The sequence below is a fragment of the Poecilia mexicana genome, unplaced genomic scaffold (genome assembly GCF_051168715.1).
Source record: "Poecilia mexicana isolate PSO_F unplaced genomic scaffold, ASM5116871v1 scaffold_16, whole genome shotgun sequence".
Lineage (NCBI taxonomy): Eukaryota > Metazoa > Chordata > Actinopteri > Cyprinodontiformes > Poeciliidae > Poecilia > Poecilia mexicana.
The window spans coordinates 3,641,809-3,763,704 of NW_028263385.1; the positions used below are offsets into that span (position 1 = coordinate 3,641,809).

General features: G+C 36.6%; 8 protein-coding genes and 1 non-coding gene across 12 annotated transcripts; 3 read left to right on the top strand and 6 right to left on the bottom strand.

The window, feature by feature from the left end:
- The first annotated feature begins 17,832 nt into the window (after positions 1–17,832).
- plekhf2 (pleckstrin homology and FYVE domain containing 2) lies at positions 17,833–39,940 on the top strand. 4 transcript variants are annotated; one of them, XM_015000627.2, is made up of 2 exons: positions 17,833–18,020; positions 35,754–39,940. In XM_015000627.2, the coding sequence occupies exon 2, from the start codon at positions 35,765–35,767 to the stop codon at positions 36,500–36,502; it is 738 nt and encodes a 245-aa protein (XP_014856113.1). In that variant the 5' UTR covers positions 17,833–18,020; positions 35,754–35,764; the 3' UTR covers positions 36,503–39,940. The 4 variants fall into 4 exon arrangements, with proteins under 4 accessions (XP_014856113.1, XP_014856112.1, XP_087869779.1 ...); XM_015000626.2 differs by having other exon boundaries at positions 17,835–18,020; positions 35,751–39,940; XM_088013653.1 differs by lacking the exon at positions 17,833–18,020 and adding an exon at positions 18,043–18,385 and having other exon boundaries at positions 35,751–39,940.
- A 5,987-nt stretch (positions 39,941–45,927) lies between these two features.
- Positions 45,928–48,137, top strand: LOC148154940 (uncharacterized). Its single transcript, XM_088013951.1, has one exon. The coding sequence runs from the start codon at positions 45,989–45,991 to the stop codon at positions 48,119–48,121; it is 2,133 nt and encodes a 710-aa protein (XP_087870077.1). The 5' UTR covers positions 45,928–45,988; the 3' UTR covers positions 48,122–48,137.
- Positions 48,138–57,962: 9,825 nt separating this feature from the next.
- On the bottom strand, positions 57,963–64,691 carry wdr73 (WD repeat domain 73). Its single transcript, XM_015000628.2, has 8 exons — positions 64,553–64,691; positions 63,637–63,704; positions 63,207–63,292; positions 63,010–63,098; positions 61,982–62,049; positions 59,987–60,148; positions 59,565–59,912; positions 57,963–58,395 (listed from the first exon to the last, which is right to left on the bottom strand). Exons 1-8 carry the CDS (start codon positions 64,621–64,623, stop codon positions 58,160–58,162), a joined length of 1,128 nt encoding a protein of 375 aa, XP_014856114.2. The 5' UTR covers positions 64,624–64,691; the 3' UTR covers positions 57,963–58,159.
- Positions 64,692–69,850: 5,159 nt separating this feature from the next.
- On the bottom strand, positions 69,851–78,424 carry cfap418 (cilia and flagella associated protein 418). Its single transcript, XM_015000630.2, has 6 exons — positions 78,215–78,424; positions 77,345–77,447; positions 76,712–76,776; positions 76,326–76,391; positions 76,012–76,107; positions 69,851–70,793 (listed from the first exon to the last, which is right to left on the bottom strand). The coding sequence occupies exons 1-6, from the start codon at positions 78,334–78,336 to the stop codon at positions 70,634–70,636; spliced, it is 612 nt and encodes a 203-aa protein (XP_014856116.2). The 5' UTR covers positions 78,337–78,424; the 3' UTR covers positions 69,851–70,633.
- A 654-nt stretch (positions 78,425–79,078) lies between these two features.
- Positions 79,079–79,160, bottom strand: trnas-aga (transfer RNA serine (anticodon AGA)). The gene has a single exon. It is a non-coding gene; the product is annotated as a tRNA-Ser (tRNA).
- Positions 79,161–82,184: 3,024 nt separating this feature from the next.
- cd83 (CD83 molecule) lies at positions 82,185–86,266 on the bottom strand. Its single transcript, XM_015000629.2, has 5 exons — positions 86,134–86,266; positions 85,863–85,996; positions 84,452–84,680; positions 84,073–84,197; positions 82,185–83,954 (listed from the first exon to the last, which is right to left on the bottom strand). The coding sequence occupies exons 1-5, from the start codon at positions 86,183–86,185 to the stop codon at positions 83,802–83,804; spliced, it is 693 nt and encodes a 230-aa protein (XP_014856115.2). The 5' UTR covers positions 86,186–86,266; the 3' UTR covers positions 82,185–83,801.
- Positions 86,267–86,357: 91 nt separating this feature from the next.
- Positions 86,358–92,529, top strand: LOC148154942 (uncharacterized). Its single transcript, XM_088013893.1, has 5 exons — positions 86,358–86,464; positions 87,754–87,881; positions 88,833–88,949; positions 89,066–89,156; positions 89,847–92,529. The coding sequence occupies exons 1-5, from the start codon at positions 86,431–86,433 to the stop codon at positions 89,906–89,908; spliced, it is 432 nt and encodes a 143-aa protein (XP_087870019.1). The 5' UTR covers positions 86,358–86,430; the 3' UTR covers positions 89,909–92,529.
- A 165-nt stretch (positions 92,530–92,694) lies between these two features.
- On the bottom strand, positions 92,695–111,349 carry LOC106926013 (uncharacterized). Its single transcript, XM_015000636.2, has 26 exons — positions 111,329–111,349; positions 109,649–109,733; positions 109,133–109,198; positions 108,874–109,031; positions 107,978–108,109; positions 107,502–107,555; positions 107,360–107,413; positions 106,933–106,986; positions 106,695–106,748; positions 106,217–106,270; positions 105,288–105,341; positions 104,961–105,014; positions 104,697–104,750; positions 104,385–104,429; positions 101,929–101,982; positions 101,783–101,836; positions 101,272–101,325; positions 98,674–98,745; positions 98,283–98,318; positions 96,794–96,838; positions 96,639–96,671; positions 95,607–95,753; positions 94,973–95,149; positions 94,581–94,671; positions 93,453–93,530; positions 92,695–93,287 (listed from the first exon to the last, which is right to left on the bottom strand). The coding sequence occupies exons 1-26, from the start codon at positions 111,347–111,349 to the stop codon at positions 93,082–93,084; spliced, it is 1,986 nt and encodes a 661-aa protein (XP_014856122.2). The 3' UTR covers positions 92,695–93,081.
- A 432-nt stretch (positions 111,350–111,781) lies between these two features.
- On the bottom strand, positions 111,782–116,734 carry snrnp48 (small nuclear ribonucleoprotein 48 (U11/U12)). Its single transcript, XM_015000631.2, has 9 exons — positions 116,495–116,734; positions 116,051–116,164; positions 115,379–115,439; positions 115,036–115,116; positions 113,416–113,595; positions 113,181–113,302; positions 112,360–112,463; positions 112,151–112,285; positions 111,782–111,984 (listed from the first exon to the last, which is right to left on the bottom strand). The coding sequence occupies exons 1-9, from the start codon at positions 116,642–116,644 to the stop codon at positions 111,903–111,905; spliced, it is 1,029 nt and encodes a 342-aa protein (XP_014856117.2). The 5' UTR covers positions 116,645–116,734; the 3' UTR covers positions 111,782–111,902.
- Positions 116,735–121,896: the final 5,162 nt, after the last annotated feature.

The following is a 121,896-nucleotide window of genomic DNA, read 5'->3' on the forward strand; positions in this document are numbered from 1 at the left end:
ATACTATTTATTATTATTATTTAAGTTGGTGTTTTATTTAACCATGTAGAAAAAAAAATAAAACTCTTGGACGCTACCTCATCTGTCTCACCTTCTGTTCATTCATTCCCATCTTTTTGACATCCAGTTTACTTCGTTAGGATCTCTACAGGCTCATATTCAGGTTTAAACATCTCCTCTTCCCTGTACTCCTCCTCCTCTCTCTGTGAGTTTTCAACTAAAAACTAACATAAAACACAATCTGACTCCAACCTGTTTAAAACATGAAATCTGAGGATTTCCCGGTTGTTGGAATTGCAGGTCACAGGTTAGATAAACTTCATCTCTTGTTTTACTCTGTTACTTTTCTGCTCTGCAGTTTTTAGACTTTAATTCATTTTTGTAAATGTCAGCAGTCGGGCTCTGCCTCTTTTATTAAACATTGTGGAGGAGCAAACGATATCCACTTTTTTAATGGATCTTTTGAACAAGTTGCGTTCAAAGCTGTTTCTGAAGTTTCTCTCCTCTGTCTGCTCTCTGCTCTGCATGGGATAAATAAGTGTGGAAATTATGTGAAGTTGGGGCTTGCCTCTGCCCGTTTTTGATTTCTTCATTGTTGAAAAGGACGACGACCTTTCTTTTGTGTTTATTCTTTTGTTTTAACACAAAAAGTTTGAAAGGAAATAATGTGCCCAGTGGTGCAGTTCAAATCAATCTGTAATGGGAGTTCTGCAGACCGGGAGAAGAGCGAGAGATTTTAGGTTTTCTGCCAATATAGATGCATTTTTTTTTTTTGTCATTCAGCTGGTTATAGGTACAGATAATGAAATGCATAAAGCTGCATGTTCGTACATGATGGTTAGAAGTTTCTACTGGTTAGTTTTCAATGAGAAATGTAAACAAAATCAAGCTGGATGCTTGAAAGCAGACGTCAGGGAGGGCCAGAGGGAGAAGGTTTGCAAGGTGCTTCTGCAGGGGATGAGATCGCTCATCGCTATTAACATTGACTCAAGAAACAACCTGCTGGACTGCCTGTAGGCGTTCTGTAATGAAATCCTTCTTCAAGCATTCAGTCAGTCTTTACCGAGTCCTGCAGTCTCAAACTCCTTGTGAGGCTTTGAAGTTGCACCTGATGTTGCCCAATAAATCAGAAGCAGATCTTTAATGACACCAGATGTTCTTCCTTTTTAAATGCTTCTTTGTAGCATGGAGAAACACACAGGTTTGTAAGTGAGTCAAAGGAGGAAAGCCAAGTACATAAAAAAGAACAGCAAAACATCACTGTACTTTGGAAATTTGCTTTCGCAGTATAGTGTGTGGCGCTGAGAATGCCAGAAATGCCATCTACTTCCATAGTGCCTGGCACTGTAATCCTCCTGCATTTGGTTCACTTCATGGAGATTGAGGGTTCCTTCACACAAGCTTGTTGAATTCAACTGATTCATTTGTCAAGAAAGTCTGGTTAAATTGGAAAGGTGTGAAGGAGCATCGAACTCTGGTCCATCCAAAAACCTTGGTCTTAGTTCAGTTGAAATGAATTCTGGTGTGGTTCGAATGCATATGTGAACGCCAAGTGGACTGGATACCGCTCCGAAAGCAGGAAGTGGACTGCGACGCAGGGCATTCTGGGTAAATACAACCAAAAATAAACTTGCATGTGTACCTCTAGCAGGAAAAACTGCTTGTGCTCTTTTACCAGCATCTAAAGAGAAATCCTATCTGACACAACTCAGATTAAATGTAAACAAAATTTTTGTTTATATTTTGTGTAGAAGAAAGTTGAGCTCAGTGTCTTCTTCAGAAGTTTTCATGTCGTTTCCTTCGGTGGTTCTTGGCGAGGGGCAGATGGGTTTTTTTCAAAGAGTTTGTTTGATTTGACGCAGTGCAGTGTGAAAATAAACATCACGAACTGAAAATGTCACAAATGTTGCAATTTTCCTCCCCAACTGAACCAAGTCTGCTGGACACACTGATCTGTGGAAACACTGATTTATGTTTTTAGGTGGGCCAGAGCTTTCTTGTTTGATAAGTTCCAGAGTTGGATGCATGTTCTCATTTCCCTAAGTTCAATAAAAGAGGGCTGGTGTGAACAAACCCTTAGTTTTTGGTCATGTTTATCATGATTTCCTGGTGTCATTGTTTCCTGTGTGTGTCCATTCTGACTGTCATTTTCCATCATCTCATAGTCATGATCCTCATACATTGAGATCATCCTGCTGGCTTAGATGCTCTTCTAGGCATATATGCTGCTGACTGATATTCTGACCAATTTTCCCATTAGATTTTGCAGTTTTTAATTAATTCTGACATTAATTTTGTGACATTTCTTTGTTTTTCTCTCTTTAGAAAAGAGCAAAACAAGATTAATGAGTTACAAGAAATGACCTGTTCTGCTGAATGTTTCTTCCTGTTGAAAATGACTAAAGGGGAGTGGGCCTGTCCTTTGGGATTCAGAGCTTAATCATTTTTATGGAGCTTTGTGTTATTATTGTGTTTTAGGTTCTAGTATGTTTAGACATGCTTACTGTATTTTCCTGTGTTTTTCACGTTATGACTTATTTAATCAGTTAATTAGCCTCACAGGTTCCTTGTGTCTATTTTTTGTACATGGTTTAAAAGCTCCTCAGTATTTTACCCTCACACTAAGCTGCCCTACAAGAAAAAATCATGACTTCAGAATTATTATTATTAGGATTTCAAATTTCTCAAAATGAAACAAGAAAATGAATCCAGTTTCAACTAATGTGAAGAGTAAATTGCAGCTTCATCTCCTTTTCAGGTTTTTTGGAAAACTAATTATTGATTATTTTTTAATCTTAGGAAGAGCTGACAGATGCTGATGATGGTTAGCTGCAAAAATGATAGTTTATGTTGAAATCTTTCAATAAAAAGAATCCAGTCAAGGACAGGAGAGCAGGAAGCCAACTGCCAACCAAACATAGAAGTCTTATGCAATTCTTATCTAACTGGTTTTGATGACTAAGAACAAATAATTTCTTCACAGAAGAACTGTGAAGACTCATAGTTACTCTACACACCTTCCTCACATCTTCTTTTGTTTTCTAATAAAGAATAAATGAGTTCACACAAACATACATGTCTCAGTGATGCTCTTAACTTCAGGCGTACAGTTCAGCTTCTGTTGCAGAAATCAGCATCGACTTTCCGTTTGTGAGCCAAAAAAATCAATAAAACACGTTGACATATCGCTTGTACTGCTTCACCTAATCCAAACCAACAACTTCAGTGAAAATGGGTTTTATATAACCTTCTGGTGTTGTTCTAAATCACATCTGACTCAAGCAAAACCAAATAAAAAGCTACTGTTCCTCACATAAATACTTGAACTTTAAGCACATACCATAAATTGTAAATGTATATTCTTGTTTACTGACAATGAGAACATGGTTAAATTTGATGTGATGGTTTCAGAATAGAAAAAAAAGAATTTTAATTGTTTAAAATGTAGATTTAAGATTTACATGACTTAACAAGTTTACTTTGTCAAGTTCGCTGTGTTAGTTACAATCTAATTCCATGAGTTTAGTCTTTTCTTCCTGTTTAAACTTGGTTTGTTCAGAAATACATCTCAGCAGTTAAAAACAAATGAAACCAACCTGTGACCTGCAGGTAGGAGCTACCAGCCACTTAAAGCGGTCGTCTTTAACCGGTCGTCAGGCCCCACTCACTTTCCTGCATGTTTTTTACGCTTCCCACGCCAGCCCAGCTGATTTAAATGATTGCATTTTCTCCTTAGCTGCCTCCAGTTGCTGCAGAAGCCTGCAATCAGTGTGCAGCAGCAGGAAAACGTCTCAAACATGGAGGGCAGTGTACCCTGAAGACCAGGTTTGAAGATCTTTGATTTAAACCCAATGTTTTTAACTATTATTTGCTGAAAAATAAACTAATGAATTACTGTGAAAATAATGTGGTGATTTGCTAATTTGTGTTAAATAGTTCTGAGTATTTGAGGGCTGTTTTTGATAATGTCTTTTGAGTCACATTTTGCAGTTGTGCTTTTAAGAAAATTGAGAGTTTTTAATCCTTCTCATAAACATTTTATTGAATCTGTTTATATGTTGGCATGGTAATAAAACCACATTTGGTAATCTGGTTTTACCTGCTACATTTTTATGGACTTTGGACTTTTTCAGCAGGCAGAAGGCTTCTTCTGTCATCTGATGTTCAGATCATCCTCTCCACCAGAAGTGTTGTGTTATTGGACATTGCTGTTTAATTCTGTTTTTGTTTTGTTTTTATGTAACCCGATGCATTTGCTTGTTAATGAGTGGACATAAAGAGTATGCTGGCTACATGGTAGGTAGGTTGAATTAGAAATATGAAAAAAAATACCTCAAGTTTTAGGTGTTTTCAAATATATTTCCAAATGCACCTGATTTAAGAGTACAGGTGGTGGGTTCTGTTTATTTGTCTGTCCTGCTCCATATCCAATATTCTATAAAGTCATCAGAGCAAAGCCTCCAAGTATTAAACTCCTGCAGAGGATGGATTTTTTTTTTTTTTTTTTTTTTGCAAAAATCAATGCAACTATTTTTCTACTTAATTCTCTATGTATTGCATGAAGGCACAAATGAATTATTTTTACTGTCGATATTCTTTTGAGTTTGACCTTGTCTGTGTAATTCACTCTGCAAACACCCTGAACAAGGGATATAATGTAAATAAGAAACAACAAGAAAGAAAGGTACATCTGGAACTTTAATAGGAAAAATATCTAAACTGAACTTAAATTATTACAATAAAGAAGAGAAATTATAAGTTACTCTTTGCAAATTGGATTTTTATTTTTATTTCACCTCTAACATTTAGCTAGATACTTTTTTTCATCACTGAAAATAAAAAAAATCACATTTTATACTCTTATAATTGGTCATGACTCTTTTTTTGCATAATGATGTATTTATGGAAGCAACGTTGTCTCGGTTTGTGCAGATGTTCCTAAAAGACTTTGTGGTGGGCTGTTTCATCACAAAAAGAGGATGTGAAAGATTTTAAATGTAGGACATCAAACACAGAAAGAAGATAAAGTCAAAGTGATGTTTTTGATTTTAAAGAGTAAATTACTTGTTTTCACATCTGTGTTCTCTAGATAGGTAATACAGTGTTGTCTCATTTTTATGCAGGAGCTGAGTATCAGGAAACTGTTCAGATTGGGGGTTGATTGGTTCAGGTGAAGTGTGTCTCCCCTTTTCTTTCTGCAGCAGGGAGGTGAGACCCTGGAGAGCAAATGTGGGTGGAGGAAGTTCACTGTGGGGCAGAGTTGTAGAGCCAGCTGGGACTGAGTCTGAAGGCTAAAGTAACGTTTAACTTGAGGGTCTCGGCCCTGAAGAGGCAGAGTTGGAGAGCCAGATGGAGCTGAAGCTTCAGGCTCAAAGTATGCTGGTGTTGATTGCAACAGAGCTGGAGAGACAGCTCACCGTGTTGCAAAGTTTGAGAGAAAATCACACTGGAGAAGTTGGAGGCTCACGACCCTCCAACTTCTCAGATATTCAATCTGAGGCTGTCAGATTGAATATCTGACAGCCTCAGATATTCAATCTGAGGCTGCAGTGTAGTGGAATGGTAATATACATGGAAAACTGCACCAGGTTTTTCCTTTTTCTTCTTTTCAGCAAAACTCAGTGAAATAAAAAAAAATTATTTGCTAAATATAATACTAAAGTCATTTTTTACTGTACTTTCAGTGTTTATATGATTTAGTATAAAGAATGCATAAATACTGGTTAAGATGACTGGCAAGTGCATGCTCACTTCTTCAGTAGTCACTTTCAGAATCATATCCGCTACTAAATTATCCACATAGTGGATTCTAGATAATGACTTTAGGTTCAGCATCACACAACTGGTTCAGTTCATAACTGACTCTATCACCATGGGAACTCACCCTGCACCAGAGGTCAGAGATCAAGTGTTAAACTGCCACCAATTTAAATATGCCCAATAAGTTCAAGAATAACTTCATGCGAGAGTTAAATCAAATCAATAAACCATGTTAGGAAGTTCCTGGATGCACAGATGTTCCAGTGATGACATCTGCAGCATGATGTCAGCACAGTTTCATCAAGTATTCTCAGTTTCAACAATAAAAGTGTGGACTATAACTTAACAGTTAAACTCAAGGGGATGGTTTACTTGTACCAGCTTTCTGCTGTAAAGGTTCAGATGAACAGAGGAACAGTATCTCGCCTGTTTAATATTTTTTGGAACCATGCAGGAGGACGCCTCGGCTTTATTTCTGTGTGCAGACTCAGGTGTTGGCCAAGCAGCCTGACAGACTGATAGACACGCCTCCAGCTTTGCTTCTGGATTGGCTAAAAACAGACTTTTTGTAGTTTTTGTAGCATCTTCTTTCACTAATTTTAGATTAAAGGTCATGGAGGTTTCATATTTTTTCTTAAGCATCATGGTTTCATGTTTCAGGGTGAGGTGATCTTCTGTATGTCTTCAGGCTTTCAGGAACTGCGATGTGTCGGTTGAGTGGTGCTGTAACAGGTGCTACAAGGTTTTATTCATTTCTTTTTATCTGGTGAGGAGGCTAGTTTTGGTTGTGAGTGACTTGTGCAAATTTATTTAAATAAGGTGAAGCAGTGAAGATTATTCCTTCTCAGCAGTAAATTATTTGCATTCAGTTACTGCAATAAACTCATGCTTTGTGGGTTTTCTACAAACTCAGCTAGAATAACAAAATCATTTATAATGTGACCTGAATGAAGAAGATAAAAAATATTGAACTAGCTGGTTGCAGAAGTGTAACCAGATACAAAGGAGTTTAAATGCCAGAAACTAAATATTTTTGATCTTTCAGAGAAAACCTGTTCTCTGAAGTATTTTTGTTTTTGAGGCTTATATTTCAGGTGTTTGTTCCTTTTAATTTTGATTGTGGCTTGCAGCTGACTAAAACCATAAATACATGCCAATAAAATTTATTTTAAATCCACAAATGTTTTATTATGGTTTTACTCACATTGTGAAAGATGGCTGAAAGGTCAGTGAAAGAAAAGAAAAATTAAAAGAGGTGCACAAGTTATATTAATAACTTCCATTTAAGGCGAATGTGAAGAAGTTGTTTGGGTTTAGAATGAGGGCTTTAGCCACTATGAATGGATATAAACATCAGAACAGTTTTACCTGAGTTGAGGAGAACAAGGACTGGACTCCTGACAAGTTACATATTGAATACAAATAGATTTTACATATATTTTGAAAATAAAGGTTCCAAAGTCTTGGTAGAAGATTGGAGAGGGACATAATCCAGATTGCTGGAGGCTCATTTCCAGTCAGAAAATATGTTTCCATTCCACAAATTGGAATTATGAAAATGAAATTATTGAATGTAAAAGCTGTTAAAACAAAAAACAAAAAAAAAAACAAAAAAACTCTGTTTTTTTTTGTTTTTTTTTTTTAAATAAAAGTTAAAAGTAAAAATAAAAAGTTTTTGTGATAGGATGATGTAGTTTTTCAACCACATCAAAATTAGTGTTTCACAGAAACAATTTTTTTGCATCACACTAGTCATGTCATCAACGACCAGATAGTTACTACTGGTGGAAAACATAAAAAAGACCATAGAAAGTGGTAGGAGGATGTTTTTAATGAATTACTGCATAAACAAACTCATAAATGTGTGATTTTAATTGTTCTTTAACAGAAACACTGCAATTGCTAAATTGTATATTTTTATATTCGTGAAATATTGACAAAAATTAGTGCATATTTGTAATGGAAACACAGCGAATGATGATTTGGAAACCATGACATCTGCTGCTTCTTCTCCACTGAGTTTATTTGATGAGATATTATTTTTTTGCTGTAGGTACAGTTTGTGTGTTTGGTATTGTTAACATACGCCGCCTCTTCATTATTTATCATGTGTGTTGGTTTCATGGTGGAATATGAACATAGTTTGTTTTAATAAGCAAGTGCTGACCTTAAATCTTCCCAGAATAACAAAACAAAGGATCCTAGAGGGAAAAGAAAGACATAAAATATTGATTTTATGTGAGTTTGGTTTCCAGTATGAAGTTTCTTAAGTTTGCAAAGTTTTCACTTTTGGGAGTTAAATTTTAATAAGTTTGCATAAATGTACAAATAGAACTCTGTGAGATGTCATAAAGTCATGTATCCTGATTGAAAGCTGGATAAAATGGAAGTTAGCGACATCCTCTAGTTGCCCACCCCTAACATTGTACTTAAATAAACAGACAAAAATGTATTCTAGTAAAAGTACTACACTAACATTTTTACTTGAGAAAAATGTCATTTCAACTATAATCTCCTGCTTAAAGTATTGAGCTTTGCATAAACCCAGCTGCATGTTTTTTTTTCTCTTGGAGAAAAAAGGAAATACTTAATTTTCATAGTTTTTTTCATTTCTTCCTCAGGTCAAAGGTGTATGCTCAAAGGAAGTCAAGATCAAGACCAATCCTCTTCAAAAAGGAGATAAGGCTCTGTGTGTGTAGGTTCATGATGGGCCACCAGACTTCAAATAGCTGCATAGAGGCAGAGCAGAAGATCAACAGCAGAAGACAGGAAGCCAGAAGGGAAATTATACAGTGGAGAGAGATGGAGATCATCTTCGTGGTGTTGGGGGAGAGGATGGCACTGCCGCTTGTTGAGGCAAGGACAACCCAATCGCTCAGCCGCAGCGGGCTTGCCGAAGCTGAACGTTGGATTAGTTCCCTGTCATTGTGATGTACTCGATCAGGAAAGATAAGCTCCAAAAAACTCCCCCTTCCCTTTCAGACCATGACCCAGCACCCTTGGCTCCGCCCCCCTGCTGGGTAAATCTCCGGAGTCCTGATGAGGCTGCGCTGGGGGCCGATGCTGTGGATTTCAGGCGACAGATGGGAAAGTTTGCCAACAGCTGAGCTCAGCTGGCCTCTCTGAGTCACGTTTGAGTGTGCACTGATGTCATCTTTGTTTAGGGCTGCGTGTCCAAGACAGCGGGTGTAGTAGAGAAGTAGGTTGTGGCAGAAGTTGCCTCAGCTGTTGCTGTAAGATCATTACAGAAGGCACAGCTGGCCTTCAACAGCTGTGTGCATGCTGTCCTGCAAAGTTATGCAACAGCTGAGTGTTTTAGCTGCTTATAGAATAATAGATCACAACATCACCGAAACAGAAGCTTCTTACTGGTGGGATCAAACTTGTTACATGTTCTCAGGGTGTCTTTTTAATAGAAATTAGGCATTTTGCTTGATCAGTCCAAGGCAGTCCAACTAACCAGCAAGTACACCCAACAAACAGCAAACACAAGGTATTTTATTTTACCCAATATAGGGTTAGGGTAGTTGTGGGTAACGCGAAGCATGATTCTTTACATTTTCTGCTCAAAATTATTCTTAGATAATGAGATTTTAGGTCATTTCTACAAATTTTGAGTTACTCAGAAAATAACTCAGAATGAGTTATTTTAGCACTTGTTACTTTAAAGATAAACTGCTGCTGGTCATGCCCCCTCAACTCAACAGTTACAGTAAAACAGATGCGCAATTATAAGACCGTACATCTTTGAAAAGCATTAGTAGAGCTTCCTGTACAACCAATAGTGCAGTAAGTGGTTTCTGGATGGTAAGTCAACCACAACACACTTGTATTTTCCAGCAGCCATTGTACAGAGCATTCAGTAGTAAAACCAGCTGATCAAATGTATCGTATTGTGCTGGGTTGCAAGGTAACGGGGCTGGGCTCGACTGCGGTTGCTAGGTAATGGCGCAGTTCCCTTGATTGTGACTGAACAATTGGGAAATCATTTTCCAGACACTAAAAACATTAACTTATTTCCAATAACAGTTGAGACTCAAATGGCAGTATAAAGAAGACATGCTAACTGTGAATTTCGCATGTTTCTTGAAATGTTCTGATGATGTCACCTTTTCAGATTTGATCAGCCTTCTAACTTTTCAAATATATTCCACTGAATACTGATGTTTGATGTTTTGCTTTAGACTAAAACAAGAATTAAGGGATATTTTTTCACAGCAGTGTATATCAAACTTCAGTCTGATTTCTTCTGTTAAAATGGGTTTAAAACCCACTTCCTGCAACTAGGAAGCTTGTCTGAGATTTCTGTTTAGCATTCTGTTTCTCCTAAACTAAAATCAATTTGAGCTCATTGCAGTTTCCAGGCGTTTCTGTAACCTTTACATGCTGGGAGCCTGAGCATCCAGCCTTCTTTACATCTCCTGCTCTACTTTCATCAGCCTTTGATTTGTTAGGTTAGAAATCAAAACTGACTGTTATTTTGCAAACCCACGATGCATCACTCCACCTGTCGCTTGTTTGACTGGCAGGTGGAAGGTCATGTGTTTTTTGCTGATGGAGGAGAGCTGGCAATTGTTGTCCATGTCAGCAGTGGATGAATTGTGCAGAATGTGTCTCCTCACATGTTACTAACTCTTATTATTGAGTGCATAGATCATTTGGAAGGGCAGAAAACCAGTAGGCTTGACATTTCTCCAGCATTTTCACCCAGATTACATAATGCTGAGGATTAATTTAGTGCAATTCCCAAAGAAACTTAATGAATGACATGAGATTAAATATTTATTTCAAGATAACTCACTAAAGCTTGCAGGAATCAGCATTGAGTTGCTTTTTAAAGTAAAATTTTACTCATTTTCTACAGAAAGTTATAGCCTCTTTGCTCTCATGTTCCTTTTATTTAACTGACACTGATAACTGTATTTTTATTAGGTACAAATCAGGTAAAATGTTAGGAGTCTTGCCATTCTGTAAAGGAAAAATTATTGAAGGAAAAAGTGTAAAACCACCTGATTAATTAAAGATACTGTTTTTCCCTTCCTGAGGCAGTTCATGATTATTAATGGTAGAAATTTTATATTAAATTAAAGTGTTATATTCTTTTAAAAAAATGACATCCATCACTCTGGAAAGCCCTGCAAAACCATTTCTAAGGCTTTGGGACCACTGCTGAATTAAAATACCCATCTCAGATCGGCCAGTTCTGAGGTCGCTAGCTGTTCGTCTGTTCACATTCTCCTTTTCTTGCAAGTTCGCTGGCATGAGGCATAAGGGAGGTGTGAAACGGATCAGACGCTTTTGGCTGAGAGAGCTCATAATTTGGCACAGGCTTTAGTGCATAGCAGGGATTCAGATGGGCACTAACCCATATGGAACTCAAAAAATGAGAATCATAAAGAGCAAAACTGCTCTTCTGCAAAGCAAAAACATCATTAAACATCTATTAATGCATCACTGTGTGCTTGGTTTGGTGTCCAGTTTTATTTTAAAATGTCTAGCTTGAGGTAATTCACCAATTTGATTCAGCTTTACGTTGGATGTCTAAAGGGAATCAGTCACATTTGATGAACTTAAAAAGGAAAACATAAATAGTTCCACCTTTGGTCCCTTTTACTCTTGATTTTTGTTTAAGTGCTTAATATGTTTTTGAAACACCTGAATCTCCTTCTTCTAATAAAGTAGTGCCTTCATCCTTTACAGTGCTTATAAATGCAGTCAGAAAACAACCATCCTGCTGAAATGCATCACTTAGAAAGCCTTGGGTTTGATTTGCATCCATCAGCACAAGGGAAATAGCTTTTATTTCTTTATTTTTATTTTATTTTTTTATTTTATGTCTATAGAGCATTTTACCATAGATTTAGTCGGTGTGTTAAGAGCTTAAGGCAAATTTTCCAGCTTCGGGTCTATTGCAGAGATATGATCGCCTTATAAGAGAGAGGAGGAAAGTGCTGGTAGTGCTGCACTGTCACAGTGCAGTAAACCGCTACGCTTCGTAATAAGGTTGATAAAAATCATCTTACTTTTTATTTTTGCCCACATCATAATCTCCTTCAGCATATTCAAACACTGTATGGAGCTGAGAAACTGTTCTACAGCCGAAACAATGCATGCAGAATGTACATTTATCTGCTTTTCACCAAATAATTTAGTTTCTGAAATAAAATTATATTAAGAGCGATTTTATAAAGAGCTGAAATACTTTCATAGAAAACACTGAGGGGAACTAACTCTCCGTTTAGCGCCACCAGTTGAGACATGTGGCTATAAAGTACATCGATTTTCTCTGCACCCCACTGAGCCACAGTGGTGATTCCATTTATTTAAATTAGAGGACATTCTGTTTTCACTCCCACTTCACAGGGGCTTAATTGGCATTTACACTATGTGACATTTGGAGGAGGGCAGGCAGAGTCGGAGTTTGGACTTTGTTCAGCGACACAGCGCTGATTGGCTCTTCTGAACACGAACTTATGACCTTTCTGTTTAAGCAAATGTGTTTTAGATCACCGTGTCATCATGCCCCCAATTAAATCTGCCTCACATGGTTAACATGCTAGTAGATGTTTAGCATGTGTAACTTGTATTTCTGAAAAAGTGGACTTAGCTCCCTTTCTAGGATCCAGAAACAGTGTAATATTCAGTGCGACATCAGCATTTTTCCACTAAACTGTAGGGCAGGTCAAGATGTTGATGAGTGAACAAAGGCTTTTGGAAGTAAAGTTAGAAAAAAAGAAGAGGAGGTTTAGAGGAGGCACATTTTCACTTTTTCTTGACTTTTGTGAAATAAAAGATTATTATGTATTAAACTTTTTTGAACTCAGGTTAATATTCTCATACTTTCACAGAATTAGATAATTAGCACAAAACTGAACTCATTCAGATAAACAATTTAGTGCTAAAATCTACTATCTAATCAAGTGATTGCAGACCTCATTGATACACATTCTTCCAACATGTTCTCATTTTAGGGTAGATTGTGTCATTTTGTTTTGAAGACATGCAAAAAGTAACAGTCTCTTGCAAATGAATATGTTTTCCACATACTGTCATGTAATAAAAACAATCGTTAAGATATTTTAATGTGATATTTGTGAGAGATTAACACAAAACTAAGCATAATTGGTTTTTTGCTTCTAGAAAACTAGTTTTAAAAATATATTTTACTCTTGACTTTTATGTTTAGAAAATGCCATAACTATTCATCATCTCTAATTCAAATGAGCAAATATTTCCTTGATTCACTACAAGAGTCCTTTTCCCTTTCTGTTTACTTTTAATCTTATGTATCTGCAGTCATCTCATTACATTTCACATTGACCTTCCCACCATATATAATTTTACGTTCTCTTTTTCAGGTGGTGAGAGATGAAATAAAGGAATTAAATTATTTACACTTTTGGGATAGGAGCTGAGTTTTGGATTGGATTATGAAAATGGAGGAATCCCTGCGGCGCAGTAAGATCTACCCTTTCTCATTAATACTGACATTCACACCTTCTGATGTTTCAAGGCTGCACCTGTTTGTACTTCAACCCTTAAAACGAAATCAGTAATTTTGGAAAGCTTTGACATTTATCCAGCTCAGTTTAGTAGAAATAATTCCAAATGTTTTAAATATGCAAACATCTGTGGCGTCTGGCTGGGATTAAGAAAATGTGCAGATCACCGGCTAATGTGGGATGTAAGAAATCTGACATGGTGTTAATATTAAAAAGACAAACCAGGTAATTGTGTGGAGCACATGGATGCCTTTAGAATATTGTATTTTATTATGGTGCATGATGGAGCAGCTGTTAGTACTGTTGCCTTGCAGCCAGAAAGTTCATGGATCAGATCCTGGTCTGAGGTCTTTTTGCATGGAGTTTGCATGTCTACCCCATAAATGAATGTGTTTTCTCAGTGTACTCTGGTTTCCTCCCAGTTCAAAAACATGTTTTTCCGGTTAACTGGTCCTTCTAAATTGCTTTTAGGGGTGAGTGTTTGCATGGTTGGTAGTTTGTATTTTGTGTCTCAGAGCTGCTTTATGATGGACTGGCAAAAAGTCCAGGATACATCCCACTTGTATGGATATGCGAGTATATCCACTGGATAGACGTAAAGACAACAATGCAGGGTTTTCAAAATGCATTCAGGCGATCTAGTTATGTTTCTACCACTTTACGCATCTAGAAACTTACAGTTTTCTCAGTCAATCTTTGAAGAATAATTCTGGTTCAGTTAGATTTTCTATTTTTAAATCTTGCTGCAGATTCACAAAGGTTTGAGCTTTGACTGGACCATTCTAACACATGCGTAAGCCTTGATATAAATTGTAGTTTATTGTAGCAGTCACTGTATATTTAGGGTCGTTGCCCTGCTAGAAAGTGAATCCCAGCTTGCAGTCTTCTGCAGCCTCTAACAGTTTTTCCTCTGATACTTTTCTGTATTTAGCTTCATTCATCTTTCCATCAACTCAGACCAGGATCCCTGCTGAGGAAAAGCATCTCCACAGCATGATGCTGCAGAGTGATGTGCAGTGTAAGTTTTCCACCCAAAATAGAGCTTTGCATGCAACCCAAAGTTTCTACTTTGACCTGGTCTAACACTTTCTACATGATTCCTCTGAACCTTGGGGCAAATTGCAAACATTTATTCATTTATTAAAATTTTTTTAGAGTTAATGCAAATGTATTGAAGACAAATGGAGACCACACTTTTCAGTTTTTTTTTTATTTTAAAAATAAAATTCCTTCCACTTTGGAATTATACATAATTTTCTGCTGGCCTATTACATAAAATTCCAATAAAATATATGACAAGTAAAAAAAAAAATCTGAACAGTTTTTTAATTTTCAGAGTGGCTAAAACTTATACCAGATTGTGGCAAGTTTTAGATTATAAGCATATTTCTTACAACAGTATCTTCACTCTAAGTAAACATCCTGCTTTCATGTTATAAATCATCAGCAACTGGATGGTTTCTGCAGGATCTTGGTGAGGTTTTTAGGGCAATATAACAATACATCACTGCACATGACTAAGGATTTAAAAGGCTGTGGAGTGTTTTGAGGACATAAATCATTTCTAGTAAAAAAATACTGGTTTATGATTGCGGTGAGAGTGTGTCCGTGTCCTCAGCAGAGGTTAGTGATAGCACTACTTCTATTATGTGAGGCCTGCGTGCACCAGCATGGTTTGTTATGAAGAATTTGAAGTAGGACTGGCCACTAATGTAGACATGACTAAAGCATTACCATGCTGCACTTGCAGAAAATTTCTGATTGATGTTATTGCAGTGCTCCAAGCAGAGGCTGATACGTGTATTGCATCTTGCCAGCACAACTAAAGGAAAAATATTCCGATTTCCCCCACAGCCTAATAGCATTTTGGTCCTCTCTTCTTTGCAGAATTGGGGGTTTCCAGCCCAGAATGTCAATTGTTTTTAAGGAAACTTTTTTACACAGTTCCAGCTCAGTTTTTATGCATTTTTGTTCTGAATAGATATTCAAATGTTTTATTATTTTAAAACAAAGTAAAAGCAGAGGAAGTCTGTGATGGGAAAAATACTTTGTCACAACAACATTGACAACTGCAGTGTACCAGCAGCAGGAAACCAAGGAACATAATGATAGTTCAGCAGAAAATGGAGGAGAGAGAAGTTATTTAATAAAGAAAGAGGACCGGAGGAATAAATTTGTATTTTCTTGTTAGTTAAACAGAATGGGGCAAAAAGCAAAGCAGAGACGAATGAAGAAATGTTTTGAAGTTCAGATCACACAATTTGCTTAAATGTGTTGATTTTCTGCTTTGAGTTAAAGCTGTACTAATTGATTTTGATCTTTTAGCCAAATCTGGTCAAGACATGTTAGGCTTTACATGCAAGTAAAGCCTAACATGTTCATGATAAACTGACATGTGAGGGTCAGTGTCTCTTCAGGAGGTGATTAGTTTCCCTTTCAGCACAGAGGCCTAATCTGGTCTCTTCCGGTGTCCCACTTCAACTTCTAAAGACGCGATAATGCAATTAAATAATCCAGTTGCCTCGTTTTAGGTCTATCCATGGAATGACACGACAAGTGTAATCAGCAGACACTTTTAGCCTCTTCTAATTCAGAATTTATTTAGGAAATGTGACTTAATTCGATCTTCATGAAACATAGCCAGTGAAAATAAAGTTTACATGTGCAGCTCTGACTTTCAGCTTCCTCTTTTCTTCTATTTGTTGTGTTTACACCAAAGAGTACCCTCTTAGAGACCCCCAGAGTGCAAAATGCTACTGGGCAAAAGCTGCTTTAAATGCTGTAAAACAGAATGTACAACTCAGCTTCTGAAATATTTATGAGTTTAAGAACATTTTTGCCTTGGAAATACAAAATATGCTCATCTTGATTTCTTTAGACTGATGAATAACTTTTAATTTAAAGTTAAAAATATGACATTTTAATGGATATTAAAAGGTCATATTTTAATACGACATCTAAATTTGATAGAAAATTTTAGATATGGGGCTGCACAGTGGTGCAGTTGGTAGAGCTGTTGCCTTGCAGCAAGAAGGTTCTGGGTTTGATTCCCAGCCCCAGTCTTTCTGCATGAAGTTTGCATGTTCTCTCTGTGCATGCATGGGTTTCCTCCAGGCACCCTGGTTTCCTCCCACAGTGCAAAAACATGACTGTCAGGTTAACTGGCCTCTCCAAATTGCCCCTAGGTGTGAGTGTGTGTGTGTGCATGGTTGTGTGTCTCTGTGTTGCCCTGCGACAGACTGCCTACCTGTCCAGGGTGTACACCTCTCGCCCAGAACGTTAGCTGGAGATAGGCACCAGCAACCCTCCCGACCCCACCAAGGGACCGGGGTGTAAGAAAATGGATGGATGGATGGATTTTAGATACGGATTATAGCTGCTCAGGGTTCAGCAGATAAAATGTTATTCTCAATAAACACCTCAAGACAGACAACCACAAGCGGAAAAATTGTAGGTAGTAACTAGTTACACTTAGTTACATTTACTTGAGTAACTTTTAAAAAAGAAAAAGTACTTTTAGTGGTAGTTTTACTACACTGTACTATTTCCGAATGCTCTACCCAAATGAAGAGGAACACAGAAATATGTGTGCTCACTGAAATTTATTTGTAAGCTCCATGAGAGAACTGAATTTGAACTGAATTTTGAAAGGGAAATTGCATAAAATGTTTCCTGTTTACCCACAATATGTTATTTTTCATAAATCTATGTGCCTACAGAATTTGTGCCACTGGCACGTTGAGTAGGTTGAGTGGACAATGTGTCCCCTGTAAACATTTAACTCCCACTCCACATTTGGCTCAATGAATGTGAGCTATAGCATAATTTCATTCCCCCCTTCCACCCATCTGAAGAAATACACTTTTGAATTTCCAACTGTAAGTGACAACAACATAATAAAGCACCTGACATCCGGCTATAACTTTAGGCTTTGGCCCCCATCTGGCTGAACCTATGCTTTCTGGAAGCATGCCTGTTCAAGAGCCATGTACAATAATGTTAAAGTGTAAGAAAAACTGCCAACTATTGTGACAATTCCTTAAATAAATATGTATATCTTATAGTTTAAAATATAAGATTCAGTACATTTATTGAATAAAAACTGCATGCTTACTAGGAAAAGAATGTATCTATATACATTTTTATATGCATACAAGTATACATATTTAAAAAAAAGCAACGACTTCCCAACCGTGACAAGAGCAAAGGCCCTGAAACAGGATGTTTGTATTATGACATTAAGGGAAAAATATTGAGCAATATTTAACAGCAATCATGCATATCTTTCTAATAATGTGCAGCCCAGTCATAACACATATAATCTGAGAGTTTAGTTAAACTTCATTACATAATTATAGGAAAGTTCACAACAATTTCCCCCTTTTTGTTTGATTTTGTTTGTGCTGTGGTCATAAACTCTGACAAGATTTTGTTTGATTGTTTGTTTTAGTATTTAGGGTCATTTTAAATAGTAAAATAAAGTATGTAAATCGCCACAGGGCTCAGTGAAGTTCAGTTCCTGCACATTCTTATCATAGGTGTTTTTCGCATTTCCCACCAGTCCGGTGGGCCATGAACGCAGCGCGGCGCTGCCATGTTGTTGTTTTATCTTCAGCGCAGAGTTTCCAGCTGCTGTCGGTGTCTGCGGACACGGTGGGCACTTATTCAGGGAGACGCGCTCCTTTACGGATATTTCCTGGAGTACAGCTAAACATCGAGTCACCGCAAAAGTTACCGCACCCCAGGAGCTACCGTCGGGTATGTACTTATTTTTGGCGTAAAAGTTGTCTCTGTTGACACTTTACTGATTGGCCAATGCTTGTTCTGTGGGTTTTGGGCTACTTTCCCCCCACCATTCATGTCTCTAAAAATCCGCTTCGTGGTTTCAAAGAACTATTCAGGGGGTTATGAAACCGGCGACTTTTTTGTGGTCGAACCATACAAAAAGAAAAAGTTAGCCTCGGTTAAAAAAGCGAAATATCCGAGGCGTTCGGAAGCTAACATCTGAGCTAGCTAGCTAATGCTGACAACTGACACCACTTTGCCCAACTTTGTGGCTTGGAAAGTAACTTAAACTGAGGATTGTGTCGTGGGAAGTCGTGAAAACTTCTTGTGGTGAGCTGGTGGGTCTAGAGATTACTATTACTCGCTCATTCAAGGGCAGAGCTGAATGGAAACTGTCCTCAGGTCAAAATATTTCCGAATGTAAAAAAATATATCTTGAAATTTTATTGATAAATGCTTTCCATAGCAGAAAAATCTTGGGAATATCTCAGGCCTATTTCAGTAATCTGTAAGGTCAACCGGTAAATCAGTCAGAAATTCAGAATCATTATTACGAAGTTTTAGAGGTTGTGTGAAACTTTTTTTCTACCACAAAAAGGGAACTTTGTCATGTCTTCACTTCTTCTGAGTCAGTTTGGGAGTGGAGAAGGATTGCATTGCTCTACATTCTCCATTACTATTAGCCGTTCTTTAAAATGCTGGAGTTAGTAGAGGGTCAAAGTTCATTCATACTTAAACAGTTGTAATGAGATCATTATCTATTTATAGCAATGTGGCTTTTAGTTTAAAACAGGATTTTCTAATTCCATCTAAGAAATAACTTTTGGATTGCACTTTTGGGAATTTCCAAAGAAGGTGCTTTTTTTTCTTGCGTTACAATGCTCATCATATTTTAAAAGCAGTTTGTAAATGGTGCATTTCTCCTCCCACACTTTGAAAAGTGTTGCACTCAAAGTAGTCTTGCATGGTATAAGGAAACCAAAGCTGTTGAATATTGTTATGGCTTTCTAGTTTATGATTAAACTAGAAAGCCATATTTAAGGCTTTCTATAATTAATAATTATAGAAAGCCATTTATTTAATTACTCTTTCATCATAATACTGTACTACTTAGCAACTTTGTAGAAAGCATTCAAACCTCTCTAACTATTCCAAAAAGTGACCTTTTTCTTTTTTTGTTATAGGTCTGTACATGTTTTTAGGGTTTTTGTTGACTCTGATGTGAAAGCATGCATCATTCTTACTCATGTCTTACTTATCATATTGTTTACTGTAATATATTTTTTGTTCCAAATTTTGATTTATCGTTGTTAGTATAAATTCCAATTAATGATGTTTAAAGAAGATGCAAACTGTCCATATTGTTGTGATTATCTTACTATTTACTCCTAACTGATTGAGTATCAATAAATGCCATTACATTTCATAAATATGTTTAAATGCAGTTACTGTGTGTAGTTTAGAGACACAATCACACTAGTTTTATGAGACTGGTGTCCTTAAGAAGGGTATTACTGCAATATTGCACAAATTTATTTTAAGATGGCAATATTGATTTGATTTGTTATTCATCTCTTTCCAAAACTATGAAAGTAAATTTCACCTGCTGTTTCAGCCTCTGCTGACTCACAAATTAAGCTCAGGAAAATTGTGAAAGCAGCTAGTGGTTAATTTAAATTAGTGGTTTATTGTTTTGCTGGTTTCAGGAAATCAAAAATGTCTCTTTTTTTTCTTTTGAATTGATATCACCTCAGTATTTGAATGTTAAACTGTGGAATGCACACAAGCAGAAAATCTGAAATACCCCCTTTACCTTACGGTTATTAGACTATTAGTACTATACTTCATCTAATAAAATCTACTGGCTTAAGTTGTAGCTGAAGTTGCTACTTGAAAGAAAATTCTCTCATGCTGTGCCTGGTGTGAAGTTTTATTCCTGTTGTCTGCAGAGCGAAGTCAGCCATGACGTGTTGACTGATTGCTGTGAAGAAATGGCAAAGATCAGGGGGGAGATTCATCAAGTCATCATGGACCTTTGTCTCATATTATAATGGAGACTTTCTGTATTGCAGGCTTTTGGGTGGCAGCCTAGCATGGTCAGAGTTGAAGTGGATCTGGGTAGAAAGTTGAACTTCAAGTCTAATATTTGATAATCTTGTTACTTGAGCTGAAAACATTAGGTGGGGGAAATTTGCTCAGGAAATGGTTTGTGAGATAATATCTTGTACATAAAATGTGAAATGTGTGTATCTAATGTTCCACGGGTGTTAGAAATCTGTGGGGGCTAGGCAGGCCTCTCCAACCTCAACATTATAATCATGCAGTGTGTTTTACTTGTGCAGGGGATTTCTGTTAGGCTGAGAGCCGTTATGCTGTGGTCACAAACTCTGACAAAAAGGCACATCGCTGGTATTTGACCTTTTTGCATGTAATAAGTTTCTCCTGGAAGTCAAAGTTCAGATGTGGGAACTACATCCAAATTAGCTTTAGAGCAATCCAGCTGTGAGTTGAATTGGGATTTGCTGACACAAACCGCCAATAATAGCAATTTTTCTCTGTTTTCTGCAGTGTTGTACAGTGCTGTCTGTTCCACTGGTTTAGAGAGATACAGACAATTATAAGTGCTAATAATAAGTTTGTCGCGGCAAATTTAGCTAAGTTGTTAATGCTCTGCAATAGGGATGCATAATATATCAGGACTAACATCAGTGCCGGCCGATACGAGTAATTAAAAAAAAAATTGTATTGTCGGATAAATAAAACTGGGCCGACTATTAACAACCGGTATTTATTTCTTTATTTCCATTTTGTTAATGTTCGTATCTGGAGGGGAAGTGGAAGTGGTATTTTTTTGGTCATGTGACAATGATGGAGATGTAGCACGGAATTGTGGGTAGTTTAGCTAACGCAGGAAAGGAATGGTGAAGTCAGCGATGTGGTTGTTTTTGTTGTTTTTTTTCAACGTGTCAAAAGGGTAATAAAACAAATATAATGTACCTAATGTCTGTCATAACAGCAACATTAAGATCAGCCTAAATTTTAAGACTGGTGCGTCCCTACTCAGCAGGCCTTTTGCTTTCAATAGCTCAAATTCGTAGTTCATTGTTTTTGTATTTCGGACCTTGAAAATCTGGTTTCTGAGTATTTATAAGACGCATCATAAATTCAGTTCCACTAAAAGTAGAAACTAATTTAAAAGTGTAACTAGGGATGCACTGTAGTCGTTAATTTTGGGAGATCGGCGATAAAGAAGACTGAATATTAGCTTCTGTCCATAGACGGTTTTCACTATAATGCACAGTGAAGAATATGTGGTGTTTAAACTATTAAAATATATAGTTAAGCCTTTTATCAGGTGGTTGTGGTTTATAACCCTGGAATAAGACTCTGTTAGTATTTGTTTATTTGTTGTCTGTAGCTATTTTATTAAAGTGACAGAGCTTAGCATTAAGACAAAATGTGATCAGAGGTGCCGTGCTCTCTCATGTTAGATTTGGTTGATGATTACATAATTAGAGCTATTTTTTTCACTTGTGGTACTAGGGGAAGACTCAAAAACTGCATCGTTTTGCATAAAGCCTCAGCTGCATTACTGTGGTTATCTTTAAAACAGATAATCCCCTCCCCCACGCTGTTTAAAATACGTCTGAGTTGGTTACAGATCCCATAAATCCCGACAGATGTTAAAACAACCATGCCGGGTCAAACGAGGACTGAGCATTCTGAAGATGTTGGGGATTTGCTTAAAGTTTTTACATAATTTATCTGTTTCTTTTAGTAATGAGAACAATTTGGACGCACAGTAAATATTGACTGGTATAAAGAAGATGTAAAAATAGCGGTTTGCTATTTTGCACACTTCTTTACATGAAGTGTTCAGAAACCAGGCAGCATTTTAGAGAAGCACTTTTAAAAGTCTCAGTTTCTGTCACCCAAAAAGCATTTTGCACTCCGACAAGTGATACAGAAGTCATCTGTGGTTGTTTGGACTGGGCCTAAATCAGCTTATATGAAAACTGCATTTTTAGAAATGTAAATTTTACATCTAAACAAGTCATATACAGGAAATAACTCTGACCATCTCTAGTGTAAGCTGGTCATCTGAGTTGGAGAAGTTGCTTCTGTGTTAACGAGTTCAGGGACTCCAGTTTTTTGTAAAACTGACTACTTTTATGTGAACGCAAGTATCTTCGGCTGAGTTATTTGTATAACTGTGAAACTTTCTTAGTAATCATGACAATTTTGACATCTCTTTAATCTAAAATAAATACATTTCTCTAAAGCTAAAGTGATGCATTAAAGATGAGCTGTAAAAATAAAACAACAACTTTTAATCTTAAGGTAAAGAATGAAAACACCATACTCTGCTTGGTGACCAATTCTGCTTTTACACATGCCTAGGAAATGGCAAGTTTCTGAAGAGTCATGTGTCCTTGGGTATTGTCACTATGTACTTCCTTAATCTACTGAAAGCAAACACCTCGGCGGGAAATTACTCTCAGACTGATTATTGAGAGACTTTCTCTTTGCAGTTTCTCTCCAGGGCCAGCTCAATCACTAACAAGTTACTAACTTGTTAAAAATCCACTTTATATGTTGAATAGACATTTCTTTCCTAGAAAAACATTATGAATAGACATTGAGTTTACTGCTGGCCAGTCACCCAGATCCTTGCGTCCTTTACTGGTAAAACTAGTTCTGCCAGACCTGACAGGGTGAAGCAAACTAAATTGTTGGACGAGTCAACATTCCCACCTGCCATGTTTTTCTCATTAGTGTACTTTTTTCTGTTCACCTTCCCAGAACAGAAAGTCTTCTGCTGTCCTGGGTAATCCAACCCCATGGAAGATTATCCAACAGGTCTTGGTTTATAAATAGATGCAGATTATGTCCATAAAGAGACCGTGTCACTTCCTGCTTGTCACAAGTAAACAAACTGATTACTTGATGGATAGGATGAGTATAATTGACACCCATAAACTGTTCTTTCTTTACTTTTAATTACAGTAACCATGACTGCCTGTACCTCCCTAAAGAGGAGAAAAGGAAGACTATAGATATTAGCTTTTGTTTTAGCGCAAAGACGGTTTACACTATAAAGGTGTAACCTTTATTTTTAGAAGGCCTCAAGTATTTGTGGATTTAGGCTATTAATGGGTGGCTGTGGTTCCAAATATCAGGAGTCCAATGTATTTTAAAAATGCACAATAAGGTCAAAACAAATAAGCATGCATGCTTGCTAAAATTACTATTGACTTTACTGGTGGTAAAGTGATGAGAAAGATACATTTGAGATATGAGAGTTTTACCACAGGAAATACTCTGTCTTCAAGTTTAAACTAAACTAAACTAAACTAAGTTTGATTTAAGTTCTGATTTATTCAAGTAAACGGCAGCAAGTTACAGTTGCTTTGTAAGCTTTGTACTCAGCTGAGAAACAAATTTCCGTTACTAAAAGTTTCTACTTCAGGAAATGAGTCGTAGTTTGAAAAAAGTGAAAATGTTCTAATCTGTGGCATATCTAAAAAGCTGACATTTGCATAAGATGAATTCTAGTGAATAATGAAAGTTCCCTCTAATATTTCATCATTATCTTTTGTTTTGTCATGTAGGTTTCATTTTCTTTAATAAGTATTTGCTGAGGTTAAACATTTAATGTAATAAAAAATAAAACTTTCTAAATGTGTAGTATGCTGTGAGTGAAACATTACTTTATGTTTAACAAGTTTGTTCTTTCTACAAGTTCTGAATTTTGTGCATTTGAGTTTAGGGTGAACTAATAACCTATAGCTGATAAAAAAGATTTATATTTGTCATGATCCAAACAGGGAAAGATCATTTAAAATTTTATTGATTTATTTTCCTTTTAGAAAGTGTGAAGAATAAATTATATCTAATGTTAGTAGATCTGACTGCAGGAAGTGCTGCTGTCAAAAATAGACGGTAGCTTATTCCTTTTGCTTTTACTTGTCTGGTTTCAACTCTGCACATCAGGTAAAATAGGCCCTATTGGTTCAATGCATTTAAAAACTGCTGTTGGACTGTTTTTATACCTGCAATAAAAAAAACGCTGAAAGTAATTTGAGTTTTTCCTGAGGCAGCTGAATTTATTTCAGTTGGATTCCCTTTTTATGGATAAATAATGGTTTATATGATCTGTGTAAAAATGGACTAAAGATTAAAAATAGCAGAAAAATATGCTACTTGTTGCATAACCACGGCAACAAGGTGTTTATTTATTATTTTTCTGACACCTGGGAACAGTTGATTAGCAACTCAGAAGCTTAAATAGCATCTGAACTATGACTCCAAATCCCAGAGGACTTAAAAAGGAGACCGAGCAGAGCGAGAAGGAGGAAGTTTAAAGAGGAGTGGCAAAAGCAAATGAGGTGGATTAGCAACATATGATGGTTTCACCCAGGAAATGTTACTGTGGAATATCATCTCTGCTGCTCAGATGTGAAGGTGTTAGCATGTCATACAGCAACAGTGTTCAGTCAGAGGCCTCTTCAGATTCTGAAAACTGACTGCTACTGGAGAGTCTTCCTGCTCACAGCTTCACCGCCCACAACTTTGAAGATACTCAGATGTTATGAGTTATGACATTTAATTGACTTTTAGTATGAGTTGAAGCTAGACCTGTGATCAGAATTTATAGTAATCTGTGATGCACTTCATTTGGAAAATGTGTTAAAGTGGACGTAGTAGCATCTAGCAGTTTCTGATATCCACCTACTCATCATGTAAGCGATATTGACCCGTTTACACATGCTCTTGGCTAATTGGGTTCCTAAACTGCTCGCCTTGTTTTAAATCTGCCTCAACCTGCAGGAGTTGTTAGTAAAAACCTGATTTTCTGCCAACAAAAGAGACATCAGCTAGATTTTAAACAGTTTGATGTCAGGTTGCAGTTTCTTCAGAGTACCTAATGCGATTATTGTTGACAACTTAACAGTTAAAGTGTTGTTATAAGTTTATTAGATGATCATCTGAGCTGCCCCTAATCTGCAATTTTCAAGTATTAAACAAGAAATAAGTTCCAATTTACCTGGTAATAAAAGAAAAGTAAGATGAATAGTTAGGTGATATTTTTTTCAGTAAGGCAGATTCATAAATAAATGACAGAAGATTAAGCATACAATGTAAATCTTCCATCACCTTAAGCAAGTTATTGCTCATCGGTGAAAAACTGCTGATATTTTGTTTCCATAGTTTTAAAATCTTCTCTTTTATTAAATGGCTGATGCAATGTTTCACAACTTTGACTTTTACCTTGCGTGTTTTGTCATGTCCACTGAAAGTCAGATAGAGACTGATCTTAAAGTGAAAGAGTTTGATTTAGGATGGTGGTTAGAGGATATCCTGAAAATGACTGCAGATGACTTTGTCTTTTTATTTAGAGACGAGTTGTTGTTTTTTTATCTTTTAATTGATAGTTTTCAGTGATTCCTTCTCTGAACTACTAATTATGTGCACTGTGGTCTTTAAATATGTTGTTTTCCTCATGTGTGTTTGAGACTTTGGATTTTTATTCTTTAACTTTGAGCTGTTAGAGGTAACAGTATGTGATCAGACGCAGTGGTGATGACCTGATTTTAACATTTCCCCTCCTGTATTAGTGGAAAGAAAAAGAATGGTAATGGTTCTTAGGTTTGCGTAAATACAAGTGGAAAATCTGACATTTTCCTGTTCCTGTGTGTGTAAGATTTTGTTTGCTCTTCAATTTGAAGTTTTACTGCTACAGTTTCCAAATAGCTTGTCCCAGCACTTATTTCAACTTTTCATGAGATGAAATGTTTCCTCACTGCTGAAAATCTATCCTTTCAAGCCTACTAGATAACTCATTATGCTACTAGAAAGGCCTAATTCTTGTCAATGTATTATTTGTTCCAACTATGGCCCAATTTTAAGAAGTAGAAATCAGTCTACAGACCACTCTGCTTATAGAAAACATATTAATTAATATTTTGAGACGAAGAGCTGATTTTGCTAGACGCATAAATCTGCTGCAGAATTAATATAGCTGGCACAATGTAATTTGTTAAATATTGACTAGAATCTATAAATGCTTAGTTTGATCAAAATTAAGTCTTGTAAAAGAAATTAATTAATAAAAACAGAAATTTGCACAAAAAGTGCTTCTTGTAATGTGTTGTAGATGCACCTAGGCCCATTACCATTATAGGCTGTGCTGGACAATAACTTGTCCCAGAAATTATTACGATAAATGATAATATTGTCATTTTGAGACCTTATGCAAGTAGTATGATGACATAACATTACAAATTAGGACTTTTGTGATTATCAAGCTCATGTTAATTTATTCTGTGATGAATTGTTTTATTGTTTATTGCGACAGGCTTGGGTGCACCTTAACCTGTCGGACGTATTTTCTAGTATAGTTTCCTGGCAGCTACAGCGACTCTTGTTTTCACAGTATCAATTCTTGCAGTAGATTAGCTTCAAATCTTTTTATCCTGGGTTCATTCCCACTCTGCCCGGCAGTTGTGTAATCCTTTTTATAGACGTGACGGGATGTTGTTGACATATAGCAGGAGGGCTCCATGTTCAGGTCAGACTCTGGCTGATAACACTGTCCTGAAGGAGACAGTCCTCTAATACTGAGTGTCCTTGTCTGAATAGTCAGAATAGCTACATGTATGGGAACTCCATCTTGAAGAATAAAATGGTGCTAATTCTCCAATGGTTTATCTTTATTATGAGTTTGCAGTTTAATACCAAAGTAGCTAGCAGCTCATTAAAAAACTATAAATGACAATAGCTTTGTTTCTGTTACAAATGATATTCTGCTAATGTTTAAAACACTCTACTTCACAATTACGGTGTTTCTGTTCAATAAGAAATGCAATTAAAATCACACGTGAATAAACTTGTTCACACAGTAAGTCATTTAAAATCATGACGCCAACAGATGTAAACACAGGAGATGTATTCATATTTTAGCCACAAAACTAGCGACTTGGGAGCAGTTTCATATGTGGCGTTTTGGGGTAATTTGAATTAGATAATTTATAGAACCAACACTTTTGAGTGACAAACTCAACTTTTGATTAACTGTGCAATGTTAGTGAATATTGCATATATATTTGATTCAATGGTGTGGAGTACTTCTGCATTAGTATGAAGGCATGTTGGCTTTGTGATGGACACATGGAACCTAAATTTCAGAAGTGGTCAAGTCATTTTGACAGTTTTTTAATAAAGTAGGTTTCAGTTTCAAGCATCCAGCATGATGAGATGAGTGAATCTCTGAGTTTTAGTGCAAACAGCCTAGCAGTTAATTTAATTAAGTGTAGTGTTTTACTGCTTCTTGTACTACTTGTCGAGCTAATATCAAAGAAATTCATATTTTTAGAATATGTTTTATTTGATTCTTATGTCTACAAGCTAATTTGTCTTAAACTAGTTATCATTCTGGACCAGTAAGTGTGTTTTACTTAATCTTGTATTGATGTATTTTTAAAATATTGAGCTCATATGTTGCGGACAGCCTACAGAAACACTTTTTCCTCCCTTTACTTCTGGTGTTTCCCATGATTTCTCTCTCTCACTCTCTCTCTCTCTCTTTCTCCCTCTCTCTCTGTGATTCATTGCCTCCCTTTTTCTCCCAGTTGGGCAACACTGTTGGTTTAAGTTCAGGGTCCTTGACCTGACATTATAGATTTACATTTTCCAAAGATGGGTGGTTTTAGTTTTACTTTTGCAAACCTCTCAGATGTATTATTTGTCAAACCGATTTTCCTAAAGAGCTGCCTGATTGAAGTGCCTCTTTTGACTTCACCATGTCAAGGTTTTTCCTGTTAAAATAGACCTGTGGCATTCCGCCTGTGGTACGTTTATGAGATTTTATTTCAGACTCATAAAAGTCCAAATCAATTCCAGTAGATGAAATTTAAACCGTTTTTCTGTCTATGGAGGAGCGATTTTATGAGCATAATATTCCAGCATGTAGTTCTACACCTTTTCTGCTCCCAGTTGTTGCTGCTCAAACTTCTCTTTTATTGAAAACTATAGATCTTATGACCCGACGCGGATAATATTACTCTGCAAATGTTGGGTAAATTTTCCTGAAGACTGCCTGTACAACATTACTGTGTGCTGACGTACTGCATGGTTATTTATAGCAGGTGATACTACGGTCTAAAGCATGCCTGACAAAATCTCATGTGGGGGCTACATTAAAGGGACTATTTTGGGTAATAATTTAAAATTTACCTGCATTCAGAGTATCTGCAAAAAAAGGGCCAGCAAAGAATGTTTTTTTTTTTTTTTTTCTAAGAAAACAGTTTCAGGTTGATAAGTCAATGATTATCTTATGTTATAGATCATAAATTGAATCTTTGCTGACCTTTTCTCTCCTCTGTTGGTTTGGGAATCTTAGTATTGGGTCAAAAAAATTGACTTAGCAGAGTAATACATATACGTAATAAGATCTTAGGAGTTGAACAATGAATACTTACAGAACTGTTCAATAGACAGATCATCAGGAAAGCTAGTGCCATTCCTGCTGAAAGTTGAGTTCCAGTTTCTGCCTTCAGGCGTCTGGCTCAGACTTCTTTGTATGAAAAGTAACAAGTAAAAACACTCCTTTGTTCCTTTAGCAATTTATCTTTTAAATGCAGGTCAAGGTAGGGGGACTCGTTCCTGACTGTTTGTTGACTTGTGTTATTATTTGTACCATTTATTACTGACATACACTGCTGTATTCTTCCTATCGTGTGGATTTATATTTGATGTCTTTTTGGTACAATTTGTTGTTTTTATATACTTGCTGTAACATTACTTATGTTTCAGTTTTTATTGAGGTAGGACTGCATTTGAACCCCCCTAGTTCAACATCTACAATGCTTTGAGTGATCAAACCTGAGTGGATATCTCTGAGCTGAAAGTAGGTTTGTTAAAATTATTTTATATGTAAGAAGGGGTAAAACTGGACTGAACTGCTGTACAACAATTACAGATTTTTCAAGGCAAAGTTTGGGATTTGATAAACCTTAACTATATTTGATGATATTACAAATTGATCCTTTGTTTTCCCAACAAATATGTCTAAAATGTTAGGTGCATCCCTTGTTTTTACTATTAGTCCCTTATAATTTCCACTTCTCTAAAGGTTTGTGCAAAATACAGACTAGTGAAGTTGTGTTTTCTCCCTCTTAACTCTAAACTAAGTCAGACCAAGCTGGCTAATGACCTCTGCAACAAGCTCTGTCTGCACTTAAATCTATTGATGCGTCTATTGATATATATGAAAAGATCATTGATGTGTTCAGAGTTTTGGTGGGGTTGGAAAAGTTAAATTTGGTGGATTTTGCCAACATAGCACGAGACAGAAAAAAAAAGTTTTAATCCCCACAAAGGGGATCTAAAGGCTAAGCTACACATTCCCCTTGCCTTTTTTACAAGCATCCATTGTGTAAAACTTAATGATTGTTGCTCTCTCCTTGGGGTATTGTGCTCATCTTACTGTGTGCAGTGAGTTGAACAGACTCCTTATACAAGCAAATTTGAATTTTCAATAAATCCTCAGCAGAGAGAAGTAGTTTTATCATCTGTTCTCCTCCGCACCATGTTGCTGAAAGGAAACCATTTACATGAAAGTACAATTAGTGTGTTTCCTTTGCTATAATGAGTTGTCCTCATAACAAGCCAAAGGTCTGCAGAGACTGTAATTATAGATGCTTTAAGTAGGAAGAAGAGAGTAACTGAGTCTCCCTTCAACTTTCCTAATGAGAATTCTCAACAGAATAAGGAACCACAGGCAATGTAGTAATTATGAACAATGATGTTATGAGTCATTAAGTTTTATTTTTTTTATTTACATGATCTGAAAAAATTGTAAATTAGATGTTCTCTTCCCTGGTTGTGTTTAGTAATGCCAGCTCTGTTATCAGACCACATGGGACAAATTTGCTGATTTTAAACTCCTTGCAGGCCATTATTTAGTCTATTGGATTCTCAAATCTGCCACCTTTTCTGCGTGTCTTCCTCCTTCTCTGTCTACCCATTTCCTGCCTGATATGATGCAAATAAAGAACACTACTGTCAGAAAAACCTGTAATTAAAAAATAAATTATACACTGTTTGTTTCTATCACAAACATCTGGAACATCTGGAGCTTATTGTACAAAGAATGATTTTTCATGAAATCAAGAAAATTACAGACAACATGGACATCTTATTCAATAGAGACTTCAGTCAGAGGCTTAATTAGAATGACTGTAATACAGGCTGCTACAGAAGATCTGACTTGCCAACAGCCATTAGCATCTACAACAACTCTGACAAAAATGTATATTTCCCTCTGGGATTGATACATTATTTTGGAAACTGAGAGAGGTAGAGACAGAGAGAACAGTTCTGATAAATTAATTACAAAACCTATTAAAATTGAAATAAATTTGTCCCACAGTGAAACCACTAAAAATCCAGATTGGAAAATAGTTGTGTTCTAGTTTAGCACTTTTTAAAATCGGTTTCCTAAAAACTGTTGAGGTCCTGTGAAAATATTAGCTGAAATTAATAACAAGGCATGTCTAAATCTGAAATATTGAGTTAAGTAATGTGCACCTGCTCAGTAAGCATTTCAGAAATGAAATGTAAATGATTATAAAATGAACAGCTTGAGTTGCAGTGCTGTTTCCTCCAGTCTACCAGAGTATAAGCTACATCTATCTGTCCAGTTGGCCACTGATGGGTAATCGATGTATTTATGTTCTCAAATGATGCAGCAGCTGGTAACTTGTAGCTTCCCAGACGGCGGTGCTGGTACATCCAAGTAAGCCTGCCTCCTCTCCAGCTGGCTCAAAGGCAGGAAACCCACACCAAGTCCCAACGTAATGCAAATAAATAATTGCTTGTGGCTGTGAAGGTTATCTCCTGTGTCCACCACTTTGACGCTCATTGAGCGGATTCTTATCAGTATAGTGTGTTAAATCATTAAAGCTGTTCAAACTTAGAGTAGAAATGTTTGGGAAACATTTGAACACAGGTTAATTATAAATACATGTTATTATAAACTATGTCAGCATATTTAATCCACATTAATATAATCTTTCTCCCAAAGCCAACAAATTCTTCATCTTTAACTGCTGTAGATTATGAAGGAAATCACATGTCATATACATGTATCAAAGTAAAACATGATTTTTGAAGATAAATTGAAAACCATATGTTTTTCTGTCACTGTTTTAAGTTATTTAAATAAGGTAAACATCAATTAAGTATTTTTTTCTACAAGGATGTATAAAAACTTGGTAGATCCAAAACTTAAAGAGTGACTGCCACATTAAAAGAAAAGCACTTCATTTGCATTTGTTCTTTATTTGAGAAGAAAGCTTTTGATATATTTGGTATATTTTTAACAATAACAGCAGGATTTGGATCACCGTTTTCCTTGAAAACTCTTGTTTTATTTAGCACGGTTAAGAAAATAAGTAAAAGCAGATTTGACTCCACCACAGTTGGCTTTTGAGTAAGAATAATTGGATTTACTGAATTTACTATTTACTGAAATGAAAAGGAACCAAAAAGTGACCCAAATTACTTTTTTTTTCTTCTCAAAAAGCGACCTGTGTCCGACTTTTTTATGGCAGTCAGAACGGCCCAATTCTGATCTTTTTTTTTTGTCCGACTTTTACATCATTGGTGTCATAATTTTTCATCAGAGAAAGCCAGTTGAAGTAAATCTGGATGTAAATAGTCAACCAGACTTCTGTGCAGAGGTTGCAGTCAATGTGCCACAAAAGGCCATCGATATCAGTTGCACTTTCAATTTTTCCTTTGTTGCTTTGTCTTATGATCTTGTGACGATACTGTCGGCTCTAAATAAGTTTAATATCAGTCTTTACACGGCGGTGTCCATTATTCCGTTAACGTATACTGTATGGTGTGACATCTTCGGTCTTCTGCACATGCCGATCACTTTGGGGCTTGTAAACCAAGCACAACAAATAATATTTCAGTATATTAGTGTAGCCTGACTTGTAACATATTGTAACACATTTTTTCTTTATTTTTAGTTTTGATTATTGCTTAAATTATATGAGAAAGTTGAAGACAACCATTTCCATTAACCTGCGAAAACGTTTGTTTTTCTCAGATCCTTTGTTTGAATATTAATTTGAAACAATATGAACGTCCTTTACGTATTTTTTTTTTTTTTTTTACTGATCTGGTGTGTCTTCTCTGTCATCATCACTACTCGGCAGAAAAAGCTTTATTTTTGCTGATGTATTCTGCCTTTTATTCTCCTCTGCCTTGCTTTGATTACTGCTTTGGGAGACTCCACTCTGTATTTATGGCACTCTTCCTCCCTGGAGGCTCCTGCTCTTTGTGGCCTCCGCTCTCTGCGGATGGGAGCAGGTTGCCCGGCGCTGGGCAGCCAGCCCTTGCTATCAGGCTGGATGTGTCAGCAGCACCACTGTCCTCTCCAAGGCTTTTAAGGCAGTTCACTTGCTCACTTTGGGTTATTAGTGTGCAGATCACTGTGGAGTTGGCCCAAGCTGTTCTGGCATTTGCTGGCTAATTAGCATAGTTTCTTCTTCTGGAGGTTTTTAAAGGGCAGGGAAGGAATACGGTTACACCAGCACATTACTTTGTGTTACAGTTTTATTGTTTGTTGAGGAGCAGCCAACCCAGCTTTTAACAAACTAGTGCAAATCAAAAGTCAGTTCATGCGTCAGGAAGACTACTCTTACAATTAATCTCTGGCTGTCATTCACACCAACCCTGTTTAGTCCGCTTTAATCAAACTTAGTTTGTACTAGTGTACAAACTAATTACTACTGCACAATCGCATTTCCAATAAAGCAAACTCTAGTCCGCCTAAAAACTTACGTTTTGTTTCGTTTGAAGTGAACTCCAGTGCTGTGTGAATGTGAACACCAAGTGGAGACTGCTTCAAAAGCAGACTATAGCCCACGGCATCCTGGTTAAATGCAACCAAAGCAAACACGTGCGTCTAGCTCTAGCGGTAGAAATGGCTCGTGCTCTGTTTACATGTCATTTATACCATAAAAAACATTCTCAAGCTGTTGCTGTTTTCATGCAGTAATTCATAGAGGTCACTGTAAGGAGCTTAAGCTGCATAGCAAGCCAATGTCGGAGTCAATTTAATTGCAATGCTATTAAGATGTCAATAACATAGTAAACATTGGTTTGCAAATGCTTATCAAGCCCATTAAACTTGTTCATGTAATTATAAATTGAAAAATATATTTTTTAATTTAATGTATTTATTTGTTGAAGCAAAATGTATATACTTTGCTTTGTTTTTATTTTTTTCAAATTAATTAGTCAACAACTATTTTATTCCATCTTAAAATAACAATAACAATGTCAAACACTGATAGCTGTGAGATAATTGAACAATTAAAGATGTAATTTGTTTTTCAAACCAATTACCTTAGAAATGACCTCATTTAGACCAGTTCATTCAATTTAGCACCATAGATTAAACCCTATTAACTTATAATAGTTAATATTATAACTATTATAGCTCATAGCAAGTTCCCAGCTATGAGCTGGGAACTTTGAAGTTCCCAGCTCATAGCTGTCTGTAAAAATTTGGTTATTTTGAAGCTCACTGAGACTTGGGAACTACTTGATCTAATTGAGATGTTTTGTTTTGTGCATTTAAGTTTTCCTTCTTGACCTGCTGAGTCCTGAGGGACACATCGAGCTCTGTTGGACCTGAACCGCTGTCTTTGTCCTCCTGCTGCTCTGAACCGTCTCTATCTGCCGATTGATCCTCAGCATGTAGTGCAAAGTGCATTTGGAGGCTTCTTCTTCTTTTATCTGTTGCATTTGTTGCCTTCTTGGGTACAAATCAGATGCTTTTGTTGTCTTTGATCTTTTAAAGGTTGTGCCCTTTTTTCTTTTTTCATTTTTGGGCTCTAATATCTGTCCGTTCTACAGGAGGTTGAACAGACTACAGCTTTAAGTTCTGCTGCTCTTTATTGATAGTTTTACTCAAGCTGAATGCAGAATGTTGGAAACTAAATGCATGAAAAGAAAAAGAAATTTCCACAGCAAAGATAAATGAAAACCTTTAAACTTAATCCAGAACTGAATCTTATACTTGTGTTGTTTACTGGCATTATCGGTCTGCACTCAACCCTCCAGAGTTGCTGGAGAGACGGAGAGCAGTCACCCTTTCATTACTGTTGCCACTGACCTTTGACCTTGACAATGCTCCATTGTGCTTTATTGAAGAAGAATCCAGCAGTTGTGCTGAGTTTCCAGTTAGGTCATAGCAGAAATTGCAACCCTTCAGTCTTTTATTCTTGTTTTTTTCATGGAGTTTTCTCCTAAAAGTTTCAAAAACTGGGCATTTCAGAAGCAATATAATATACATAACAGCTTTTATCAGGAAAGAAAATGTGCCTTTAAGAAATATCTTAGCAATAACAAGAGGTTGAATTAGGTGGTCCGGTTGTTAATTAACTTAATTAAATTGAGTTTATTCATGCCTCAAATTAAAATAAATTTAGCAAAACACTATAAACGGGTTAAATTTATATGCAGTAACATCCAAATGGAATTCAAATTAATCCACTTAATTTCAATTTAATCTAATTAAGTATTCAAATTTAGATCTAATAACATACTGAGCAGTTTGATTCTACTCATATTTCAGTACAATTAAATCCAAGTTCTTATGAAGGCAAGTGGTAAAAAATTATCTAAGGAAGCATTTAAGTGTTGTGTATTATTTTTCTTTTTTTTTAATCACGTTAACTTTTTTATCAGTGAAGACAAAGTGGATCAGATCCAAAAGTATCTTCAGTTGCTGAATGGTGAGAGTATTGGCACTAATTGCCAAACTTGATTCAAAGGCAGATCTGCTCCGAAAACAAGCAAATAATCTGTAAGCACTCACACAGCCTGTCATCATTTAAATGTAAGCATTTTCAGAAAAATGCATATATTTATGTAAATTATAGCCATGGCAAATGGCGTAACATTCTCAAAGACCAGAGCTGTTTTAGTCAGAGAAAATTACCGTTAATTTTTCTGCAGGGGGAAGAAAATGGAGGAGATCAGATCACAACCATCCCCGCCCCTGATTAAAAATGAAAGATCTTTTTAAGGAGGTGGAAATAAGCAAGAGGTCATCATAGAAATGATATAGCACTTGGTTTTGTTAAAAAAGATGCTACAAAGAAGTTAATTATATCTTTTTACATGTACATAAAATGCTCTTGTGATCTGCATTAGTGTGACTGTGTCCTGTTCCGTGTCACCAGAAATCTCCAGACGACGTTTCAGAAAGTTGTCATGATGTTCAGCATAAAACAGGTGGCCAGCTCGACCTTATTTCCAAATAGCTATAACTACACGTACGAAGTCTCAGTAAATTAGCATTTTCCTTCTGATCATAATCTTTATATATCGACAATATTACTTAAGAGCTAAGCTAGGCTAATGCTAGCAAACTTCCTCTCTATTTTGATATGACTCTTTGATAATTTGGCAAATATTTTGTCCGTAATTTAGCCTGTATAAAATTTTGATAAATAAAATTTTCCACAAAATTTAGAGCTTTGTTTTGAACATCGTCCTTTTTAACAGAACATGAGGGAGAACTGAGTCTCCCTAGTCAGAGACAGGAAGCTACAGAGACCAACATAATTGTAAAGGTTGGAAAATTAAATGTGTTTCTTTGTTTTGTTTCCCCAGCAGGCGAGGCGAAGATGGTGGACCGGCTTGCTAACAGCGAGGCCAACTCTAAGCGGATCGGATTGGTGGAGAGCTGCTTCGGCGCCGCAGGCCAGCCCCTCGCCATCCCCGGTCGCGTGCTAATCGGAGAGGGCGTCCTCACCAAACTCTGCCGCAAGAAACCCAAAGCCCGCCAGTTCTTCCTCTTCAACGACATCCTGGTTTACGGCAACATCGTCATCCAGAAGAAGAAGTACAACAAGCAGCACATCATCCCTCTGGAGGGCGTCACCATCGACACGGTGCCTGACGAGGGCGAGCTGCGGAACGGTTGGCTAATCAAGACCCCCACCAAGTCCTTTGCCGTCTACGCCGCCACCGCCACGGAGAAGTCCGAATGGATGAACCACATCGGGAAGTGTGTGAGAGAGCTGCTGCAGAAGAGTGGAAAATCCCCGACGGGCGAGCACGCCGCCGTCTGGGTGCCTGACTCCGAGGCCACCGTGTGCATGCGCTGCAAGAAGGTGAAGTTCACGCCCGTCAGCCGGCGCCACCACTGCAGGAAGTGCGGTTATGTGGTTTGTGGGCCGTGCTCAGAGAAGAAGTTCCTGCTGCCCAGCCAGTCGTCCAAGCCGGTGCGTGTGTGCGAGCATTGCTACGGGATGCTGTCGGGAAGCCTCGGGCCGCGCTCGGAGTCCATGAGCCGGCCGGGCGCCAACTTCAACAACAACACCCTGTCGGACGATGACGACGATGACGACAGCAGTGACTGAGGAACGCCCAAACCTCCACAGGACTCATCTTGTCTCGGCACTGAGGAGAATATACTCTTCCTCTCAAGATATCACCTAATTATTTTGTTATTTTCCTTGTTTCTTTGATTGAATCTCGATCCAAGAAGAGGATTTTTTTTTGTTTGTTTTTCAGGATTCCTTTCTATGAACATAAATGATGGATTTCCTCCTGGAAAAATTAAGTTTCTGAAACAGTAAATCATCATTAAAACCTGGAACTAACTGGGTGACCTGCAGAACTCTGGGATTAAGTCAGACTGTGCATCACAGCTTCACCTTGTTCTCATGCCTCCTAATTAGGCTAATTCACTACAAAACAAAGGTGCTAACGAGATATTCCACCTGCACAGTCCCCTCAACTTAATTTCTCCTGAATAGTTTCTGTTCTTCATTTTTATTTCATTTATACAACCTAAACTACAGTGATAATTAGCAGGAAACTGAGTCTTACCCCCCCTAGCACCTCTGTCAGCCTTTCTAACAGATTATGGAGTTTTCTACTCTTTTTTTTGTAGATTTGTCCTCAGAAAATTATAGATTTTTCTGTTTATTATCTGATAAAATGTAGATGTCACGCTAAATGTAGAGATTTTCTAGTTGAACTAACGCAGTTGCTTCTGACAAATCAGCTAAAGTCCCCAAAACTAACTCTAGCCTCTGCCTGTACGTCATATGGTGCCTTCTAGCAAACCGAGCTTATGCATAAATGAAACAAAGCTGCAAGAAAAATAAAAAAGTAAAACAGGGAATCCATGATGGGTCAACTCCTGAACACCAGGCTGATTATCAAAGGAAGGGTGTTGTGATTGTTCAGGAGCTGGCACAGTGCCTTGTTAGTCAGAGGATGGACAAAAAAAGTTTGACTTATGCAGACAGTCCTCAGGTTTCCCAGACAGAAAACTCAGTAAAATGCTGCATGAATCAGATTTTGACCAGAATATTTCACTGCTTCCTTGCGGTTCTAGTTAGTTCTCGTATCCACGGTTGTTGGTTGCAGGTTTTCTGAGTTGCAATCAGCCTCCTGAAACTCACCCGCCTGGGAATTCCTGGAATTTGGACCCAGTATTACCTCATGGGTGGAGTTCTGTGGAAAACAAAAGGAAAACATGACGATGGCTGCAGATTTTACTTAGCTGGCAAATTGCTTTTCGGGAACTAACGTTCAAGTTTCTTTTGTACCTGGATGAATTTTGTTTTTCTTTTTGTGTTTTGATTGTGCATGGAACAGATTTAGTCTAACTTCAGTTTGAGTTAATAATGACCTGAGATGTGTTTAATTTAGTGCTCTAAAGAGAATAAACCCCCTCTGTGTAGTTTATTTAATTAATGAATGAAAACTAGTAGCTTGCAATAATCAGGAAGGGGTTTTTTCCTGCTTACATATGCAATTCCTCTGTGATCTGAGGTATTCTGGAATGAAAGACAGGAAATCAGAGCAGCGTCTTCCTGCCTGTCCCTCCTCCCTCCGCTGATCTGAGGTCAGATGAGTCAGAAAACAAACAGCCGTCCTCTGAACTCCACTTCCTTCCCCTCCGTCGCACCACTCTGACTTTCCAAGGAGCGGCCAGAGTCACATGGCGCCGTCATGTGATCAGGGACCGAACCTGGAAGTGAAAGAGGGCTGGGTGGAACCAGGACTACCTGTCCCAGCCTGCACAAGCGTTCATCTCATTAGTTCTCAGAGAGTCCTCAGGAGAGTTTCATTCCTCTAACAGGAAGTTTAAAAAAAATAGAAAATGTTATAATAAATGGATGCTGAAGCTGAAAAGCAAGGAGGAGGAGACAGATGTCTTTCTGCATTTCTGAAAAAAAAAATGAATAAAAGTTAACATTAAAATACAAGATTAACAAAAATATCAAAATCTTACCAGTTGTGCTACTTCCTAAATAATAGTCTTGAAGATGATTGCAAACAAACATAAATGTCATTATAGCTGCAGGACATTGGCTCAGAAAGTGTCATAGGTTGAACAACACTTTATCCATCCTGACTAAAAATCATTTCAGCCAGCTGTGAAGCGAAGCTGCACATCAGGATCAGCCAACATCTTTCTTGATAAATACATAGATTCCTATAGAGTTTTGTAATATTTGAACATTTTTGTTTGCTAAGCTGAGTTAGGATGAATAATTGTACTGTAATTTGTCTGTGTCTTCAGTGTTTCCATCATTATTTCTCCTGCCTGTTGTTGGAATGAAACTCATTTGAGTTATGATTAGAAACAGTTCCGGGGAATATAAAGTTTTATTTGCTTTAAATTCAGATGATTATTTTTCATTTTAAACTGAGCATCATGTGTTTTTTTGATTGTCTATACTGAGTCGGCATTAAACACACCGCTTATGGCAACAGAAGGAACAAAGGGATTTTCTTATTTTTGTCTTGTTATAGATGTAATTTTTGTGTTGCTATGGTTAAATGGCCACCTGTGATTGGAGGAATGAGCAGGTGTTGATCACTAACTAGCTGTGCTTTATAGTTGCTGTGGCTGATGTGCTGAACCCAGAAGCACCGAGTCTGGCCTCAGGTTTGCTGTGGATTGCACTTAAAAAGCCGACGCATGGACTGTGGTCCGGGTCGCTCCTGGACCATCCTGTCAGAACCGCAGCGACTCTTTGTTTTGTTCCTGATGATTTTTGTACATGTGTGGAGATTTGTTTGGATGTATTTTAGGTTGTGCAGTCCTGATCAGTACCAGAATTTGTCTATGCTCTGCTTTTTTCTTTCTGCTTCCTTTGAGCTTTTTCAAACATGGTTAGCATAAAAAAACACACCAAGTAAGAATCTTTATAATTTAATTCTCAATTTACAGCCAGCATTTGCTGGATTTTACTGGTTTATATTCATGACATTCAGAGGTTTAAGGGGTTTTATCCTAACCTGGCCAGCTTGTTCAACCAAAGTCCAACAGGTTTGATTGGAAATTAAATGTTTATTTGATGCTGAGGCATCAGAGTTGAAAAGAAATTCTTCCAAAATGAAACAGCAGAGCAGAAATCCGTTGGCTGCCTGCAGCACCCACACACATCCAGCCATTACCTGAGTAACCAAGCTACATGAGTGCAAACAGGTTATCTACCAGTTTACAGTTGAGTGATTGTGCAACAGAATAAAAATCCAGCAGGGGATCATCTAAATGCTTCCCGATGGCTCACATTTACAACGCAGTTAAAATCTCTCCTCTTACTGATTATGTATTAAAGGTTTCTGATTACATTTATGATGTGTTCTCTCCATTTTTTTGTTTTGTTTTTTGTTTTAAATGCTGCAGCTTTGATTAAGACAATGACGCATGTACACAAATTGTCAAGAAACTTGATTTTCATTGTTTTGTGGAGGGTTTATTTTTAAAAAAGCTTGGGATGGGGGCCACCAAGAGAACAGAGAAGGTTGTGTTAATAAACATTAAACAAGGATTTTCTTCAATCTGTTTGTTTTATTTTTTCAGTGCTGAAAATGTCAAAACTCCCAAAGGTTATAAATAAATATCAGGATAATAACAAGGTGTTCCTGTAATATTCTGATTAATGTTGAGCTTTTCCCCCGAACCCACATCTGGAGGTTCTGCATGATCATCGGTCTGAAACCTGCAGCTCTTTATACCTTCCACAACGGCTCTGTTTAACTCTGGATAAAATGATAAACACCCGACCCTTTTAAATATTAATATCCAACAATATTTTGTGGTATTTATAGTAAAACTAATAGAAGTGAGTGAAAACTATTTACAACTTTGTTTTTGCATTTTTTAGAGAACTGCAGTCAAAGCTGCATAAATATTTAATCATATTTTCATATTTATTAATCTTATAGTGGATCCATGACAGCAGAGAAAATAGCATAAGTATTTGCAACAAAACAAGCAGTTTTTAGGGTTTTCAATAAAGTGAAAGTTTAAAATTAAGGCCTTAAAATATCTTAAACTAATTTTTAAAAGATGTTTGTTGGCCTTCGAGACCTGTTATTAGAGCTGTGACTAAATACATTAGTCAAAGGTCTTAAATGTTGTGGCAGGACTTTTGAACGCTTTTCCTTTTTTTTTTCCTCGCTGAATTTTTATGTCAGTCCCACACAAGCATCTTCATTGCTCTGACTCGAGGCGATTCAGGCTAATATACATGTTTACACATGTCATAATTTTTAAATTAAGGCATTTTTCCATATATAAGTGAAATAATCTGACAGTGACTTAAAACAATCTCTTAATTGTTAGTTTTGTCTTATTTCAAGTGTTCTAAGATAATTTGCAATGGAAACTAGACCAAGGACACTTGTTAAGATTTTGTGTTTTTGCAGTGTAGAAAATAATAGATCTCTTTCCTTTCACTTCATTTCAACACTACTTTGTCTTAGTTCTAAAATGACAAATTGTGAAGGGTAGGATACACCTGAATCAATCGATGTGATGCCTCCAGTTATCACAACGCCACCAAAGCCTGGATGGAACAAGAGAGAAAATGTGAAATCTTTCTTATGTAAAAGCTGGAAACTGAAAAACTTTGTTTCCAGAGTTTTCGCTCAATAATGCATGTCCATCAGAGAATTTAACAGAATGTAAATGTTCTGCGGTGTTTTAAAGCTGCACAGTACATGTAGCTCACAGTGTGGCTATACTACAAACCATTCAGTTTTTGCAGTGCTCAGATTTATTAGCACACCTGGAAAAGATGTGCAGAAAGTCTTAAAATACTCTCCAGTATTGAAGCAGCATAATCTGACGAAGAAAAATCATTAATTTGAGTTAATGTATTCAGTTGGGGGAAAATCATGCAATCATCAGTGCACATCTGTACTTGTAACTGCATTTGAAATGTAACAATTCTGTTTTTTGCTATATACCACTCTTTTTTAATTAATCAGTTCTTCAAAACTTCTAGCAGAAAAAGTCTCCAAAGATCACTGTCGGAGAGCTTTGCAGCAAAAAGTACCTCAAGGTCATGATGTGTCCATGGCAACCATTAGATACCATTTACATGGTTATTAATTTTTGGGGACACATTCAGGGGGAAAAAGAAAAAACTTTAGGGTTTGCTAAAAAAAACACTCTGTGCCAAATCGTACCAATATTTGTATCTTTGTATCAATGTTTTTTGTACAAGCTGCAAACTAAAAATTTGACTTTCTGCTCAATAATTCATATCCACCGGCTGATTTAACAAGACAGAAACGTCCTGCGGTGTTTGAAAGCCTCACAGTGTGACAATCCCCAGGAGAAAACACAGACAAGAGAAAAAACACAGACAACTGGAAAAAAACAACTCAGTTCACCTGAAAGACATGGAAGCCTTTCTCTGATTCTTTCAAAGACCTTTAAGTTTATAATATACATTAATAAAGTCACACTAATAAAAGTTTCTAATTCCTACTCAGCAGGAAAAAGGTATTTTTGACGTGGATTTTCTTTTCTGAAACCATTGGTTTAATTTATTCCTTTAGAATCAGTCAAGTCTGAAAAGATGAAATTAAAAGTTTCCTGCAGACGTCGGCTGCCTCCCAGACTCCCAGACCTGCTGCTCTGCTGCTCTGCTCCTGAGAATATTAATAAAATGAAAAGCCTTTGTGGCTCACCTGCGGAAACACACTGTCCCTTCTGATTTATCAAAACAAATCTCAGAGAAATTCAAACACAAAGATCGGGTGATGAATAATAATAGTATAATCACACAGAGACTGAGACTTTGATACTCCCTGGATGATCCTGTCTATGTTGCTGCTGAGAGTACTGAGAAGCTGGAAAAAAAATCCTTTGTAAAGTGTAACTGCTATTACTGACACATATTTCACCTCTTACCGTGAATTTAGATAGTTTATTAAGGAAACCTCAGTAAATGTTTAATATATTATCATGGAACAGGCGTATGTTGCTAAAGTAATTTAAATTCTGGTTTTATTAACTGAATGCTCAATCATTTTAATTAAATATGAAAAGTAAATTAAAAACGAAACAGCGCAAATTGGAATTATGAAAACAAATACACTTAATGGAAACATGGGAATAAAAAAATCGCTAACAAATCGCTAATTTAGGTGGAAAAAACAGTTTTTTTGTTTTTTTTTTTGGGATGAGGTTGTTTTTCGGCTGTATCAAAATTAATGTATTCCGCCAAACTGGAGTGGAAACACTTTTTTTTTTAGCATCACACCAGTCATGTGATAAACGTGAACCTACTGGTGGAACAGACGAAGAAGACGACAGGAAGTGGTTGGCGGATCGCGACACGGTTTGTTTGCTAATGATTTGCTAAGGCTGAACAAAGTTATTCACATGTAAATGTAATTGCGTTTCTCATTTAATGGATAAACCACCATTGCGAAATTGTGTGTGGTTTTTTTTTTTTTTTTTTTGGTCCAACATTAGCCGAATATCAACAGAGTTTTGCGGACATTTGTAATGGAAGCGCGGCTAATTACATTAAGATCGTCTCTGATCTGGTTGTCTGTTGCCTTAACCACGCCTGAGGTGATCTGGCTTTATTCTGGGATGATGAATAGATAATTAATTTTCTCAGTGTAAGCCCGCAGTGCTGCCTTCAACTTCAAACTGTCTGCAGCATCACTGTGAGTGGCAGGTAGTCGAAGCAAGCAGGCGCCATTAGCGAGCTGATAATGGAGGATAATTGCAGTAATCATGTTGGTTTATGAAAGGAGATCCTCACCCTGCGTTACACCAGTGGTGGATGCTAAAACTCCAGGTCAGAGAGGAGCCAGATGCTCTAATTACTTTGTGGCCGTGAAACTGTGAATATTTTACATAACTGAAACGCAGGATTTTCTTTTTCACCAGAGGCTGAAACCAAAGATGCCATCAATGTTCAGGATCCAGTGAGACGGAGCAGAAGGTTTGGAGAAAAGTTTATTTTTAATATGGGACCCAAAGGCTTCGTGAGACAGTTTTTTGTTAAAGATTTAATATTCAGTTCAGAAATAAAATAATTTATTTGACAATTTGAGGTGACAGAAATTTGAGATTAAGTACTTTGCAAAAGTCCTCAACCAGACTTTAATTATGCTTTGTTTCCAGATGTTCTCATAGTATTTTTAAGAAGTCCAGGTCTGATGAAGGTTTTTCAGTGTTCTTTTGAAATTTTTTTTAATTTATGTATTATGTATCAGACCTGAACATTCAAAGACACATAAAGACAGTTACAAATTTAGCCTTCTATCACCTAAGATCATTTTCAGGTGTACTAATGTTGCACCAAGATCTAGAAAAAACTCATCCAAGCGTTTGTCTTTATGTCTTTGATTACGGCAACAGTGCCTTAATAGGTCTGCCTAAAAAATGAATCACAAAGCTGCAGCTGAGCTCCTTTAAACCTACACTAAAATCCACCTGTTTAGAGCTTCCTTTAATTAGTAGTACATCATAAACTGTCACCTGCTTTCCAACCTGCCATTGTTTGCCACTGCAATGTAATGGTTTTGCTTGTTTTATTTTCCTTTTAGTCAAGCAAAGCTCTTTGAACTACATTGTTGCTGAAAATGTGCCATACAAATAAAATTACTTTTTTTGACCTAACATTGCTTCTTTTCTCCCTATGCTTCTTCATTTTTAGTGAAATGCTGCAGAATTTGCTACCATGGTCAGGAACAAGTACCTGAGTAAACTGTGAGTGGAAAAAAAACTTAAGCTTTTGCTAAATCTTTAGAAATATTACTCCAGAAAAGCTTCAAAAGTCTGATTGGTTGATTTTATTCACCAGAAAATAATTTAAAAGCAAATTTACTGCAGGCTTTTTAACATTCTTTTTTTATTGTAAAAAATAGTGTTTTTTTTTTTTTTTAATAGTTTGGCCAAGTCAGACTTTCCATGTTGATAAGAAAATGAAAAGTAAAAGTAATTACCGAGGCCCTGCAGTGACCACAGGAAGTGTTAGAGACAGTTCTCTAAATGATTCTTAGAAACAGGTTCTTTGTTCTCAACTCTTTAAATGCTTTACTTTACTGTTGGGGTTATTGTTAAACAGGAAAAACAACCATGAAGAAAGGATATCTGAGGTAACTGGAACAGATTTACGGTAAAAGTCACTGAGCTGGGCATCAGTCTCCATGACAGCTTCAGTGGTTTCAGGCGCATCAGGAACGTATTTTATTAAATATTGTGACAGTTTCTGAAATTGAAAACAGAAACTGCTACTTAAATGAAAAATGACAAGGGGGAAAAAAAGGAGGAACAATTTTTTTTCCCAGCTACGAATTAAATGGAACCATTTATGTGACGGTTTTGTCAGTTTTTATTTGCAAAAAGCTGAAGCTCAGTCAGATTGGATGGGAAGTCGCTGTGAGCTCTCCTCACATAACCGTTCAGTTGATTTAGGTATGGGATTTGACTGGGCCAATTTTTTAATGCTGACTGTATGCTTAGGCATACGACGGTGTTCAAAAGTTACAACATAAATCTGATGGGTTGTGTGGGGAACAAATGCCAAGTAACCTTCGTAGCAGTCAGTCAAATATGTTAGAATTTTCTGGGGTTAAATATGTCTCTCTAATCAGTTCTGACTCAAATGCAAACAGGTGTTAACTACAGTTAAAAACAGAAAGTGAGACTTCGGCTATAGCATCTAAACACAACAGCAGCACTTTCCATCCATCGTCAGGCCTTCTTCTTCTTCACCATAGTCTTTTCTTCCCAAACAGCAAGTTGGTACACTACTGCCACCAGCTGGTCAGTTTGTGTAACCTTTAAATCAGTTGATCTTGGCTTGTCTTCATCTACCATCCAGGATTTCTTCATATTTAGATCCTCCCCGTTACACAAAATAATGATTGTTTTTTATAGATTTAGTTTACAATGGCAAACAAAAATCATGCGTTTGCATAGATCTGAAAATTACATAGCCTTGACATTTACTGTGGCACACATTGTGTTTGTGGTGGTCAAGCATGGTGGGATGGGTTTGAGATCCCTGGTTTTCTCATCGGTAAATCTTACAACTTTATTTGTGCTCTGCCCACAATTTATTTGGTTTGTTACTTTAATTAGTTCATGTCATTTTCATTTAATTGAATGATTTTATATTTATATTTATGGCATTAACTTAGCAAAATGTTACCTGCTCCCACATCAATGTTCCAATGTTTGCTGACACAAGAACAAGAAAATAAATGTTTGACTAAACAAGCAAAATTAACTTTCTTATGTATAGATACTGAAAAAAGTTCTAAAGAAATGATCATATATGGGACAAAAACCAAGTGAATCAGACTATTTTGAATATAAACAAGAATGAAAAGTATGCTATTTGCTGGTGGGATGATGTAACACCACCAGCTAAAGAAGATTCTGTGATGTCACAAGTGAGGCAGTCTGTGTGATGTCATAAACTATATATAAAGAACAGAATTCTGCATGTTTTTCATTGCTATATCACTGACTAGTTCAGAAATACGCAAAGCTTTTTCAAAACGACCGTTCAGGTAATTTAGAAATCGAAAGATTTTGGAGAACGTATTGAGGGAAAATGTCTTATCAAAACCCGAGAAGCCACAATGGAATGATGGGACCCCAGGTGAGAAGGGGCATCCATCGAAATGTCCAAGGCGGGTTCCCTCCTGTGCACCCCAATGTTTTGCACGAGGAAATCCAAAGGATGGGCTCTCTTTTAGAAATGGAGAGAGCCCACAGGTTTGAAGACAATCAAAGACTGGCCCAGCTGGAAGCAGAGCTGGAAGAAACGAAACTCCAGTTAAAACGGCAGAAAGCTCTTAAAGAAGTGTTTATCAACAAGGGCAAAGAGACAAAGAGGGAACTCGAGAGAATAGAGAAGCTTAGTGATCCAGCAGTTGTTAATGCTGCGATCCTCGCTTCCAAGGTGCACAATGATATGAAATATAAGAACAAGAAGATGCTCCAACAAGACTTTGTAGAATTAAAGATGGCCCACCTCCTCAGCCAGGAAGCATTTACATCTGAAATCCAGGCTGAGAAAGAAAAAAGCAAAACCCTTCAAGAAGAACTGAACAAACTCCAGACTTCCCACGAGGAGCTTTGCTCCAAGTATGAATCCGACGTTGCTCTGGTGAGGCAGGAGGCCGAGATGCAAAAGATTTGTGAAGTGAGGGTTAGTGAGGTACAAATGGTCCTTGAGAATCTAAGAGCTGAAAAGGACAATATGTTTCAAAAGATGTCAGAAGAGATCGCGTTTCTGCAAAGTAGCGAAAACAGTTTACAGGCAGAATTGGACCAGGTGAAACGTTCATACGAAGAACTCAATCAGAAGTATGAAAGAGATGTTTCTGGTCTTAAAGCCCAAGTGGAAACATATGACAAAGAGCTAGAGCGTGAAAGAGAAGCCAGTTCAGATAGAGCGAAGAAAGACCTCAAGGAAATCAACAAACTGAGAGAAGATCGAGACTATATCTATGAATCGATGACAAAAGAGTTCACTTTTCTGCAAATCAGTGAACACAATTTGCAGGTGGAGTTGGACCAGGTGAAACTTTCATACGAAGAACTCGATCAGAAGTATGAAAGAGATGTTTCTGGTCTTAAAGCCCAAGTGGAAACATATGACAAAGAGCTAGAGCGTGAAAGAGAAGCCAGTTCAGATAGAGCGAAGAAAGACCTTGAGCAAATCAACAAACTGAGAGAAGATCGAGACTATATCTATGAATCGATGACAAAAGAGTTCACTTTTCTGCAAATCAGTGAACACAATTTGCAGGTGGAGTTGGACCAGGTGAAACGTTCATACGAAGAACTCGATCAGAAGTATGAAAGAGATGTTTCTGGTCTTAAAGCCCAAGTGGAAACATATGAGAAGGAGCTAGAGCGTGAAAGAGAAGCCAGTTCAGATAGAGCAAGGAAAGATGACCTTGAGCAAACCTACAAACTGAAATGTGAAGCAATGTCAAAAGAGGTCCAGGCCCTGCAGCAGAAATTCAACAAGATCACAAAAGATTTAAAATGTAATATGGACCAGTGTGAAACAAGCCATTTTTCACTTAAACAGCAGGTGGAAAAGCTTCAGATACAGATAATTCAGGAGACAAAAGCGCACTTGGAGGACATGGTGCTTCTCAACAACATGAAAGCCATAAATGCCACCCTCCGAGAAAACACGGCAAAAGAGATAGAATTACTGCAAGAGAAGGAAAGGGATGCACAGACTGAGTTAGAGAAGATAAAAGATTTGTACCAGGTGCTGCATTGTAGATATGAAACCGACGTTGCTGCACTGAAACAAGAAGTAGAAAAATATCAGCAAGTAAGTTGTGAGAGAAATATTAATTTGGAAAGAGCATATGAGGATCTAGAGTTTGCCAACTCTCGGAGAGATGAGAAAGAAGATCTCGAACAAAAAACACCACAAGAGTTCACAGATTTTCAAGAGAAGGAGAAAGAGAGCCAACCTGACCACTTTGAAGTTTTACATCAAGAGGTTTCTTCTGAGGAGGATTTCTCAGAACAAACCTCATCAGGTTGTCCCCCGTATTTGGAATCCATAGAAATGATAGACTTCGCTGCAGGATCCATCCCGGAGAATTTGGACAACATGCAGGATGGTAAAAGGAAAAAACCAAAGCTTTCAGTTTGGAAAAGAATACAAAACTTTATGCGTTTGAAGAAATCGAAAAAACAAAGAAAAGAGTGAACTAAAATCACTCTTATCGCACCGCAACCATCGTACCGTCCGACACTCCATCATGAGGAAATTTAAAAAGGCCGGTTTTTTTCCTCCCATTAACCAACTAAAAAAAGATCCCTTCCTTACCCAATTCAAAAAAACATTCGAACTTTAAGATGAATTTGAAATTGAAAAAAAAAGTGGGCAGCACGGAGATGCAGTGGCTAGCACTGCAGCTGCACAGAGAGGATGTGTCACATCTTTGCTGTGTGGAGTTTGCATGTTCTCCCCGTGCCTGCGTGGGTTTTCTCCAGGTGCTCTGGTTTCCCCCACATCCCCTAAAACATGTATGTTAGGTCAATTGGTCAATGTAAATTGCCCAAAAGAGTTTAAGAAACTGCAAGAATTGCTTTAAAAAATCACCTTAGGGTTATGTGGCATCAGCACTAAGACTATTCCTTACCCAACCGTGGCTGCTTCCTCTACGTCAGCCCTGTTCTCTTCGCTTTTTTAGTGGTAGATGGCGCAGTGGCACAACCAACACATAGCTCAATATTTATAGCAACCTATTAATTTAAGAATTACAATTCTTCTTGTAATTGTAATGATTTCTGTTTATTTTCTCACTGTTCTTGGAGTTTTATGGATTGTCCTTTATTTTACCTTCTCTACTCACTTTTTATGTTGCACTTGCACTTTTTTGTGGTGAAATATAGCTCATTGTGCTGTGTTTAAATCTGGAATTTTAAAAAAGGTTGACAAAAAGATCATACAGTGGCTTTTTTGGTTTGTTCAGGGGAACTGTGGCTGTGGATAGAGTGGTCGTCTTGTGATTAGAAGTTTGTAAGTTCGAGTTCAGCTTCCACCTGCTACATGTCATTGGCCCCCTGGACGAGGCTCTTAGCCCCTAGTTGCCTACCGATTTGCTTATCGGTGTAAATGTGTGTGTAGGTGAATGTGACTGTAGTGTGAAGTGCTTTGAGTGGTCAAAATGATTAGCAAGGTACTACATAAGTTCAGTCCATTTATCTTTTTTTTCTTTGATAAATCCTGTGTTTGTTTTTCTTATACCAAACATAAAAAAGCTGATTTAACAAGTTTTTACTTCTTCAGGGTCCCGGGTGTTAAATTAAGGTTAGAATTACATCTGTACATAATATTAGATGATAATTATAATCATAGTTTAATACTCCTGACCCTGAAGAAGTCCAAACTTGTTCTATCTGGTTTGTTTGTTATAAGAAAAAACAGGTTTTATCAAAAATGAAAGAAACTGTGTGATCTTTCTGTTAGTCTTTATTGAGAAAAATTTATTCAAGATAGCATAACAAATTTAACAAAAAGTGCAATTTAACATGAAAAACTGAGTAGAAAAGGTAAAAAAGAAGAGCAATCTGTAAAAGTACGAAAACTGGGAACTTAATAAGAAATTATTACTGTTAGTGGAGGAAAATCAGTTCTTAAATTAATACATTGCTATGAGTATAAGCCTATGTGTTGTTGAGCTTATGTGTTGTCTACTGGTATGAAAGAGAAGAACGACAGGATGCGAAACGTCTAGGCTGTAGACCAACACTGTTATCCTGGGTTCAATTCCAAGTCTTGTGCAATCTGCTGCATGTCAGTCCCTTCTCTCTCCTCCAAATCTCCTGTTCAATTAGTGTTTAATAAAGGCCAGTAGAGAATAAAAGAACTGACCACCACATGTTTCCTCATGGTAAAAAAAACCAATCAAAACAATACAACTCTGTGGGGTGCTGTGGTGGTGCAGGGGCGGTGCAGGAGCAAAGCACAACCCACATATTGAGGCCTTGGTCCTTGTGACGGTGGTCGCAGCAAAGGCCTGGTGGCATTTGCTGCATGTCTTCCTCCTCTCTTTCATCACCCTCTTTCCTGTCGAGCTCTAGTGGTTTTGTTGGCCACTAGTGCCAAGAAAACCTTCAAAAAAAAATACAACTCTTTCTTAATCTCTCTCTTATTCATAAATGTTACTTAATATACACACACACATACATACATAAATGCATACACACATGCACACATATACATATACACACATGCACACATATACATATACACACATGCACACACATACACATCCCTTCCATAGGCTGCCACCTTATCGTGGTGGAGGGGTTTGAGTGTCCCAGTGATCCTAGGAGCTGTTGGGGGGCTTCATGCCTCTGGTTGGGTCACCCAATGCAGACAGGTCCTAGGTGAGGAACCAGACTAAGTGCAGCCCTTATGATTGGAAACAGTGTTCCCTCGCCCGGATATATACATATTTAGTTTACAAAATAAATTTAGCATTAAGCTAAATATTTATTTAGCAAGCTTAATATTTAGTGACCAAGCTATATATTTGGCATTGAGCTAAATAATAAGCTTTGAGCAAGCTGAATACTTAGCTCTGAGCTAAATATTTAGTTCAGTTTGGAGTATTTACCTCCAAACTAGATATTTAGTTTGAAGCTAAATGCTTTGTTGGTAAAATATTTAGCTTGCTAATTGAATATTTAGTTTGAAACTGACATTTATAAATCAACGAATAAATAAATAAATTGGTAACACTTTATTTGAAGGGGTGTGCATAAGACTGACATGACACTGTCATAAACATGACATAACTCCTGTCATGAACATAAAGAAGTCTTTATGAATGTTTATGACAGTTGTCATGAAGTGTCATTCGGTAAATAATGACACTTTTAATGCAAAGCTGCTCTAAAAGTTGCATTAAAAGTGCCAGCTTTGCATTAATTTATCATAATTTATCAAAATCATGCAAAGTTGGCACTTTTAATGGACTTTTAGAGCAACTTTGCATTAAAGTTTCATTATTTACTGTATGACACTTCATGACAACTGTCATAAACATTCATAAAGACTTCTTTATGTTTATGACAGGAGTTATGTCATGTTTATGACAGTGTCATGTCAGTCTTATGCACACCCCTTCAAATAGTGTTACCGAAAAATTACCCCCATTGTTTTCTGTGAAAGTCAAAATAACACAAATAATTGCTGTTAGTTTTTGACTGTAACTTTAAAAATGGCGCCCAATAATTGTGACAAAGCAATCCTTCGCAGTTTGTCTGAGCAGCTCTTCTGTTTCTTAACCTACAGATTGTTCCATTGGCTGCTGTGAAGATTATTTTATGCAGCTTGCAATTAAATCTTTCTGTGTTCAGTTCAGAGTGAAACTGTTGACCAAGATACAACTAAATCTCACTTATTAATTAAAAGTTTAATTTACAAGCATGAAGTAACTTCCCAGCGTTTAACCAGTTTAACCTTCATGAATCAGGCCACAGTCGGCAGAAATTAAACCGTTTCATGTTTATTTTGTCCATCCAGAATATAAATCTGCTTCTGTCTTCTTCTGCTACTGTTATAATTTTTTTTAAAAAGTACTCTGTAAAGTAGAACTTTACTCCATTCTGCTTTATTCACACCCAACCAGTTGTTACACTGGTATGAATGTTGTCCATTTATCAAAACCCTGTTTTCAGGGTTTCTGAAACCCTGTGAAAACAAGCTGTAAAACTTTTAATTTCACTGAAGTATCAAAAATACAGAACATCCATATATTTCCTAATATAAACTTCAAAGAATAAAAACTTGTCTTTTTTCAGTGATTTAATAACAATTTCAGTTCAAACTCTTGTGAAATATAACTTGGTTATATTCATTCAGAAGGTTACGATGCATGTTATGTTTCAAGATGTTTCAGGTTAGTTTTACAACCTGCATATGATGCCATTCTTCTGGAAAGTCATTTTCTCTTTAGTGCAGAGGAATTTGTTACAATGAAAGACTTTTACATTTGCTAACAAAAATGAACCAAAATGAGGCCAGTTATTTTGGCTGGAATAAAATATATTTTATAAAATAATTAGAGAACTGGTCATGTGCCCAAGAAACTAAGGATGAGTCCTGTCAGTATTGGCCCAAACAAAGCAACAAAGGAGCAGCTAAGGAAGCACATGAAGGTCCCAAAGTGTTTTAAACGATTCTCCAGACCTGAACAACATCTGTGAAGGGATCTGAAACTTTTCCAGGAACCAGGAAATCCAAAAGATTTAGTTCCTGTGAAGGAAAGAGAATCCCTGCAAGCCGGATTGGCAAACAATGAGACGTTTCCATGGCGCAAAACTGAAATTACTATTTATGTCAAAGCTGTTTGGGGACCGGTTATTATTACCCGTGGAGCAGAACTATCCGGTCCATACTCGTCATAACGGAGCCCAATCAGGAGCTCATTCAGCACCAGGCTGGACACATTCTGGCTCAAACCTATGCCTGTGTGTGTGTGTGTGTGTGTGTGTGTGTGTGTGTGTGTGTGTGTGTGTGTGTGTGTGTGTGTGGGGGGGGGGGGGGGGTGTGGGGGTGTGTGTGTGTGTGTGTGTGTGTGTGTGTGTGGGGGTGTGTGTGTGTGTGTGTGTGTGGGGGGGGGGGGTGTGGGGGGGGGGGTGCGTGTGTGTGTGTGTTTAGGTACTTTCTGTAGCCTTGAAGGCAGAGTGGTTCAGGCTTTTTTTTTCTTAAGGAACAAAATATTTTTTCCTTCCAGCTTATTTGGCTCTCCATCACATTGTTACTTTTGTCTCCATCAGGTCCATTTGGGCTTTCATGCACTTTACAGTAATTTAGCTGATTTGTCACAAAAGCCATTCTTGTTCAAATGTTTTGTGTTCAGTAAAACTTTGTTCAGTTGTAAATGAATTTCAGACATATCACTCTGCATGATTAGGAAACACTCAGGAATTGGATTTGCGATCATAATCTAAGCTAACAAGAAATAGTTTAATTCCAGTAAAAATACAGTTGATCTGAGAAAGCCTGTCATGTTACAAAACTTCAATATTTACTTACTTCCTGCAGTTCGATTATCCTTTATAGTTAATTTATTTACTTTAAATTCATCATCTTATTCATAAATCAATGTTTTTGCCTGATTTTATCACTTAATTTAATAAAATTAATGTCCCACCTTTCAGATTTTTCTTTGCATAGATTTTTCTATTCACCTCATAAATTAGTCTCACATAAGGTCCTTTGAAAATACAAGCTAGCCTTAAATCATTGTCTCTATTGTAGGTGAAAAATGGCAGCAGGAGTAAGAAATCAGGAGCAGTGTGATTTAAAAACTGAAATTATTCATTTTTTTAATTAAAAATCATATTAAGGTTGTGCAAAAGAACAAACTTATCTGAAAAAAACAGCATTTTTGCGTGGGGGCAGACATCTGTGCTGATGTTTCTTTTGGGCAAACAAAAATTAAATTGAATCCCAATGGATGATCCTGTGCTTCATCATAAAAGCAGAACTCTGAGTCGATATAAAAAAGGAGCTGTGCAGCATGTGTGACCTTTTCAGGGTGTGGATAGACTGAAAATCAGCTCTAAAGCCCATTTCAGATTAAAACATGCTCCGTTCAAACTGAATAAATGCTACTTATAGATTATTTATAAGTACATATTGCATCTTTATTTTCCTGATAGCTTCATTATCTAACATAGAAAATAATCAAGTTTTCCTTCTCCAGTTTGGAAATAATTTAAAGACCATATATATTTTAAGTTCAGCTAGGGCTGCTGGCTGCTTTTAAGTAAAATATAGCCACTTTTAATAAAGTGTTGGTTATTATGAGCTTTCTTTTTAACAAGCAGCTGAAATCTCGTCATCAACCTTTATGTTGTTCAAGGAGAATCACTGTAAAGCAGTAGAATTACTTTTTGCCTGTTCACAGTTAACAGGGAGTGTATTATATTACAAGCAAAATAATCAATGAGTTACAACAAAACCAAGTAAAAATGCATGCATTACATGACCTTTGTTTTTCTTTTACTCTGCTGCACCTTGTAGTCATTTACTATACATACATCAGCAAAACAGTGATTGATCTGGTTGCATTGCACTGATATTAAAGAACAGTTTGTCTGGATCTCTGTATGCTTGTTCTTAAATAACTCGGATCAGCAACCGGGATTAAAAATGTCCAATCAGGACATCCTTACTTAGTAAACTTAGTCGCTTTTTTTATTTCTCCCTAACTGTGACCAAACTGCTGTGGTTGGAGAAGTTTCTAACTGAAACACGAACAGATGGTTGAAATGTCATGTTATAAACATGGCTGGTTTGTGGAGAGCTTAGTATTGCAGCTTTAACATGGTGATCGACCAACAAGGACAGTGAAGAAATTTCATCTGACCTTCTGCACCAGCTCCTGATATATTATTATTGTTGAAATGTTATTTTTTACAATCAGAATAATGTCTCATTAAATATGTCCTTTCAGCTGTTTGAATAAAAAATGTCCTCGTTTTGATCTATGGTGAGAAATGTTATGATAATTGGTTCATTAATTATTCAGTCTTTTCAGGCACTTTGTTTTGAGGTCACTCTACTCTTCACCTAGAACCAGCAATGGTGAATGACCCAGTCTTTTGTCGACATTTGTGACAGTAATGTTAACATTTTAATTAAAATATTTTTTTTTTTTTGTAACTCAACACATGGTAAAAAAAATATTTTTTGTCCATTTAATCAAACTTCTTACTGTCATCTAAACCCAACCATTAAGCCATGTCTCATTACAATTTTTCTTTTCAAATAACCAAATATTATAGTTTGTTCATATGAAAAAAAAAGTTTTAAGTAGCGCTTGCAATAACTTTTCCAAATGAAAACAACTAATCTCCAGTTTTCATTTGAATAAAAACACACTGACACCATCTTGTAAATTGCTAAACTGATTTAGAAAATGTTGAAAAGTGATGCGATTTGCATAAATATAGTAAAAGGAAAAGCTGATTCTTTGTTCGTGTAAATTTGCGGTTGTCAGTCATTTTGGAAGCCGTAAGTGTCCTCCTGAATGAAGGCACATTTCCATTCAAACCTGTGTTCACAGGCAGACATCGTGGAGCTGCAGAGCGTCGATCTGGACGCCTCACAGTGCAGAGAACGAGCTGAGTCATTACCACCGTTTAGCGAAGATCTGTTTATAATAGCCGTCTCATCGCCGGGCCACGGGAGAGTTCAGTGGCGCGGCTCGCTGTTCCGTCAGTCAGTGTAATTATAGTCTCTGCTGTCCGCTCACTTCTCCCTTCAAAACACTGTAGCAAAGCTCCTACCAGAAATTATATGACTTTTTAGTTGTTTTCTGATGGTGGAAGGATTAACTTCCAATTTTTTTGATAAAAAGTTTTTGCGTTTTGCATGAAGGGATTTTCTGGTCATATCAAATAGGTGTAACATTTTTTGTGCATCACACGAGTCATGTGATCAGCAGCCGGATGTTACTAACTTACTGAAAACGACAAAGAAAACAACAGGAAGTAAGATGGTGTCTTTTTTTTGGACAGTGTGCAGCTGGCTCCACCAGAAGTTTGAGCCTCACAGTTTATAAAATGTTGTGTCTCATTCCAAATCGTTAAATCCATAGTTCTTCTGCAAAGGAACGACTACATCTGTCACTGCCATAATGACTTATTATGTGAACAAGCTTGTTTACATGTGATTTTTATTTCATTTCTTATTTAATGGAAACTCCGCAAGTGCGAAATTGTGTTTTTTCTACATTAGCAGAATATAGACAAAGTTTTGTGCACATTTGAAATGGAAACGCAGCGACTGAAACAATATTTTACATGAAAAACGAGTTTGTCTCTAACGGTGGTTTGTGTTACCAGGTCAGGTCCCAACATGATGTGAAGGAAAGTGCCAGGCAGGCTGTGATTTCCACTCATTCACGCCTCTAGCACTTGGTTTTAAAAATGAGTCATGCTTTTAGAGGCAAATCAGAGGTCAGTTTTAATGCTATCCAGACACAGTTAGCGCTGACTCTTCGTAGAGCGGTCTTCTTCCAGTGGGAAGGTCAGGTCAAATTGCTCAGCAGCTCAATTTGTCCTAGAGCAAGACATTGTACCTATAATTACTTAGAAATCAGTTCAAAAGGTTTGGTGGGGGAAAAAACCCAAACTGATTTAAGAAGAAGCTAAAGGTTAATAAAAGCTGTGATTTGACAAGTTTCTGTTTCTCATTCTTTCAGTATAAAATGTCATCAGTTTGTAGGACCAGAGGGAAGTGTTTTTGTGTTTTACGTGAATGAAATGTGCTCAACTCTGGTGGGCGGTAAAAGCCACCGAGGTGCAGGAGTTTGCTCCCAAGCGGAGCTGTTGTCATTATGTGGCGACATTAGAGCTGGAGGTGAGTCTGAAGACACGAGGTGAGAAAAGGAGGCAGTAAAGTATGAAATTAAGTTCCCCCGGAGCTGTGGGCAGCAATGCGGTGGAAACGTACATTCGTCTTGTTGTAGCCTGTTAGAGTGTGAAGAGTCTGTGGATGTCCAGCTTGTTTTCCATTTCTCCTGGCTGTGACTGTGCGGTCGGTATTGTTTTTACTATACGGGTCTCTGTGGGAGTTTCTGTCAGCATAGAAAGTGTCTCAGAAGCAGCTTTGAAAAGTTTGGCATCTCTAAATCAGTGGTGGTGTCGACACAGAGGGAACTAAAAGCAGCCTTTCTTCTGAATCTATTTTTTCATTGATCTTTGCCATTAAATTTAAAGTATCTTCTTGAAATTTTAAATTAAAAGTCTTGTATTATAAAAAGTATAAAGAAATAGGTTGTAAACACTTAACTTTTAGTTTATTTTCACGATGTAATTATGTTATATTTACAGTGCAATGTTTTTGTTTCTTCTCCAATAGATGTAGAGGCAGAATTTCCCCTTTTCTCATCATCATCATCAATGTAGCTGAAATATTTGATATTTGATTTCCACTGATGAGTCAAAATTCACACATTAACCTCTGTGAACTTGCAGATTTTACCCTGGATCTAAATTCCAGCCAACAGGTAAATATGGGAAATGTTGAGCTTTGCAGAAAAGAAAATGCTAAGATAATATTCTGCATATTTAATCCCAACACTATTCAGTAAACCATGAAAAGAAAGATATATTTGAAAGAGACAGCCTTGAATGCATTCAATGAATGGACTAGTAATTACAAAGTTATTAAAAGCAGGCTAACTTTACATGGAAGTATTTTTTTTAATTATGCACTTACCTTTTATAAAATACAGTGCAGAATTTTTTATTTCAAAAATAAATTTTGACATTAAATAATCATACATGTAGTGCATCTAATAATTAAAACTTTCAATCTATGAAGGCAGCTTCTATGGTTCAGTTTCTGTTATTAAAATGGAACATAAGAGCAGAAACTATAAAAAAATAGTAAACCAGGAAAAACATCTTTATTCTTTTTCAGATTTTTTGTTACTTCTATATTTGCAGGTGTTCTGCTGCTCCTCAGTCTGCAAAGTCTGATCTGATCGACCGCACTATAACCTGCAGAGGTGATGATCTGTCAGCCGCTGAGGACAGAAAACGTCACGAAGCACAAAACAAAGTTCAAATTCTTCTTCAAATTTGAATTCCTCATCCAGCATTTATTCCAACATCAACTGAAAAGCAAAACTTGTATCTAAAAGCATACAGAACGATTTAAAAGAACATTCATGGAAAGTTTGGTGCAAGGAGAGTTTTGCCCAGATCTTGAGTGGTTATGCTGGTAAGTTTCTGTAAAAACAAAAATAAATGTAGGTGGAAGCCTCATTCATCAGGAATAAAATTACTTTTAATAGCATAAATTGACTTAATTTCGGAGATAAATGTGTTTTTAATGAGATTTAGGGTAGAAGATCTGGGAGAGTCTAAAATATGTACCGAAAAAATGCAGAGCGCTTTCTGAAAGCTAATCTAAACCTCTATGGGTGGAAACATTCATCCGGGAAATAAAAGCGGCAGGATAAACATATCCCATCATACCTCAGTCTGGATTTAAATGAGTTACCACGAACAGCTGTCGTTTCAATCTATCTTTAATTTACAAAAGCAGTGCTGATCGCATTTTTCATTAATATGAACTCATCTCATCACACAGAGGAAATAGGTTGGACTGAAATCCACACAGTGTGTTCTGCTTCAAAAATGAACCCAGCGTTCATTCCTCATCCTGAATGACATTTCTTCAGATCAGGGATCTGTACTTCCTGGAAGCTCAGTTTGTTTGTGGATCCACCCAGTCCCAAACGTGGACGGACCCGTCTGAAGCCGCAGACAGCAGCGTCCTCGGCCGCTCGGGATGCCAGACATGGGTGGTGATGAAGACGGGGGCGGAGCCATCGCCGTGCTGCGAGGAAACCGAATGACCGGCGTGCTGGAACAGCGGCGAGGCGTCCTGCGGCTCCGCCCTCCATCCGGCGGAGTCGTAAATCTGAACGAGTCCACCGAGACCTGGAGAGGAGAGCGAGAACCTGAGATCAGACCCAATCTGGTTCTGCTCCAATGACATGTTCTGGAGGCTCAGTGGAATTTAAATGATGAGGGGCACTCAAACAGATTCTATTAAACTTTTTCGTGATTGTGTGGCAAAGGGTTGCATTGTGATTTTTTTCCCCTCAGCTTTATTTTTGCCATGACAGTCTTGCAAAAACTTAAAGTTGCTGCACATAAAATTCCTAAAAGAGGTATTGACATAGTTAATATTTAAAGTGCAAATAACATTTTCAAGCGCCTTCTTGAAATAACACCGTTATTAAAGACAAAATCACGAGTTGTTAAAAATGTAAAAGAATAATTCCATACTGGTCATTCAAGTTAACATGGACTGATTTCATAGAACATATCAAAATGGTTTTTGCTTGTATGCAGGTTCACCTTTCAAAAGACGTTGTGAAACAGGAAGTTAAACTAAAGGGAGGCGATTGGTTAAAAATCCGCTTAGTTGGAGTGACGAATCAGACAAGAAGGTAGTCCAGGAAACATTACGCTGATTGGTCAGTCTTGCGGAAAAGTTGCGATAACTGTAGAAAATTTGCAAATGATTGCATTAACAATTTGATTGCAACTCCCTGGAGGGACTGAGAAGTTCAAGGAATCAGATTCAAAGAGGCTCTAAAACCAGTAAAATGTCACATTGAGCTGAAAAACCAAAACTCATCCGTCCTGATAAAAGAAAAAATTGGTTGATGATGATGATGATGCATAATTATTTAACTTTCTCTCTCCTATATTAAATTTAGCTTTTTATGTCACAGTGACATTAGACATGCTACTAGATTAAACAGTCACCTGCATCTGAAGGTTTTTTCAACCAGTTTCAGTGAATAAAGGATCCATCTTAGGTTATTGAAACTGCTTTTCAAGGGGAAGAAATGCATTAAAGTAACAAAGGTAAAAAAAAAATGCTTACTCTACATTAGATTATAATAAAAATGTTTAGTCTTAGTATTTTCTCTCTCAGGAAGCTGGGAAACATAAAAGCTAAAGCTAGCATCTGATCAGAGAATACATGAAAAATGAAATATTTTGGCCAAAATTAGCAGAAATTTACTGTATTTTTACTCAGAACTTTCTGATTCAGCTGGTAAATAATAGTTGTTACAGTGTGTGCATTAACCAACCTGACACTGAGAAGCAGCCGTCCAACGCTGGAGCCCACGCCACCGTGACATCCTCCGGTTTCCTTGGCAACGTCTGGACATCCAGCTGAGCCCGACACAGGGCTCCTCCCAGATTCCTGAGGTCTGAAACGACGGCCTGACCAGAGGAGGAGAGCCTGATGACCCTACACTGCGGCGCTGCAGAGGCGTCTGTCCACCATGGGGCGCATTCCCCAGGTGGAGGTGAAGCCTGAGGAGGAGCGGACGTCCGAGTGTCTGCAAGGTAAACGGTGCCGTCACAGCAGCTGGCGAGGAACGTCGTCTCACTCACAAACTTTAAGGAGCTCAGAGGTTCTGTCGAGTCGACCTCTGTTGGAAGATAAGAGCATCAAACCCTGAAACTGACATGACCTTCAGCTGCAGGTGGAGGTTCAGTGGTCTACCGAGTCTATAGAGAGTCTGCCCTGTGCTGAGCTGGGTCAGCTGGACGCTGCTGCTCTGAGGTCCATGAAGGACTTGAGGCGGTGAGGAGAGTCGCGCTGCGATCCTGCTGCCGGCCTGAGAAACGCTCGTCCCCGGGAGACTTCCTGTTTTCCTGATCACATCTGGCACAGGAAGTCAGCAGACAGTGGTGTCAGATTATTATTATTATTATCATAAATAATATTCTACATATAACTGGATAGGAATTGGACCTGCTTGTCCTGGTTCTGCTTATATTATATTGATTGTTTTAAGGTGTTTTCACACCATATAGTCCAGTAGACTCGATTGGATTGGGAACCGAAAAGTTTCAGCTGCTGTTCTCTTTCACACTGCACACCAATCAAACCCTCTCAGCAACTCGTTCACCTCCTCGACTGTGGGGGCGCTGCACCAAGAACTACTGAAGGGAATGACACAAAAACATCTGAAGAAGACACTGAAAGCAAAAATGTAATCAAAGATGGAGTGGCCTCAGATTTTAGTAGGTGCAGGATTCCTCGTCTTTGGCAAAAGACCACAAGCCATTTGTCCTGTTAGTGTGAGACTTGCATGTTTGTTTTGGTTGTATTTACCCAGAATGCTGTCAATCAGATGTTAAATTACTTAGAAATCATAAATTTGGGCCTTGCACTCACTGTTAGTGTAACTTGCTAATTAGCTAATTAGATCCACTAGGCACTAAAAGAATGAAACATTGTTCCATTTCAGTATGTTTATTATTTTACTGTTGCTAAATACTGAAAAATTCTTTCTACTGTCCTAGAAGCTTTTATCCCCTGTTTCCTGACAAATATTGTATTGTATTAGGGTATATACTTATGAAAATAATCATTTATTTCATCAATATTAATATTGGTTCTTATAATCTTCTAAAGTAATCATTTGATTCAAATTTGGATAATCAAAATTCATGCACACAATTTACTTTTTCAACATACCAACATTTTGTATTGCTTCTTATTTTCATTCCTTTGTTGCCTTGTGTATCTAAAGAACCTCAAACTCAAAATTAGAAACAAAGTTTAGAATGCTGGTTACAGGTTTTCTTTTGTGATATATCCATTGTAGAAGGCAATAGTCAACCTAAATTTAAATTGCTCAAGGATAAGATTATTTACTGAGTTTATTCAAGCACTTTCACTCCCATGAACCACATGTAGTTCACACGTTGACCACTAGGTTTGTATTAAAGCATTTCTGATAACAAAAGAGACAGATGAATCAACCAACATTTGTAGGATTCAAACTTCTTTTTGGCTGTATTCTCAGTGAAAGGTATGATGCTAATTCAAATCACTAGTCCATAAGGGCTGATGAAGTTTTATTCTGAAGAAAGTTGTGCTTAAAATAAAATATTAGTGTTTGCAGGACTATTGGCATAATTATAGAAGTCATAAACATGACTTCTATAATTAGTCATGTTTCATAAACATGACTTCTATAATTATAGATGCAAAATTAGGAGCATCTTAAAGGAAGAAATGTGGACCTTTGTGTCAATTAGAGATCTTCTCTTCTAACCCTCTTCATAAAAAACAAGGACACTTTGTGCGCATAAGAGTTTTTAAAGTGTTGAATATTTTCATCTTTTCACAGCAACAAGAGAAAAAGCTTTAATTCTGAATGCATGAAATGTTTTATGAATATTTTCCAATATGAAACTCACCATCAATGTCAGGCTTTCAGGGCTGTAAATGACGTAGGTAACATTTTCTATTAAAATTCTGTATTTCCCATGATTGGAATAAAATCCATAATCCTGCTGGGGTTTATTCACAAAGGTTTAATTTTTAACGTAAAGCAGCGCCATCTTAACTGATGATCTGTAATAGTTTGAAGAATTACACTGCTTTATGTGGTGACATCTTGGCACTGAAACTACTAATAGTCAAGTTAGATTATTTTTAAGTCATGTTGTGTCAATCAAGAGTTTTACGTAAACTAAAACTCACCAGTGTCGTCAGCACCGAGGTCCCACAGCTGCAGGTCAGAGGTCAACCCGTCGTTGGTCACCGCACATCTGACAAAACGACAGTCTTCTAAATCATGAGATCATGATCTATTAAAAAACTAGATGGCAAAGAGGTTACCTTAAAATAAATCAGTTAACCACATGATCAGTTAAAACGAGCTGGTTGATTTCTCGTGGCTCTCTCTCTTTCTACCACAGACTGTTTGGCTAAAGTCTTCAGTCTGGTGCTTTCGTCTCAAGCAGTTCCCTTTTTGAAAGACAATTCTGTTTAAAGAAACTGCATTATTGTTTTGTTCATTTATTTTTGATATTTAAAATGTCTTCTAGATCCAATTTTAAATGTTCATTAGAAATTAAAGTTTATTAATCTTTGCAAGGGCAAGCTTACGAAGTCATTATATTACATGAAAATGGCCCAAAAGAACAGTTTTATAATTTTTCACAATAATTTCTGGGACAATTATCATCCAGAAAAATGTATTATCATGACAGGAATACTGAGGAACTAGATTTGGGGTTTTCATCATAGATTACTAGACCTGGTATCAATCTGAGGGTGAAGAATCCATCCAAATTTCACTTTTTGAACTGAATTACTGAAATAAACTTTTGACTGATATTCTAATTTATAGAAATGTGTCTAAATGTATAAAAAAGTAAGCTAAAAACACTTTAAATATAAAAAGAAGGTTGCAGAAGTGTATTTATCCCACCTTTGGAATATTTGTTATTTTATATTGTGCATTAAGCTGCTTAAATAAGAATTAATGGCTTATCCTATTGTTTGACAGAAAGCCTTTGTACTCAGTTTAAATCTCTGCTTCTGTTTTAATTAGATTTCTACTTAATTATGACTTTCTTCCATAGAATTAATCAATTTACATTTGCCTCAAAGAAAATTCCCAGAAGCTTTGAAACCGTCACACATCACAGAGCTAAAACATCAGCAGGAAGAAGAGAAAAGTTACAGCTCAGCATTTTAATGGTGATGAAAGAGTCAGAACCGACCTGGTTCCTGGAATGTGTGTGAGGCAGCAAACTGGGCCTTCTGAGAAACCACCATGGACAACTTTGAAGTCCCTCTCTGCACAGAGACTCTGAACACATCAGACCAAGCAAACGTTTACCGATATCTGGAAAACTGCTTATAAAAATCAAACAAAGACCATTCATGCATGTTATTTAGTTATTTTTATTTTTTTTACCTTTTTTTCATCGGCTAAAAGTTTCAGCGGCAAGCAGAGCTCCAAGATTTCATTTTTACCCGAGCTGTATCCAGCAACACAAACGGCTTAAAACAAGAGAAACTGTGATTTACAGAAATATTCACACCATTCGAACCATTAAAAAAAAAAAAAACATTTTATCACTTCAGTCATAAACTGGATGTTTTTTGGGGGGAATTTTTTATAGACCAACAAAAATTGTGAAGTGAAAGAAAGCAGATCACTTCTCTGGAACATTTTTTACAAATACAAATCTGAAAAGTGACATACATATCGTTTTCATTTCACCTCACAGTATTTGTATGTTATGTTTCATCACCAGGATTTCATACAAAGAGAACTTCTTCCATGGTCTGTCTCTTTATGTTCAGAAGTGAATATTTTTGCCACATTATTTAAATCCACTCACTCTTTCCAGACGTCCACTCGATGATTTGAGTGGGATGTTCCAGCTGGTACACATGAAGATCCTTATATCTACAGGAACCAGAACAGACTAGAATAAACAAGAAACCCAGCAGGACATTACTTCACATGACGAGACTACAGGTTGGTTCTGGTCTGCTGTTTTCTGTGCACAAATGTGTGCGCCTTATAAATATATTTTGAAGTGATTCTACTCCAGAGTACCTTTCATTTGATCGTTGTGTGCTATTTTTAATAGAGATGGGCATTTATCACATCAGTTTTCATTTATTGTGAAACATTTCTAAGAGTTATTTTTATTGTTGTTTTCACAAATTTCAACTAAGTATGTAGTAATATCAGAAATTTTATTTACTCCACCGTTTATTCCAAAAGAGCATAAATAAATATCAGTAGATTTAAAATGTATGATTAAATGTAGTTTCTATGTGCAGTTTAGTTATAAACACTTTAAGTGGTGTTCTGAAGAAGCCCATTTCAAATGGGAAGGTTTTTCAAGAACAATATTTGTTTTTGTTGAACTATGATTGTCGCGCATTCACCATTTCATTTTATTTTAGATTATTTCCGGGTGTATTAAGACACAAATAAAAGCTTATTAATGTATTACGTGATTGTATCAGTGGAAGAAACAGTTATTTGGTTATAATTATGCGAGGTGAAGCAGCCTAAGTTAAAATTGTAGACTCATCGATGCGCGTTGGTTTAAGACAAAGAAGCCGAATTTTAAATATATGTCTAATTGATACCTAGAGCAAGTTGTTAACATTTTTAAACCAACTGAACTTACAAGTGTGTAAATTTTAAATGTTTTGGGGGATTTAGAAGAAGACATTCCATCACTGGCAGCTAACACAGACAAAAACCGACCGTTTGATAAAGAATGAAAGTTTTCTCACGATTTCAAAGACTCAATGAACCAGTCATCTAAAATATCATCAATCTCCACAGCTTCTGTCTCTCCCATCATCTCTCTTTAAAGGCGCTTCATTTTTGCTTCCCCACCAGTTTCCGCTCAGCTTCCGTAACTTTTTATCCAGTGGCTGCAGAGCAGCACCGCCACCTGCTGGTGTGGAGTTCTTACTGCTTTAGCGTATGTTTGGAGCCACAAAGGTTTTAAAATAATAATGATAAAAAAAATCATCATCAAATGTTTACATACAGGGAAAGAATAAATTTGCTTGAGTGAGACATTCAATTTTTCAAAAAATGTTATCATAGCAAATTTGCAACGTAATACTTTTATTTAATATAAAAATTTCATTCTTTGGGAAATTCTATGTATATATTAAATAATATCACCTGATGGCAAAAATTGCTATTAGGTAGCATTATTTTTTATTACCTTTAAATAAACACAAACAGCTTATTTCTTGAGCATTCCTGGGGAAAGTTATTAGTGGATGGTTAATAGGTTTAAGGTAATGTCACTCTTAAGTTTATTATGAGGTATACATCTTGTTTCAAAAACAAAACATTTCTCCATTCAAATATGGGATCAGAAACAACAGCATTTATTTCAAAACAAATATAAACTGAGATGTATCAGCTAATACCCGGTTAGCGATTTTCAAATCAAGCCCCAATAATTATAGCTAATTCTAATACCTATATCTGGCTGTAATTTCTATGCTGGATGAATTTGTTGCTGACTTGATTTAATACCTCCACACATGTCTCTAATGTTTCATTTGGAGCCTGGCTTGTTTGTTTCGCTGATCCAAATTACAGCACCGCCTATTGAAAGTGTAAAGGACAATTCCTTAGAGAAAGCAAGAACATCTATATAAAGCTGTTTCAATTTTACAGTATTTTTTTTTCTAAAAGAGAAACAATACCTTCTGACTTTAACATTTCTAATATGCTCAAAAATCAGAGAAAATTCTAATTCAAATTCAAAAATACATTAGAAAACCTAATTTGTCATTTAGAGTATCAGTTGGAACAGTGGCAGTTCTTCCATCATAAATGGAAACTGAAGGGAGCCCTTTTTTTGCTGCCCACCAAACAATTCATGTGATGGAAATTAGATAAAAGTAAATACTTTTTTACAGAACTGAATAAATGTTCTGCTGCTTTTAGAGACTAAAAGAGAAGCAGCAAAAAAAAAAACTTCAAAAAGCTAACTTCACATTTTTGAGGTTATATTTTCTATTATTAAAGAACAAACATGAGGACATGGAGATTCTACTTGGTGCATAAGGCACAATTAGCTGATGCTTAATTTCTGTTTAGTGAGTTTAATGAGAAAAGAGCAATCACAGATTCTATAAATGGCATTAAAGGCCATTAATTAATCAGTGTGATTCAGATAAGCTCAGGAAGAAACTATAGAAATGAAAAGCTCCTGCAGCTGCAGACATGGAGAGATAAGCTTTAGTTTTCTACAATAAGACTGGAAAAAAATCAATAAAAAGCTCATTATTCAGCCTCTATATTTGATTTGAGGCTGGTATATTTTAACTTAAAGCTGTTTAGTAAAAAAATGAGTTCAGCTTTGGCTGAGTTTCTGTCATTTGTTTTAATTTTTAAGGGATTTTCAAGGAATGTAAATATAGGGATTAAAAACTTTTATGAATGGTTAATGTGAATTTGCAGTAAACTGTGCTTTTAATAAAATCAAGAAACTAAGGATTCAAGCATTTACTTACCTTAGATAACAGGATTATTAGATAAGATTTCAGCTATTCTCCTTTCAGTGCAGAAATTTCAGATTTGATTACATAATTCACCTGTTGACAGGGGGAAAAAAAGCTTTTATGATGCTTTTGGCAACAATGCTACCCATGATTTCACTGCAGTGCTTGTTGGCCCTGAGTTTTCTCCTGGACAGACTGGTGACAGCTTCCTGCCCACGCCATGCAGCGCTCCATCACTGCAGCTGTTGTTTTCCTTCCTCTCCTGCTCCTCTTCAGCAGCCTCATCACTCTGCTCTTCCTGCTGTCTGACAGGCAAGAGTCTGAGTCACTTTCGGTAAGTCAGAAACAAAGAATCCAATTTACTCAACTGGATTATGATAAAAATCCTCCATGAATGCATGCAGGTGCATCTAAAAAAAGTTAAATATTTTAATGATTATGGTTTAGAGATGAAAACAACCTGAAATTCAATGTCTCAAAAGACCAGGATATAAAATAAGACCAATAAAAATTACATTTTAAACAGAAATATTAGTCTTCTGAAATGTATGCTCATTTTTTTTCTTTCTTGGTTGTGGTTCCTTTTGCATGAATTTCTGTATGAGTGCGTTATAACATGGAGAAGATCAGCCTGTGGTTCTGCTGAGGTTCAGAAAGCCCAGGAGTTTTTCTCATCTTCCTCCTGACAACACCCCACAGAGTCTTTGTGGGGTCAAAGGTCAGGACAGTTCACCAGCCAATCAACCACATTTAGAGGCTCAGGAAACATTTTTAGATATCTTGAGTGAATTATTTGATAAAGGTGTAACACCATCTTTTTTCAAAAGTAATGTGAATGCTGAATTTTGAGTTTTCATAACCTGCAAGCATTAATCATCAAATTTACATGAAATAAGTGTTGAAATATTTAACGTGTATATAACAAGTGAGTTTCACTTTCCAAAGTTTAGACTGCTTTATCAGACAGCCTTGGGTGAGATGGGTTGGTCACTGAAAAAAGTATTTTATTTGCTTTTTATTTGAACGAACATGGACTGTGATACTGTAGAAATAATTTATTTGACTACATGTGTCTCTTGGAAGCAGCATCCTGCTGGATATGAAGCGAAACGGGAATAAGCAAGCTCAATAAATGCAACATATGACCTCTCTGACTGGATAAGAGTGAATTTAAATTAGATCAGACTAGTCCTCCCAGCAGAGACCCGGTCACGACTGTGTTGAAATATTTCAGCATATTCAGAGAAGCAGTCACACACTAGTTGACATAGAAAACTAGTCTTAGCTTCTAGCTTCTTTTTTGAGAAAACTAATTTAACACAACATCCTGCGTCAAATCAGCTGCTGCTGCTGGGTTTTTAACATCACTGAGATCTGACAGACTCCTTTCCGCTGCTGTAGTCGCAGCAGGAAAGCTTTTATCCTCCTGAGTTAGGAGAATTGTTCAACTGTCCATGAGATGAGCCAGTTAACAGCATAAATAAAAAACTTACCCTATAACCCAAAAAGAAAAAGAATCTTTAATCAGAATCATTGTTTTCATCATTTTTTTATGTTTTATATTTATTCATAAAGATTTTATATTTTTCTCTCAAAGCTATTCTACTGTTATTTGTTGTGGCTTTAGGCTGAAACGGTGTTTACTTAACCCGCTGCTGATGCCTGGGCATCTTTCTTTGGAGATTTACTCTGAAATGACTCCCCCAAAATGAATTCAATGTATCTCAGGAACTGCAAGGTGTATTTGAATGGTTCTGGTATCAAAATACAAGTAACACTCCAGAGAATACTTGGAAGAGCTAAAAATCAACACTTCTATTACTGAGTGACAGCAATAAATATGGCACAGTCAAAACTGGGAAAAAAGTATATTTTGTGATGTGGATTTCTCTTCGAGTATGCAGCTGCAATCGAGAAAATCTAGCAGTCCAAAATTGACTAAAAAATGTTGGATCCATTAAAAAAAACTACATAACCCATATTTACTCCAAAATAGAGATATTTGTTAAATACAAATCAAGGAATGGACTTTGTCCTTCATGCTGGTTTGAACAATCTTCATATTTTTACAAATAATCTGTGTTCTGAATCTAAAGTTCAGACAGCTTCCCTCAGCATCACTTTGCCTGTTAATAAAACGTGACGAATCGGCCTGTGCAAGTGTGCAACCTCGGCCAGGCTGATGAATACTAATGCTGGGAAATAGGTCATCTAATGAAATGATGCACATCAACAAGCTGATGGAGTGAGCATTCACTCACAACAGGTGGGAGGCAAGTGATGTGGCTTTTCTGTTTGTTTGTCCTCCTTGTTGACACATCACTTAGGAACAATAATTAACCAGCTGGAAGGCACAAAGTTTGTCAGAAAACACTTAGCAATAAAAATAGATTTTGGTCTCCTTCTATTGACAAATGTTTGGATGTGATGGAGTTCTGATGTGAACAAGTAGAGATTAGCTCTAAATTATTTATGATCTGTTTATTAAAGCAACCAACAAGTACGTCTGTCCTGACATTTCCTCTGCAGAGTGACAGAAACATAAACTCAATGTTCCTCATGTTCAGCATTGCTCAAGTTCAACCTCTTTTAATTCTACGGTTTTGTTTCAGTCTAATGGAAGCTGAGCTTAGCAGCATATCTCATTTTTTGATCCATAATATTAAAAGTTTTTCAGTTTCGGGTGGTGTGAAAATATTTTTTTTTCAGCTTGTATAAATCCCTTGGTTCTCATTTGAGTTTATCTCAAGCTGGATTAAGTTTGTTTTACAGTCTGGATTGCTTTCCACCGTCTGCTTTGCAAACGCAATATCTCCATTACTAAGAGCCAATATTTATCGTCAAAATGTAATCACACTAAAGTGTGATTTGACTTTAAATTATGGAATAAAATTTTATTAGGCTGTTCTCAGTTTTATCTGATGTGATGACATAAAAACATGAACTTTTATTAAATGATTTTAATCATTAACAGGATGGTTAACTCTTTCTCTGGGTGCAGTACTCTTTCTAAATTATGATTAAATATTGATTGATAAAAACCTCAGGTCACTGATGAAATATGCAGGCAACACTAACATCAGTAATGATGTTGTATGTGAAAATTAATACATTCATATTTAATTATCAAGCATTACTACAATTAATAAATGATTGCTTAAAGGACGGAAACTAGAGAAGTTGCTTAAAAGCAGAAATAAACAAAAACACTATTCAATTTTTTAAAAAGTTTTTACTCTGATTTAATAATTCATCTGCATGTCGACTTAATTGAAGATTGTTTGGTCTGAACCTCCGTTTTATTGTTTCCATGGTTGCACATTTAATATTCCAGCTCCCTCTCACTACAGAGATAACACTGTTTTTAATTTTGGGACAGAAACTGCACTGAGCATGCTCAGTACAGTAATAAGTAAGTGACAGAATAATGAAGAATTTAACAGTTCAGGAGAAACAAAGGCTGACCGAAACCAGAAAGAAAAGATTAAATGTTGGTCACAATCAATTTTGTTTGAGATGAAGTCAACTCACAATGCGATTCCAATGATGAAACGGGAGGACAGAAGAGAAAATGTATATTCTGGGATGTAGAAAAAGAGAACACAAAATGAACACAAACTGAATTACAATAAAGATTTCTCTCATATTTATCTCATGAGTTCAAATACTGAAAAATATTCCACATCTCAACAGATTTTCTACATCAATTACTTCAGATATTTTTTTTTCTCTAAGTCTTTTCTATTACATTAGCCTAAAATATTTAAAAATATTAAGATACTTAATATGACGTTTCTCATTTAGCTATTTGACAAATATAAATCTTAAGACTACAACAATTTTCATTTGCTTTTAAAATGTTCCAAAGGAGCTTCTCAGATTTTATAAACCCTGTTCAGGTCGGATATTGACATCGGCCCAAATTTTCACATCGGTGCATCCCTGTTATACATTTAGTGTCAAGGAACTGTGAGTGAACCTTAAATAAAAGATAAAAACATTCTACAGAGGACAATATTGGGACCACTGAGGAGTCCAACAAAGAGTTCTTAGATGTTTTAAAACATATTTTTAGATCTCCTCAGGTGGCTGTTTGATTGTTTCAGTTAACTGAGTTTAACAAAACTGACTCCAAGTTTCATTTATGCTGCCGGTTTTATCAGTTTGGATTTACTCCAGCATCCAAAACACATTCCCTTATCTGTTTTCACATCCAACTCATCATTACTCAGACTAATCAGTTTCAGTTCCATCATCAGGTTTTATAGATGTGTCTGAGAAGCCATCAGCTCCCATTTGTGGTCCATGCTGTGTGAGCAGCATGTTTCCCTGCTGTGAGCATCAGTCCAGATGTTTGCCACAGACCCATCTGAGCTGAGGCTGGTTTCTGAGGTCCGTCGTCTCTGAGCTGGAGAACCAGTTGCACTGACAGGCGTAAGCCCGCAAACCCTTCCTCTTCTTCAGCTTGGCTTGGAGCTTATGGCGGTCCGGCACGTTGTTCCTGCAGCAGACACAGAAAATGGCTGCAGTTTAATCACTCAACATGCAGGCTGCTCATTTTAGCAAATAGTATTTTCTCATTGAACACACAATAATAGTTATGCAGTCATCAAATTTTGTTTTGTTTTTTTACCTATTCAACACAGCCAACAAGAAAATTAACATTCTGACATGCAGCAAATGTCACCAGGCTGGGAATCGAACCTGCGACCACCACCATGAGGACCAAGGCCTCAATACATGGGTTGTGCTTTGCCCCTGCACCACCACAGCACCAAAATTAGAACTTTTTAAAATCAATATTAAAAAATTAACTAATAAGTTCCCATAGCTTTCTGAAAAATTACTTGTAAGTTAGTTTTATATTATTTCAAGTGTACTGAGATATTTGCACTAGAAAATAGATAAAAAAATAAAAAAAAAACACTAGTTGGAAAGATTTTATGTTTTTGCAGTGAATGAGCATTTATGATTAAAATCAGTCCAGATTATGTTTAACAATAGATTAAAACATGAAAAACAGCTTTTATAATGTCTGAGCTTCTTTTGGTTTCATCACATTTCAACTCCGTGTTTTAGTCTCAAAAAGTATCTGTTTAAAATGGTAAAAGAGGATGAAGTGCATTAAAACCTTAATGAAACCAGACCTGTGTGTGAAAATTATTTTCACCACCACCTGCCTGGACTGTTAATGAAAGGCAGTTAAGGTCCATTAATTCCTGCTGTTAAAGGCTCATTTCTGGACCCAATAAGACGGTTGATGTTTTAGCTGAAGCTCCTGAACGCTATCTGCACAGTTTCACAGTTTCTGTTGCCACATTACCAGCTGATTGGATAATTGCTTAGCAAAGTGCTGAAAACAGGCCGTAGCTTGTTTTAACCAAAACATTTTAATCGTGTGACTAAATTTGTTTTATCCAATATAAACTCCTTTGGATTTAAAGATCAGCAGTGTAATAATATTAGAAGATATAAAGAACAGAGTGACGTTAAACCTCAGTCCAGCTGTTTTCATCAGGAGATCACAGCTGTAAATCTGCTCTTCAGCAACTTTTTCCATCAACATGAGATTAAAGAAAGCAGCTGTTCCAGTTAGAGATCTCCCATAGAGCACCTGAGATGGATTTAAAAAGCTCACATCTGCATATTTAAAATGAAATGGGAATGAATATAGAGTAAATTTATGTTAGTGTAATAAGAAAGTGTGATTTTTTTTATTTTTTATTAAAAAGCTGTTTCATTGCTAAATCCCATCAGATTTTACTTCTTCCTGTCTCTGTTTTACAGCCAGTTGAGGATAATTTGCCTGAACAAAACCACTTAGATAAAATACACATTTACAACTTAATTTAATCCAATTAAATCCCAATAGATATGATCTCTGTTTTCTCTTTGATAATGAAAGATTAAAACCACTTCATCTTGGTTAATAAAAATATTCACCTGTTGACAAGACAGCAAACATTAAGCTGTGAAGCTTTTCTCTCTAAATGCTGTTTTGAATGTTTTCATTTCTCTGAAAGAAAGAAACACTTCACACCACATCACTTCCTATTTTTGTAAAAGTCAAAAAGGGTTTTTAAAACAGCTTTCTTTATTTGTCTAAAAGCTGGTAATTGTGACAGTAATTAGAAATCCAGGTAGCTGATTTATTCTCTGTGTACATGTGTTATTACACGTCCCTCCACTTGTTTAAACTGCCAAGTTTTCAAGAGAGCATAATTAAGAAGTTTTTACAACATATAAATACATGTATATATTTCTTAGAATCTCCATCTGCAAATTTCACCTTACTTTACAGTCTCTATTTTATTTTATTATTATTGCCAACTCATGATGATTTCTCCACAAGGAGGCAAATAAAGGGGGTTTCTATTCAATTACAAAAACTGACAGCATCAGTCATAAAGAAACCTGTGAGATGTGAGAGGAAGAACGTGTGTTTAGATGTTGATATGAAGCTGAAGAGGTAAACAGAGCTTCTTCGTGTCCTGTCTGGTTTATTTGTTTCGCGGTTGGAGCTGCGGCTGCAGCTTTCTGTCTGGGTGATTCCACTGACATTACAACTAGAAGGCCAAACTCATCCTCCTGAGTGCTCCTGAGTGTCTCAGAGTGTTTTGAACTTACAGTAGCACAAAAAGAAAATCACACAGCGCTATACAGAAAAAAGGTTAGCGATAAATGTCAAGGTGTCAAATGATGTGTGTGACTTGGGTAGATGTGAGAGCAGTGGATTTGGCTTTTCTTTCTGAACTACAACAGGCTGACAACAAAAAGTAACTAACAACTTCATCCAAATTTTACCAATGTCTTTTCTTTATTATAGTTTTCCCCCTACAAAATAAAGAGAATGTTCCCATTTGAATTAAACCTATTTTGTTCAGATGTTTGAAATGATCACCGTTTGGCGCATCTCAAACTGTGATTCAAAGAGCAACACTAACTGGGGTTGCCAGACAATAACTTGATTGTAATTCAGACCATCACAAGATGCAATCAAATCAACATTTTAAAATGAGTTTTGTTCCATAAAAGGAACAAAAAAACATCCGTATGGGTTTGTGGAGGGAGCTGAAGAACTAAAGCACAGGAGGTGGCAGTTCATCTCAGCTGTTTTATCTGTCAGATGTCTCCAAGGACCATTTCTGTGTCTGACTCCCAGAAAACAGCCGTCTGCTGCGGAGACACTTCAACTCCTTTAATCTTTTACAAAACAACATGCCTGTAAGAACAACATGTCAGAAACAATAACTTATTTTAACATACAATATTTGTCATACATATTCACCCATTCATAAGATGGATCTACATATGAACAGACGGATGGATGGATGGACCATCCATCATTCGATGGACAGATCTGGATGGATGGATCTTTAATTTAATGAGTTAAATTTTTTGGTATCTTTTGGGATTAATAAAGTATTTTTAACTGAACTGAATTTTATATAAAAACTAAAAACTCAAATATTTTGGTCAAGTTACTGTTGAATTAAGGCCATTAGTTCCATAAAATAATCAGGCAGCTTCAACATTGTCGAACAGTAAATAATGTGTTGTAAAACAGTTCATGAATTCTCCACAATGCATCTAAAATGATTGCTGTTATAAACAGCAGAGGTTCAGTGGTAGAGATGACTGGAGCTTCTTCCTGTCTAGTATCAACACATTTTACCCTTTGTGCTCAGAGCAGAAAAACAACAGGAAGAGCGGGGATTCGATGATTCATTCATGTTATTTTTGACCAGATGAGGGGAGTCAGCCGAACATAGCAGCACTGAAAATGAGACAGCAGCCAAACGTGCAGACAGGTGTAATAGATCCATCATGTCTCTGTGTCAGGACTGCTTCACCCTGTTAGTTTCAGAGTCTTCATGTCTGGGCTTTACTCTTCAAAAAACACTAAAAAGCCTCACATTTCCATCACTTGTTGCTGCCGTTGGATGAAAAAACAGGCTATATTTCTCAGCTTAGTGAAGCCAGAAGAAATAAAACCTTCAACATCAAACATTATTAGATTCACCAGAAGCTTCAATATTTCTAACCTGATCAGAGGACTTAAATTAAAAACTACACTAAATCTCTGTGGGTGAAATATCCAGATCTGTTTTGACAAGCAGGAAGCAAACGTCTCACCTAGAGGAGGACAAAGAATAAACTCTGCACTCAGAATTTAATCAACCTCTGGAAGCACCTAGACACACCTCCGTCATCCGACCATGGCGGCCTGTCAAACACAGTTACTGTAACAAATGACAGTGTCACATTGAATCAGTTCTTATCTCTCTGGGTGACGCACATCTACAAACAATGTGACCATCACCTTGGGGTCAACTGCACCAGAAGAGGGGAGTGATGCTGGCCTCAATGTGCGGTCACGTTTTAATCGGCTCCTGATTTTACACTGAGAACGTAATTAATTTACGGAGAGCTAATCAATCATATCACCTAATTGGGTGATAAAACTGTGGCTGGACACTGAATAGCAATGATTTTATAAGGAAGATCAAACTGCAATCACTGAATCAGGAATTAGACAATATAAAGAAGTAAGAAAAAGACATTTTGTAGGAAATTATCGTCACACTAGCTGCATTTCCAATTATCTTAAGACTGCACAGTTTGTCACCCTTTGTACCACTAAACCTGATTTCAAACCACTTTCCAAACTTAATTCAAAAATTGTATGAAATAATAAAACATAATTATTAAATAATGCAACTAAATACCTTATTTTATTATCTACTTTTACTACTAAAATAAAATATGAACAAAAGTTAATCTAAATATAAAAAAGGTAATAAAATGACAAATTTTTCACAAATCAGACATCTAATCCAAATTAGATCCTGGTATTATTCAGTCAGTTCCTGGTTGTTTTACGTAATGCAACAAAAGCCCAAAACTGGCAATAATGTAATATTTTTGTCTCAATTCATAAATCACTGGGAAAAGAACCTAAGGAATGACTTCATTAGTTTCCAGGGTAGATTGCATCGTTGTGGTTTTAAAATGAAGCCTCTGTGAGCTGGTTTGAAATAACATGAAGTCTGCTTGTTTATATTCTGGTCACACTGATGTCCAGATTACAGAACTGTTCCCATCAGGAGGAAAGAGCAGCAGCTCTCATGGCCTGATGTGGATGTGGGCAGCTTAATGACGCTCTCACATTTATTTATTTATTTTTTTACAAAGATGCTCGCCTCTTAAAAACAGCTTTTAAACCTCTTATCTTCGATGCTTTGCTTTATAGGACTTTAAAGGAAGGAAACAATATCCGCACGGGTAAATACTGCCACCTTTTGGTCAAAAACTAAAATGTCACCCAAAACAGCAGTTTACTTTTCACTTAGGAACTTTCTGAAAACAAGTTTTTAACTGGGGTTTTATAATCTAAAATTAATTTGAAATTTACTACAGAGGATTCTTTTAGGAATTGGGGTATTATAAATCTGAGATAAGCCACCAATAATGTTTGTAATGCATGTTTGTTTTTAAACTGTAAGAGTTTTTATTTATTTATTTATTTTTATTGTTATGTTGTGTTTTAATGTACAGCACTTTGTATCAGCTGTGGTTGTTTTAAAGTGCTTTATAAATAAAGTTGGTATAACAACAAAATGTACCATTCAAGGTGAATAGCATACTAATGTCTAAAATGTTAGGAGTATACCCATTAAATGTGTAGAAAAAGCATTTGAATAAGCCTTCAGACTCACCTGAGGAACAGGTAGTCACATGATGCGTCCCATTCAGAATCGTCAAACATCAAAACCCGGAAGTCACAGGAGATGCACCTCAGCTGGTCACATGACCTATTCATGCATACATATCGCCACCAGTCATGGATTTTTTAATAAACTTCTATGAAACACATTTTATTTATCAGTGAATTATAGTTGAAAAGTGCAAATTCTGCACAATCAGAATGAACTGGGATAAGAAATCAAGGACACTGAGGTTCTGTGTCTTGATAAATCCAAAGCAGATGAGACTCTTTAGACGCTGTTGGAATAAATTTATGTTTTCACACCTTTTGGAAGTGGCTGTTCCAACACCGTTTGTGACTGAGCTCCCACCGATGAAAACAGGACAGCACCTGGAAGCGGAACGGAGAGCGCAGAACGTCTCAAAGTGACACACAAATACACCGCAGGGAAAATTTAAGTCGCCATGGCAACAAGAATAAAAGTTTTTATTGGTAGAAAATGAGAGATAAGATTAAAATCTACGGCTCAGAGATGTCCAGTGCTCACGTTCAGTCAGGTTCAACATTAAAATATTTTTTTCCCAGTTAACTTAATTTTTTTTTCATAAAAACATCAATACAGAAAAAAAAATGTTCAAAGTAGCATCTTTATTTTTTCTTCTTTTGTAACAATTTCATTTTTTTTCTTTTATTCAAGCTAAAATACTCACTTTCTTCCAGCAGACTGTGATGAGAGTTTCTTCTCTGCTTGTTCTCTTTTAGAAAACTGTTCACCCTGAAAAAGAACAGTAAGAAAGAGATTAAAAACAATTCCTCAAGGCACACCGTCCTACATGTTTTAGAGGTTTCCCTGCTTTAATGTGCCCAATTCAACTGATTGCAGTTCAGCAAATGCCTGTTAATCAGTCATCGATTGAAATCAGCTGGACTGAAGCAAGGAAATACGAAAACATGCTGGGCAGTGAGCCTTGAGGACCAGGGATGGGAAATACTGGTTTAGTTTATCTTGCGTCTAAATAGTTTTTAAATCAAACTTTCACAGGAAGTCACATTTTGATAAAAGCTGCATGAAAAGCCAAAGAAGAAACATGCCATGTGAAAACACTTTGTGCAATTAAGAATTTTAAGAAATTAGTAACAATTCTTGGAATAGTTTTACATGCTCAATGCAAAGAAAAAATATGCTGCAAAATATTTTTTTTTTTCTAAGAAACCATTAAAAAAGCACAAACAATAAAATAAACTTAGGTGTGGCATTTATGGAGACACTGTCTTTTATTTTTATAATTTAAAATGATTCTCTAAGCACCTCTGTCACAAATATTTTACAGACATAAGCCCACCTTTGACTGAGGAGAACTGTCGTAATCATCCTCCAGTAATTCCTCCAGAAGGGCATCAATGTCCTCAGAAACGCTGCTTTTATGTGGCTCACATTTTGCAGCACTAAGTCACAAAAACAAAATGTTACTGTATGCACTACTGAATACCATCTGCATGATTTATGAATAGTGGTTTTCCAGAAATAGAGGAGTTTTAACAAATTTTGAGCTAGTTAGCAAACATCCCAATACTTTTTGCTGACTTCAATGATTTAGACATTTTTAACTCTTAAGTTGTTAATGAATGACAAGAGAAACTTATAAAAGTTTGGCACTTGTTGAAGTGCCACTTGTTGAAGTGCACTGTTATTTATAGACAAAAATGGAAAAGCTTGATATGAATGTAAATTTCTAAGTGGAGGACACAATGTCAGAAAGAGAATGTTCACTAATTATTGGAGAAACATATCATCAAAATCAATAGAATGAATGCATTTATGTTATTAAATTTAATTTTCAATGTAATTACACTTAATTTAAATGCTCCTATATTCAGATTTATGCTGACAAGTACATCAAAACATATGACTATAATAAAAGGTTCAATATTTGTTGTCCCTCATTTCAGAAAGTAAGGATTCATCACAAATAGAGTGCAATATTTCAAGCCATTTCTTTATTTCTTGCGGTTAAGGATTTCAGATCTCAACTTGCAGTTAAAATTTCTATTGTTGCATACATTCAAAAGGACCCGTTCACCTCAAAAACCGCAGAAACATAATTTATCTGGACTAAGGTCAAACTGACACACAAGTTGGTCAATTATTGGGAGTTTAAGTGATGTTTATTTGCTACCAACGAACATGTGCTAGCAAAAGTAGCTTTGTTTACCTCCATTTTTCCTGTTTATTGTCGTCTTTGCTACGTCTTACACCGGAAGAGGCTGCAGAAGCTTTGCTACAGAACTTTTTTTCCACTTCATCCAGCAGCTCATCCAGGTCATCGTCATCCATGATGAGGTATTCGTCTTGGCCCTGTTAGTTTCGGGGCCTGATCAGCGCTCACAGGCCAGCTTCCATTACCGATCTCAGCGTTCGCCGTTGCCAGGTAACAAAGCGGAACTCGACCAAAGTCTAAAATAAATGCTCTTCAAAATAAAAGCAGAAATCGAATTACACTAAATACTACCGAGTACCATTGGAGCTTTTAAGATAGTCACCTTGACAAAACAACACATTGTTACTATGATTAAACATCATAACTGTCCCAAGGTAAAATTAAGAGACAACATGCTTCCAGCTGCACAGCATCCAAAACCAGAGGGTCAACCAGAGGGAATAATTGTCCAACATGAAACATGCTAATGCCTCAACCTAACCAAAGAAATTTGGAATAAAAGACTAAAAACAGAACAAATCAGAACTAACATGACAGTGCTACTTCAAAATATTGCCAAAATTAAAGATAATTAAGAAATGTTAGACATTTCTTTGCAAATTTCTTTGAGTAATTGAATTTATATAGTTCCAACAGTAAAAAAGCAGCTTTTTAAAAAATTATGCCATATCGCATTACTTATTTTTGTAATCTGTGGCAGATTTTATTTTGAAAATCAAACAGGAAGTACTGTTACAGATTGATTAGTTGAAAATTCATTTAAACTAAGGTGCTAATACCATAGAACAGTAAAACGGGCAATCAAGATAACCGTGAAAGGAAAGAAGCATTTTCTGTTGTGGGAAAAAGAGAAAACGTCGTTGTCGGCAGGATTCGAACCTGCGCGGGGAGACCCCAATGGATTTCTAGTCCATCGCCTTAACCACTCGGCCACGACAACTGAATGGCATATATTCCGTATAAATTCATTTTTATACATAAACCTCTTTTTCTGTATTCGATTATCTTTCTTTAATCTGTGTTAAGTTTGTTATTATCACGATTTTATTTATTACTTCAGAAAAGATGAATACATTCCATTAGATCAGTCCTCCTCAAACTGTGGTCTGCAGGTTTCAACTCAAACCTCAAACCCAAGTAGATGGGTCTTCATGTTCATGGCTTTGGCGTGGCCATTGTTGAGAAAATTAATTTAAAATAAGCTAGTTTTAAAACTTAACATGTCTTGATTCAAATGGCCTAATTGTGGTTTTGAAATTAGTAACATATTCTGGCTTTTTGACCTTTATTTTACCTGTAGTTACAGCAGATGGTTTGCTAGGATCGTTTGAACTGCCTTTTGTCTGTGTGGGAAAACAATACAGTAGAAGTTCTAGCTTTTCACACTCATCTGTGAAAAGCCGTAAACCGCTCTCGCCTATTGTCGCTGACGAGACTTAGGGCGGCCATCTTGGAGCGGTACTCCACTCCACTCAGCCTTATGTGTTTAGCAGGAACAATGACGTATCAGCGGATTTAATCGATCATAACACACTTTTTTGTTACTGTAAACCATATTCAAACATCTATCAAAGCAACATTTATAAACAATTGTATTTTTTAAGTATGTTTTTAATACATAGTTCATCATATTTAAATATGCTTAGTGGCTATAAGAATAGAATAGGAATGGAATATTCTGATATTTATGTATGAAGAGCATATTACAAAGCACACACCCGTTCATAATTTATTTAATAAATTATTTAGTAATATCAATATATATTTATATAACTATACAAACACTAATAAATAAAGATTAATAATGGCACAAATAAATAATGATTAATACTGAATTATATATATATATATATATATATATATATATATATATATATATATATGTGTGTGTGTGTGTGTGTGTGTGTGTGTGTGTGTGTGTGTGTGTGTGTGTGTGTGTGTGTGTGTGTGTGTTTCAGCCGACGAGTCCAAAATCCGATGTGAGATTCATCCGTGCTGCAGTGAATCCGTCTCTCTTTATAGATATCTCCCTCTTCTTCCTCACATCGTGTCTTTAGGAAATTTTCAAAACAAAAACGGAAGATTTGGGATGTATCTTACTTTTGACAGAGTGAAAGAATATAAATAATAGTCTTTACCACCTGTGTAAACTTTGCCGGTGAATGTTATAACACATAATATAAGTTTTATAAAGTTTTATAATATGTGTTATATTGTTTCATTTCTAATATAGGCCCTTGTGTCAGATAATCTAAGTCAATGTTAGAGGATAATTAATTTTTTTTAGATTTACGGAATCTCAGTTAGCCTTCATAGCGGGGCTGAACCCGTATTACACCAAGCACTGTAGCTAATATTAGCTGGTATCTCGCCGGTGGACATAAATACAGTAAAGTAATATTCTAATCACAATATATACACAATAATATGTCCATCTTACTTGTGAAATGTTGTCTGTGGAGCCCTCGCATCAATAATCCATCGACCAGAACAACAATATCCCTCAGTGCTGAGGCATCTTCTGCTGTTTTGATTGAACAAAGTAGGAGGGTATACCGCTCCAAGATGGCCGCCGTATTTCCTGCGCCGGAGCGGTCCATGAGGCGTCTATGCTTATATTATGTCTATGTCTGGCTTCAGACAAAGGGTCAGAGATAGCTCCTGGTTGGATGAACAAAGATACGCCTTATTTGAATAAATTAAAGAAAAGAAGATAAAACTTTCTACACAGAAGTAACAAATCAGATATGCTCTTGCAACTCTCCAAAGATGTCTTTGCACGTCTTTGCTTTTCTTTCTTTCCTTCTTTTCCAAGTCTGTCAGGTAAATGAATGTATGTCTCCGTTGTTCTGCAGTTTCTGTGTAAGTTTATGCATTGTCTTATATTGGATTAAACTCTGCAATTCTGTGACGTCAACACGCATTGTTGTTTTCCTTGTGGCCACACGTGGCTCGCTGAGAGGACCTGGGATCCAGAGGAAGAGAGAGAGCCAAACATTTTTCCAAAATTAATTAATTCAGATATCTTCCTTAACACCAGTCACATACCAAACGGCAACACTCTTCTCATTAGGATGAACAAAGAAAACAACAAGTGAGAAGCTAATACTTTTATTTCAGGTTGCATTATATATTAAGTTGTGTTATTGCGGGGCAATTTCAGGTTAGGTGGTCTGTGACTGTTTAACAAACAGTCCTCGGACTAAACAGGCCTAGAACTTTTTCACTGCATTAGATGATCCACTTGCATGTAAACTTAACAAGAAAAAGCAGGTAGTCACCATAACTTCTCATTTAAAATTAATAATGTGATGTTTTCATCAATCAATATTATACAACACATTAGAAATAAATGACCCAGAATTCTTCATGTCAAAAAACAAAATTGATACTGGGAGGATACAAAAAACAATTGAATCAACAGTGCAGGTTTTCACAGGAATATAATTATCATACATGCAAAAATAATAACCAAAATATTCTTCAGGAAGTTTAGAAGCAACTGCCTTTTTGAGTACTATGAATCAAAACCATTCAAATTCAAGAGTTTGTGGAAGATTCTCAAGGTGTGGACTACGATTATAGTCAGTGCCTCAAGACCAAGCACACACAGAGTGTCACGAACATCGGCTACAACTGTTGAATTCATCGTGTTGTTAAGCCACTACTGAACCACAGATATCAGAAGTTGCTTGAGGTACAGTGTGTCACTGATATGTTGAACATCTGACACTTTGTTATTATGGGTTTTATGAAGTTTGTTTAGCAGTTTTATGAACTTTCCAGGACACCTACATCATTGCTGCATCAGTGTCACGGTGGTTTCTTGCCAGTTAGTAAATTAAATAATTTTATTAAATAATTTTAACATGAGTGTATGCTTAATAAACTGTTTCTGTAGCCCAGGGATCTTTCAGTATTATACCAACATTGGAAGATGTACAGAGTTGACACAAACCCACACTTAGCTTGAAGTTTTTATTTCAATTTTAATGTAAAAAGCCAAACATAACAAAAAGTGCTAGTGCACATGACATGTGTAAGAGATTCTACGTCACAGTATTAGCTGCCACAGCGTGTTATCTTACTTCCTTTTTCCATTTCTGGTTTAAAGAAGCAAGCGGAAAGATTAAAAAGGCTTATGATGGATTTTTCCATTTACGTATTGATTACATGACATACTAGGTTCCTCTGCTGTTACTTTACTTTCCTAACTGGACTTTCTAATAGTAATAGCAAACATTTCATTATTTCTTCGGCAAAGTACAAAAACATGCAAGGTTAAACCAGGGCAATAGCTTTCAAAGTTTCAAACCCGTGAAAAATCCAGAACTAAGAGACCAACATCCAAAACTTTCCCCAGAGTTAAATTTATACACAGTGTGGGTGTTTCTGTATGTCACCACTTTTCAGTTCTGCATTTAAAAGGTTAGTCTAGTCTGGTTCGCCCCCTCATAGTTTCATGCTTTTCCCATCTGCACCAACAAAACAATCCACAAACTTGAAGAAGAACATGAACACTAAAGCCTGAAACACGCTGTAATCAGATCCAGTTTTAATAAATAATGTACCTTTCACACCTTTGCACACACACACAATATGAGAACATAAAACTAGAACTCAGTTATCAAGTTCTGAGTTCTGGAATGGCTCAGGAGCAGCTTTTACCAACATACAGTCAACTCACAGTAATCCCACAACAATGAAAAGCATATATTTGTCAACTAGTGTTTCTCTAAAGTTTTTTTTATTTTCTTTGTTTAGCATAATTTCAGTTAAACATTTTCATAAAATCAATAGCTTTAAAGTAAAATAAAGAAAGACTGTTTAGTATAACTCTACTTTAACTCCCCCTTTCATACCTAAACGTTATCATTTCTAACCCTCGTTTTTCCATTTCATACCTTTAAGCAAACCATTTTGTTTACATGTAGTTAAATTGCAGTAAATTGATCTTTTCCCCACACTAGTAAAGTATTTCCTTAAATTATGGGGACAAATTGTGATAAAAATGCTCCAATCTCACAAATTATTTTTATTGGATTGTCCTGAATACCAACTAAACTGACTTCTTGTTGGTAGATATTAATTACTAGAGTAATAATACTACATTTCTTTACTGTAAAGCATATTAGTTGAATATAAAATAAAATAGATTTAAGTCACCAGCCATGAAAAACTGGGATGACTTGTCCCCTTGATGAATGGTTGAAAAAAATATATTTTTTAAAGGTATGAAATGGTGAAAGGATGAAATGATCAGCACCAGTTTTGGAACATAAATACCACAGTAAGAACAGCAGTCTGACAAGAACAGAGCTTCCACCAGTGTATAGATGTTAGCCATGAAACGTCCTGCGTATGAAGCGGCTAATAGTGCATTTATATTGTTTTTTTAACTGAGGAACGGCGCGTCCAAGCAACAACAGCTGGCTGTGCGTCTTTCTGGCCTGAACTGGAGCAGCCCAAGCATCCTGGATCCAGCAGGCACTTTGATCGACCCTCCATAGATCCTTCTTCCTTGCAGCATTTTTGCTGTCTCGGAGGAGGCAGATTTTGTTGCATCTTTCTCAGACAGTCTTCAGACACAAATATGTTGCAACTTGGACAGTTTGGGACCCAAAGTGTAAATCAGCATCAAGTCCTTCTTTTCCAGCGGCTTGAGCGGTGCGTTCAGCAAGATTTCTTTCTTGGCTACCTGATTTCTGTCCTTGACTGTATTCTTCAAACATTTCTATGGAGGGAGAAAAGAAAATTCATTTAGATCAGGAATAAATGAGGATCACAAGTAAATAGAAGATAAAAATTAAACAAAGTGAAGGTACAATTAGAGAATTTTTTTTATCACTTACATAGCTCAAGAAGGAAATGAGAAGTGCGAGCACCAGCAGCACGGAGGCAAAAATAACCATGACTGTATCTGTCAGCAAAGGGGTTGCAGGTCCGATGGGAGATTCTGTGGCTTCAGCAGGACAATCTAGAGAAGGAAACAGAGAGAAACGCTTAGAACCTTCCACGTTAGGGATAAATGTAGTGATTATCACAAGTTATTAAAAATAGTAGCAATGATTTTAGCACCAAACGCTCTACATGTATAAAAAAGGGTTAAAAGCTAATTGGGGTTTTGCATACAACTTTAACCTCTTTGTACAGGAAGATATTTTTCTGTCTAAAAGAGTCTGATTTGGAAACCACAAGGACCCACTTCACCATGAGGGGACTTCTTTTTACCTGGCAGTGTGAGCAGAACTTTCCCCTCCTGGTTCTGCTGTCCCACAGGTGCAGCCAGAAAACACAGGTACACTCCACTGTCACAGCACGTCACGTTGGGCAGGACGAGGTCAAGGGATTCATCCTGCAGCTCCACCTGTCTGGTCACGTCTTTGTACCATCTGGTGGTGCCATTTGGGAGGCTTTTGGCCAGAAGGCCATTGCGCTGATGAGACGGGTCACTTCCAACCTGTGAAGCCATAGCAAAACTTGTTACATGTTTTTTCTTTATCTTTTGTTATTTATAGATTTAAGTAGGTATTAGACCTGTTCTGTAATCCTTAAACTGCCCTAGGGTGTAACAATATTTTCTAAATTTTCTGAAGGCTATTCAAGTTTTTATTGGACATCAGCTGCTTTTCACCCATTTTCAAAGGAACATTTTACTGCCACTGAACCCTGACTTACAAACTGTCCTGCCAATAAAATGCTTCCCAGCTTACTGGTATGCTGAAAACTCAGCAAAGAATCAATTTGAAATTGGATCTGTAGGCTCTTTGTTACCAACTAGTCATCAGGACACAATTTGTTCCTGTGTGAATCTTTGAAAAGTAGAGAAGATAAATGTTTTTTAGCTTTAACAGTTCATTCAGAAAGTTAATAGGAGAAAACATTCTACAATAAAGTAAAGGATGACACATTTCTCAGGTTATGTCAAGTTTGTACTTTAGTATCCTAAATATATATTCTTAAAAAGGGAGTGGTTTAAACCACTGCATAGACCAATTTTCACTTAGGTATGTTGTTCTTATTTGACTTATTTTCTTAATTAAATACTTGAGTTACAGGTTTACTATATGCTTACAATAAATCAATAATATATTACATTACTCTAATGCTGGTAATCCTTTATGAGGTCAAAAATGAATATTCTGATCATTAAAGGCTGTCATCTTTTAAATAATCAATAAACCAGTGATGAAACATTTTTGATTAGTTATGTCAATTTGTAATGTTTATAAAATGTATAATTTTTTGTTAGTTTTACCCTAAAGTATTTCAAACATGTCTGCTAGATTATGAACTAAACTGTAATTGTTAAACTGATATGGTCTGGTAAACTTAATAAGCTTAATAATAAACAGACAGCAGTAAACAGTGAACTATAACAGCTTAACAACCAGTTTACAGTATCTAGTACTGCTGCTGTTTCATTCTGGCTCACAACAAACAGGCTCCAATAATCCAGACTGCCGCTGTTCTAATTCTGCCAGCTCAGGTTTATTTGCCCCAGCTGTTTCCAGTAACACACGAAGCTTTTAAAGGAAATCAAACTGAAACCAGCAGCAGTTCGGTAATGACAGGCGTGGATTTTCCCACTCGGAAATCTGCAGCCCTTGAAGAAAAGGTTTGAATAAGCGGATGTTCTTACCTTGTACCACCTCACGGCGCTGTACTGCACCCCGGGTATTTGTCTGGCGGTGCACCTCAGGACAGACTCCTGATCAGAGAGAGTGAAAACCTCCAGCATGTCTTCGCTGACAGCTCTGCTGGATGCCGAGCACACTGACGGGCAGAAGAGAGGAATAATGTACGTCAGTACGTTTTCCTTTCAGTTTGGATGACAGACGCGTGTTCCGATGTTGAATTCAAGTAAATAAACTGGAGATGTTACATAAAGACAAAAACTATTAGAAACTCACCCAGTGACAGCAGCAGAGGAACACACAGCAGGTGTGGAGTCATCATGTTCATGAGTAGTTGAGAAACGCGGAGTCCAAACAAAGGTTAACAGTCGGAGAAACGCAGACTGACATCCAGGGCGCAGATGGTTCTTTATATCTAGTTTGTGCTCCTCCCATTTCAAACATGGCTGCCCGTCAGAGCAAGCTCCGCCTACACGCCGTGCTGCTGCCTTCACAGCAGCACAACTCCTCACTGAGCTCCGTTACCGATCAGCGGGATCAGTTTACTGCGTTCACTTAACAGACGACTACAGCATGGCTCATCTGTCCCGCATAATCATTGTTACAAGTGAGTATCACTATCAGTCTTTTTTTAGATTTAACTGTCTATTTATCATTGATTTAAGTGTCACCACCAGCTTTGCGATTGTAAAATTAAAATCCGCACGTTTCAAATGTTTTTGGAGTTTTTTTTTGCACATACTCTTAAGTTCTAAAGTATTTAGAGAGGACGTAACAGAATGTTAGTATAGAGAACAGAAAATGATAATCTGATATACGGTTTAGAAACAGCGTGAAGGCGAGGGCGGGTCTGGGGGGTGGCATCTGAAGACTGTATCATTATACCGCGACAGGCGATGTTTCTATAATTAAAAGCAAGAGTAAAGCAGTTCACATAGAAAACATATTTACGGTTTTATAATAATTATATTGATAATAACAATAACAACATTCGGCTGAATGAAAGTGAAAGTTGCCTGTACAGGTATTCCCCGTACTCTACGTGGGGGATTTCCAGCCGTAAGGGAAACCATGTAGTTAAATGAAAGCTGTCAGGGATTTCCCGCAGTGATGCAACTGTTTTGGTTAGACAAACACGTGTTGAGACGTAAAAACTTCCCAAGATTTACTAGGAACTTTAAAAAAAAAAAATCAAGAGTTTCGATACTACGAATAACAATGGAAGCCCTTTTCGGCCACACTGATAAAAAAAGAGGTAAAAAAAAAAAAGACTGATTATTATGATTTTTTTTATCAGAAGAAACAGGCTTCCATAAATAACAAAGCAACACATGTTAAAAAAAGATCCCTGTTGATGTGCAGAGGAAGGAATTTTTTTTCTCAGTTTTACAAGATGTTTTTTTTACATACACATTTTAGATTTACTATTGCTGTCAGTATGTTTTGATAAAAGGTTTGAGAAGAACTGCAGGTAATATAACCAGCAGCTGTTCTGTATGATGTTTTAAAATTAAGAAGATCTGTGCCTCACTTCTCCTGCATCCTGGACAGGTTTGCCAGTCTATACGGCAACATAAAAACAAATGGTGCAATAACATGCATACACACTCATACCTGAGCACAATTTGGAGCAACCGGTCAACCCACCATGAATGCACTGAGAAAATATGTTCACCTTCTTAGTGCAAGTAACAGTTTCACCACTAATACTTTACATTGCAAATAATTTCCTTTTACTTGTGGTAAAGTAATAGAAAACTATTAGCTCTAACAGTCATGAGTTGGATGGTGCTGTGGGATTTATGTAAGTGGGCCATTATTTTTTAATCACACATAAATAAGTTTATATCATTAAAAACATATTTACAACCTGCTACTTTTTTTCTGTTTCCTCAGCAGTTGCTGTGTTGGCGAGCAGCAGCTCACCGGTACAGGACAGAACTTCAGCATTCTCCTGCTGTGACCTGACTGTGAACTACACACATGACCTTACATGTGATGACTTATGGAGCTCCAATGAAATGGTAAAGTTCACTCTGGAAGTTTTACTATGTTCATGTTAAATAGGTTTAAACATGCAAACTCCTGCTGACATTTTCATAAGAGATGAGAGTTGGATAAATCCTTTTCCAGGTCTGGATTGTCCAGAGAAAATGTCTTTTTTTCCTTCTCTTTTCTGAAAAATAAAAATCTAACAAAGCTTAAATAAATCCAACAGTTTACCTAGATTTATTCACATGCCATATATTTTCTTACATCTCATCTAGATTTGACCAATCGGTATTTTTGTTTTAACCAACTCATTGAATCCACACAAAAATCACTAAATGGTCAGTTTATGTTATTGGACTCTAAATAACTGTAGTTGTAAACGGGGCCAGGATGAACTGCTAAATAAAGAAGTAAATAGAATTTTCTGGAATTTTTACAAACTGAATAAAAACACGAAACTGTGCTTTAAAGAAGCAGCATTTGTCTTAGACTGAATACTGTATTCAGTCTTAGACAAATCCTGGATTAAAGAAATGAGGGACTTAAACAAGTGAAAAGCAGTTGAAATGTCACTTTAATCTGTGAAATAGAATTTAGGGGAACTGGAAAAAAAACATAAACTCTGTCCCTAATCTTAGAATTCAGAAGGGAAAAAAATCTGTTTTCTGAGATTGACATCCAAATTGTGACTTTAAGCTCTTTATTCAGAGAAAAGTCTGAATTCTCAGATTAAAGTCTACCCAGACCACCATTCTTTAAACATTTTTCTTCAAGATGATACTAATAAGTCAGAATATTTTAGTTAAAGGAGTAACAAGCCAATCATTGCTTATCACAAACGATTCTTATTTTAAAGGAAATCCATTAAAATTTGTTCTTGCACCGTCTCCCCACTGCTGACAATAACTGCTTGTTATTGTCAGCTGCTGTAAAATCTGTGTTGCTCTGAAGTAAAACATCAGTTTTTCCATTTGTTCCTGTAGAACTTTGCAGAAATCTCTGGTGAGACCAAATCCTGTGAATCTCCATGCAAGGAAATCAGTGATGCTGGGATAATCCTGGACAGATGTGTGAACGTGACCGTGAACACTGTGTGCCATGTACGTTTCCAGCGTTCTATGATTTATTTTAATCTAATTCTACTAGAGTGAGAATTTACAGGTAAATACCTGGTAAGGGGTAAAACATGTGTTTAACCTTAAGCTCATCTTTACAGGTAAATGGTGAAATTAAGGAGACACGTGTGAAATTCTTTGGCCAAATGAGTTCTCTCAGATTCACCAGTGGCTCGACGATGGGAAATAAGAGTAAGTCCTTACTGTGTTTTTTTTTTTAAATCTGACTTCTTAAAGTTTTTATCTGATGGTCTTTGAAGAACCACTAAAGATCATCCAATTGCAGATAAATTGATTTATTAGTCACAGTCGGGCCAAAACAATTGATCGGATTTTTCATGAGGAATTGATTTATGAAATAATCGTCAACTAGCTTAGCAATCGATTAATTGTTAACTGGAGTAAAGTAATGCTGTTACTGCATTTTAGGCAAGAAACTGTTTATTTTCTTATTTTAAAAAAAGGAACTGACATGTTTATTTGCATCTTTTAATGTGTTTCTAACATTGTATAAAAAGGTTTATCTGGTTAAATGGTAAATCTGCAGAATATACCATTATTTTATCCAATGAATTGATTCAATAATCAATAGAATAATCTATTACTAAAGTAATCATTAGTTGCAGCCCTTCATCACATACATACCCACTTAGACATACATGCAGAAAAACAGAAAAAATGGAAAAAGAAACACATGAAGCATTAAAAACGTACTCCTAAGTTTTTAATGCTTCATGTGTTAAATCTGAGTGAATTAAACAATTTTTAAATCTGCATCCATCCGTGGTATGAATAATTTTGGCCCCATTAAATGGGTTTATGATCAAACAGTTAAAGCTCTTCTGGACTGATTATTTTATTTTATTTTTCTTTTCATTTCAGGTTCTGTGGTGCTGCTGCTGCTCACCTTCCTGACTGGACAGCTCCTGCGCTTCCTCAGTTAGGATCCGCCATATCAGGAAGTGTGCAAAAAACTTATCTATGTTGCAAAGCTGCTTTTTTCTGGCTGCACTTTATTCTCATCTCAGAAAGTCTTTCATTCTCACCAGTTCTTCTTTTTGTGTCATAAGAGTGACATCAAACTGTCAGAAGTTTTGAAATCTTTTAGAATGGCATCTGTCTGGTTCCCCAATGTGACTCTAAGCACTTCTTATTCCCGATTTGTGATTGACGGTGCAAATGAAATTATCATAGCTACTGTAAAAAGACTTATTTACCTCAGATCAAATTCTCTAAGTTAAAGTTTTCCCCAAACTGTGTGAATGTATGCAAAAACACTGCAGAAGAACAAAACATTGGCAGCTGAACTTTAAAGCACTGTGACATTTTTAGGTGGTGACAGAAAAAAGTGTAATTTTGAATGAAATGCTAAAAGTGTTTTACTCCCTCAAGAGTTTCAGAAGATCTGGGATTAGGTGCCAAAAAGGCTCTTGCTATGAAATACAGAAGGACTAACTATTTTACTTTTGAACTAAAAAGAGTCTTAATTATTAGATTTGATTATTGTTTTGCTTCAAAGTTTTCAGGGAAAAAACAAACAAAACAACGGATATGAATGTAATTGAAGGACAAAGAAGCACTTTACTGGAGCATCAAAGAGCATCTCATGGGTTTTATTGTCAATTTTTCCATAACAGAAACATTGAACAACTTTGGTGCAACCATTCACTAAAATAATAAATACAGGATATGTTTTAATATAGTTGAATTAACACCCAAACTAACTATTTGGCTAACTTTATAAAGAATATTGCATGATATTGTGAAAAAAAAATTAACACTACAGTTATTTCTGTATTTTTCAAATTTAGAGAAATAAATAATAGTTTCAATTTCATAAATTTGGTCAATGTGCTAAGAGGTTTGAAAGCCCCTGATCTAATGTGTGGACATGTAGCGGTACAGAATTAAGCAACGGTACAAAAGGTTATTTTGACTGATATAGTTCTCTAAATGTTCCCCATAAATGTGAAACAGCTTATCCATTTACTGAAAACATAATTTAATCCAGATTATAATAAATCAAATAACACATCAAGTATAATTTAAAAGTGTGCTGCTTGTTCGCAAATATAGCAATACAATATAATCCCTTTTAGATTCAGCATTACAAAATTGACATAGTGAATGTAAAAAGTTCAATAACCAGTTAAGCCAGTTATCTAAATAATATGGTGCTTTTTTAGAACCATTTCTCCCAACATTAGTCTGCCAAAATAAGCTATTTAAAAACTAATGAAAACAACCATATTTCACTATTTTTCTTATTTTTGTAGTAGTTTTTATGTAGTAAATGTAGTTTTTATACACATTCCAGTACTTTCTCAGCAATGTTCGTGTTTGTTCATTCCAGTGTTATTCTCTGTGTTTGTTTTGCTTAGACTGAAGCTTTATTTCTCTTGTTCTACTTTTAATCCATTAAAGCTGCCGTTACGTTGATCAGTGTAAAAAAAAACAAAAAAAAAACTAAATAGTTTAAAAACACCCTGAGAAAATTCATAAAATTTGCAACAGTGGAAAAGTAAGGCCAGTGTTAAAAAAAAGCAAGTTTACAAAATATTTAAGAGTTTATGAAACATTTAAAGACTTGAACAAATAAAGGAAACGGTTAAGATAATGCCAAAGTATCAACACTGAAAAAGGGAGAACTAATTTTTGTGTATTGATACATAATAATGTCACTACTACTAGCTGCTGTCACTACTATTTATTATTTTTATGTTATTTATTATGAATATTTTTAATACCATACCTCGTTATAAACCACTTTAACCTCAGCTTTAATCTGTTTGCTTTTATTTGTTCTCATCTCCTAAGTTCTCATTTAGTTTCCTCTCATTTGGTTGTTTAGATTAGTTTTTTGGTTTTACTTTAAGGGAATCTAGACTCTAAAAACAAAACAAACTATTTTTTTTTAGTTCAGTTCATTTCTATTAACTAGTAGATTTTAATACAATCAAAAAGGTGAACTCATGTTTCACAATAAATTAATGAATGTTAAGTATTTCATTTTAATAATTGTTAAAGCACAGTTACACTTTAGATCATTTTAAAGGCTCCGTCATGTTGAAGTTGGACCAGCAGATTGTAGATGATTAGTTGACTCTCCTCTGATGCTCTTTGCTGCTCCAGAAACACCTCAGGTCTTCCTACAATAACTGACTCTGGCATTAAGCTAAATTGTAGTGAGTTTTAGTTGTTTTAGCATTAAAAATTACTGACATCAGGATGGACATAGAACGTAACACTGCCTATACTTTGTCCTTTGTTTTATTATTTATTTTTTGTAGTGATTTGTAGTGAAAAAAAAAATCAAAGCTGTGTAAATTTTACCCCTGCACTTTTTTAACTAAACCAATCATGTATTGAAGTCCAAATTATCATTGTTTTTTGTTGTTTTTGGAAAGTCTTTCCATACCATGTTCACCACCTGCCAAACATATCCCTATGTTGTTTACAATTTTTATACAGGGTTGCCTTATTCCTTACAGAACTGTTGAACTGTTGTGTTGCTGCTACTTCATTTTCTTTTGGAAAAATAAAAATTATTTTTGCACACTCCAAACCACTCTGTGTGATTTATTTAAACAACTAACCTGATAATTATGATATTTTAGTGAAACATTTCACAATTTCTCCCCTGTTTAGTCATAGGTATGTTTTGGATGGAGGTGATGAATTGATTGTTTTGAGTGAGTAAATATGAAACAACAACTTAGACACTTGACCCTGGGGTTAAAATATCAGTTTATGTGAAACAAAAACAAAACATGAACTTTAGACTCTTTACATATTATGTACATAAAATGTGTTTCTTAATTTGGAGGAGAAAAAACTAGACATAAAGAAGGAATCACTCTTAAATAATTTACTTTTTCCTAACTTTATATCACAACAAATTCAGCTGAATGAATTTGAGCTCCTGCAGGATTCTTTTTTTTCCTGGCTCATATGCAACTTCTCAGTTGATCAACTTGCTGCAATTTGTAGCATCGGTTGCAACATCTATTATTGTCCTGAAAGCACAAACCATTTTCTCAAATATTAATGCAGATTACTGCAATAAACTGCAATGTCTGAAGTAGGAATTCTGTTCTGTTTGGAGTTTTTTTCAGGCTCAGATGCTTGAGCTTGCTGGTCCTTTCACCAGGCCCTGCTCTTTGCGCATCACCGGTGCATAAATGCCACAGTCCCGCATCTCGCAGAATCCCGGCACACCCGGGAATCCGACCAAACCAGGTGGCCCAACCGAGCCAGGGAAACCACGGGGCCCACGTGGGCCCTCCGTCCCATCTTTGGGTTCTGCTTGGTGACCCTGTTCACCTGAGAAAAAAGTCATGACATTCAGAAAAGGATTTGTGAATTTTTTTATTTTGCATTCCAATAATATTTTAAATTAGTTCAATATTTTACTAATTTGAAGGAAAATTTTTGTTTTCTGCCGTTTTGTGTTGATTTTACTAGGAAATGAGAGAAGAAGAATCCTACCTCTGGGTCCCTGTGGTCCATCTGGACCCTGCAGGCCTTTACCTGGATCTCCTGTCGTGCCTTTAGCTCCCTTCGGACCTGTGGATCGAAATACATAAAGCAGCAGAGGAAAAAAATGAAACAGAAAACATGGACATATTCCTTATTTCAAGAGGTGTGAATAAATATTTCCTTACAGTCATTTTGTTTTCACTCTTCTGTCACACTTTAATGTTTCAAAACCAGCAAATTTTGATATTTAACAAAGATAAGAGTTAACACAACATGCAGTTTTCAATAAGCTCAATTTATTTAATAAACTACTCAAACCAGCTTAGCCCTCTGTGATAAACTCGGTTGATGTGGAGGAATTGTTTTAATTAAACGTCTGACTGACTCGTTTAAGATGTAATAAAGGAATCCAGAACAACTAATAAAGCTTTGCACTGGCTTTAGTTAGGGTCAGAGTTCAGAGTTCATCAATAAGAGCTAGTCCAGAACGGCGTCCATGGGAGAGATCTGACCCAAATAAACACAAAGAACCGTCTCATATTTAACAAAAAAAAAAAAACATCTTAATGTTCCAGAAGGCATTTGAGAAAATATTTTAAGATTTAATTTCTTGAAAAACTAAGTTTTAAGGAAACAAATTATAGACCATTAATAGATAGATAGATAGATAGATAGATAAATCTTTATTGTCATTGTCACAAGAACAACGAAATTTAAAAGAATTTAAAGAAATTAAATGAGGAAATTGTTCAAATAAAATAAAAAATCAAATGTATGTTGGTGGAGAAAAGCTGGAGCCTTGATTTCATTTTCATATCAGTTTATTAGCAGATTTCCAAACTTTGAAGCTGCTTCACACGATTACAGGAAGTAGATTCCTGATGTGGGGAAAATGTATTTGACTGCAAAATGACATGCAAATATGGTTATTTATGGATTTTATTGTTGACCTTTTCTCCCTTTTCATTAAAATAAAATTACCATAAAATATTCTATTTGTTTTTTTGCTTGCAAGGAAGCAAAATGAAGTGTGAAGAGGTTGAAGCTCGGACTGTATATCAGAATAATGGTTGTTTTTTCTGCATTGATCATTATAGAATAGAAAAGGCCTGAACTGCAGTAAGCAGGAATATTTACCTCTTTGTCCCTCAGCTCCTTTTTGTCCCTCCAGTCCTCTCTGTCCTTGAACACCTCTGGCTCCCTTCTCTCCAGCTTTTCCTGCTTTGCCCTGGTTATTAAAAGCAGAAATGTTGAATAAATTCCTCGACAAAGTTGGAAAACTCTGACTAAAGCCATTATTTTTCAGATCAAGGTATTCATTCATGAAGTTCAGGGAATTATGGGATTCTTTTGCAACACAGCTTAAGCAATATAAACCTAATTAAGATGTTTTATGTGTTTATTTGCAAGTTATTGCAAAAAAAAAAAAAAAAATTCAAACAAAAGACTTGTTTTAAAATATATTTTTTAGAAGCACTCAGACCATCTTGCTCTGCAGATTTAGAAAAAAAACCTGAAGAAACACTCACAGCTCTGCCAGGTGGCCCCGCTGGTCCTCGGGCCCCTGGAGGCCCAATCAGAGTCCGGTTGTTGATGGGGCAGCCCTGGGTGCACTTGGCTCGGATTGAGGCGGCGTACTGGGCTAACTGGGCCATGACCACACCTCTGCAGAGCTGCAGGACTTGTTCATCGGTCAGACCAGGACCCTTCAGGACCAGAAACCCAACCAGGTTATATTCTGATGCAAACCTCAACATGGCTTAAAATCTGGTTTTATGAAAACTGACATGCTGCCATCACAGTAAAAAGTAATTTTAAATAAATTATTATTTTATTTAAAGCAAACATAAAATAAATAAAAATGAATAAATGTGTCCATATTTCATCATCCACTTCAAAGGACTAATCAAAACAACAGCAAAACCTATGAAACCTCAGCAGGTGAGAATAACAGATGCAACAAAAATGGCTGCCTTCACATAACAATAACATCCAAAACCTCTGCAAAATAATATTTTGTCAATATCTTGTCATGAACCAGTTATGTTTTCTTTTTTTGCTAGTAAAGTGGGATAATGATTTAATTATTTGAACAGCGTCAGTAAAAAGTTGTTTTGATATATTTCGCCTCTGCAGCTTCTGCTTTATGCTGTTGTTACTCACAGCTGGACCTGGAGCTCCTTTTGGTCCCGTACGACCTTTGCCACCGGGGTCACCGATTGGACCGCGGTCTCCTCTGGAGCCAGGGACGCCGGGTTGTCCAACAGGACCCGGGACGCCGTTACGGCCTCCTGTGCCTACTGGTCCTCGCTTTGAGACAAAAATAGATTAGAAAGAAAAACATCCACAGTGAATCTGTTAATACTTTATTTATCAGTTTGACCTGAACTACAGGACATCCACAATAGAATTGAACATTCTCCTTCTCACACATAAAGCCTTTAATAATCAGCTCTATCGTTCATCAGAGATCTGATTGATTCAGATGATCCAAACAGGTCACCCTCTCCACTCTTAAGACAAGGCTTAAAACTTTCCTTTTTGATAAAGCTTAAAGTCAACCTAGCTTATGGTTTTCCTGAGCTGTTTCTGTAGTTATGCTCCCATAGACTTAAGCAGCTGGAGGACAAATTGACAATTTTTTCTCTTTCTGCTTTTTCTACTTTTTAATTTGCATTATTTGTTATTTCAACTGTTAACTTTTTGTTTTCTGTCAGTAATTTTCCTCTCCACTGTGTTGTATGTATGAGGGCTGTCGCTACGTCCAGGAGGAGTGAATGCTGCAAGACAATGAGTCGATAATGTCTTCTGGGTTTCCTTGGAAAACTTTTTAATTAACTGAAATTAATGTATTTTTTGGTAACGGGGGAATTGGAATGGATGTATGACTAAATGGACCATTGTAAAGGGCCTTGAGGTGACTTGTAAATTGGCACAACAAAAATAAACTGAGATTGATTAATCATGTTAATCTGACAGTTTGCTGATTACAATTAAAGTGAAAATTGTGCATCAAGGAAAGTCTGCTTTTAGCTAAAACTTAATGAGAACTGATTTTTTAAACTTGCATCTTAAACAAAGCTTTGTTTAAATGAAATTTTAAAGTTTATGATTTAATCACACAAATAACTCTTTCCTACTCCAGACGCTTTCCGAGAGACGTCCGCATTTCTGCATTGGAAATCCCCAAATCACCTGTCCTTTGTCTCCATGGACACCTTTTTCTCCCTGAGAGGAGAAAATAAAAAGGAAGAGATACACTATACGTAAAAAAAAACACCCGTAATGGAAAGGAGAAGTGAAATAAAAAACAACAGATCTGTCACATGATCATGAGGCATGAAAATTACCTTCTGGCCTTTCTCCCCCTTCAGGCCTTTCCGGCCTCCTGCACCCTGTGATATGTCAACAAAAACAAAGGTGTGAAAAACAAGGGAGACGAGATTAGTCATAAATTTAATGAAAACAACACCTGACCTGGTTACAACAAGAGTACAGTTTAAAAAAAAAAACTTGAAAAACAGGAAGAAACAAAATGTCAACACAGACGGGAAATTCCCTTCGAGGCCAAGTGACATTTTTTAGCTACTTGTGAGTTGAAAACATGACTTTGACACCACATACTTGCTGTTGCTCAGGAGGTTTAGCTGATCCTCCTTCAGTCAGTTGAAAACATGACCTTTGACACCACATACTTGCTGTTGCTCAGGAGGTTTAGCTGATCCTCCTTCAGTCAGTTGAAAACATGACCTTTGACACCACATACTTGCTGTTGCTCAGGAGGTTTAGCTGATCCTCCTTCAGTCAGTTGAAAACATGACCTTTGACACCACATACTTGCTGTTGCTCAGGAGGTTTAGCTGATCCTCCTTCAGTCAGTTGAAAACATGACTTTGACACCACATACTTGCTGTTGCTCAGGAGGTTTAGCTGATCCTCCTTCAGTCAGTTGAAAACATGACCTTTGACACGACATACTTGCTGTTGCTCAGGAGGTTTAGCTGATCCTCCTTCAGTCAGTTGAAAACATGACCTTTGACACCACATACTTGCTGTTGCTCAGGAGGTTTAGCTGATCCTCCTTCAGTCAGTTGAAAACATGACTTTGACACGACATACTTGCTGTTGCTCAGGAGGTTTAGCTGATCCTCCTTCAGTCAGTTGAAAACATGACCTTTGACACCACATACTTGCTGTTGCTCAGGAGGTTTAGCTGATCCTCCTTCAGTCAGAAGGTCAATCCCAGGGATTAATCCCAGATTTCTCAAATGTTAAAAGTATCTTGTCTATCTTGCATCACAAAGATTAAAATATTAGCTGGATCCATGTTTGATCATTTCACTCTTTTACCATTTTTTTTTTACCTTTCCTGTTTGGGTCTTTTTATACCAAATTTTTTTGGGTATATTTGTACCGATAACATTATTAAATAGATTATTTAAAGCAAGTTTCTACAATCTTCTAATAAAGTAACTGTGGTTATGAAACTCTATTAAATGTAATGAGCTGTTTGGACTTTGATTTGATTGGGGGGTCAGAACCATAAGAAATGGAAGTATAATATAATCCAAAGTTTTTAGAACAAAAAGCAGACAATTAAACTAAATTACACATTAGATTTCATAGTTTTTACAATTATTTTTCATGATAACTAATCAAAATACTTAACTGCCAGGATTTTTTTCTCTGGTTGTTATTTGTGATTCTTTACAATCAGTGTATCTCACAAAGATCAGAGCCTACAGATAAATCCACCTTCATCTCTTAAAACAACATTTCAGTGATCTAGCTTTGTGTCAAAAATATCTTTTTTTTTCATTTGTTTTTTATAAACTTCACCTTCTGTCCATCAGGCCCGGTCTCCCCTTTGGCTCCCTGGAGGAGAAAAATGAGTTAAAAGATGGAAATATTTGAAAGGTTTTACGTTTTAATAAGTAAAAAAAAAGTATATAAAGTAAATAAATGAAATATCCTGTCATAAAACATTTGTAGGCCTCCAGAGTTCAAGAGGATTCATTTTATTTGGTATAAAACTGAAAGAGAAAAATTACATTATATTTCAAAATACTGTTTTTGTTTTACATTATTTTAAATTAGTTCTTCAAATTTCTTCAACTAATCTTTCCTTCCTATTACAGTAAAAACTTCATAATTAATGAGAAATTATTTTAGATTGGAACTTAATTAGTTGTTTGTATTGTTATTGTTGTATTGGGGTGTGTGTACGTACTGTTGGACCCTGCAGACCTGTGGGTCCATGTTTTCCTGGTATTCCAGTATCTCCAGGTTCTCCTTGAGCTCCCTGTCGGAAAAACAACAGAAATGTAACAAAGTTGATTCTTAATTCAACATTTTTTTAGTTTTTACAGCTTAAGAAATCATTCATCCCCATCTACAGACCTTTGAAATCTGGATAATTTGTTATAGTAATGTTGTAAAGGTTTATACAGCAAACTGTAGTGTAGCAGCTTAAAATTAACACAGTGATAATAATAAAATATCGAAACAGATGAAAATTAGGATACTTTTTTGGTTGTATTGTAAAAGAAAACTGGAGAAGAAAGAAATTGAAGAAATCAAACTGATTTTAGTTTTGTACTAACATTGAAAATCATAGTATGTCAAATGTAATACTGGCCTGATGTTATTAATTATTAATAAACTCACAGACAATAGTAAACTAAATACACAATCTTGTAAAATAATCCATATCCCATTAGTTGTTGCACATTTTGTCACATAAAAACCACAAACTTCAATGTATTTTGTGTAATGGCCCAGTCAAAGTCCAGACAGGTTCAGTTCAGACTCTTTAAGATTAATAGTCACATATGCTGACAGATGCTCTCCAACAAATTTGCTCAATCTGACTTAGCTTGAGCCAATTTACAGAGAAATATGGGGAAATGCTTCAGCCTGTAGACATGCAAAACCAAAACAAAAAGATGATTCATACTTCTACTTCATGAGGATCTATAACAGTATCTCAGTTCACATTAACTGTAAAAAAATATGGAGAATCATTTGCACCATTGCTGCCAGTTCAAAAGAAAGCAGAAGCCTCTTGGGGAATTATGTATAGTGGTCTGACATTTGACAGACGAAAGCGAATACAGAAGTGTTACCAAATATTTCAATATATAAAACAGTGAGTCACTTATTCAAATCAATTAAAAGTTTAAGCTTAAACAAGAAATTGAAGAAGATGAAGATTATAGCCCTCTTTGTGGGAAACAAACATACTGAACAAACAGTGTTGACTGTTTTAGTCTCTAAGGGGAAATCCCTCTCTGGTTTCAGATAAGGTCACAGTTATGATGACATTCACACCAAAAACAACAGCAGCTGACCAGTACGCTTTGGAAATGTCCAACACTTTTTGGTAATTTATATCTGTAAGAACTTCTATATTAAACATTTCTAACATAAACCCTACAAAGAGTTTATAGAAACCCTAATAAAAAAAATCTTGTTCAATTCTATTGATTACTTGAAATCTGTTTGTACTAAAAATAGTTGGGATGGTTAAACAAAAAAACAAACAAAAAAAAGATTTTAGATTAAGATAATATACAATAATATATGATGCAGAGTATTTTAGCTATATTTGGTAAGTTTTGCATGTCTTCATGTATTTAGTTTATTTTTACTTTATTGTACAAACTTACAATACAATAAAGTATTGTCTGGGAAACTAAAAACTTCCAGACAGGAGTTCAGTGGAGAGACAACATTTGCTGTAATGTTTAGCAGTTTCTACAAGTTATTTTTGGTTTTACTGCTAACAGCTGGACAAAATAAAAGGGTTTTCAAATTATTTAATACATGCATCTGATTTAAAGTAAAAAAAACAACAACAACAACAACAAAAACAAACAATAAATTCAGCTAAAAGTAAAAAAAAAGTATTTGTTTCTTTTCAAATGAAAAGAGTCTGTTTTCACTTCCTAAAACTAAAAGCAGATGTTAAGGCTTCCCTAAGAATGCTGATGCTGAAGTTCTACTATGTTATTCACGGAAAAACAAAGGGAAAATAGGAAAAGTGAACAAAACAAAAGATATAACTTCTCTGTTATTTCATAAGAACCCAACTTTTAGTACAGAATCAAAATTACGCATACTGGCTCAAATATACATAGAATCCTACTAATATTTAATTACCTGTGTTTATAAGTTGCAGAGACACAATGCATTTTAAGCCATAATTTTTATTATTGTTATCAATGAGGGTTTAAATTAAAACTGGTTCTTCAAGGCTGATACCAATTTATGGTTTTCTTTGAGATACGAACTGTCAATCACACTTCTGACACATTTCATTCCTATTATTTTAAGAGCTGTAACACCTGGAGGAGTGAAAATGTTATTGATGCAGATAACGATTGATTGATGCTTCTATACTTATAGAGGTTATACTTCAGCTATTAGTTTTATTTATTTTTCTGATTGATAAACTGAAGTCACTTAAATAAAGAAAGCAACAAACACCCAGAAGAAGCTGAGGGTTTAGGGTAACTAAGGTCTGGGAGATAAATGTTTGGAGTAATGTCATGTGTGGAGGACATCGACTGCAGGTGGGAAAAATATATATTTCCTCTGTATTTGGTTGAATATATGCTCCATTTGATGGTAAATAAAATAGAGGACATTGCATGTGCATCATTAGTGGGAAAAAAAACACAGACTCAGCAAGTATCCAGAAAAAAAAAAAAACAAGAGGGAATCATTACAAGTGTTCATTGTTTCTCTCTGGGAATTTCTCATGAATTCTGCATGTTAACGTTTCCCACTCAGAGTTTGGTTCCTGTTCAAAGTGCCAGAAACTCACCACTCTGCCCAGTCTGCCACGGGGTCCTCTTACACCACGATCGCCTTTACTGCCCTGCACAGGAAGGGAAGCCGTGAACAGATTTAAACATAACCTAGGCAGGTTTATAACAACTCATTTAAATATACAGTAATGTGCGATTTATTGCTTCCTTCCTTCCAGAAATGACTCAGTTACGGCAAGATGCCAAGCAGATTTGTATAGACTTGTGCCACAGGGAAAATAAAATCCACATCAGTAGCAGTGGAATGTAATACTGTCTGGGTTGCAACACAAAAAGTTTTCTCCAGAGAACAATTGCAGAGACTAAGAAAACGAGGCTTTCAGTTTAACTGTAACCCTCTTCCACAGAAAGAAAACCACATGGAGGTTTTCCCAGCTGAGTCATTTTAAATCAAGAAGTTTTTTGCACCACAGCTGATAGCCTGAGCAGATAAAATGATCAATTATCATAAATAAATTAACAAATTGCCATAATTATTTGATAGGCAACAGAGATATTTTCAGTTACCTTGACACCAAACAGCCCCGGTTCTCCTATCACACCTGGGACTCCTATTGGACCCTAAGTAGGCCAAGAGAGAAGAAGAAATGATCTTTACGGTAACAACAGATGATAAAACCCGTTTTATGACTTTGTGGCATTAACCCACTTACATCCTCCCCAGGGTCACCATTGCTTCCTGGAAAGCCACCCGACCCTTTAGAGCCCTGAGTAACGAACAGGAAACGAGGACAATAAAGAAGAATAAAGTAGAAATTAGACATGATATACAAGCTTTTGTAAAAAAATAAAAAATAAAAAATTCCTAACATGAAAGACAAAAACTAAACCACTGGTGATGTAATTACTTTGGCAAGTAAAGATCAAGGCCAACTACAAATGAGCAGCATAGAATGGGTCTCAACAGAAATGAGTTAATCTCTACACATTTAGTTAGAATAAGTTAGGACAGAGTTTTTAAGAAAAGCTTACGTTTTCTTTTTAAATGTTACTAAACACATGTTGATGATAGCATGACTACTGTCAGAATTAAAATCAATATTTATTTCAGCAACAGCAATCAGCCGTTAAGATCCAATGATAAATGAAATGTCATAAAAATGATAATTAATTTTTATGACATTCAGAGTGACTAATTAACCGCCCACAAATTGCCATAATTTGTGCATTATGGCAATCAAACATAAGATGTTTGATTAAGGCGTGTAGAACAAGGAAGCATCTTAAAGTTGATGGTAAAGTTGAAGATCACAGAGGCAGATGGATAAAGATAAATATGAGAGGATGAATTAATCAGACTTTATATCGATTTTGTGCTTCCTATGCAGTGTGGCTGGTTACCCAACAAGTTGAAACTAAATATTCCTTCAAATAAAATGAATATAATAAATTAAATAAATAAATGACAAAGTGGTTTTGATCAATAGTAATTGTACCTAGTGCTTAAACATATTAGTTGTAGATTATATCTGTAGCTAGTATGCTAATGCTAAATAAAATGAAAGTGTCAGAAAAACACCGGTTAAACGGGTTAACACAAACCAAATGTAAATATAACCAGAGCTCACTTCAGATTCATTTTTGTTTCATTTTTGCTTTATTTATATATAGTTAAACACAACAATCCTGATCTTCTAATCTCTGTTTCAGTTTCAGTTTTTTTTTCACTCTAAATGAAGCATAACATCCGGGGAAACCCACAGTAATCCTTTCACAAAGCTCCTGAAAAACTCCACATGAGTCTGCTGGATAACCTGCAAACACTTTTTTTATATTATGTGGGGAGATATTACACAGCACCTGTCATAAGAGATCAAGGCCCCGCGTTTATGAGTGTTGACTGTACCTATAATCATGCAGCGCTCTGTCAGCAGAGGGCAGCCAGGGGAACTCCAGAAACTAATGTAATGCACTTCAGGTGGCATTACACATGATCCCCATCTGCTTGTAATGTCTGACATGAAATCACTTTCACTCTGACATTGTTTATCTTTTCATACTATCATACATGCATCATCACTACTGAATGATGGACACTAATGTCCTTTCTGACACACAGGGGCAAGAGCAAAGAGGTTTTGGGGGCATTTTTACAACTTAAACAGGAAGTTTCAGGGGCTGTCCTGTTTGTCATTACATTGTACCAAGATAATAATTTCAGAAGTTTAAAGTAATCCACATGATAAAAATGTTCAGTCTTCAATCTTCAAAGGGGAATTATACTCTGACTAACATACACTTTAGTCATCAGATAAAGCAACAGAAAACTCATTTTCTCTTTCTGTGTCAGTTGTTGACTCAGGAAAAGAGATTAGATAAAAAGTAGGACTTTCTCCTTTGTAACAGCAATCAAACAATTCAAAGTTGTTCTCTGACCCAGATCTTGTGACTATTCATGCAGTCAAATTGCCCATGAGTTGTATTAAGATATGATGTGTTAAAATGTGTGTAATTGTATTTATGCTACCTTAAATTATATTTAACAACTTTGTCGTTTGTGGCGAGCAGTTTTTCTTGCACACTTGGATCAAGAAACCTAATCAAGTAATCTACAGCTCTGTGGATAGATGCCACTATAACCTACATATCTGATTTTCACAACAGTTTCTATTTATTTCAAAACTTCAGAAATATTATATCTGGGTCTGTTATATTAAAATAATTGATTAGTGATCATCACCCGACAACCTGATTAAAAATATTAACATATACATCATGTAGGTTTGACTACACAGACAGCTGTTGAGCAAAATGCACAGCAACATTTTGTAGAATATGTTTTTCACTTAAAATGACTTAGAATTTCAAAAATAAAGTAATGCACAGTATTAACAGTTCACAAAAATTTGCAAAAATATTTTTAAACCAAGAAAGATCTTTTTTGGTCTGACACACTACAAGCAACCTTTCTATTTCCTAAGTTATCAAAAAGTTATTAATACAAAGGTGTGTGTTATGAAAGTGAAAATCTCCAGAGAGGCGTCAGCAGCAGTTTTATAAAATACCATGTGTACACACCCACATAAACTCCCTAAATGTTAGACGTACTTTCACCTTCAGTGAATAGTAAAATGAAAATACAGGAACTATGTTCGATGTGGTTCTGTACCTTTGGTCCATTTGGCCCAAAAGGTCCAGTTTGTCCTGGATAACCCTGAAGGAGAAGAACATCATTCGTTAAAAAGTAATTCACAGATGGGAGAAAAAAGGAGAAATCTTTATTCTCTCTAGTGTTGCTCAACTTTATTTGGGAAGTTCGACATAAACAAAAAAAGGAAAAAACATTCTTTCACTGATAGTTGTAATGGAAACAAATCCAAAGGGAAATTTTCACACACAACTGACCAAAAAGTTACAATATTACATAAACACTCAGACGTGTTTTCCACGTCTTTGACCGTAAAAAGAGGTTTTATCTTACAGCGTTGCCTCTCTCTCCGACGTCACCTGGAAACCCGGGCGCTCCTGTTTGACCCTGAGAGACAAGATTAAATATTTGATTTAGATGACTCCCGCTTATTAGCTAGCTATATTTAGATCAATAAATGTCACAAATTTATTGTTTTAAAGTAGAAATAAGTTTAACCATTAAATATATTCATAAATGTACATTTATAAATGTATGGTTACAGCATTTATTGAGAAAAACCAATGCTGTCTCTATTGCAGATGTTAATTATTTTACCTTGTTTCCATCTTTTCCCTGAGGACCCTGCTTACCCAGGTCACCACGGGAACCCTGAACAAAAAACACACAAATGACAAAACAAACTATTTAAATAACAAAAACCAAAAGCATTCATTGTTTTAAAAAAGTATTAACAGAAAATTTATATGGATTAAACATCTTCATGATATGTAAATTCAAATCATTTCTAAACATTTTTACTCATGTAAAATTCTCAATTTTATATGAGTATTAGATGTAATAAATGCCTTTGTATTTTTTAATATGTATGCAAATATATATTTACACTGCAAATAGAACTAGTACAGATCAAAACTCTGGTACCTTGACACCTTTACCTCCTGTCGACCCTGGAGGTCCTGGGTCACCACGAGGGCCCTGAGATAAACCAGTGATTAAATGTTAACAAGAGAAGTCAAAACAATTCATTGGTTGCAAATCACAAACTCAGCTAATTTGAAAAGTTTTAAGAAGAGATGAAAAAAACAGAAAGAAAAAAACATTGTAAATGTGAATTTAAATATTTAAAAATTATATTTAAAATGTAGTTCAGTTGATTGTATTATGAGACTTTCTTGAATCTGACTTATATAAAAGTGAAGGCAAAATAAAATGTGGTGACATGGAGCTGAAAGTGAAAGTAAAATTTAATCCCAAAAGAAGGTTTTCAATTCCAACACAGCTTCAGCTTGTTAGACCCTAATGTGACACGGTCCCACTAATTAACAGTTGCCTCAGCTGCTGGCCAGTAAACCCCCCAATTCACCACCAGCATCTCTTTTCCTGCTTCGTTAGTGTCAACACAGCGGCAGCTATGGGGGTTGGTGGTGAAGCAGGTTCTGGGTGGTTTCCAGATACGTTTTGGTATCTGTCGCCTGCCGCAGCACACCTGCTTCACCTCATGATGTTTTTACTGCTTTAACCTTAACATGTAGAACCACTGAAAAGCCAGAATTGTCTCAGTTGCTACGAAAACAACTTTGTTTCATCAAATAATCAGAATTTGGCCCAAAATGCATCTGTTATCAATACAATACAATTTTGGTTTTATGTTTTGGTATGTGATGATATTTAAGAAACTTAAAAAACAACAAAAAAACAATATCCTCATTTTTTAGCCAACAGACTAAATGTATCTGTGAAAACAAATTTCAAAGAAATGAAGGCAGCTGGATTATTTCTTCTTGAGTTCAAGAAAAGACCGATTTCCATTTCAAACTTTCCCCAGTTAGGCAGCAGATTTAGTTCCTTACAGTCTCACCAGCAGCTCCTCCTCCTCCTCGCGGGCCCTCCATACCGACATCACCCTGAACAAAAACAAGGCTTTACTAAAGTGACAGAAATATAAATAAACATAATTAATTAATTAAACATAAAATCTCCCTGATTCACCGCAGTTTATGATGGAGTACCACAAGGTTCTGTATTCTCACTGTTTCTATTAGTTATCAATATTGTCTTTTACTGTCCTCATTATACTTCATAATAGATGGTTCTTCTCTGCCTTTTATTTTACATAAGACTTTATTGTCGTGAACATATTAAAGACAAACTGTTTAGCAGGTAAACTATCAGCTCGTCATTCCACACAATCTTTGAACTATTTTAGATTTGGCAAGTATCTACCATCCTTTCTTTCAACGTTTGTCCTTAATGGGTAAAGGTCATAGTTGGAAAATAATCTGGATTTTATTTTAAGACATTGTAAGTGTGAGGTAAATGTGTGTTTACCTTCAGACCGAGCTCTCCACGCTCACCTGGGTCACCCTGAAGTCCAGGTTCTCCCTGAAAAACAATCAGTTTGTGTTTTCTCTTCCTTAACAAACATTTTCAGCTTAAATAAAGTCTTGTGAAAAAACACAGTTAAATAAGTTTAAAGGTAAAGTTTACATATAATATCATCAGATTCAAACTGTGCTAAGCCATCGCCATGGTTTCCACCAAAATGACCATCCTGCAAAAAACTGACCATCCCGCCAGAGAAACCTGAAGCTCCTTCTTCTCCTTCAGGTCCAGCATCACCCTGCAAGGGCGAAGAACAATCAGATCTAAACATAATATCATTTTGTTCAGTCTTTTAAATTTCTTCTGTGTAGAGATACACTTATTTTATTTTGTTTTGAAACTTTTCGTTTTATTTTTTCCATATTCATAGAGGTGAATTATGGGGATTTTTATGTTTAATTAATTAATTACGTTTATTTATATTTCTGTCATCAGTTTTGGTTTCTCTTGACACAAACTGTCCTTGATATATTTATTTGTGCAGATTACTTCTGGTTTCATTTTCAACTGAAGATCTTCTTTTACTTTCAGTTCATGCTTATTAAGCAACCAGTGGTATTAAGGGTTAAACTCATTATTGATGAGTCTCTGCTGTTGTATAATTTACTTACAACAGGTCCAGTGTCTCCTCCTCTTCCCCGAGTTCCTTTAGCTCCTTTATATCCCTAAAATGAACAGGATACATTGAATCCACCGTCATTTCTGCTTCTTTTGTTTTTAGGAAACACGTTGCAGGATAGATTTTAGACTCACCTCTCTACCTTGTATTCCAGGCAGGCCAGTTTGACCTTGCAGACCTCTGGACCCCTGACAAAAACATGACATATAAACTAAACACTTGTACAGTCAAATCCAGGTAAATTTAATATTTGGCAATAAATGAAGACAAAGAAGCTTCAAGCAATATTTAAAAAGTAATGATATTAGAAAGCTGTTCCTTCAGTTACATAAATCTCAAAATCTTTAATCAATTTGGTTTAAAAAAAGACATTGTTTGAAACTAATCTTATTTACCAGATAAATAGTTTCCTTCAAGAAGGAATGACAAAAAATAGGGATTATAATAAGATGTTTTACTATTTAAATATTTATTAGTGACCTAAAAACGTCCATAACCAGACACATTTACGTCTTGCAGAAGACTAACTCTCTTTGGTTTGTCTGTGACTGTAAGCAGGCTGCTGCTTATAATAAAAAAATTTAAATGACATGATGTAATAATTTCAGACCTTCTGTCCTGCAAAACCTGCAAAACCGGGCTCTCCGGGTTCACAGTCACACTCAGTCGGTCCTTCCTCTCCGAGTGCCGCATCGCCTCCCGATTCCTCTGTTTCCGGTCCGGCTGGGTATTTAAAAGGCACCTGCAAATAAAACCATTAAAATATCAGTAAACTGTCACGGATACCATAGAAGACTTCCTGATTTATTTTACTTTTAAAAAATCTGCAGCCGAGTTAAAATGTTGAATTTTGCTTAGACGTATAAATGTAATACTACCTGACATTAATGTTCATTGGTGTATTTATGTTAACATTTAGTTTTCAAAACCACAGTAGTAATAACAATGCACTGTTGCTGTTTTTTAACATTAAAAAACAAGATTACTTCAGGTGACTGAAAAGATCAGAATTTGCACTTAGTTTTGTACAAAAGAAGAAAAAAAACTATTAGTGTGCTGTATTACTTTGGCGCCTCCTAGTGACAGATTATAGACAGTGCAGCGGTATCGACACCCAGAATAGAAAAAATAGAAATATATTTTAGTGTCCAATATTGGGGAAATTTCTGTGCCACAGCAGCAAAATGACAGGCAGTAACAGAAAACAGACTCACACAAAGACAGAATAAAATAATATATATGAAACAGAATGAAGAATAAAAAAAATACTGTACAATAGTCCTGAAAATAAATGTTCTGCTGAGGCTCCGTTATTATTTTGCATTGCAAATATTTCTGCATATATCTCAATGCAATGCTCTCAAACTTAATATCATAAGGCTGCAAGGCTTTCTCTTCTTTAATTGATTTGTAGCATGGTCATCAAGACTTATATAAGTTCAATATTAGGTCACAACACAAATGTTGAACAACCTAAACCCTGTTGCCAGGGTGTTCCTGTCTTACCTGCATGGTCTCAGTGTCCTCCTTGGCGTAGTGGGACTCTGTGGTCGTGGCAAAAGGAAAGATGTCCTCGGTGACCATGGTAACCCTGGGTGGGTCATAATCCTCCTCCACTAGCTGCTGCTCCTCATCATAGTACTGAGTGGGCTCAGGTTGATGCTCTAGAAAAAAACAGTTAATCACAAAATTTTAAAGATGATTTTGCACGCTACAGCTGCTGCTGGTGAATAAAGACTAATCTTAACAGTAGGTGGAGTCCTACCGGGTCGACGGGAGCCTTTGTTGTTATAGTGGTTGACTGCAGACGACTCATAGGTGTGCTTCTCACCTGCATGGACAATAAGGGACGTCAGAGTCAAGTCACCTGGTGAAATGATGCATCAGGAATTTGACAAAAATTATTAAAATAACAGTTTATTTCAGTTCGCAACCTGACCCAGCATAATATTAAAGTTACAGCTTCAGTGTTTAAGTATTGGTTATACGAAAACTCTATTGGTTTAAATTGTTACAGTTTATAACAAAAAAATAATTTTAAAAAGTGAAATTGTTTTGTGCTTTATCTGTTTTTCACTCATTCAAAAATGCTCTTGAGTTTACTCAAGAGCATAAACTCAATAATTGAATTGAGTTTACTCAATTCAATTAAATTTTTGTTTTGGTTGTGGATCAAGTTAACTTGCTATTAACAACTGGTTGTTATCCTATGAGACGGCAGTCAGGTACAAACAGTGAGAGCAGAAAGATTATTTTAACCTGAACGTGGAGCGGCTCTGACCTGAGTGGTATCCAGAGTATTCATCCTGGCAGAGAGACGAGGCGACACACAGCACCAGCAGCAGAAGCCCTGAGAGGAGGGAAACCTGATGAAAACACAAATTATTTAATATCTACAGACCACACCTGCTTCAGGCCTTTCAGCTGAAATAACAACTTTTAATCTTCATATAGAAATCTGAATGAGATGAGCTAAATGAAAAAAAATCTATGCAGATTTAGAGTCATATGGTTACTGAAAATCTTCAAATTGCTGTGGAGGTGGACAGACAGAAGGTCTTTTAATCCACTCAAGTGAAAAATATTGACTATGTTCACATTTTTTAGCTCTTTTAATTATTTTATGATGTAAAGATACAGCTAACAAAGGTTAACTGTGAAATATTTCCACTCTGACCGGTTTACAGCTTTTTTTTTATATATAAAAAAAGACACCAAGTTTAAACTTTTACAGGACTAGAATAAAACTTAAAGAGACTGAACGATGTACTGGTCCAGTTTATCAGGCTCTTTTACTGAAACCATGGTGGTTTTAGCCTGTAGATGTGACTCAGGGTGCGTTAGAGTGAGAGCTCAACAGACTGAGGTTTCTTTGTCAGGATGGTCACTGTTTTTCTCAGACTCGTCCGACATTCCTGAAGTTACACCGTCAGCCTGAAGATGAGTCAAGAAAAAGCTCTAAACTATAATCACATAAACACCTGAATACAAAGTCAATAAACTGATGATTGATGAGGATGAAACCTGAACCACAACTTCCAGATGAAAACCTCACGCTCAATTTAAGGAAGCTGGGTTGGACAAAAATAACAAATACAAGTTATTTGACCTCAACATCATGGTATTCAATTAAATGATAAGTTGTGTGTTACTGCAATACACAAGAACAAGGGATATTTCCTACCAAGATTCAATAATTCACCTTGTAAACAACATTAATGCAGTATTTAAAAGTCTGCTGGATAAAGAACAGAGCAGTCAGTGAACCAACAAGCAGATCTCTGGGACACTCAAGTCAAAACATCTTCAGTGGAAGATACAGTATATTTTATGCCTTTTATTTTAATTATGAAAATGTAGCAAAATGCATACTTTCGTACTGAACTTATAAAAATGACAAACCAAGCAAAGTGATGTCCAGGAAACAAAGAGAAACTTCTAGAATACCAGACAAATTAAGGTTAGGAAAACTTTTCTTAGCAACAGGTAAATATGTTTATGTTCTCCCAATATGCTAAAAATGGTAATTCAGCAAAATTATTCATGACACTTTATATGGGGATTTAAAATGTTTTAAACTTTTGAAGAAATTAGTTTGATAACTTGTGAAACTGATTTGAGGTTACTTCAAGGTTTACATGAAACCAGTGAAGCATTTGATCCAACGGCGTTGCTAATCTATTTTTCTCCTTCTGTTTAAAATTACCTAGCAGAAATTTTCAATTTAACCAATAAAAATGTTAAATTTGGTCATTTTTCTCGCATCCTTAAAAATTCTTCATACAACAGCTAATTGTTCCAAGAATCAAGCAAAAATATTTTTCTCTAATCATCTGATTAACATACATTTATTTTTGCTGATCCATCCTAAGCAAAGATTATTTAATCTAAATTGACATTATAATACAATAGCAGGTAGAGCAAGCAGAGCCTGAAGTCATCCTGAACCGTTTCCTCTCACCTTATCCCTGGAGGCTCCCATGGTGTCTCCTCAAACCGCTCCAGATGTCCAACAGGATGTCTGGACAAACTCAGTCGGCTGTTCACCGTCACAGCATCATCTCTGGTTTGACTCCGGCCCGTCTGGCTCCAGGATCCGGTGGGCTCCCAGGTTCTGACAGGATCTTCTCAGTTTTCTACCTTCGACTTCCCAACAGGGTGAGAAATACCGGATCCAGAAAGCAGCTTCAGCATAGAAGAACCATGCTGCATCTCTGGACTAAATCAGCTGGACTTCCTTAGATATTTAAGGAATTATCTAATTCTGTGTCAATTATTACACTCTACTCTACTCCCACGTTATATTTCTTGTTTCATACAAGTATAAAAAATTGTTGAATGACTCTGGAAAAGGAATTTATGGAAGACTGTGGTGAACATATTAATAAATCTATGAAAACACGAGGAAACAGAATGAAAGGTTGTTTGCACAAATCTTTATTAACATTTTTTGTAAAAATCAGAGTTAGCAAATAAAGTGATGACAGCAGCAGGTTTCAGCAGACAGAAGTTTTGATGCTAAAGAGCCAGCGTTCTCACTTGTCCTTCTCCCTGTCATCTTTCTTTTTCTTCTTCTTCTTCCTGTCATGGTGGTGGCCATCAGGGGATCGGGAATCCCTGGCAAGAGCAAAACTTGAGGCATCAAAAACATAATTCTCTTTTATGAACACAAAGTACCCAAAAACATGTTTATTCTAAATGTTTATAAGCACATGAGAGATTTTCATCTCAGAAATAAACATGTTGGAAATCCAAACTGAGGGCTGAATGGGTCATTTCTTACCTCTCCCTCCTTTTCTTCTTCTTCTTCCTCTCTTTGTCTTGGCTTCGTTCTCGACTTCGTTCTCGGCTGCGACGCCGTTTACCGTGCGAATGATGCGACTCTGAGGATTTCGACCGTCTTCTATCCAGCCAGCGACTGAAAACACACCATATTATGTCTTTGCAACAGTGATTTATTTATTCACTGAAAGAAACATTGTTTTTATTTACCCTTGAGGAGATTGAGCAGATCTAGACGAGTGCTTCTCATCCTCCTCCTCCTTCCACTGCCTGGCGAGTTCCTCTGAATGGACACTGATCACCTCTCTGATTACCTGCAGAATGACAAACATCTCATTTTATCTCTTTCAACTCATCATTCTTTGTTTTTACAGTTTTAGTCTTTTCATCCAGATTTTGTGCACTTTTCTATTAGCTTTGACAGAAGATGATTACAATTAATATTTTAAAATCCATTTATCTTTACTGTATTTAAATGCAGTGAAGCGATTCCAATAAATACATTCATCAGCAGGAAATTGATTTTATGATCAATTTGCATAAAATTGTATTGTGCATAAATTGTATTTTATGCAAATTGACAGAATACAAGTATACAATCAATAGAAATTCAGTGTGACAGATAACACGTAATTAAATGAAATCATGTTATAAATCAGCTTTTGTTAATTAGTAATTATATGTTTTTTTATTTCAGTCCTGAAAACACCAGAATTTGCATAGAACCTTATATTTTTGACTAAATGAGTAAGCTTTAAATCAGTTTTATTATTTCTAGCAGTCTGTATTAATCAAAAAACTGTTTGAAACAAGCATAGGTTAGTAAAAATGTCTACCTGGCTGCTAAAATGTTAATACACCAAAAAATAAAGTCAGACAGATATGTGAGGAAAGAAGTTAAATCATAAAGAATAAAGCAGCAAATTAAAGCTTTTATGATGAGCTGATTAAAAAATAAGGTATTTAAGTTGCATTTAACTGGAATATATGAGAACACTTCAGTCTGTAGAAGAGAGGATGGAAGGATTTACCTCAGTGTAGGATTTCTTAGTGATGTGGACGTTCTTGGCTCTGTAGGACTGACGTCGCCTCTTGTAGTCCCTCATCTCTGCCATCAGCTCCAGGTGACTCTTTGGCTCATTCTGCTGTTCATCTGAACCAAACAAACACAATCAACTATCCAAATCTTCTGGAGGAGAAGTGAAAAATGTATTTTTTTTCCCATTTATTCAATAGAAGACACTGCCAGTGTTGAGTGATTGTCACCTTTTTTAAGTTTTGAAACCAAATCTACGTAGAGATCCTCGTTGGAAGACGCAGCCTCACTCTGCTGGCCGAGGACGCCGACCACGTGATCGTAAAGAGCCAATCGGTCTGCAACAGTGAGGTCACACACCGCCCGCTTGTGGTTCTGCGGCACATCGACGGGCTGGCCAGAGTACTGACCTGATGAAGGACCACAGAGGTTTTACACACCAACACAAGACTCACACTTACCAGATGACTTCAAATTCACAACTGACTGCCTGACACTAACAATACTGATCAGATAACCAACCAGGAATTAATATATAAATAAAAAAACATACTGAAATGTGCAGAACTTTGTTCATTTGTCACAATTTTATTTATTTTTTAGATTAAGGCCAAAATAAATGTTTGTCACAATCAGTGTAAACCTGCAGACACTCACACTCAAAGGATTGGAAGCTTGCTCTGCTAAAGTGAAATAAGCTCAACTGGTTCAGTTAAAGTCGTGATAGATTACGCACGACATCTTCTATACCATTGGTGTTTTATTTCAAGACACCACTGGATGTCGTCTAGAGTTTGAAAGAGTTTTAGGCCTTGAATATGTGTCAACAGTGTGCAGAATGCTTTGAATAAGTCTGTAACAATAAGCAGTTAATTGCATGATAAATTAAAAATGCGTATTCTGACGGTTAATGTTTTTGTAGGGCAATTTTGTTCACGCAGATATAATGATCCATTTTATTATTATTTTCGGATGTAGTTTTTGTTTCCTTTTCATTTATAAAATATGCACATATATATTTATATTTGGTTGTTTTGTCTTATTTTGGAAAATGGTTTCCAGTTCCAGAGTGGAGTGTTTTGTAGAAAATTAAAGTTTTGTATTTTTTGAGAGGGCAAACTTGCACTATTATGCCATTATGTACATAGTAGTTGAAAATGGTCTCAAAACAACAATTATCACAATGATTTCTGGGAAAATTTTTTTATAATTTAAGTTCAATTGTTGTCCAGAAGAAAATTTTAAGCTCAGTGTTGAGTTTATTTACCAAGACTTTATGCCACTGAGTTATTTTTTACAGATGACAAATTATAGAAGCTACACCTCCACAAATTCTAAAGCTGTTCACATTTTGTCATTTTTTAGATATTATAAACATCATACCCCATTATTATCAACATTATCATCATAATTAATCGATCATTTTCAGTGAGATACGTTTAAAAATGACAATTTTATGAATACAGAAACTGAAAATATTTATATTTGGAACATTCTCTGCAGATCTGACGGACTGTGCCTTCCCCAAGACGTAAAGGGAAAAGTTGGCGCTAAAGAGTCCCACAGCCCCACCTTGTGGTCTAAAAAGGATATGACAATAAAAGGATACTGCACGTTATCAGGCAAGCCTGAACCAGAGCAGCAGCATTTTCTAGAGCCCATCTCTTCTCTAATACTCACCACTGTTGCTGCAAACAGAACACACAATACACAGATCAGAAGTGACATCTAGTGAAGGTATTATGCCTTGGGTGTAAAAATTAGACATTGGATGCCTCCTCTTTAAGATTCGAACAAGAAGAAATGCTGACTGGTTGTTTTGAGTTAAAGTTCTTAAGTTGAGATGGTACCTTGCCAGAAGACTCCTTCCATCTTCATCAGTGGAGCTGCAGATCTAGCCTTTAGAATAACCTGGTGCTGGGTTGATTTGTCTACAAAAAGAAAATTTAAATTAATAAAAAAAAAACAAATCTAAGAAACTGGGATAAAGAGTAATTTACAATTTAAAGTTAATCTTAATATTTAATTAAATTAGAATAATTTTATTGTCCTTTCTCAAAGCACCCTTATAGAAATAAGAAGTTAAAAAGTTAAACTTCAGGAAATCTCAGTAACATGAAATTAACTGACTGAAAGAAACAAACAAAAAATATTAAGCGAGTAAATTACAAAATGCAGTAAAAAATTATTCACCCATTAAAAATGTTTTGATGTTTCTGTTTTCATAACAGACAGAGGGATCACACATCTCTTCCTGCAAAACAGTGATAGGAAATATTACAGCATTTACACAAGAGGGACATGATTCAAAAACGCATCATATAAAAATATATACATTTCTCTGACATAGAAAAAAACATCTTTCCACCATCATGTATAAATCTTTCAGTACGGACATTATCTGAGAGCTGATGCAAAGAGAGCAGAAAAAGATCCAATATTAATAGTCAAAGAAATGCTTTGCAAGCTACACAAAAAAGTGACATCTAATGGAGGCAGTATGATTTGGGTGTAAAAGTTAGACATTAGATGCCTCCTTATTAAGACTGGAACAAGAAGAAATGCTGACTGGTTGAGTTAAAGTTCTTAGGTTGGTATAATACAAAACTGTTTTTTAGCAGTTTTCATTTTTCCCCCCATTGAACATTTGCACAATAATATTTATTTAGACATATTTTTGTAAACATACATTTTCCACAAATAAGTAGTAAGAAAATGTATCCACTCTCTTTTTGCAAAAGCTTTGTTTTATTCCTTACAGTGAATGCCATGTAACATTCGCAGCATGGCAGCAAAAATAGATATTTTGATTTTAAAGCGTCTAAAGTGTCTCTCAAGGTATTTTTCCTTTAATTAGACCATCACCTGTTCCTCAGTAGAGTAACCCATTTTCCGGAGCATGCAGGAAGCTTTGTGTTTTTCTAAGGTTCTGACTGGGACTATGTGGTTGGAGTCATAAGGACATTGCTCCATTGGTTCCTGGGAAAACATCAACAGCAAGGAGAAGAAAATAGAATCAGAACAACAAAAACACCATGCCTCTATTTCATGTAAATTAGTTAAGTATTGAACACTTAAAAGCTCGCATCAAAAAGCTGTACAGGCAAAATAAGCCTGAATCTCACACTACCAAATGAGAGAACGCATATACATATGAACAGCATAATTTATTTTAACAGAGAAAAAACACAACAAAACGCTTCAAGAGAAAATAACAGAAAACACACCAGACCAAATACGTAAATTAGACATTTATTTCTGAAGAAAAAAATATGTTTTGTAGGGTTGTAAACAGAAAGCAGAAGCTACCTGACTGAAGTCCTCGTCGTTCTCCTGCGACCATCCCAGCGTTTCAAATAGTTCATTTAACTGTTTCTGGCACGTCTCAGTAAATTCTGTCAGCTCCTGTAGACGGTCCAGTCGGTCCTGAAGGGCTTCCGACTGAACAGGGTCCGACATTGTTATATTTTAGCATAAAATTAAACCAAACATTTGAAAACTGTACTGGAGGAAGCCATGATGTTCTGCCGCTCGAGATAATGACGCATGCGCAAGATTGGCGGAAATGTGTGACGCGTGGAAGCAACCTGCACCACCCACTGGATGGAGTGAGAAACAACGGCGTCAATTTTCGTAGTACACTGTGTGCTTCTGACCGCTAACATGATCTTAGGCTGGACTTTGTTCATCCAACCAACTCCCTAAAACAACTATTAATTTCATCTGTTAACATTTTAAGTCACCAAGTCACAGACTAAAACTGTTTCAATTAATTCACTTAATCATTTTTCACTCTATAAACATCCTTCTACATGTTGGTCTACATTATCTTCATAAATAACTTTTGATTTTCAGTGGAAATGGATTGGAAAGAAGATTTCATACACATATCTATATCTATATTGGGAACATTCCTTGCAGATCTGACTGAATGAAGAGGGGTAAGTCATGCGACAAACGTCGGCAGGTCGTGAATCAAACCTGCAACCACCACGAGGACTAAGGCCTCAATATGTGGATTGTGCTTTGCCCCTGCGCCACCACAACACCCCTGATAAAACACTGTTTGAGCCCTTCAAATTAGATTGTTTTTTATACAAGGTGCTCAATCAGCTTCTCTTAGATGTGATTTTATCTGTTTTATATTTCCCTGTTTCATCTTTAATGTTGTGTGTTATATGTTTCACAGAAATACATCATAAATAAAAATTTTTTTTAAAGACCATACTTTTTGTGGTTTCAACAAGTACACATTGAAATGTCACCTTTTTCTTTAATTTGTTAAAAAAAAAAACATTTTTCTGATTAGTAAAATCAGAGCGCCATGAAAGTCACCCAGGTCTTCATGGTGGGTAGAGCTGCTCGCCTGGCAAAAATTCAACATCCAGAAAATCATCTGCAAGCAGATCCTCAGTCCTGGGAAGAGAAGAACAGCAACTCTTAAAAAAAACCATGCACATATGTTTATATAAGGATATAAAGTAATCTGAAATCTTTACCATAAAACAGAGATAAAAATCTTTGTCCTCACATTAATTCAACAGTGTTTGCAGTCTCACTGCAAAACAATATTCTCAATTACGTTCAAATTTAGTTTGCTCAATTTATCACCCACTGGTTCAACTTTACCATGTGATTATTAATAATTTGCTTGTATTAAATTATTTAGCTTAGTAGCCTATCTGATTATATGTAGATGATCCAAAACTATGAGAGTTGTTACATGACAGTCCAGTTCTTCTTCTTTTACTTTTTGTGATAATTTGCAACTGTTCCCATCAGTTTAGACATGTAAAAGTAATCAAATGTTGACAAATATCAAAGTCCTGGAAATAAGCAAACATATAGAAGAATCCTTATTCTACAGAAGTATATTTAGGCCCGAGCAGCTAAGCGCTGCGAAGGCCTATTGTAATCGCGCTGTTTCTTATTAGGCCCGAGCAGCTAAGCGCTGCGAGAGCCTATTGAAACTGTGCTGTAAATTATTATTATTATTATTATTCTTATTCTTCCGTAAAATAAATTGGCTTTTTGGGGGCTTTATCATATTCAAAAACTCACCAAACTTGGCGGGGGCATAGAGCCCGGTGAAAATTTACGTATTTTAAGGTCCCCAGAAAAATCGCACAAGAAACGGCTCAAGGGCGCCACCTAGCAAATTTCAAAAGACCCTTTCCTATTCACTTACTTTATCGTACAGACTTGAAACTTGGTACACTTGTACAGCTCCCCAAGACACTCAGAATTTACAATTAATGTCATAGTGCAAGTATCACAGAATGTCGGCCATTTTGGATTGAAGTTCCGATTTTGGCCGTTCACAGGGTTCGCATTTTTTCGAACTAGTCCTAGGGACTTCGATCGATCGGCTTCAAACTCAGTCAGATCGTTCATAAGGCATGGCCGATCCAAAGTTATCAGAGTTTTGCGGTTTTTTTTCTTCTAAATGGAGTTACCTGGGGTCAAAGTTCACCTTGTCGCCATGAAAAATAAAAGGGTTATAACTTTTACAACAAAACTCACAGCAGCACCAAACTTTCAGTGATTGATCATCAACGGGTCCCCTACAACACCCAATGGTCAAATGATGACATCACTTAGGCCACGCCCCCTGACAACAGGAAGTGTCATGTTTTACTGTGAACGGTCCTTATCTGACCCCTTTGACCTAATAAACATGAAACTGTGTCCACAGACAGAAAACATGTTGGTGTGTCATGGATTCCAACCCTGTTTGGCTTTGATGGACCAGGTGGGCGTGGCGGCATGGCGAAGTGACCTGTAACGCCGTCGCCATACGTTTGGCTGTAGATTCCTCAATCTTGTGCCCAGCTGCACCAAACTTGACATGAGTGATCCTGGTGGGATGCCTGACGATCCTATGTCGTCATAGTCTGACGTCATCTAAGCCCCGCCCCCTCAGAACAGGAAGTGCCTTTTATTGACTTGTACAGCTCCATCTCTGGCTCTCTCGACCTAATCAAGATGATTCTGTGTTGGATGACAGATAACATGTTGGTCTCACTTGCTTTAAAGCGCCAAGAGTTTTCAGTAGAGGGCGTGGCCGTGGCAGCGCGGCGAAGCAGAGGGAACGCCGCCGCCATACGTTTGGCTCTAGATTCCACATCATTCAGACCAGCTGCACCAAACTCACTAGGATGCATCCTTATTCATCCACGAACAGGAATCCATAACAGTCGTTGATGGGCGTGGCCTAATTTCTCTACAGCGCCCCCTAGAAATTTTTAAATGATCAGCCCCAAGCCATGCTTTAACCTAGAATTATGAAACTTGGTACACATGTGTATCATGTCAGGACCTACAAAAAAGTCTCTTGGAGCCATGGTGCAAACCCAACAGGAAGTCGGCCATTTTGGATCAAAATCAGCCATTTCCTCTTTTTCATAGACATCGCATCTGATCTATCTCCTCCTGCAGCTTTTGAGATAGAGACTTCAAACTCAGTCAGCAGAGACTTGAGACATTAAAGATGAAAAGTTATCGTAGGAATTTTTCTATGTCAAAGCATGTGGGCGTGGCTAAGTCCCAAACTTTGACTATTCGCCATGAAACATCAAGATGCAATAACTTCCACATAGAAGGTCACAGCTGCATCAGACTTCCTATATCTGACTACAGACCACCCCTCATCACATTGAGATGGTCAGTTGATGACATCACCTTAACCCCGCCCACTTCCGACAGGAAGTCACCTGTTTTTTCTATTGTATGTCTTACTTTTACTCTCTAAGTCATATGGGTTTCATCCGGTGTAGGCTGACATGACATGATATGATGATGAACTCTCCCATGATGAACTCGACTGACCCGTGGGGGCGTGGCTAAGTCCCAAACTTTGACTATACAGCATGAAACATGAATGTGAAATAACTTCCAAATGCCAGGTCACAGCTGCATCAGACTTTCTATGTCTCATTATAGACCAGCCTTCATCATAGTTAGGTGGTCGATTGATGACATCACCCTAGCCCCGCCCACTTCCGACAGGAAGTAACCTCTTTCTTCAATTGTATGTCTTACTTTTACTCTCTAATTCTTATGGGTTTCATCCTGTGCAGGCTGACATGAAATGACATGATGATGAACTCTCCCATGATGAACTCTACTGACCCGTGGGGGCGTGGCTAAGTCCCAAACTTTGACTATACACCATGAAACATGAATGTGAAATAACTTCCAAATGCCAGGTCAGAGCTGCATCAGACTTTCTATGTCTCATTATAGACCAGACCTCATCACAGTTAGGTGGTCGATTGATGACATCACCTTAGCCACGCCCACTTCCGACAGGAAGTCACCTGTTTTTTCTACTGTATGTCTGACTTTTACTCTCTAAGTCATATGGGTTTCATGCTTTGCAGACTGACATAAAATGACATGAAGATGAACTCTGTAAATGCCTACTGACCCGTGGAGGCGTGGCCAGATGGCAGTCCCTCGCCATATGCAAACGATCATCTCTTATTCACACACGCATCATCCCATTTGCTCCAGACTTTTTATGAGTGACACTTGTGAACCTCTAAGGAGCCCAATAGAGTTTAATTGCAATTTGACTCCACTGCGCACCCAGGTTAATCAAACACCTGTGTCTCCTTGCGATATCAGCTGATCTACACCAGATTTTTGTGCATTGTCTGGGAGCAATGTCGAACATGACAGGTGACTATCTTCAGGGCGGGTTTGGCAGCTCCTTGAGAGCAAGGCGGTGGCTGGGGGTAGGCGGTGGCTGGGGTGACATGGTGCTGAGGGGAGGCAGTGGCTGGGGGGAGGTGGTGCTGAGGGGAGGCGGTGGCTGGGGGGAGGTGGTGCTGGAACATACGCGGTGGCTATAGGCTTGAGCGGCGCTTGGCTGCGAGGGCCGCTTGAGGCTCCGCGGAGCTTTAATTAGGCCCGAGCAGCTAAGCGCTGCGAGAGCCTATTGAAACTGTGCTGTAAATTATTAGGCCCGAGCAGCTAAGCGCTGCGAGAGCCTATTGAAACCTTACTGTTTCTTATTATTATAGTTCTTCAGCCAAATGAATTGGCTTTTTGGGGGCTTTATCATATTCAAAAACTCACCAAACTTGGCGGGGGCATAGAGCCCGTGTAAAATTTACGTATTTTAAGGTACCTGCAAAAATCGCACAAGAAACGGCTCAAGGGCGCCACCTAGCAACTTTCAAAAGACCCTTTCCTATTCACTTACTTTATCGTAGAGACTTGAAACTTGGTACACTTGTACAGCTCCCCAAAACACTCTGAATTTACAATTAATGTCATAGTGCAAGTATCACAGATTGTCGGCCATTTTGGATTAAAGTTCCGATTTTGATCCGATTTTGGGCGTTTGCAGGGTTCGCATTTGATCGAACTTGTCCTAGGGATTTCGATCGATCGGCTTCAAACTCGGTCAGATCGTTCATAAGGCATGGCCGATCCAAAGTTATCGTAGGTTTGCGTTTTCGGGCTTGCTGAAGGGGTCTTTCCGGGGGTCAAAGGTCACCGATTCGCCATGAAACATCAAACTGTTATAACTCTTTGAAAAAAACTCATAGAAGCACCAAACTTTCAGTGATTGATCATCATGGGATGCTCTACAATACCCAACGGTCAAATGATGACGTCACTTAGGCCACGCCCCCTGAGAACAGGAAGTGTCATTTTTTACGCTGAACGGTCGCTATCTGACCCCTTTGACCTAATCGAGG

What these genes read in the sequence shown, in the direction of transcription:
- plekhf2 (XM_015000627.2), top strand. Translation starts at nt 35,765, where the DNA reads ATGGTGGACCGGCTTGCTAACAGCGAGGCCAACTCTAAGCGGATCGGA.
- LOC148154940 (XM_088013951.1), top strand. Translation starts at nt 45,989, where the DNA reads ATGTCTTATCAAAACCCGAGAAGCCACAATGGAATGATGGGACCCCAG.
- wdr73 (XM_015000628.2), bottom strand. Translation starts at nt 64,623, where the DNA reads ATGATGGGAGAGACAGAAGCTGTGGAGATTGATGATATTTTAGATGAC. An exon ending in GCAGACTCTCTATAGACTCG is followed by an intron (nt 59,913 to 59,986) that starts GTAGACCACTGA and finishes ATCTTCCAACAG; the next exon opens with AGGTCGACTCGACAGAACCT. An exon ending in CGGCTGCTTCTCAGTGTCAG is followed by an intron (nt 58,396 to 59,564) that starts GTTGGTTAATGC and finishes TCTCCTCTCCAG; the next exon opens with GTCTCGGTGGACTCGTTCAG.
- cfap418 (XM_015000630.2), bottom strand. Translation starts at nt 78,336, where the DNA reads ATGGATGACGATGACCTGGATGAGCTGCTGGATGAAGTGGAAAAAAAG. An exon ending in AATAAACAGGAAAAATGGAG is followed by an intron (nt 77,448 to 78,214) that starts GTAAACAAAGCT and finishes TTTGTGACTTAG; the next exon opens with TGCTGCAAAATGTGAGCCAC. An exon ending in TCACAGTCTGCTGGAAGAAA is followed by an intron (nt 76,392 to 76,711) that starts GTGAGTATTTTA and finishes TTCCGCTTCCAG; the next exon opens with GTGCTGTCCTGTTTTCATCG.
- cd83 (XM_015000629.2), bottom strand. Translation starts at nt 86,185, where the DNA reads ATGAACATGATGACTCCACACCTGCTGTGTGTTCCTCTGCTGCTGTCA. An exon ending in TCCTCTGCTGCTGTCACTGG is followed by an intron (nt 85,997 to 86,133) that starts GTGAGTTTCTAA and finishes TCTGCCCGTCAG; the next exon opens with TGTGCTCGGCATCCAGCAGA. An exon ending in AGTTCTGCTCACACTGCCAG is followed by an intron (nt 84,198 to 84,451) that starts GTAAAAAGAAGT and finishes TTCCTTCTCTAG; the next exon opens with ATTGTCCTGCTGAAGCCACA.
- LOC148154942 (XM_088013893.1), top strand. Translation starts at nt 86,431, where the DNA reads ATGGCTCATCTGTCCCGCATAATCATTGTTACAA. An exon ending in CCGCATAATCATTGTTACAA is followed by an intron (nt 86,465 to 87,753) that starts GTGAGTATCACT and finishes CTGTTTCCTCAG; the next exon opens with CAGTTGCTGTGTTGGCGAGC. An exon ending in CTCGACGATGGGAAATAAGA is followed by an intron (nt 89,157 to 89,846) that starts GTAAGTCCTTAC and finishes TTTTCATTTCAG; the next exon opens with GTTCTGTGGTGCTGCTGCTG.
- LOC106926013 (XM_015000636.2), bottom strand. Translation starts at nt 111,349, where the DNA reads ATGGGAGCCTCCAGGGATAAG. An exon ending in TGGGAGCCTCCAGGGATAAG is followed by an intron (nt 109,734 to 111,328) that starts GTGAGAGGAAAC and finishes TGTTTTCATCAG; the next exon opens with GTTTCCCTCCTCTCAGGGCT. An exon ending in AAGGAGCTCCAGGTCCAGCT is followed by an intron (nt 95,150 to 95,606) that starts GTGAGTAACAAC and finishes CTGGTCCTGAAG; the next exon opens with GGTCCTGGTCTGACCGATGA.
- snrnp48 (XM_015000631.2), bottom strand. Translation starts at nt 116,644, where the DNA reads ATGTCGGACCCTGTTCAGTCGGAAGCCCTTCAGGACCGACTGGACCGT. An exon ending in GTTACTCTACTGAGGAACAG is followed by an intron (nt 115,440 to 116,050) that starts GTGATGGTCTAA and finishes ACTGTTTTGCAG; the next exon opens with GAAGAGATGTGTGATCCCTC. An exon ending in GGTTTCAAAACTTAAAAAAG is followed by an intron (nt 113,303 to 113,415) that starts GTGACAATCACT and finishes TGTTTGGTTCAG; the next exon opens with ATGAACAGCAGAATGAGCCA.